Source organism: Arvicola amphibius, chromosome 5 (genome assembly GCF_903992535.2).
Source record: "Arvicola amphibius chromosome 5, mArvAmp1.2, whole genome shotgun sequence".
NCBI lineage: Eukaryota > Metazoa > Chordata > Mammalia > Rodentia > Cricetidae > Arvicola > Arvicola amphibius.
Window position 1 is genome coordinate 4,455,234 of NC_052051.1, and position 142,511 is coordinate 4,597,744.

General features: G+C 46.7%; 2 protein-coding genes and 3 long non-coding RNA genes across 10 annotated transcripts; 3 read left to right on the plus strand and 2 right to left on the minus strand.

Annotated features, from left to right (window-relative positions):
- Positions 1-20,518: 20,518 nt before the first annotated feature.
- Positions 20,519-70,383, minus strand: Gnas (GNAS complex locus). 5 transcript variants are annotated; one of them, XM_038329410.1, is made up of 12 exons: positions 67,977-70,383; positions 33,016-33,088; positions 30,368-30,412; positions 24,638-24,692; positions 24,431-24,550; positions 23,924-24,021; positions 22,095-22,149; positions 21,923-21,996; positions 21,663-21,842; positions 21,454-21,584; positions 21,169-21,236; positions 20,519-21,000 (listed from the first exon to the last, which is right to left on the minus strand). In XM_038329410.1, exons 1-12 carry the CDS (start codon positions 70,381-70,383, stop codon positions 20,854-20,856), a joined length of 3,453 nt encoding a protein of 1,150 aa, XP_038185338.1. In that variant the 3' UTR covers positions 20,519-20,853. The 5 variants fall into 5 exon arrangements, with proteins under 5 accessions (XP_038185338.1, XP_038185340.1, XP_038185339.1 ...); XM_038329412.1 differs by lacking the exon at positions 67,977-70,383 and adding an exon at positions 36,687-37,038; XM_038329411.1 differs by lacking the exon at positions 30,368-30,412.
- On the plus strand, positions 39,734-48,418 carry LOC119814109. Its single transcript, XR_005285361.1, has 3 exons — positions 39,734-39,951; positions 40,978-41,257; positions 47,702-48,418. It is a non-coding gene; the product is annotated as an uncharacterized LOC119814109 (long non-coding RNA).
- A 2,427-nt stretch (positions 70,384-72,810) lies between the features above and the next one.
- On the plus strand, positions 72,811-85,857 carry LOC119814945. Its single transcript, XR_005285480.1, has 5 exons — positions 72,811-73,116; positions 74,617-74,779; positions 80,862-80,927; positions 82,700-82,905; positions 83,941-85,857. It is a non-coding gene; the product is annotated as an uncharacterized LOC119814945 (long non-coding RNA).
- LOC119814944 (neuroendocrine secretory protein 55) lies at positions 81,840-82,691 on the minus strand. Of its 2 annotated transcripts, none has more exons than XM_038331052.1 (2): positions 82,359-82,691; positions 81,840-82,268 (listed from the first exon to the last, which is right to left on the minus strand). In XM_038331052.1, the coding sequence occupies exons 1-2, from the start codon at positions 82,689-82,691 to the stop codon at positions 81,840-81,842; spliced, it is 762 nt and encodes a 253-aa protein (XP_038186980.1). The 2 variants fall into 2 exon arrangements, with proteins under 2 accessions (XP_038186980.1, XP_038186981.1); XM_038331053.1 differs by having other exon boundaries at positions 81,840-82,240; positions 82,343-82,691.
- A 141-nt stretch (positions 85,858-85,998) lies between the features above and the next one.
- On the plus strand, positions 85,999-101,088 carry LOC119814946. Its single transcript, XR_005285481.1, has 3 exons — positions 85,999-86,070; positions 99,698-99,889; positions 100,916-101,088. It is a non-coding gene; the product is annotated as an uncharacterized LOC119814946 (long non-coding RNA).
- Positions 101,089-142,511: the final 41,423 nt, after the last annotated feature.

A 142,511-nucleotide genomic window follows, 5' to 3' on the forward strand; every position in this document is an offset into this window, starting at 1 on the left:
ATTCTGCTGTCTCTGGAGCACACCAGATGAAGAAAGTAGGCCACACATAGTTTAGTTGTCACAAGAGGCCAAGCCAACAAGCCCACATCCATACCACCCGATATCCATCAGTTCTGCATCTCTTCTCACATCCCAACAGACCTGAAGTCAGTTCTTCAGTCACGTAGGGTCAGGGTTTCAGGCTGCTGCTTCCATTTTTATTTCTTTTCTTTTAAACTGAAGTTATGTCTTGACTTACTGCATGGGTTTGTTCATGGAGGAGGGGCCACGTGCTGTGTGTAGAGGTCAGATGATAACTTGGAGAAGTCCGCTCTCCTGTTCTGCTGCATGGGCTCCAGGGATTGAACTCACGTTCTTAGGCTTGGAAACAAGCACCCTTTACCCACTGAGGTACCAGGCTCTTCCTCATCATTGCACACTCCTCAGCATCACGAGAGCCCCCCTCTGCTCCCCCAGTTCCCCCACTCCACCTGGCCCCAGAGCCACTGACGTCATCATCTAACTAACAGCTCAGTATTTCTTTTATTATATTAATTTTAATTCTAATTAATTATAGTGAAGCATAAAATAATGCATATTTTTGGTGTAGATGACGATTCCAAACTTGGCTTCCTTCCTTCGGTGTTTAAATTAGGCTATGCATCTCTGTCCCCAAACATTAATCATGCCTGCCTGATGAGAGCCTTCAAGATCTTTTCTTGAATCGCTATTGTGACAACGCCCTTCTTGCTCTCAACTGTGATGAGGCCCCCAGTGGCTACTTTCTCCGCAGCCCTCCCTCCTTTTTACCTCAGCTTTCAGAAGACTCAGGCCCTGCTTCTCGTGGCCGAGAGACTGGGGGAGTAAGGTCGTAAAGGACCCTTGGGACCAAAGGGGCCCAGACATTTGCAGAGTTCAATGGTTGACATTAGTGGCAAGTACCCAGGCTCTAGAGTGGCCAAGGAGACAGCCTGCAGGCGCCCCTCCGAGGGACTCCTGGCTAGCCCCTGGGTGTGTGTGTAGGAAGGATCTGGATTGCTAGGTTAAACAGGATGAGAAGACCTGCTCTAATGGGGGCTACAGCATCTGGAGCCCAGGCCTCAGGCTGCAGAAGAGAGAAAAACAGAGTCTCTCGGTAGTCTGGCTGCCATGGGCCAGAGGCTTCACGCTCTTTCTGCCACGCCCTCCCTGCCACGATGGACTGGACTCTGTGAGCTGAAGTAGAGCCTTCCCCTTGAGTTACTTCTGTCAAACTAATTTTCCCACCAGCAGGAAAAGTGACGAGTACATGGAATCAAGCATTCCTTCAGCATTCTACTGCTCATGTACATCAATGTGTGTGTGCATCCTGTGTGTGCACGTGTGTGTATGTGTGCGTGTGTGCGTGTGTGTACATTTGTGTATGTGTGTGTGCATCCTGTGTGTGCGCATTTGTGTATGTGTGTAAGTTGTGTAAGTATGTGTGGTATAAGTGTGGGCTGTATGTGGTGTGTGCACGTATGTGCAAGTGTGTGGTCTCTCTGTGTGTGGTATTAGCATGTATGTGTACATGGTATAAGCATTCTCTGTGTGTGTGTGTGCATGCGTGTGTGTGTAGTGTTAGCGTGCATGTATATGTGGTGTAACTGGGTGTGCCTGTAGAGACCAGAGGTTGACATCAAGTGTCTTCTTCTATTACTATCTACTATATTTTCGAGACAGACTCTTTCTGAATTTGGGGCTTGGCCAGATCAGGGGTTCAGAGGGCTCTGGAGATCCTTGTGCCTCTATCCCCTCCCCAATAGTAGGGGTTGCAGGTGGCCGGAACCTTTTTTTTTTCCTGTGGGCTTCTGAACTCAGGCTTTCATGCCTCAAGCCTTCACCTGTTGAGCCACTATCCCGGCCCCTTATCATGTTCTTCAATCGCAGTTTGTGTTTGGTAACCAGTAACTTTGGAACAAAACAGCAGGGAAAACAACTGCTGGCATTGTTCATCTCTCACTTGAAGAACAGTGAGAATGTTGGAAAAGTAAGGGTGAAGTGTGTGTGTGATGTGGGAGAGTTTTCTGTTTGTGCTGATTTCAATAAAGAAACTGCCTTGGCCCATTTGATTGGCCAGCCCTTAGGTAGGAGGAGTAAACAGAACAGGAAGAAGGAAGTGAGGTAGATGGCTCAGTCAGATGCCACGCCTCTCTTAAGTTAGGCAGACTGCCCTGCCTCTCCTCAGAGAGAAGCCAGACGCGATGAAGCTCCAGCCCAAGATGGACGTACGCTAGAATCTACCTGGTAAGGCACCACTTTGTGGTGCTATACAGATTATTAGATATGGGTTAGTCAAGACGTGAGTAAGAGGTTGGAATTAATGGGCCAGGCAGTGTTTAAAAGAATACAATTTGTGTGTTGTTATTTTGGGGCATAAGCTAGCCGACGGCCGGGAGCTGGGTAGTGGAAGGCAGCCGGCCCGCAGCTCCCCACTACAGAATGGCGCCCACGTGGATAACTGAATCTGCAGAAAGCTTGAGAAAGCTTGGGAAAGAATAGAGTAAAGCTCTATTTTTTGGGTCTGTCAGACAAGCGCTCTCATCTAAGAGAGGCTTCCTGACTCAGCTTCAGCTGCAAAACATTGCAGCTCTTTTAAGAGGTTCTGCTACCAAACATTTAAATGCTGTTGATAAAAGCTGACTGCATGCTTGTTTGTTTTCAGCCGCAGCAGGAAAAAAGTTGTGCTGTTTTAAAATGCCAGCTTTCTGGGCCATTCTGCCAGGGCAAACTCTGACTCTTTCAAGCAGCCGGTCCTGACTATGGAGCTTTTGAGTGTTGTTTAACACTGTTCCAGCTTGCTTGCTGGCAGGGACCTTGAACCGCCAAAGAGTTGTGGTACCTCTGCCATGAGGCTGGAAAGCTAGGGAATGGGCTGGATCTAGCCGCCAAAGTCACGGCTTTTGTCCTACTGATATTGTTTGATAAAGTAAAGACTCATGTAGTCAGAAAGAGAGATATACAGTAAAAGAAAAATTCAAAGTCGAAGAAAATGTCTAAGTGGTTTACACTGTGTTAAAAATATATGCAGGCTAAAGGTTAAAGTTCTTAAAAGTAAAAAACAAAGAAAAAGAAAAAGAGGAAGTAGTTTGTTGTGGTGGTACACACCTTTAATCCCAACACTTGGGAGGCAGAGGTAGATTGACCTCTGTGACTTCAAGGTGTGGCAGCACACACCTTTAATCCCAATGCCTGGGAGGCAGAGACAGACAGATCTCTGTGAGTTCTAGGTGTGGTAGCATACGCCTTTAATCCCAGCACTTGGGATGCAAAGGCCAGTGGATTTCTGAGAGTTCAAGGACAGCCTGGTCTACAGAGTTATTCCAGGACAAAGATATACAGAGAACTTCTCAAAAAATAAAAGTAAAAATAAACGAAATAGAGGTTAAAATAAAGCCGTACAAAGATGGAAAATACACAAAGAATCTTGATGCTGTATACTATTATGCTCTCTTTGAATTGTTTGAATGCTGAGGAAGGAGCAACAGCTGCTAAAAGATATTTGTTTACAAATGCTGCTAAACTATTCCAGAATAGATATTTTGAAAATACCTTGACTTTACAATTTGGATCTAAGGACATGATGCTTTGGAAAGGAGTTTCTTTTATTTTTACAGAAAATGAGACCCGTTGGATTGCTTCTATCCCAATATGGTATGGTAGACCACGCCCTCCTGAAAAGTTGCTGTGAACACCTTCAGAAAATTACTTCACCCAACTGATGACTGAGATGAACCTGGCACACAGGTTACACCATGAAAGATCTGATTAACAGCGTCCCCATTCAGCAGGAAGCAGTTTGGAGAGAGATAACTGCGCCCATATTCCCAAATATTGTTTATAAATGTTCTTTTACATTTAAAGGGGGAGATGATATAGATATAAGTAAGTTGGATTGTTGTGAATCTTGGTTAATGATATTAAGGTCAATCTTGTTATATGTATTTCTGATATGTATTGTGATTGTGTAGTTCTTTTAAAAATGTAATGTATTATTAGGAAATATAGGTTGTTAATGGATAATCGTCGATAATAGTAAAGCTTTTAGTCATGTTAGTTAGATTTTCTAGATATATAGAGATATATTTTAGTTAGATAGGCATTCCTAATATCTTTCAAAGACTACAGAATATTCCACTTAAATGTTTTAATAACTTAAGGCTTTTCATGACAATGAGACATATCTGCTCCTGGCAGCACTAGCTACTTCAAGAGGAAAATGGGCATCGAAGAGGCTCCTTATGGAGTTTGATAGCCATTTGGACAAGAAACTGCTCTTGCCTGGACTGATGCATAGACTGGACACAGAGAACCCTAAGAGAGAGGACTGCTGAACTTGCCTAAATGTAAGATGATCTTTCGGGGTTCCTGATTCAAGAAAGAGTCTGTGAGACATTCTGAAGGACACAGCAGATAGTGACTGAACTGCCTTCGAAATTTCCTGCTGCATAGAAATGTCTGCTGGATACTTATGGGCCTGTAGGCCGAAGATGGATGCCCCAACAGTACAAAAGAACTTTGGGTGACTGTCCAGGTAGCAAGATGTCTCTGTGATTTCTAGAGTTTGGAAGTTGCTTATTTCTTGTTTACTTAGGTAATATTATATCTTTCTGGAGTCTTTGATGGAGTTGAAGAATAGATAGATAGTTATAGTTTTTCCTTAGTTATGATACTTTTAAAGTAGATATAAATATTGTAACTGTAATTCTTACTTGATAACTATTTTGTTACATGTAATTTTGCTATGTTAAAGTTAAAGCCTTCTTTTTTTGTTTAAACAGAAAAAGGGGAAATGATGTGGGAGAGTTTTCTGTTTGTGCTGATTTCAATAAAGAAACTGCCTTGGCCCATTTGATTGGCCAGCCCTTAGGTGGGTGGAGTAGACAGAACAGGAAGAAGGAAGTGAGGTAGATGGCTCAGTAAGATGCCACGCCTCTCCTAAGTTAGGCAGACCACCGTGCTTCTCCTGAGAGAGAGGCCAGACGCAATGAAGCTCCAGCCCAAGATGGATGTACGCTAGAAACTTCCCGGTAAGGCACCACTTTGTGGTGCTACACAGATTATTAGATATGGGTTAATCAAGATGTGAGTAAGAGGCAGAAAATAATGGGCCAGGCAGTATTTAAAAGAATACAGTTTCCATGTAATTATTTCGGGTGTAAAACTAACCATGCGGAAGCCGGGCAGGATGAAAAGCAGGCCTGTCCATAGCTCCCCACTACATGTGTGTGTGTGTGTGTGTGTGCGCGCGCATGTATGTGTGTGTGTGCATGTGTGTGTGTGCATGTGTGTGTGTATGTGGTGCATACATACTACATCATGTATGCAGAGGTCACATGACAACCTTGCTTGCCTGGCTTTTTCCACATTTTGTGAGTTGGGGGTCCCCTGTTTTTACCTGTGTACCCAGGCCACTTGGCCCATGACCTTCCAGGGACTCCCCTGCCTCCGCCACCTGTCTCACCTTAGACACACTGGAGATACAGATGTGGGGCACCACATTCAGCATTATACGGGCTTGGGGGATCCCAACCTCTCTATCCTCGCATTTGTCCAAGTGTTTTATTCAGAGTCCTCTCCCTAGTCTCTGACCCAAGATCTTATCAAGCTGCCAAACCCAAATCTGTCCTCTCTGTCGACTGCTAACCCTGACAGCCATGTTGGCAGGTTTAATTCTCTCCTTTTAAGTCTGTGGCGACCCTTTCTGCAGCGGTCAAGACCAGGTCTCCAGCGTTGCACATCTTCCTCTCTGAAGTGAGGGCACAGTGACAGAATGAAGCCTTCCTTTCCGCACACGGAGACATGAGGCTATTAAACCTGAATCCTTTCATATAGACTGTCTCTGTGCAGACTGGCTCTGCTGAGATTTAAACATTGTCCTGGACACACCACGGGAGCTCTCTCAGATAGCTTCTCTTCTGCCATACCTATTTAATAAAAACACGTCTTCTAGCAACCGTTGACTACCATTACAACTTCAATTTACTGCTGAAAGCCTTATAAGAATATTTGACCTTTCATAGGAGGATAATGGCGGTGTTTACAGTCATGGCTGGAAGCGATTACAGACTCCCATATGGGGTAATTTCTCAGTGGGTTCTTCTATAAGATACACTTTTACGGATGAAGGCTTTATGCTTTGTTGTCCTCTACTGTCCCTTTGAATTTAACCTGCATTGCCCGCTGGATTTTAGATTCGTGGAGACTGACGAAGGGAGGCCTCTTTGGGGGGATTTCAGCCATCTCTGGTTTTGCTCTCGTCCTTAGAGACAGAGCCATCCTGACTATACTCTCTTGGAGATGACAAAGACCCTCCAGTCTGTTCTACAGCAGCACATGGCCAGCCAGGTCTGCCCTGCAGCCTTTACCATTTGTCCTTGGAGGTCTCTATTCCTTCCTGAATTTCTGGCTTTGGTATTAGCATGTTAGTGATTGCTTTATGGTTGGAAAAAGCATTTTCATTTTGAAATTGGAAGTATGTAGATGGGAAATTAGCATAAAATTAGCCAAAATCTACTCTATGGAATGCCCTCCAAACTTTGGGAGCCCAAGCCATTTCAAGGAGCTGAATATCCAAAGTGCCTCCCAGCTTTAGGAGTGCTTCTCTTATATATGAGGGTTTCCTTGTATTCAGGGCATAGATGTTCAGTATTGAGATTCCCTCTTGATGGACTTTTCCTGTGACTAATATGAAATGACCTTCTTTGTCTCTTTTGACTGATTTTAGTATGGAGTCTATTTTGTTAGGCATTATGATAGCGACACCAGCTTGTTTCTTAGGTCCATTTGATTGGCAATTTTTTCCCCAACCCTTTACTCTGAGGTGATGTCTGTCTTTGAGCTTGAGGTGTGTTTCTTGTATGCAACAGGAGGATGGATTCTGTTTTTGTATCTAATCTGTTTGCCTGTGTCTCTTTATAGGTGAGTTGAGTCCATTTATATTAAGGGGTATTAATGACTGGGGATTGCTAATTCCTGTTATTTTAGTTTTTGTTGTTGGTGATGTCATTTTGTGTTATTTATATTTCCCCCTTCTTTTGGATTTGCTGCTGTGTGATCATCTATTGTCTGTGTTTTTGTGGATGAAGCCAACTTCCTTGGGTTGGAGTTTTTCTTCTAGTACTTTATGTAGTGCTGGGTTTGTGGTTAGGTATTGGTTAAATCTGGTCCTATCATGGACTATCTTGATTTGTACTGAGAAAGCTTATTTAACAAATGGTGTTGGCATAACTTGATATCAACATGTAGAACAATAAAAATAGATATATCACCATGCACAAAACTCAATTCCAAATGGATCAAAGACCTCAACATAAAGCCAACCACACTGAACCTCATAGAAGAGAAAGTGGGAAGTACACTTGAACGCATTGGCATAGGAGACCACTTCCTAAATATAACCCAAGCATCACAGACACTGAGAGAAACAATTCATAAATGGGACCTCCTGAAACTGAGACGCTTCTGTAAAACAAACACAGTAAACAAGACAAAAAAACAGCCTACAGAATGGGAAAAGATCTTCACCAACCCCACATTGAACAGAGGGCTGATCTCCAAAATATACAAAGAACTCAAGAAATTCATCATCAAAACAACCAATAATCCAATAAAAAAAATGGAGTACAGACCTAAACAGAGAACTCTCAACAGAGGAATCTAAAATGGCTGAAAAACAGTTAAGGAAATGCTCAACATCCTTAGCCATCAGAGAAATGCAAATCAAAACAACTCTGAGATTCCATCTTACACCTGTCAGAATGGCCAAGATCAAAAACACTGATGACAACTTATGCTGGAGAGGATGTGGGGTAAAGGGAACACTCCTGCATTGCTGGTGAGAGTGCAAAAGTACAGCCACTTTGGATATCAGTGTGGCCATTTCTCAGAAAACTAAGAAACAACCTTCCTCAAGACTCAGCAATACCACTTTTGGGTATATACCCAGAGAATGCTCAATTGTACCAAAAGGACATGTGCTCAACTATGTTCATAGCAGCATTACTTGTCATAGCCAGAACCTGGAAACAACCTAAATGCCCCTCTACCGAAGAATGAATAAGGAGAATGTGGTACATTCATACCATGGAGTATGAATTTTTTCTACACAGCAGAAAAAAATAATGACATCTTGAAATCTGCAGGTAAATGGATGGAGCTAGAAAACATCATATTGATGTTTTCATATTGATGTCCCATTTATATTGAGTGAGGTAACCCAGACCCAGAAAGACAAATATCACATGTACTCATTCATAAATGCTTTTTAGACATAAAACAAAGAAAACCAGCTTACAATTCACAATCCCAGAGAACTTAGATAACAATAAGGACCCTAAGAGACACATACATGGATCTAATCTACATGGGAAATAGAAAGAGACCAAGGTTTCCTGAGTAAAACAGGAGCCTGGGGACCATGGGAGAGGCTGAAGGGGAGGGGAGAGAAAGGGAGGGGAGCTGAGAAAAATGTAGAGCTCAATAAAATTAATAAACAAAAAAAACCAAAGTGCCTCCTAGCAAGGGTCCCTCTCATCTGCTACTCTGAGGCTGATCAAAGTCAGTTTAGGCTATAGAGTGAGTTCAAGGCCAGTCCAGCAACTTAGACACATCCTGTTCCCAAATAAAAAGAAAGTGTAAAATAAGGCGTGAGTGAGGAAGTACCGTGGTGGTAGAACACTTGTTTAGCGTGTGTGAGGCCTTGAGATGGATTTCCAGAAATGGGCAAAAAGAAACTAGCAGAAAAAATGGTATTCTGCATTCAAAAGACAAAACCAGGAGAGAGATGTTTAAAGGGTTCCAGGTTTACCAAGTGCGATGTGGTGTGGAGTTTTTACATGATACAGGGTTCCAGGTTTATCGAGAGCAATGTGGTGTGGGGTTCTTATATGACAAAGGTTCCAGGTTTACCAAGTGCGATGCATTGTGGGGTTTTTATGTGGTTTTGTTTTTAAGTAGAAAAAAAAGTTTATTTTCACTTCAGTTTGGGATTTGTTTTTTGTTTTGTTTTATTTTGTTTTGCTGTGGCTGTTTTTATTTTTGTTGTTGTTTGTTTGTTTTCCCAGCAGGTTTTCATATAGCCTAGGATGGACTCAGACTCACTCCTTAGCGGAGGGTTGGTCCTCCTGCCCCTGCCTATTGAGACTTGGGATTCCAGGAGTGCACAGCCACACCCGTTTGTAAAGTATTGGGCGTGGCATCCCAGCTCCCGCGTGCTAGGGAAACGTCGTAACCACTGGCTGCACCCCCAGCTGCGTGTGACTCTCGAGGACACCTCTGTGTTTTCTGAGCACTGGTACATAGATCATTCTGAAGAATGGCTTCCGAAGGCCACATCACCCCATCCCCCGGCACTATATTTGCAAGGATGTCGTTTGCTAAAGGTCTGCAAGCCTTTAAAGCAAGCAGGGAGGAGCAGAGCGAAGGTGAGAACACACTAGCGTGTTCTGATCCTTCGCTGTGTGGGGGTCGCCATCCTGAGTGCCCAATTCCACCACCATCTTCATCCCTGAAACCTGCATCAGCAGCTTTCTGGTTCCCGTGAGGCCTCTTGGGAAGGGGGTGGTGATGTCTTGTGCTGTCCCTCACTTTCTCTCGCCTGGCTCGGAGGTCCTTACTTTGGGGGGGGGGGGCTGCCACCGTTATTCTCAAACTTGAAGCAGCATGGGGATTGCGCGAAGAACTCTGTAAACGGGGCAGATTGGAGGGTTTCTAGACTCACCTGCTAGAGTCACGTGAGTGAGTTAGCATATGGTCCAAGAAAAACCGGACAGGCAGGCAGCTCTTCTGCTTCTCAAGGGGCTCAGCTCATTTCACAACACTGACCCTCTGCGTGTGTGTGTGTGTGTGTGTGTGTGTGTGTGTGAGAGAGAGAGAGAGAGAGAGAGAGAGAGAGAGAGAGAGAGAGAGAGAGAGAGAGCGCAGATTATGTGCAGCGGTGTGCAGTGACCGAGAAGGCCAGAGACGGTGCCGTATCTCTCGGGGCTGGAGTTGCAGGCAGGGGTGAGCCACTTGATGTGTGTGTTGCCAACTGAACACCAGTCCTCTTCAAAAGCAGCAATTCTGCTTAACCAATGAGCTATCTCTCCAGGAGTCACTCTCATTTTGATAGTTATTCTCTATGAAATATTTGGGAGAAGGGGAGTTATGATTTAATTAAATAATCTGAAAAAAAGACAGTCTGAACTCTTTCTTCTGGATTCTCAAGTCTCTCTTTGCTTTGTTTTGCTTAATCTGTCCAAAATAAATCATATGTTCGCTATAATAATATTAATAGCATGGGGCTATTAAGAAGAGGAACAACTTCCTTGTTCCCTGTTCCTGACACTAGTGGAAATACCTTTTGAGATTCTTCATTAACTAATACATTGACTTTAGGATATTTCATGCCCAAATGTTATATTGTATATGTATATTATATCTAGGGACATTGCATATACAATATGTATGATAGTCATTATATGTTAGGAAAATATTAATTTCTATTGGATTTATAAATTAGAAATTAGCAATAAAATTTGGCCAATATTGATGCATTTATTAATATCGGGCCAAACTTGAATTCCTATAACACTTGGATACAATGTGTTTTATTTTTTAATACCATTTTAGATTGTTTGATGATTTTTATATATTTACATTAATATCCATAAATGAGATTAATCTGTAATTTTATTTAAGGGACACAGCACTTCAGAGACAATATATTTATTATATAAAACTAAACTTGAAGCTTTCTCTTACCAGACTCTGGTATTATTTAAATAGCATTGGGATTACATAACCTTCAAGCCTCAGCACAACTCTCCTGTAAACCCATATGGGCCTGGTGCCTTTTAAAAAAAACCTTTTTTTTCCTTTTCTTTCTCTTTCTTTTTCTCTTTTCTTTCTTTCTTACTTACTTTTTTCTTCCTTCATTTTTAATCATATCTCATAGGTTAGGCTAATATGGAACTCTCTATACGTTCTGATTTCCCAGGATGGCCTGGAATTTACAATGCTCCTGCCTCAGTTTCCTGAGTGCTGGGATTACAAGTGTGTGGTGCCACGTCCTGCTTGAATAATTTAAAAAAAAAAAAAAACAACCTTGAAGTATAATACACGTAAATGCATAGCTCGGCAAGTTTTGTCAGAGGAATATCTTTGCTATTAGCATGTATAAGAGTAAACCGAGGGTGTGCACCCGGAACACCCCTTTGTGCTCCACCCCCAGCACTCACTAGGAGCCTGTCTGTCATGGATTGCTCTCGTCATGACTTTTCCACCACTGAGCAAACTTCCTTGAGTCTGCTTAGATTTTTATCTCTTTGGAGGTCAGTTTGTGAGACCAAATTGGGTAGTCAATTCCTTTTTTTTCTTTATAATTATTTCTTCTTAGCTTTTAAGTTATTTGTATTAAATTATGCAAATTAGCCTCTGAGGATGGAAAAGCCATGAGGCTTCTCTCTCACCTGCAGGCACTAGACTCCATCAAGGGCCTGCTGCAGGATGTTACAAACGTGGGATTGTGGTACCCAGCCAGCTAGTTCATCCAGCCATCTCTGTCCATATGCTCCACATGGAAGGGAATAACTGGAGTCTAAGGAAGACAGAAGGAGCCTTAACTGGCCTGCCTGCTCCTTCTGCTCTCGGCTGTGAGATACAAGCAGCTGTGGCCTCGGCCCTGCTCATGCTGGCTGCTGGGGTGACCCCAGGATCCACCTGCCTTTGGAATTCCTGTTCAGAGACACAGACTGGTTGTCCGTACTTCTCTGAGGCAGAGTTCTCTCATTCACAGTTGAACACATTCCTAACCAATATGGCCAATAGCCAAACCCTGAAAACACCAACTGTTCATGGAATCTGAACATCTCAATAGAGGAAAGTTGTCTGGAGATACAAAGGTCTGTTCTAAAACAGGGACCTGGGGCTGGAGAGATGGCTCAGTGGTTAAGAGCACTGCCTGCTCTTCCAAAGGTCCTGAGTTCAATTCCCAGCAACCACATGGTGGCTCACAACCATCTTGCCTGTAGGCAGAGTACTGAGAATACTGTATACATAATAAATAAGTAAATCTTTAAAATAAATAAATAAATAAATAGATCAGGGACCCGAGGGACAGTTACTTCATGACAGAACATCTAGCAGTGACTCTCTGGCACTGCCCTCAAGAAAAATATTATTCATATATATTATTCCCAGTAGATACAATTTAGCTCTTGAGTTTTAAGCTCATGTTTGTATAATGCAATGGGGCCTGCCATCAGTCACAGCTTTGTTTCTTCCCAGGTATCGAAAAGATAAGATGAGATGCCCTTCCAAGACTGTAGGCTGTACCTGGTCCATGGCAAGCACTTGAAGAATATCAGCTGCATTCATTAATAGTTAATTACAGCAATAGTATTAGTGATGACCCAGCACCAGAGCTAGGGTGGCTAGCTCCTTCTTGTCCTTCACACTCCTGCTTTAAAAAACCTCCTCTGTGGGATAGCATGATGCTCAGGGGTTTGAGACATTGGCTGCTCTTGCAGAGGACCCAGGTTCGGTTCCCAGCATCTATAAGGTAGTTCCACAACCATCTGCAACTCCAGTTCTAGAGGTTGCAGTGTACATGCAATCTCATACTCTTACACATAAAATAAATAGTAAAGACTAATTGGCCTCGTTCACAGGCCCCCCTCCACCTTCCTTTCTGATGGAGAAGACTTCCAACTTCCTCCCATTGTCCATCATCCCTATTGTTTATCACCTCAGGGGCTTTGTCTCAAACTGTAAACATTTTGATTGCTTATTTGGCAAACAAGAGCCTCTCTCTCTCTCTCTCTCTCTCTCTCTCTCTCTCTCTCTCTCTCTCTCTCCCCTGAGTGAACAGAGACCCCACAAAAGCGAAGCGGCTTGCTTGCACAGATCCTATGCTTTGTGCATAAACTAAATGAAAAATGGCAAAACCATCCTGATGACCTTCTAGGAGACTGACTGATGTTAGAACAGCTCTATGAGTGTGGTCCTTTCTTTGAGGGTCATTGTGATCAAATTTAAACAAGAGTGGAACAGGAGAACTTGCTGGGTTCTGGGTCCTCCACCGAAGCAAGGGGCCTCTCCATCTGCCTTTACATTTCGGTCTCCACAAGGTCATCAAAAGATCACATGGGATTCGTGGCCTAGACGCATGTGGCACAATTTGTCACCTTCAGGAATATGTTGTTTTACAGTCAAATAAAGGTTTAAAATTGAGTCTAAACGCTTGAAGAAAATGGCATCTTAGTGAATCTCCTGAACGCTCTTTTAATTCTTAAAATTCTAGAATTTTGAATGGTTCTGTCCAAGTTTTGTCTAGGTATATGACATATACAAAAATACATGTATGATGCAGTCATTGTACATTAGAAAAATGACTCTTAACTTTATATTAGACTGCTAAAATGCAAATTAGTAAATCTAGAACCAGGGCAAATGGGGAAATGGAATTTAAAATGTCTTAAGTGGACTCCTGAGGTAGGAGAATTAAGGCTTGAACACAACTGAGTGAGATGAGGGGCCCCTGAGTGCAGGGCCTGCAGAGAGGAAGGAGGTTCCCAAGGCCAGTGAGACTCCAAGGGAAGAGGAGCCACCCTCCCACCAGATCATGGAATCCCATGGCACCCTACAGGATTTCCCCTTAGAGTCACATGTTCTGGATGCCTGACAATTGGCATTGTGGAAGAACACTAGGAGACCTTTTCCTGTCTTTCAGAATCTTCTCAGACAGCAGTGTAGGGCAGTGGTCAAGCAACAGGACTTTTCTCCCTCAGTAGAAGGCTATTTTCCCTGGGTTCTCTTTAGGCCTCCATTACTCTCTGATAAAATGGTAGCCACAGCCAAATAATCACTGACTGAACAGGGCCAACACATAGGAGGCGCCATTGGGCTGACGACCTTCTAGAAAATACTATGATGTCTCTGCCAGGTTTGACCAACAAGGTGGGATTCTGGGGAATCATTTGACACAGCTGCGCCATGGGCTGGGAATGTGCCTTTTCCTGTTGAAGCACAGCTGGTTCATGCTAAGCCGTTTTATGTGTATTATCCAGGGAAGGCTCTAGAATTTATGTGGAGGAGGGGGTTATGGGAAGTCACCTTGAGGCAAAGGCTGAGGGTTCAGCGTTAGCTCTCACAAGAGGTGACTCTATGATCTCAGATTTTCAAGTGGATACAAGATAATGAATTTTGTTTGTGAATTTGTTTGAGAGCTGGGAGGGATTGTGGGAATTTGTGGACTGCTCTGGCTGTATGCATGGCAAACCTCTGCACTGAAGGTTTATTATGTTAAAACTGTGAGTCTTTGGAGAATTATGGGAACTTGGGGGGGGTACTTCTGGCAATTATTTGCACAATAAGCCTCCATCTTAGATTGTATATTTATTGGACAGTTTTGAGGGATTGTGGGAATTTGAGGGCCTGTCTTCTGTCTATTTGCATGGCAAATAGTTGGATTGAATATTTATTATGTTAATGGACTGTGTCAGTGGAGGTTCACGAAAATTTATGGGTACACCGGCTATCTACATAGCAAGCCATTGGGTTGAATATTCTGTTGATTAAGGGGGTCTGTGAAAAGTCTTTGGGATTTGAGAGGTCTTCTGGGTACTTGTATAGGAAACATACATCTTTGATTATATATTTATTGTCCAACTTTGTAGGATTATGGAAATCTGTAGACTGATCTGGCTGTGTATGTTTATTGTATAGTTTTGAGGAATTGTGGGACTTTGTAGGTGTGTCTTCAAGCTATTTGCACACTGAGCCTCCATCTCAGATTGTACATTTATTGGATAATTTTGAGTGATTGTGGGAATTTGAGGAAGTTATCTTTTGGCTATTTGCATATCAAACAGCCATCTTGGGTTATATGTTTATCGGGGAATCTTGAGAAAGGTGGGAATTTGTTGGTCTATCATTCAGCTATTTGCATAGAAAGTCACTGAATTGACTATTATGCTAACAGAAGGGGTCAATGGAAAATCTTGAGAATTTATAGGGCTGTCTTCTGGCTGTTCGCATAGCAAGCCCCCATTTTGGATTATGCATTTATTGGAGAGGATTATTGAAAAAAAATTATGGGAAATTATAGGTGTGTCTTCTATTTTCATTCCAAGCCTCCATCTTGGTTTACATATTTATTGGAAAGCTTTGAGAGACTGTGGGAATTTGTGGGTGTGTCTTCTAGCTATTTGCATATCAAGCCTCCGCCTTGGATTATATATATATATGTATGTGTAAATTTTGAGGAATCGTAGAAAGTTGTGGGCCTGCCTCTTTGACAATTTGGATAACAAGTCACAGGACTGCGTGTTGTGTTTATTTCATATTTGGTAGATTACGGGAACTTGAAGTCTTGCTATTTGCATATCAAGACTCCATCTTAGATTTATATTTCTTGGATATTTTGGATGGATTGTGGGAGATTGTGGACAGCTAAGACTATTTGCATAGTATGCCCTTTTGGATGGAGTGTTTATTTGGGCTACTGGAGGGCTTGGAAGATTAAAGGAATTCTTGAGGTGTTCTGACTACTTAACAGCAAGCCTCCATCTTGGATTTTGAATTTATTGGATAGTTTGAGGGATTATGGGAATTTGTGGATGTGTTTTCTAGCTGTTTGCAAATTAAACCCCCATCTTGAATTGTGCAATTATTGAATAGCTTTAAGGGGTTCTGGGAATTTGGGAAGGCTGCCATATGGCTATGATATAGATATGAATAATTTACATTGATATAAATTTTGCTTTGTTGATATAAATTTAATGTCAATTTTGTTATATGTATTTCTGATCTTGATTAAGGTATTGTGATTGTGTAGTTCATTTAAAAATGTAATGTACAATTAAGAAATATGGGTTAATAGATAATCATCGATAATAGTCAAGCTTGTAGTCATGTTAGTTAGATTTTTCTAGTATATAGAGATATATTTTAGTTAGTCATTCTTTGTATCTTTCAAAGACTACAGAATATGGCATTTAATGTTTTAATAACTTAGGGCTTTTCATGACAATGAGACACGTCTGCTCCTGGCAGCACCAATCTACTTCAAGAGGAAGATGGGCATCAAAGAGGCTCCTTATGGAGTTTGATTGCAATTTGGGCAGGAAACTGCTCTTGCCTGGACTGTTGCATAAACTGGACACAAAGAACCCACAGAGAGAGGACTGCTGAACTTGCCTAAAGGTGAGATGGTCTTTCAGGGTTCCTGATTCATGAAAGAGTCTGCAAGACATTCTGCAGGACACAGCAGATACTGACTGAACTGCCTTTGAAATTTCCTGCTTCATGGAAATGTCTGCTGGAAACTATGGGCCTGTAGGCCGAAGATGGATGCCCCAATGGTACAGAGGAACTTTGGGTGACTGTCCAGGCAGTGAGACGTCTCTGTCATTTCTAGAGTTTTGTAAGTTGCTTACTTTTTGTTTACTTAGGTAATATTATATCCTTCTGGAGTCTTTGATGGAGTTGAATAATGGTTAGTTATAGTTATAGTTTTCCTTTGTTATGGTAAAATGATGGAGGAGAGTTATCTGTCTATGTTACTTTCATTGGTTAATTAATAAAGAAAACTGCCTTGGCCCTTTAAGAGAATGGAAAATTAAGTAGGCGGAATAGACAGAACAGAATGCTGGGTAGCAGGAGTGGGGAGACGCTTCAGGCAGTCTCCATAGTGAGTCTCCATGCTTCTCCTCTCCGAGATGGACGCAGGTTAAGATCTCTCCTGGTAAGCCACACCTCGTGGTGCTACACAGATTACTAAATATGGGTTAAAGGAAGATGTGAGAATTAGCCAATAAGAGGCTACAGATAATGGGCCAGGCAGTGTTTTAAAAGAATACAGTTTCCGTGTAATTATTTCGGGTGTAAAGCTAGTCGGCGGCCGGGTGGCGGGATGCAGCCCACTGCTTCATTCTACAGTAAAAGATAAAATAGATCTAAATATTGTAACTGTAATTCTTGCTTGATAACTGCTTTGTTATATGTAATTTTACTATTTTAAAGTAAAAGCTTTTCTTTTTTGTTTAAAGAGAAAAGGGGGAAATGATGTGGGAGGGTTTTCTATCTATCTGTTGCTTTCATTGGTTAATTAATAAAGAAAACTGCTTGGCCTGATAGGTCAGAACATAAGTAGGCAGGGAAGACAGAACAGAATTTTGGGAGGAAGAAGGCAGTGAGGCAGTCGCCATGAAGCTACTGCCTAAAGTGGACATAGGTTAGAATCTTCCTGGTAAGCCACCACCTCGTGGGGCTACACACATTAATAGAAATGAGTTAATCAAGATGTGAGTGTTAGCCAGCAAGAGGCTAAAGCTAATGGGCCAGGCAGTGTTTAAATGAATACAGTTTTCATGTAATTATTTTGGAGCTGAGCTAGTCGTGCGGGAGCTGGGCGGGACAAAAAGAAGGCCTGCTCGCCTCATCACTACATGGCTTTGGCACAGAAAGCCTCCATCTTGGAATATGCATTTATTGGATAGTTTGGAGGGATTATGGGAAATTAGAGGTGTGTTATCTATCTCTATTTACATTCCAAACATCTATATTGGATTGAAAGTTTATTGGAAAGCTTCGAGAGATTATGGGAATTTATGGGTCTGTCGTTTGGTTATTTACATAGCAAACCACATCTTCATTTCTATTGTTTATTTATTTAGGGGATCAATGGAAGATAATAGAAAAGTGTGGGAGTGGCTTCTCCCTATTTGCCTAGGAAGCTTCCATCTTAAATTTTAATGATGAACTTTGAAGGATTATGGAGGTTTGTGGGAATATTTTCTAGCTATTTGCATATGAAGTAGCTTAAATTGTGCATTTAATGGGTAGCTTTTAGGGACTGTGGGAATTTTGGGACCTATCTTTTAGCTATTTGCATAGCAAACTCCATCTTTATTTCTATTGTATGTATATTGGGAAGAGGTTAATAGAAGATTATGGGATTTACAAGAGTATCTTCTGACTGTTTGCTTAATGAGACTCCATCTTGGACAGAGCTTGAACGTTTATTGCATAATTTTGAAGAACTGTAGGAATTTGAAAGTGTGTCTTCTAGCTATTTGCATATCAAGCCTCCATCTTAAAACAAAAAAATACAATTTTGACGGATTGTGGGAATTTGTGGGTCTGCCTTTTTAACTATGTAGAGAAAGTCATTGTAATTGTGTTTATTTTATCTTTGAAAGATTATGATAATTTGAGGAAGTATTGTTATTTGCATATGGAGCCTATATCATAGTTTGCAGATTTATTGCCAAGTATGGGGCAATTATGGAAAATTGAAATTTTGTTTCTATTTGCATGGTAACCCTAACACTAACTTTAACTCAATCCTAACAATAACCCAAACCCAAACCTACACCTGGCACTAAACAAACCTTAACAATTATTGACCAAACCTAAAAATAACCCTAACTCAAACAAAATCCAGGCTGAAAAAAAAACTCTAATATAACCCTAATCCTAACACAGTCCTACCCTAAAACTAACCGGACTCTAACAAAACACCAACCCTAACTGAACACTAAAATTAAACGAAACCAAAACACTAACCCAACCCTAATCCTAATCCTAAATCAACACTAATGCTGACTCTAACCATAAGAAACCCAAACCCTAACCATAACCAAACACTTATCCTAACGCTAATTCAAACCAAATATGAACCCTAACCCTAAACAAAGCCTAAACCTGACTCAACACTAATCCTAACCCTGAACCTAACACAACCCTAACCCTAACCTTAACTCAAACATAATCATAACCATATCTCATGCCTAATCCTAACCCTAACTCAACCCTAATCCTAACCCTAACCTTAACCAAACACTAATCCTATCCTAAATCAACCCAAATCGTAACCCTAACCCTAACAAAACATTATCCTAACCCTAACTCAACCATAATCCTAACCCTAACCTTAACCAAACACTAATCCTAATCCTAAATCAACCCAAATCGTAACCCTAACCCTAACAAAACATTATCCTAACCCTAACTCAACCATAATCCTAACCCTAACCTTAACCAAACACTAATCCTAATCCTAAATCAACCCAAATCGTAACCCTAACCCTAACAAAACATTATCCTAACCCTAACTCAACCATAATCCTAACCCTAACTCAACCCTAATCCTAACCTTAACCCTAACTCTAACCCAACCCTAACCCTAACCCTAACCCAACCCTAACCCTAACCCAACCCTAACCCTAATGTGTATTAGAAAGCTTTGAAGGATTGTGGAATTTGTGGGTGTGTTTTCAAGATATTTGCATATTAAGTATCTTAAATTGTACATTTATTGGGTAGCTTTGAGGGATTGTGGGAATTTGTGGTCCTGTCTTTGTGTAGCAAACCCCATCTTAATTTCTATTGTACATTTATTGGGATTATGGGAATTTGTGGACTTCCTGGCATTAGCATAGCAAGCCTCTATCTTTACTTGGATTATAGGGTTATTTGGACAGTTCTGGGTTTATTTTGCACCCAAGTCTGCATAATCTAATTGCCAGGTCACGGCAATGCAAACTGGCTACAGAGATAGGAATGGTAAGAGCTGTTTCTGTGGCCCTCCTTGGAACTCACACTTGAGGTAAACTATGCTAAAAATTAATCTGACTGGGCTTAATTAATTTGGGTAAAAGACAAGTTAGTGTACTTGGGAGTCTTGGTTACAAAATTAACTTGACCCATGTCTCATTTGGTTCATTTCAGAGATATGATGTGTTAATACTGGGGTCAACATTGGGTTCTTCCCTTGTGGAAAGCACAAACTTGGGGAATGAGCCGAAGAACAAAGTGGATCTCAGTCCCAAGTCATAGTCTAATTAGGCTTGATATTGCCCCCCACATCTCCCCATCTCACCCCCAATCATAATGAAAGCTTCTTTTATTGAGTGATGACACCTTATGCTGTATTTGTAATTGTATCTTCTTTAGCAATTAATTGTACTTTTCCCATAGTTTTGCTTGTTGAATCTTCATAACTCTTTACTTATTAGTCATTCCTGTTTATTTTACCCAATCCTATACCCAGGATATTTTTATGTGATTTTTCTTATAGTCATCCCCTCCAACCTCCTTTATGGCAAGAACTTAATTTTTAATTTAGATGTGTAATTAATCATCTTGGTGTGGAATGAATGCTTTCAACCGTTACTCAACTCCCATCTCCACCCACAGGAAACCCTGCCATAGGCCCCTCACCCAACCCACCCCCACCTACAGAAAACCCTGCCCATAGACTCGCCCCTCCCACTCCCCTATTCCCAAGAGTAGGCTGTTAGCCTCAGAGGGGGAAGCAATGCTCAAAGGGTAGCTAGCAGTCTGTCTGGGTGAAGGATGAGGGATGGACCAAAGATTAGGTCCCCTGCCCACCCTCCAATATACAGTGGCCACCTGTCACTCCACTTAGAGCCCTCGGACCCATCTTTCACCATGGAGGCCCAGTTGGTGCACAGACCAAGCCCCACCAGTGGACATCGGGACCCACTCGGCGCAAATCAGTCAAATGACATCATGCTTTATTTTTAATTTTTATTTTGATTTTTTAATGCTGCACAACACAATGTTTCACTTTTCTGTTTGTTGCTGCTTTTATTTTACTTACTGAAAGTGAGAGGGAACTTTTGTGGCCTATTTATTTTTCTTTTTCTTCTGTAGGCCGCCTTAAGCTTACTAAATTTGGAACATCTAAGCAAGCTGAAGGAAAAGAGGGGTTTTCAGAATCACTGGGGATGAAAAGGAAAGGGTGCGTTGTTAATCATGCCCTATGGTGGGTGATCAACTGCTCTTCAATTACGTTTCACTCTTAATTAATTGGTGCTTAAGGCTGAATTAAATTTGTGTGTTCCCTTCTTAGAGCAGCTCGTATTGGCGGAGATGCATGCGCTGGATGATGTCACGACAGTCGTTGAAGACACGGCGGATGTTCTCAGTGTCCACGGCGCAGGTAAAGTGAGGGTAGCAATAGTGGCGCCCATCTCCACTAGCAGTGCTGATTCTCTGTGGGCGGAAGACAGACTCAGTCAGCAGCCCTCTCTAGGAAGCCCTCACACCTCACCACCGAGGATCAGTCATTGCTGGTAAAATACAGTGGAAGTCTGGGATGGTTTGATCTCCAAACCCAGCACTCACTGGAGAAGTGAGGGACTACAGACAAGCCCTGCTTACCAGAAACTCATCGCGAATGAAGTACTTGGCCCGGGTCACGCGTGGGTCCTCTCCGGGTTCGGGAGTCGCTGCAAACACACAACAAAAGCAAATATTATTAGTTATTCTAATCAGTTTAGAAGAATTAGCCTGACACCGTTGTTGCCTGTTTCCTACACTCTTGATCTCGGCATAAGAAAATGAAATAAATAAATGTCCTCGTCGCCACCTGCCCCCCAGTGGGAGGGGGTAGGGACTCATAGCTACACCACCTGACTAAGAACCAAACCAGAAGGGAACACGTACCATCCTCAGGAGTGGTGTAGCGAGCGAACTCTGGAAAGTAGTCCTCAATCTTCGATTTTCCAGCAAGGACTTTCTCAGCAAGCAGGTCTTGCTTGTTGAGGAAAAGAATCACAGAGATGGTGCGCAGCCATCTGAGGAGAGAGGGCTGGAGTCAGCGCCGGGGCCAGGGGGCAGGAGCCCTGCAGGGCGGGCTGGGAGACCCCACACACCTGTTGTTCCAGATGCTCTTGAAGAGGTTCAGAGCCTCCTGCAGGCGGTTGGTCTGGTTGTCCTCCCGAATGACCATGTTGTAGCTGCTGCTGGCCACCACGAAGATGATGGCAGTCACGTCATTGAAGCACTGGATCCACTTGCGGCGTTCATCACGCTGGCCACCCACGTCGAACATGCTGGAAGAGGAAGGACGCTGGGTTATCCTGGGCCCACCACTCTACAGGACAGAGTTAGAACTTGACAACCATCCACTTACTGGAAGTTGACTTTGTCCACCTGGAACTTGGTCTCAAAGATTCCAGAGGTCAGGACGCGGCAGCGAAGCAGGTCCTAAAACAAAGAGCGGGGTCAGTGATCCGCACCCTAATGGCCCAAGATGGGGAATCGGCAACATGGAGCCATAGCCTTGAGGCCAGAGACACACATACCTGGTCGCTTGGCACATAGTCGGCCTGCTTGATCACATCAATCTTGTCCAGGAAGCTTGGAAGAAAGGGGGGAATGGTGGTCAGCATGCGTGTGCAAACAGCAGGCACGGAAACAACAGACAGGTTTCCAAGCAGGTGGCGGCCCAGCCCTTAGCTTTGGTTACTCAGAACCTACCCGCCCCCACCTATTGTGGATTAATCTCATTGGTTAAAAGCTGGGACACGAGGGGTCCTTCTTGCCCTCACCATCTCAAAAAGAAAGAAAACACAAAACTCCTTCTTATCTATTGGGTCTGTGAAATAGAACATTTCAGATGGCAAACTTCTAGTTTAAATAAAACAAACAAACAAAAATCCCAATCTTGTGGGTGAAGCTCAGCTCTAAACACAATTAGGGAAATTAACTTTTGCCTTGTGCAAGACTGGGATAATGTAATGTGCAAAAGCAATGTAAATACTGGCTTGGAGGGGGTTTCTGGGGCGCGCAGGAGGTTGGAAATGGTTTAAAGTAATCAAAAGAGAGAAATCTCAAAGGAGCAGGTTTATCTATTTAAAAAACTCCCCTAAGTTTTTTGTTGTTGTTTTGGTTTTTTTTGTTTTTTTTTTTTTTTTTTTTTTTTTTTTTTTTTTTTTTTTTTTTTGGTCTGTTTGTTTTCCCCCTTTTTCCCCTTCCTTTTTTACCAGTTCTGAGTTAGTCTGGCTTAGAGGATACACTAACTGGCCCAATCAATCTTACATTACAGCACAGGCCCAGAAATAGCTCCCCAGCCACCCTGGCCTCCAGCATGTTGCCATGGCAACAGAACCACAATTCTATAAATAGATCCTTAGCACCAAATCTTGTGAGAAGACATCTGGAGTGGGGCCAGTCAAACTGCACTTCAACAAACACAAACCTGGCAGCTTAAGAAAGGGCCCAGGCCCAGAGCCTGCCCCTCCAACATAAAGGCAGTTAAACAAGACCCGGGCGGGCCGCTGTGTGCTCCGGGCTTGGGAGGCAGTTTACACAACTTTTTCTTGAAGTTTCCTTAAAACTTTTCAGAGTTGGTGCACAAGGCAGAGTTTTCAGGAGTGTACTGTAGTGCTTCCAACAACAACAAAGTGGTGTGGCCCCAAAGAAGCTGGCTAAGTCAGTGTTAAAGAAGCTGGCCCCCACAATTCCATCATGGGGTGGCTGAGACTCCTCATCTTGTATCTGTACTTAACTACTGAATTGGATCCAGAATACAAATCACAAACAATTCCAGGATTTCCATTTGTTTTGTGTTTCTATAATTAGTGCTTCCAGCTTTTAGTACAAACTTTTGAGAAAAATCAGGAACTTTGTTGAAGGAGGGGGGTTGGGGCCCGTGGGGATTGCTTTTCAGTTCCTTGAAAGAACATGTAACTTTGTGTCTTAAATCATGACCGCCTATATCTGTAGTAACACTGAAAGTAACAAAGGAAGTCCCTGTGGAAGAGCTGGCCTAGGAAAGGGTCACTGTATTCCCCCCTCAACAGCCCCAAGTAGGGGTGCTTTGTGCCTTATAAGGCAAATAAAAATATCTTGTGTTTTTATGATGGGACCACTACGTGCTTGCTGTATTTTGTATGCCCCTAAATGCTTAGGTCATTTCCATGAGTTACCACTTTACTACAGTAATTACTGCCTTGCTCTAGCAGGTATTAATTGTTTATGTAAAACAATCAGTGTGCTATAAAGCACAATTAAAAGCTTTATAAAACAAATGAATCAGACTAGAACTTTCTGAGTGCCTGTGGGTTAGCAGCTTCTACGCATATTTCCGTCTGTCATGTGTGTGCACACGCGTGTGCCACTGGCTACTTACTACTGGGCACAGTCAATCAGCTGGTACTCATTGGAGCGTTCGTAGCAGGCACGCACTCCCTCGTCCTCCCACAGAGCCTTGGCATGCTCATAGAATTCCTGAAAGAGAACCCAGGAAAGAATGTTGGTTAAAAGATGTGCACACACCCTGTCCCTGAGGCCATAGTTCACTATGTGAGTTCAAGTGTGAGCCCCACATGAACCATTGTGTGGAAAGGGCCTGCAGTCCTGTTACACACTAGAAATCAGTGTAACTAGCAGGATTTCATGTTTGGGGAGCACCCATAGTCGTGGGTAGATGCTTCTGTCACTTCTGTTGGGGTGGGGGCAAACAAACATCTTTATTTTAGTATTAAGCATAGGCTTTGAATGAATGTATGCATTCACATGGCAAGTATGTGTCTGGTCAGTCTTGCCTACATGCAAGCTTGTCCCTTGTGTTCCCACTGGGCCTTGCTCCTGCTCAGGTGAGCGGGGGAAGGGAAGCCAGGGTTGAGGTGGAGCTTACAGGTGGGAAGTCAAAGTTGGGCACGTTCATCACGCTCAGAATGTAGTCGACGCGGAACTGATTCTCAGGGTTGGCCAGCTCCACAGGGGGTACCAGGTTGCTCATGGCGGCCACAATGGTCTGAAAATGATTTAGCAAAAATGGTGAGGGGGGCAGCACTATGGGAAGAGGGGGAGCTAAAAGATATGAGCAAGGCAGAGCACATACTTCAATGGCCTCCTTCAGGTTGTTTTTGATGTCCTGCACTTTGGTGGCCTTCTCACTACAGTGGAATTGAAAAGAAAAAAGAAAATCATATTGCATCCTGACCATCAGGATGTCACCTTCATCGAGACATGTCAACTAAAAAGCATAGTATTCTGTTCTCCAAGGAGTTGTGGGTTCAGATCTGTAGAGATTAGAGGCACCCAAATAAAAATAAATTAATTCCCCAAATATGTCCTGAGGACACACCCAATAGGGCCAGATTAGTGATGTGGCATCGAGATCTCGATCAACTGTACCAGAAATTGCACCTGGTTCGCTCCTTCTTGACTTGTACATCTTGGGGGTGGTGTGTAGGTAGGGTTAGGGCACATTGAACTTGGGATTCAGAATGTTGTGAAACCCAGGGGTGACAAGTGTTTATTATAGATGTTAGGGCTGCCCATTCCCATATATTTACTGGTGGATTTATTATTTATCTAAATAGCTGTGAACTTGTCAGAGGGAGACGATGTTCTATAGGGAGATGATACTTGGGGCACTGGGCCTCAGGCACTTTTCTTTAATGGTGTTAATGTACATTGGCCCCCAGTTGTGATTAGGAGACCTTTCTGGTCCCCACATTATTGGTAGGTATGGAGTTCATGTATAGTGGGGAAGGAGCTGGCCAAATGGTCCATGGCTTCTTATTTTAACCAGTCCACGGGATAGCCTATGTGGTCTTTCTGGGGTGATCTGTATGCAGTCAGAGTCATTGACCCCACAGGTAAAGGTCACAACCTCTAGCTATAGGGGTGGGTGCTGTCCCCCAGATGGAATGCTAATTTCCAGAGGTTACAGTGATTCAGAATGCCGTGTGTCTTTTAGGAGATAGCCTTTATGCCAGGCACAGCCAGAGGCAATCGTGAGCTTGTCTTTAGGTGACCAGCAAAGTCCCCCTTGGTTGGAGCAGATCTCATCCTGTCTAGCTTGACTCTTGTCTTCTGCATGTGTAGTGGGGAATTAGAAGATCAGCATGACTTGTAAAGTGTGAGACCTGATGGCACAGAACAGGACATGGAGAGGAACAGGCTCTATCTTTCTGATGGGGAAACTGAGATAGGGCTGCTTTTGATGACCTCTGTGATAAAAGGCACAAGATGGATATAGTTAAACCATCCCCCCCTTCCCATGAAATAAGGTAGAAGATTAATTCTCAGGGATACAAGATGGGGACCAGCAGCAACTATAGCTGGGGGAGGGGGAAAGGTAGTGGCAAGTGGGCCTCGGGTGGAGACAACGGGGTGGGGATCTGGGGTTGTGTGCATGCCTGCCAATGGGCAGGGGATCTGGGGGGGGTCTTGTATATGCCCACCAATAGGGCAGGGATCTAGGGGTCATGTATATGCCCACCAACAGGGTGGGGCTCTAAGGGGTCATGTATATGTCTACTAACAGGGTGGGGTTCTGGGGGCCTCATATATGCCCACCAATAGGGTGGGAATCTGGGAGTCTTGTATATGTTATGCCCACCAACAGGGCGAGGATATAGGGGTCTTATATATGCCCACCAACAGGGTGGGGTTCTGGGAGCCTCGTATATGCCCACCAACAGGGTAGGGTTCTAGGGGTCATGTATGTCTACCAACAGGGCAAGGATATAGGGGTCTTATATATGCCCACCAACAGGGCGGGGCTCTAAGGGGTCATGTATATATCTACTAACGGGGTGGGGTTCTGGGAGCCTCGTATATGCCCACCAATAGGGTGGGAATCTGGGAGTCTTGTATATGTTATGCCCACCAACAGGGTAGGGATCTAGGGGTCATGTATGTCTACCAACAGGGCGGGGCTCTAAGGGGTCATGTATACTTCTACTAACGGGGTGGGGTTCTGGGAGCCTTGTATATGCCCACCACCAGGGTAGGGATCTGGGAGTCTTGTATATGTTATGCCCACCAACAGGGCGGGGCTCTAAGGGGTCATATATATTTCTACCAACGGGGTGGGGTTCTGGGGGTCTCGTATATGCCCACCAATGGGGTGGGGGTCTAGGGGTCTTGTATATGCCTACCAACAGGGAGGGGCTCTGGGCGTCTTGTATATGTTATGCCTACCAACAGGGCCAGGGTCTAGGGGTCTTGTGCACACCTGCCAATGGGCTGGGGATATGGAGGTCTTGTATATGTTATGCCTACCAACAGGGTGGAGATATAGGGGTCTTGTACATGCCCACCAATAGGTGGAAAATCTGGGGATCATGTTATGCCTACCAACAGGGCGGAGATCTAAGGGGTCATGTATGTTATGCCTACTAACAGGGCAGGGATCTAGGGGTCTTGTACACATCCGCCAGTGGGGTGGGGAACAGGGGATCTTGTACATGTCTGCCAGCAGGTGGGAAATCTGGGGTCATGTGCATCCCTGCCAGTGGGGGGGGGATCTAGGGGTTGTAAGCATGCCCATCAATGGGGTAGGAATCTGGGGGTCTTATATATGCCTACCAACAAGGTGGGGATCTAGGGGTCTTGTACATGCCCACCAATGGGTTGGGATTCTGGGGGTCTTATTTATGCCTACCAACAAGGCAGGGATCTAGGAGTCTTGTACATGCCTGCCAATGGGACAGGGATCTGGGGTCATGTGCATGCCCACCATCTGGGTGGGAATCTGGGGGTCTTGTATATGCCTACCAACAGGGCAGGGATCTAGGGGTCTTGCACATGCCTGCCAACAAGGCGGGGATCTAGGAGTCTTGTACATGCCTGCCAATGGGGCAGGGATCTGGGGTCATGTTCATGCCCACCAACAGGGCAGGGATTTAGGGGGTCTCGCACATGCCTGCAAATGGGGTGGGGATCTGGAGTTCTGTGCATACCCATCAACAGGGTGGGGACCTGGAGGTTTTGTACATGCCCCCAAAGGGGTGGGGATCTGGGGGTCATGTGCAGACCCACCAATAGGCCCACACCCAAAGAACCCATTCTTTCACAAAGAGTTGTATCAGCTGATATTTAAATAGGGCTCTTCTTCCACGCAGGTTTGTGTATTTGGGGAGTGGGCTCTGTGCTCTGAATGGTCTCACTACATACTTTTATTGGGGTCCATCTTTTAGGTGGCTCCTAGACACTAATCTTCCCTGGTAGGTAAGGGTTTGCAAGGTTTAGGGCTTGGGGATACTCATCAGCAGGAGGGAGGGGCTGAGTGCTAAGGTCCCATGTCATGACAGGGGGAGAATCAGACCACCCCTTCCCCCCCAGGAGGAGGGCAAGCTGCCTCTCTCTTTACATCTGTAGTTAAAGTGAATCCACCACTTGGGGGAACAGGAAAAAGAGGCAAGAGGAAAGGCCCTTTGGCTACTGCAGACTGGAGGGGCTGTCCTAGGGCTGAGGGGTGGGTGGCATGTAGGCTTGGTGGGAGGGGGTGAGATGCGGGAGTTAGACACACCCTGAAAGCTGCCTAGGGGCCCTCAGAATCTTTAAAGGCATGGGGTTCCCACCCCTCAGGGGGACTGGTTCTCTTAAGGAGGTGACGCAGTTCCCGCCCTAGTGTTAGACTTGGAGACTGGCTATGTGAGCATCTAAAAGCATGTGTCCGGATGGCCCTAGTACTCTGACTTAGAGCTCACAGTGAGCCTCCCCTATACTGCCTTAGGACAAATCTACTCCAAGATTTTTTTTTTTTTTTAAAAAGGTTCCCAGCCATTGGTACTGAGAGCCCCAATTCTTGGGTTTTAAGACTCCACAACAGAAAAATGAGGTTATCTGAGTATTAACTACTCCAATCAACCTACAGGTAGAAGGAAGCATTTCCCCAGGGAAGATTCCTCATTCAGTTTGATATTTTGTTCTAAGTAGTAGTATGATAATTGGAAAGCTTCCAGTCTTAAAATACAGATATTCTGAGAACGTGTTCAGTATTCATCTACGTATGTGAATAGGTGTGGGAGTGTACCCAGTATAAAACAGCTAAAATAGAAAATCTACAATCTAATTCAGGCGTGTAGTACTAAAACAAAACCTCTCCATTGAAGAGATTACTATGTAGATGGAGCCGTCATATCAGGGGCTGGAAGGTTTACCCTCCTTTGTAATGCCACTTAATGAATTTAACGTTGATTGTGAAATTTAGAGAAAATCCCTTAGATGTCTCTAAACTACATGTGCCAGTTCCAGGGTTCTATCTGAGTAGAAAGTTGGGGCTGGAGGTCTCTATAGAATGCTGCTCCCCCACCCACCCCCTTGCCCCACCCCCTAGGATGCTGTCCCCCTCATCCCACTCCCCAGAAAAGTATAAGGCAGATTAGTGGGGTTAGCATTTTTAGTAGGTCCTGCCTCCTCTCCCTTCTGTTAAGTGGTAGGGGAAAGCATGTGGTACCCATCCTCTATTTCTCTACCCTATCTTTATGCTTGTGGGGAAAGACAGACAAGAGAGTAGACAGAAGACAGACGCAAGATACAGGGATTGCTGAGACATGCAGAGAATTTTATTTATCAGGATTGTTAATACTGATTTTTACTTGTAGAGTAGAGTCATAGGAGGAAAGACGTGCAGGTAAGTATTAGTAAGGTTGAGAGGTTTAGCACAACACGATACGTAGTAGGCTCTCTCAGTGGGGGCTTGCCACATTTCTCAGATGCCAACTTTTGGTACAGCCGATAATCAATCTATCGATGCCTTTTCTGATTGCTCTTCTACTATACTGTAGCCAATTAAGGATGTCATTTCCTCTTTACTTTGTCACTTACGTCTAAAGGTCAGGAAATAGGTAGGGACCCCGACCCCTCCCCCCAGACAACAGAATAGTATTCTTATTAGTTTCCTAAGACCGGGCAATTGAAGCATGCAAGTTGGGATAGTTGGGAGAGGGCATAGCGAAGAAGATGGAGGACTGAAGCCATCATCTAGTAGGGGTAATACATTCTAAAAGAAACAGATGAACAAACATGTGTCAGTCACTTTGTCCCAGATCCCCATATCCTTTGACCCTCCCGTGCCCGGTCTCAGAAGCCATTTCTTTTCCATGTCCTAGACTACAAGCCTCTCTATGAATTGATATGAGAAAGAGCTGCTCCGTCCTGCATGCTGAGTGAGCGAATGGAGCTGGATGGATGCCTGGCATGCGTGTGCGCGTGTCTGCAGGCATGAGATGCTTGTGGGGACGAGAAAGCAAAATGATAAACAATGGTAGCGAGTGGGGTGCCGTCACAAATGCTCTTGTTCAGTGCCTAGCGTAAAGTGCCTTGCGTTAAAATTTAAAATTTTTTTAAAATAAATTTTGAGGCCAGAGGCGTGAAGGTCAATGGCCTGCCACAAAGTGCCATGACATTCGGCATATATTTTCCCCAAGATAAAATACTAGGAGGTAACGAATAGTTTTAATGGAGGAAATATTAATTTTTTTCCCCAAAGAGTATTGAAATTTTAATGTTAGACTGACCACTGTGTGGACAGAATTTAATGATTTAAGTGGAGGGGAAATAAAGACCATAAGGAAAATATCTATTCTCAAAATCTTAAATTTTCTTCAGAGGCTGAGATGGCCAACTTTCTCCCAGTTGTATCCTTTGGGCCAAAACATTTTCTGTTGAGCACTTTACTGGATTACACGACATTTGCAAATGCACACCAAAATGGCTGATGGCCCTGAGATGATCTCTATTCTGATCCCAAGTCTGGTCCTCAGTTTCCCCACTATGATCTTCATGTTTGTTTTGTCTGTTAGAAGAGTTTTCTGTTTTTGAATGTGCCTACCCATCGCTGTTGCTCCTTGCAGCCTGCGGGTCCTCTTCGCCGCCCCTTTCAAAGAGAGATCGAAAGCTCACCTATCTGCAAGGCACTGCAATCGCACACAAACCCACAAAGCCTCTTGCATCCCTAAATAACCAGGTGAGAGCAACCTGACAGTCTTGGGCACTCCTCCCGATGAAGCCTTAAGTGGCTTGCCTAACTAACTGGGAATGTCCACAGAGACTGTGGGCCACAGGGGGAAGTGCTCCACACTTTCCTGGCTGAATTAGTAGGGCCCTCAGGAGAATCAGGTTGGAGACAGGAGGGACAGGTAATTATTTTCTTCTGCTTTCACTAAATGCACAGGCACCAAGGAGCCGTGGCAGTGACTTGCCATAGACCGCTTGAGACTATGGATTTCAGAAGGCTCCTGGCCCTTGCCGTCAGATCTTCTCGTGTCCTTCCTGGCCCACCACAGCACAAATGGGACATTCCTGATTTCCTGGTGTGAACTGAATCACCTTTCTGTCATGGTGGGGGCTACGTGTGCGGCATTAACACTCAGCTTTGTAATCGATTTGCTCAACCAGGGTTCATCTTTCCTGGCATTAAAATTCAGGAAGTTAGCTCTGAGTTAGGAAAAGTCTATATTCGACCTCTGTATTTCTGAAGGTCAAATTATATCATGTTATACTCTTTAAAAATGTAATGGCAGGCAGACCAAGAACAGAGTATAGAGATTTCTGGTCAATACCACAGTGAGAGAACCTTCGAGGCTTAGCTGGACCAGGTCAAAATAGGGAATCCAGCCTCCCATGGATGCTCCGAATATCACTTTCATGGGCTAAATTTATCATCTGGGAGATCCACAAAGAAGACAAACTGAGGATGCCTCTTCCTCTTTTCAGAGAGAAAATAGAAAGGAGAAGCTCTGCTTTAGAACCCTCAGCTGCAGCAATATTTAGGGAGAATTGGCTTTTAAAAAAATAAGACTTTAGGGAAATTTGTAAGCTAATAAAACTTTAAGGATGACATCGCTCCCATCTGACAACTCAACAGTGGCTGCTGCTTCTTTAAAATCCTAGCCACGTCCAGCTTTCATCAAGATATTTTTGATTAAATATTTTGAGGTGCATGGCCAGATTATTTTTCCTTAACTAGCCTCATAATGAAGCATCCCTCACATCTGGGGTGGGCTGTTTTCGTATTCTTTTTGTTAAATGGCAGGCACCAATCTCCTTGGTTAGGCTTTTTGAGAAGGGAGTATTAGGAATTAAGAATCCTAGAATCGATTTCTCGTAGGTGGCAATGATTCACTTAACAGATTAGATTATGGGTGCACAGTAGTAACTGAGTCAATTCTGAAATTAGTGAGCGAGGCCCCTCCCTTCTGCCTATTAACTCATCTTTGAATTTGGGGTTATAATTTAAAGAGCATCTGAATCCAAACCCTTCACATGGGTGATGTCATCTTTTTCTAACCTGATTAGCCAATCTAACAAATTCTAGAAGCTTCCATGAAGAGCAGCCTGTGGCATCCTGAATCCCTGGTGCTTAAGGCTTGGTAGGAGGCAGAAGTAGGTGCCCCTCCCTGGGTGGTAAAGTTAAAAACAACCAAGGGCCAGATTTTCAACTAAATCAGGGTGAAGAAAGGGGGTGGGAGTGTTAACTAACTAGGTTAACTAATCAGTAATTACAATCTAGTGCTTCTCACCTAGAGATTAACCAGTGAAAACAGCCAAAGGGAGCAAGTTTATCCCGTCTCATCACTGAGAACAATGGGGCCAAGCAGAAAAGGCAAATTTCCTACTGCATTGAGTGTTTCCTCAGTTTGCATTCTTCATGGGAGGCAGACCCCATATTTGCTTCCTTTCTCTCTCTCTCTTTCTCTTTAAGAAAAATCTCCATTCTCACGGCAGTACTGTATCGCCATATTGTCTTAAACCAGGAAGGTCATTTCAAAGGCAAAATGCCCCCTGGACTAGCCAGAAGTAGCTCGTTTCCTGTCTTTCCATTCTTTGTACTCTTTTTTCCATGTTTAGGTAAGAGTATTGCTTTTGTTAATTAGAGAAACAATTATTTATCTATCACATTAATTCTGCAGGGGCTAGGGATGCACAAGCTTGAAGCTTGCCAGCCTCGTGGCTGTGGATTCTAACTTTTAAGTGAACACGTAGCTGAAACGAGGTTTTCCTGAGGGTACAAAAGCCCACACCAGTTTACTCCAGTAAAACCCGCAGGGTGGTGGGTGGGGACCTCCTGTGCCGGCCAGCTCTGGCTGGACAAGGGGTGGCCAAGGCCCCGTCGGCCATGTTGGAGCCGCACTGCAGCAGACCGAGGCTGCAGCAGAGGACCTGGCCTCAGAGACGCTGTCACCGGGCCAAGTGCTGTTCACTGTCCTCTGCAACCAGGCACCATTTTCCAGCGCGAGGGGCCGCTTGGGGTGGACACGGGTGCTTTTACTGTTATTCCTATTTGTTGCACCAAAGGTTGAGAAGGGGGTGGGAGTGCACCCATCAGCTCTTTCCTGGGCTGTCTACTATGCAAATTAGAAAAAAATAATTAGTGGCATGGCAATTAGCAGCTGTGCTTCCTGGACGTTAGTACACACTCTCCTACAGGCCAGGCACGGGCCACTCCTTCTGTGCACCCTGCTTGGATTTGACACTTACTCTCCATTAAAACCATTAACATGCAGGATCCTCATCTGCTTCACAATCGTGCTCTTGCCAGACTCTCCAGCACCTGAGAAGGAAAGTGAGGGGTTAAGACAGAGGCTTGCCACACTTAGCGTGGATGATGGCCTGGAAAAGCAGCAAAGCAGCACAGAACAGACACAAGTGACACAATTGCCAATGTCCTGAACGTGACGACGCCGTGAAAAACAAAGACACGTCCAACTTAGGGTCTACCTGAAGTATCTCACCATAGAGTAACAAGCAAGAATTAAGGGTTCTGCTGTTTTTAAGATAGCTTTTAAATTTTTTTTTTATTTTAATTATTTTGTGAGTTTTGCTGTTGTTTTGTTTTCTCTTTGGGTTTTTAAAAATCATGAAGTTATAAGGGGATGACGTAATTGTCATTGGAGGGGTGAAAAATGTAAGTCAAAAAATGTGAACTTAATATTGAAATGTGGTCAAAGGTCCACAGAAATGCAGCAGCCACCTAATTTCCTGTTTGTTAGATGTGTTATGGTTAAAATACCCAGGACTGTCAGGCAATGCCTAGACACTGCAGACCCCCAACGTCACATCACGTCCCGCTGCAGCACCTCCTCCCAACACCAAAGCAGGGGCTCTCTGGCATGCTTCCAGTCCGCCCCTAACACCAATGTTACATTGTATTCACTTATCCACTCCCTTTCCCTGCAAAAGCAATCTTTCTAAAGATACTTTGCTTCTGGATACAACTACCATGTTGCAGAGGGAAATGGAAGGCCATCAATTATCTGTCAGCAGCAGGGGGTAAAAAGCAAAAGAACAAACAAACAAACAAAGAGCAAAAAACAAACAAAAAACCAACACAGTTTAATATCAAACATGGCACTTGAGACCTTCTTAGCATCAGGCAACATGCAACATCAACAATAAGTAATTAAAGAAAAATGACTTTCATTATATGCACAAATATTCCTGGAAACTCCTAAACTGGAAGATTCTAGGCTTTTCCCAACTAAAGAAGCACAAGTCTCCATTTTAAATCACCTTTCGTTTCTTTCTAAAAAGTATTTTATAGACCCCCTCCCCCTGCCACCCCACCCCACCCCACCCCATTCCCATCAAATCAGAGAATAACTAGTGAATGGTTTTCCCCCTCCTACCACATAAATCTGAATGCTTTAAAAAATCTTTTTAATTATATTGTTTTTGTCTTGGTACCCAGATAGTTAAGTATTCCTCCCCCTTTTACCTTTCCCCAAGGCTATAATCAGTATCTGTAAAAGTTAAAATTAGTTTCCACAAAAGCATTGATTTCAAAGCAAACACCATCCTAAATGTGCAAAAGTCTCATAAATTAAATATAAAAGGCACTAATGGGAGGGTCCCATGAAGGGAACACAGAGTACTAATCAGGAGCATCAGAATTCTCATCCTAGAAATGTTAAAAATTGTGACACCTGTTTTTTTTTTTTTTTTTTAATGGACAGAAGTAGATCTGTACCTCAGTTTCCACATTTGTTGAGAATAGAAAACTGGGCTGGAAATAACTGTCAGGGGTTTTTGTAGTTCTGCAATTGATTTAATTTATATCGCAAAAGTTAAAATGGGCTAATGAAAAGGGGGTTGGGAGATTAGGTTTCCTTTGTGGGAAATTATTTCATTTTAAGAAATGCAAAAACGTTGCCAATGGCCAGGGCAACAGATTTCTATGCCAAAGGTCATTAATTAATTGTGGTATAATGCAGCCATGTAGACTAGGAGACCTGAGAAGCAGCAGGGTGGGCTCAGAACAATGGTCTCAAATAAGTGGGGTCACTTGAAATCACTGTGAAGACAGAAAAACAAAGGGGTTAGAAATTTAATGTGTCATTAACATCATCCTGGAGTTAAATCAACATTCACATAAGCAAGAATGCATCATACAGAAGGTTCTAGACTTTTTCAGGTGTGTACTTTAAAATCAAAGTGTGGCATACTAATATTTATGGCATAATTATGCCGTTAGAAGTTTTGCATCCCACCTTTACCTCCTCTAATTACTAAAACTGCAAATGCATCAACACCACAGACATTAGTTTTCACTTTTAATAATTTTCTGCTTTCCTGAATCTGGCCCAGAGAGAACAAAGACGTGACCCCATCCAAAAAAGATCAAACCGAACGCCAGCACAAAGAAAAACAGCCTCCTACCATTTTATTTTCGATAATTAAACTACTTTGTTGAAATGTGACCGTGCTCCCAGCAAATTCACAAAATTTATTCAGATAGCCAAAATACCAAGAAGTGGAAAGCTTCCATTCTAATTAACATTGTGTAATGTTTTCGTGGCTGTTTCAACAATTTTGCCTGTGTGCCTTTGTAGCCCCCCAGCACCTTAAAAGAAAGAGACAATCTTCTTAGTTTGGGGACCCCCCATTTTCTTTGCCTTTTTTTTCTGCCAAGGAGAAAAAGCCGCAGTGAAAAAAAGAGAAGAAAAACCAAACAACCAAATGTCACTTGACAAACAACTAATTAATGTCTTTTCATCAGCTTCCACCCAGCAAAGTCTTCCCAGAGCGCTTATTCTGCCCCACCACCTTCTAAAGGACAAAAATTTTAAAAACGCCATTTCGAAACCACGAAGCCATTTACAGACAAATGTCATTTTCTAGTTTTATCTTATTTATGAGTCTTTCAAAAATACGCTTTTATTTTTCACTTTTGTGTTTTCACTCTCAAGGAGGCCAACTAACAGGAAAACGTGTGTGTTGTTACACGGGTGGGGGCACAGCTAGGGGGGGCAGCTGCTACCATTTAATGCTCTTCTTTGCTTTTCAAAAAGCCTGTAAGTCTAGAAGGGGGGAAAAAGGTCACACTGTAAAATGACGTGTCATTTGGCTTCACTGGGCAGTGTGTACTATTTTTTTTTTAATTTTTATTTTTTGGTCTTATTTTATTTGATTCTCCTTCTCTTCCTTCCACGGCCTGGCCTGGCCCAGGACACGTCTGCTCGGCGCACAGTCGGTCCAGCCCGAATCGCCCCGAGTCGCGCCCAGAGTCCGCCACGCTCCCTCCTCCTTCGCCCCCCCCACTTAGGCGCCACGACTCGCCTGCGCCCCCTCCCCCCTCTGCACCACCTTTACCGCCCCGTCCTTTCCGAGGGGCTGATGTCACTCGCCCCACCACCCTGGCGGCCACTTCCCTCGCCAGAGCCTCCCCGGCCAAGGTCCCTGAGTCCCCCCCTGTTGCCCTTGCCTCTCTTTGGGCCCCTTCCCAATAAATCGTACTCCCCAGTGAGGCGGGTCCCCGTCCCTGGGCCCGCCAGCCCGTTTCCTGTCCCTAGCCCTACTCTGTCGCAGTCAGAGGGGCCCCGTGGGCCTCCCCTCCCCCTCCTGACACGCACCCCGGCCCCTGGCACAGTGTAGGCCTCACGCAGACACGGAGCCAGGGGTGGGGGTGCGGGCAACTAAGAGATCGAGACTGAGCAAGGGGGACCCACGCCCTGTTTGTAGCCCCCGCCCGGCCGAATTTAGCCCTAGGGTCCCCCTGACGGCCTCGCCCCCCGCACACGCAAGGCCCAGCGGGCCAAAGGGCCCGGGACAGCGCCAGAGCGCTCGGGCGGGGGGCGGGCTTGGCGCGCGAGGCCTTGCGGGTGCCCTGCGGGGCTCCCAGGCCGGGCCGGTGCCCCCCGCCCCGCCCTTACCCAGCAGCAGCAGGCGGTGCGTGGCCCGGTAGACCTGCTTGTCCTTCTGCAGCTGCTTCTCGATCTTTTTGTTGGCCTCGCGCTGCGCCTTCTCCTCGTTGCGCTGGTCCTCGGTCTTACTGTTGCCGAGGCAGCCCATGGCGGCGGCGGGGCGCGGCCGGGCTGCGGGGCGGCGGGGACGGGGCGGGCGGCCTCAGGCGGGCCGGGAAAGCGGGGAACAAGGGGAGGGTGGCGGCTCGGACTAAGGCAAGCGCGCGGCTCTCCGCCCCTCGCTCCGGGGCCGAGGCGGAGCAGAGCAGGAGCCGCGGGAGCTGCTGCTGCCGCTGCCGCCGCCGCCGCTCTTATTGCCTCGGCCCGGGCCCGACGCCCCGAACCAAAAGCGCCACGGCGGGCGGGGGGAGCGGGGGGAGGCGGAGGCGACGGCGGCGAGGGGGGTGGAAAGAGGAGGAGGAGGAGGAGGGCCGCGGCTGGGAGGGCGGGCGCGGGCGCAGGGAGGCGGTGCCCGGAGGCCGGGCAGGGGGTCCCTGCACCCACGTCCAGCCAGGGCCGGGATGCACAGAGGGGTCGCCTCCTCGCCCCACCCGCGGCTTGGGGCCGGGGCCTGGCCGCGCGGCGGGGGGAGAGGGGGCGGCCCCGCGGTGGTGACGACCCCTCGCACGATGCCAGCGCTCCACCCCCGGGCCGGGCGGCCCCGGATCCCCCTCCTCCTGCTGCAGGGCGGGCGGGCGCCGCCAAGGGGCCAGGGTGGGCGGAAAGGGAGGGAGCGCGGGCCCGGACTTAGGAAAATTTCGAAAAGGAGAGAGAGACACTGAGAGAGCCAGAGAGCAGGGAGTGTGCACAAAAGCAAGGCAAGCACGAAGCCAAGGACAGAGCAACCAAAAAGGAAAATGTGTCCACACACAAGCACTAATAAAGATCCACACTACACGGCAATGGTGGTGGAGGTGGAAGGTGGTGGTGGTGTGGTGGTGATGGTGGTGGTCGATGTGGATGATGATGATGGGGGGCTGGGGGGGTCTGACTAGATGAGCCGCTCGTCGCGCCCCCGGCGCCCGGTGCCCCTGGCCCGGGAGCACCCACGGCCTCGGCCTCTGCGCTTGGTGCGGCCACTCAGGAAGGAGAAGAAGGCGCAGCCCAGGAACACTCGGAAGCAGCAGGTCGCCCCGAACACGAAGCCACAGCCACGGCCCTGCTCCGTGCGCCTCTGCAGCAGGAAGTTGAGCACCCACGAGGGGCTGCGGATGGAGAACACCAGGAACACCACGAGGGGCATGTGCGCGCTGAGTGCGCCAGCCTTGGCAGGCCCGGGGCGCCACACGACGCCTCCAACACGAGGTGGCGCATAGTAGGCATCATCTTCATCGGAGTCAGTGTCCCACTGGGCCCAGGCCCTACTCGTGCCCCCGGCGGCGGCGCCCTCGCCGAGTCCGGCGGCGGCGCCCTGTGCGGCGCCCTGAGCGGCGCCCTGCGCGGCGGCCTCGTCTTCGCCTGCGGCGGTGGCGGCGGTGGTGGCGGCGACCTCGGGACCTCGGGCCTGCGATTGGGATTCTGGCACATTCTTCTTCTTCTTCTTCATCATCTTCTCCAACTTCTTCCTCTCTTTCTCTTTCTTCTTCTCCTCTTTTTTCCTCTGCTCCAGCAACTTCTTCTCTAGCTTCTTGCGCTCTTTGTCGCTTAGCAACTTTTCGGGCGGCACATCGTGCCCGGCGTTCACGGGGATCTTGACGGACTTGGGGGGCTTCTCGGGGTCCCCGTTCTTCTGTGAAGCGAGCGGCTCTGCCAGCGCCGCAGCCGCCACGGCAGCTTCGGCAGCCACTTCGGCGGCAGCCGCGGCTGTCTTCCTCTCGCTCTCCGCCACTCGGGCTTTGAGCTTCTTGGCCATCTTCAGCATGGTGACTCGGGGAGCTTGGCTCGCGCCTGGCCCGGGCGGTCTGCTTGCCCCCGGCCTCGGGCTTTTCGGCTCCTGTGCGCCCCGTGTCGGGGGGCTTGGCTGTGGTCTCCGCTGTACTGTCTTGAAGCCACCGAGTGTGGCTTCCCGGGCTTCGTAGGGGGCTGCCGAGCTGGCTGCCTAAGAGTTAGCGTTAAAAAGGATGAGCAAACGAAAAAGGGGGCGAGAACAAACCACAAAGCACCCAACAATAGCGACAAACCAAAAAAAGCACCAAGAAATGCCCAAAACTGAAAAGGGAAAAATAAAATAAAGAAAAAAAAACACACGAGAAAAAAAAGTGCAAAGGTGAAAATGACAAGAGTTTGCTGTTACCCTTAGGCGCTCCTTGGGTTAGCTCTTGGGGACGTCAATGGAGAAGAGAAGAGAGAGAAGAGAGAGAATTGGAGGATGCCCGGGAGGCGCGAGGCAGGGCAGCAGCGCTAGGCACCCCTGCCCTGTCCCGGCTCTTGCCCGCGCCGGGTACCTCGAACTTGGGTAGAAAGCCCCCGCGCTCCCCGACTTACATGTGAGTGGGGGGCACTCACACGCAAGGCAGTGCCTGCCCGTCTGCCCGCCGCCGCCGCCCCGCACCGGGATAAGGTGTTCGCTCCAGCCGGTGCTGCAGCCCCAAGCCCGAGAGCAGGGAGCCAGCAAGCGCCGCTGGTACCAGCCACCTGACGCAGCCCGCTCCGCGGTGCCGACGCGACTGAGTGTCCGCGCCGTGGAGCGGGTTTTTCTAACCAGCCTGATGACGCCCCAGCCACTTCAGAGGACGGACCCAAAGCAATGGCCCCTATAAAGCGAAGGGGTAGCACAAAAAATCGGCCCACTGAGGACGCGCCCAAATGGGCTGCGCCGCAGGCGGGGGTCAAGGGACAATACGGCGGTACCTTTGGGGTAGGTAGGGGGTACGTGGAGCAATCTAATGGGGAACACGGGTGCGCCGAAGACAGTGGGCACCCGACCCCGCCTCCTAGACCTGCCTCCCAATTTTCAGTATAGTGGTGTAGCCCTGGGCAGCGTGAAAAGTATGCGACGACGACGACAACGCTTACCCATGCTATGCGCCTTCTTACCTCAGCTTCACAGATAGCGCACGCAGCAACGGAGGCCCACCCCTCCCACCCTGCCGCGCGTGCCCGCTTGGGCAGATGGCGCCGAGCTAATTAGTCGCGATGCCCCACACGGGGTTCGGATCTCCTCACGAGCAGTATTATGTCTGTGCACGGCGGCTAGTATGGCTAGAAGAAGCAGGCGGCAATCCGCTGGCGAGGTGACAGCCGAAGAGAAGAGGCATGGAGATGGATGGCAGTAGGACACTCGAAGTCCTCCTAGGTGGGAGAGGCGACGGCCTGGCTCGGGCGCCATGCGGGGCTCTAGAAAAAAGGGAAAAAGTACTTTACTGAACACGAACTTCTTGGAGAATTGTTTCAAAACTCACAAGTGTCCTGCCCCGCTCCCTGGCACCCCCGCTATGACATGGTAGACAGCACCGGCTAAGTGAAAGGGCAGGGACATTAAGTTTTGAGAAACCTTCCTCGGGTGCTGGGGTCTGCCACCGGGTCTACTTGGATGCAATTAATTCATTCATTCAATAACTGGCACACAACCACTTTGTGCCCAGGTGCCTGGACAGAGCCAATGGTCAGACTAAGACATGGCACTTTCCCGGGATGGGAGAAGGTGTCAGTTATCCCAGAACTGCCGGGTAATCACAAACTCTCTTCCTACGTTGCTTTCCTTTCGCTTTTGAACATAGCTTGCAAAACTTCGGACGCTGGGAAGAAGGAAACAGAAACTCTACTCTGAATGCAACACACCCACCCCAGGTCCTCAAGGGGAGGGGGATGAATGTTTTAAATTATTCTGGACAGTTCTATCTTTGAAAGTAGGAAAACACAGTTGACCACTCCGAGTTTTTGGGTTCTCCTTCCCGAAGGTTTGTCCAGCTCAAACTCAGAAAGGGTGTAAACACAGAAGGGACCGCATGCTGCTTTTCCTTGGTCCCTGCTGGTACGCCTCTGCCTCCATGCAACGCTCTATTTTTAGTAATTTTTTTAAACGGATTTGAAAGAACATCAGAAAGATCTATGCAACCAAAGATTTGGAATTACGAGCAGGAAGCTAAACCTAACAAATAGGCCCTAAGTGGCTGTACTGCTGCCCAGGCTCCGACTATGTCTCCTCAGAAGTTATTTTTTATCCAGGATTGATTAAGGCCTCTGGTCCATACAAACATATGCTTAAAGAAGTATAAAAAACTCAAAGGAACTATTGCCCTGGGTTGATGATTTTTTTTCTTTTTTCTTTCTTCCTTCCTTCCTTTCTTTCTTCTTCTTCTTTTTTTTAAAATCTAACCAGAGTGGATGAAAAAGATTCAACTGCTGTCCTGCTGGGCTTCATGGAAACTCTGAGTTCCCAGGTATCGGCCAGCCCTGTATTAGTGACATGAAGCCAGGGACTACCTTTTACGTCTTCAACAAAAACTTCTTGGTTGAATTTGATTCATCTGTCATTTGTGAAATTAAAGACTTAGAAGACAGAGGACCTGGCCAGAAATTTCTGTTCCGCTCCAGTTGTACAAAAGCCTCTTCCTTCCTGCTTCCAGTGTGTAGAAGCACAGACACATTGTATTTAAAAGGTAAGAGGTAAATAGTAGCCCGCACAGCCTCCATGCCTATACAATAACTACATCCTACAGTGAGTGTAATGAAGAGTTTCTGGGCCTTCTCCGAGTAGATAAATATCACACCCAATCTTTAAAAAGAGTGACCTGTCTGATGGCACACAGTGACACATGTTGTAGGCAAGGCACAATTGGGACCATTGTCCTAGAAACATGTAACACAAGGTCAGGGCTTCCTCCATTCAACTCCTAACTTAGCCATTCTTGAAAAAGAAAAAAAAATTAACTGTTAAGTTTTGCCTCTATTTTATTATGACTAACCAGGGATTCATAAATAAAGCATTGGCTTTGTAAATAAACTGCAGCAGGTGGAACCACGGGTTTACAGGTAAGCAGTGGACCCAAGAGCTCGGAAACACAAGCTGGTCTGTGGTCTGCTCAGTTTTCTGTTTTCACTTGACACAAAGTGAAAGGAGAGATTTTATTTAATTGGGATGTCGAGCTGACATCATCTATGGCTTTGGCCTAGCATCGACCCAAGCCCTCAGAGCTGTGTATAGGGTCTGCTTTTTAAAAGTCTTCCAGAGTTGGATCTTACAGTAGAGGACTTATGAGTTAGCAATTGACTTTAACAGATTACCCAACAGTGTTACACTCTTTTAAAGCCCAAGGTTCAGTCTTTAAAAGTGAAACAATGAATTAACGTAATTCCCTGGACACTCTGCACTAGAAGGTTCTTCAGTGAAAGGTGTCTTCGTCAAATTCAGGGACACATGGACATTATAAAACCTTAATCCTGAGTGAGACCATAAAACACCCCGGCAGAGAAGATACAGGTTCCTCCCTGACTCAGGTGACTGACTTCATGCCGAAGCCTGCAAGTTGAGATAGTAATACACTCTGGCCTGAAACATGGGTCCCCTAACACAGAGCTTGACCACATGCCTCACAGACTGTTTTAGCAACTCTTATTTGCAATAGTTTTTCTTCTCTCCCCTTTATAATGGATGAATTTGGGATTTAATTTTGTGGCTTTGCAAGCTTTTTATTTATAGATGGGAATTTGTGTCCCTCAGTCCTGCTGCAGCCTCCTTTCTGAGCGAGAGCACCGTCTCTGCTTTCAGAAGTGACCACATTGCCATTGCTCAGAACCTTCTAAGTATTATTATTACTTAATAATGTGACTGAGTTTTTGGACAAGACTGTTCTCCTGGGCCTTTCATTAGGTGGGGCCATTGTAAGCTATTTTCCAAGATTCTAGAGAAAATACAATTATAATATTATTTTAATAGCCCAGGATACAATAAATAGGCTTCCACTGAAACAGAAACTTTAGCTGTAAGGTTTCAATAATAGTACTTAGTGATGCAGTCTGTCTTCAAAGCACACTCTGTACTTTATTAGACAGATGAGTGGAGCCGTTGTTGTAGATAAGCATTACTTGAAGTCTTGGCCCTATTGGAGATGAAAGCAGGTATTGTAAGAAGTATTTCCTAGGCCTGACTAATCTCCACTAGAAGTCTTTGATACTTAGGACCTGAAGGCTCTTAAACATCTAATGTCATGACCACCTCTCGCAATTTTTTTTCTTGTCATATTCCCTGGTTAGTATTTCAATTGCAAAGTAACTCCAAACTTATATTCTGTATTAAACATGATATGTAATTGTCATCTCAGAAATTCTAAGACATGGATGAAGTACATGAGCCTTTGAAACTGCCCTCTTTAATATCCACCAGCTGCTCTTCAAATAGCTTATCTTTAACTTAGAATAGAATCTCACTCTGATTCCAACCAAATGGAGAGGTGCCCTGACTAATGTGTTGGGACCTAATGGTTCTGAGATGACAGCATGTCTTTAAAGCCATAGCTGAGAATGAGAGGACAACTGGGACTTTCTGTCGTCTTCATGCACCACCAGGGACCCAGACAGGCAAACGCCACCTGTAAGAGGAATGTCATGGCCTCTGCCACAGAAGCCTGACCCCCACGGCCCTCAGTGCCTCCTCACCACCTGCCCATGGTTTGTAAAAGGGACCAGAAGGAGACTGAGGGAGTTCTCTTTCCTTTACAACTTAACAGTGCACTGAGTCTCTCTGTAAACAATTCAGACAGCTCGAGAGGAGAGAAAAAAGCTTTCTAAGCTTGATCTTAACAGCACAATTGTGAGGCACAGAATAGTCAAATCCAGAAAGAAGAGAGGGTCAGCCCATTTACTCAGTGCACATCAACATCAGCAGGGTAACAATGAGGCAGCCTGGCAGACTGTGACTGCATGAAAGAATACCAGAGTTCTCTCCACCAACAGCAGGAAAGCAAATTTCCTAACATAAAACATCCCTCGCTTCCTTTGTGGAAAGTTGTTTGAGGACTAAGGTGATGGGTTAACCTGTAACTTAGAATGTTGAACTGGACCCTTGAAGATGGAAACTCGCTGGGGATGGGGAGCCATGCCAGAGACTAGCTACACACAGACTACTCTCCCGCTGACTGTGCACTTGTTGACAAGGTGCTTTATGTAGGTGATGCTGACATCTGACATCTGAGCACACAGTGAGGTAGCAAAATACCCAGTAGGTACAACTGAAAATGTGATCTTGAGATGGAAAAGAGGGGTTTTAAACTCTCAGCTAAAATAAAATTTCCTCAGCTAAGATAAGTTTATTAAGTTGGATGTAGCAACTCATGACTATAATCCTACAACTTTGGAAATTGAGGCAAGATGAGTTCTTTGAGTTTGAGGCCAGCCTGGGCTACCGAGTAGCACTGTGTCAACAAAACACACAAAAATATTCCCCCTCCCAAACTTTTACATTTTAATTATTTTCTGATTCTGTTGAATTTTAACTCCCTTGCATTTAATTCTTTATTAATCCTATTGTAAGAAGTAGGTTAGTTAAAAACCTGAGTAGGCATTTTTATTTATTTATTTTTTATTTATTGGTAGCAGAATGTTACTTTGTGGGTATACATTTACCTCTTTGGTTTTTACTGATGAAAATGTATTTTCAAATAGTGCAATGACTTGACTAGCCCTACTTTGGGAGAACTGAGATCCAGATGGGGATCCAGGGGTCCTTCACTTTCCACAGCTCTTTCTTTACCTACTGTTAGGAAGCCCCAAATTAAGTTATCAATGTGACATAACTAATCGCATGTTTAATTCGCCTAGAGGTGTAGGCACCTTTTCATCTTTTGTGTTTGCTCACACGTTGAAATTGGAAAATGTATAATTATCACTTAGCTCCACTATTTCCCCCAGGGCGTAGAATACATAGCCTCTCCAGTGAGGAAGGCCACAAGGAAGGGGGCTGTGCAGGAGTCGCTGTCTGCCCCCTACTTGGGACTCACAACTCGGTGTTTGCTTGCCCTCAACATCAGCAGAGCCCAGATGACACTGTGGCTTTCTGAGGTCTCTGCCCAGCTCTGAAAGTGCTGAACTGGAGACAAGTCTGTAGCCAGACAATTCTGGGCATTTGTAACTAGCCTGGTGATTAGATGAAAGGCTGTGTCATGAGCTAGAGACCTCGGCTATACCCACAGTCACTCATACCCAGGGGTCTCTGCATGCCACTCAGTACTGGGAAAGTTCATTGTCTTTAGCATTGCTGTCTGTCCCTTGCTTTAGTCTCTACTACCTTCTCAGATTACGACTCCTTTTGTGCTGATTACACCCCCAAATTGAAAGAATGTTGCTGACTTTACAAAGAATACAAAGCAGACTGCTTTTAAAAACTAAATATAGCTCATTTCTTCAGATGATTTCCGGTACTTGTATTAATTCTAGATGGCCAATGCATTTACTAAGAGCCAGTTTGAAAGATCTAGCTACTGGGGCTACATCATTTAAAATGTGTGTTGCTTTTGGAGAATATTTACATAAATGATAAGACACTTTAAGAATTTCTGAGGATGCCAGACTAGTTTAAAGATCCATGGAAAGAATGAACTGGACCCACCCCCACCCCAACTGTTGAAAGAAACGTCTGTGTTCTGTAGGTGAACGTACGAGCGAAAAGAAAATTCTGAACTTTGCCTCCTGGAAGCCTCCAGCTGCAGCTACAAAGGGGCTGAGAGAGGGCTATACTGGAGCCCTGCTCTCCACTGTGTAATAAATGGCCTTTTAAGAGGTGTGGTGGTTCACACCTGAAACCCCAGCACTCTGGAAGCTGGCATAGGGGGCAGGAGTATTGCCATGAGTGGAAGTCCAGCTTAAGTTACAGAGTGAGACTCTACCTTAAAAACCAAAGAAGCTTATAGAAGATGGAATGAAAAAGGAAATATTGTCTCTATTAGCCAAACAAATCCCAAAGAATGCCCCTAAGGGTTAGTGGGTGAGCAGTGCTACCATGGAATGGTTTGTTTTTCCTAAGGAACAGCAAATTGCTAGCTAATGTTGAAAGAATGCTCCATCTGCGACATTTGGGGCTGCATGTGGACACTGGCTTCAGGGACAGGTGTGCCCATCGCATGCCCAGCTTGCGTAGAATTGCAAGCCCTAACTCAGATTTTCCCCTCAATTAACTAATGCCAACATTACAGCCAGCCAAGAAAAAGCCTCTAGCCAAAGGCACAGCAGAGCATGTGTTCCCAGTCTTCAACATTTCAACAACAGTGTCAGCCTTGGGGGAGAATAGAGCAGGGCTTCCCTGACCACAGAACCAGAAAGCAGAGATGCCCCTCCCCTGTAGGAGAAGGCAACTTCCTTGAGGCTCAGCTGAGGGACACTTTCAGTGACTGAAGCAAATGTCACCATAATTGGTATTACCAGAGGAGGTGGCACAAAGCTAACGTCCAATGGGGGAACTGCAACAGACACATTAAACCTGTTTCCCTTGCTAGGCTGCAGTGACCCAATGCTAAGAAATAAAGACTGGGAAAGGATCCCTTTTCCTATAAAGGACGCCAGTACCTTGGGCTGAGAAATCAGCAGTTATGTGATGACCTTAACAACAGAAGGAGTAGTAAGAGGGACAGTAGACCAAACTGCGGGCGAGAGGCAACCTGAGCCAGGCACAAGAAGATGAGGGCACGTTTGATGAGTCAAGAAGACCAAGTAGAGGTCCTGCGTTGGCCGTTTTCACGTAGAGTGAAGGCCCTGGACCGTCTTTGGTCAAAATGGGTGCAACATATAGTGAGTTTGATTGAAAACCCAACTGTAGACTTCTGGCAGTTTAAGCCACACCAAAGTCTGAGAGCGAGCTATTAAATTCAAGCATCTAGAAAGTTCCTGAAACATAGTCATTTCAAGTAATTGTCACCTTGAAAAAAAATGACTTTCATAAACAATCTTTGTAATTAAATTTCTATCAAAGAGATAGATTAAAGGTAAAAACAAAAACATGGATGACTAAGATCCCTGTTGGCAAGCTTAATACTATGATTTACAACCATACCTTCATATTTCATCTGCTTTCTCTGTTCTTAAATGTATTAAATATTGCTCCCTCAACTTTGTAAAAATTTCATATCTACTAGAATTGGTTGAGAGGTGCAGATGGCAAAGAGAGATATGGATAATACAAGAGGGCCATGACAAGAAAAACTAGAGACAAGATTCTTCTCAAATGAGAAAAATAAGGACCTACGCCTGGGTGGGAGGTAGAGAGGCTAGCCCGACAAAAGGAAAGAAGACAAGAGGAGGAAAACAAGCAAGCTAGCTGAAAGCATCCTGAAAAGCTCAGGGATAAACAAAATCACAGTGATTTCTATCTGTGTCTTGCTTAGCCTTTGCCCAGGTACCTTGCCCGTTCTGTGAAAGCTGCCGGCGACCACTTGCTTGCTTTCAGCAAGGAGGCTTTGATTTGCAAAGACTCCTTATTAGAAGCCCGAGAGCTCGGCTTCACGGGGCTACTAAAAAATCTCAGCCATCAGCTGCAGACCCTTTCCGTTTTCCACTCAAAACTTGGTATGTGGAAAACTGCTAAAAGCATACATTCGAAGGGCCGTGGTTGTTAAATGCATATAAAGGATCAAAGCTGGAATCTAGACATCTGGTTCTACCTGGCCCTGTTACCCAAAGGGAACATGAGGAAGATGGACCAGGAATGGTGTCTGGGGGTGATGCCTGCATCCTCCCTGTGGCTGAGGTGTTTGCAAATAGAACTAGACCAAACACAAAGGCAACTGCCTGCCACCACCCTTCTCCTCTCCCACCTGCCTCCCTTGTTACTGCACTGATAAAACAGGAGGGGGGGGGGGACTGCCAGCACAGATCGCTTAAATTTTCCATGTAGATGAGAGGAGGACAGAATTGATGATCTCATCTCAGTTTTGGTGACTGTGGGATAAAAAATAGGGGAGGGGAGTTATTTGTCCCACACTAAAATTATAGACATTTTTCTTTTGTGATAAAAAACCCTTCTCATTGTTATGTTTTTCATGAACTGGATCAAGCTGGCTATTACCTAAGACAAAGCAAGGGCTAACTGCTTTCTTTTGCCTCCTCTATGTTCTAAGATGGCTGCAGGCACAGACCCTGACTCTCTTAATGCTGTGAGCCTGGCGGATGCAGCTCTCCCTGCCCACCTGCCTGTAGGGACCAGCCTGCGTCCTCATCCCCCCCTTCTCTGCAGCGGTCTTCAAATGGCTACCACAGAGAAGGCAAGAGACCTCCCACATCTTGTTCATGTGTAAGCAAGCGCCCTTTCTCGGCTCGCTTCATGGTCAGATATGTTTCCTAAAAATTGTTTCCTTTCCAGTACGTGGGCTATGTGGGGGGTTACATGGTGCAGGGAGTGGCTGATCGTTGCGGATATTCAGGCGAATTGATTGTGCCTGGATAAAACATCCAGACGTTTTTTGCAATTGAACTTTCAACCAGATTGGTTGAAGGCAAAAACTCAAGTCAGAAAGGCCACCAGAACAGGACAGGAACGGGCAATAGAAGGCTATAGGGGCAGCAGCAAGTGCTACATATTTCTATCAAGGAAAACCTGGGCTTTTAGGTTCTGCCAAATGACTCAAAATTCACTACAGCAAAGCTCCAGAGATGAAAGAAAGGGCAGCGTTAAGGCTGTTCTACCCGCGGCGGTTTGGTGAAGCTACAGCCAGAATAAGCCTAGCAGCTCTCCTTTATTCCAGCGCTCTATTAAATGTAAATGAAGAACCATCTAATCTCTGCCAAAATTAATTCTGACATAAGGAATGAGACCAGTCCTTCAGGCATCATTAGGATCCCATGACCTTGTGTTTCTAAAAAACCTCCATGTTTTCTTTTCCCAAAGCCTGCTTATTGTTACAAGGAGACCACATTCTCTAATACTTTCCTTATTCTGACACTAAAAATGCCACCCTCTAGCAGGCTTTTTCTGCCCCTTAAGCTGGGTACCTCTCTCTATCTGAGGTGTCTAAAATTTTATTTTTTCCTCCAAATTATAAATATTCTCAGATGAAATATCTAAACAGCCAGAAAAATAAATTGGGATGCTGCCCTTATCATCTTTCTCCTGGCTCCCCAATTAGGAAAGGGAGAAACAAAACAAGTGTTTATTTTCAAGTGTTTTCCCCAACGTGGACCCACTAAAATCAGAGATTGCCATTCCTGTATCTCTGTTGCAGGCAGAATCGCCCTGCACAGCATCAAGAACAAATCCCTGCCTGGACTTGGCTCAGCTAGGAGACTGCAGTTGCTCTGGGTGGAGCAGGCTTTGCTTTTTGCCATGCACCTTACCACCCCAAGACCCCCCTCCTCCCAGAGGAGGCTGCAGATGTGGCAGTCTGCTCGTTAATCCTCTGAGTGTAGAAAACAAAGTGGTTTTCTCTGTGAATGCTGCTAATTCACCTACCACAAAGCCCTAAGTCCGGCTGGTTTGTTGTCAGCTGCCGGCTAATAATCATCAAAATTACCAGCGTCTGTAACAGTGTGTCATCTGGGTGAGGGGAGCAAGGGGCCTGGGAGGGGGTGTCCTAAACTGCTCGGATAGTGTGTATCCTGGAGTCAGGTGGGGAATGGAGGATAGCTGTCCGTGCTCCATCCAAGGCCGCCGGGGTCCCTCTCAGAAACGGCATCACTTCAAGCAGACATTGTGTGTGATGATTGCACAAAGGCAGAGGAGATGAGAGCTCAGACCCTGTCTTCTGCTCACTCCCTCTCAAGCAACCTGCATTTATGTTCCTGACCACAAGCGAGCCCTAATGCAGTAGAGAGGCAGTGAAAACCTTGCATGTCTGCTTGTGTGTGCGTGGGTACGTGGTGCGTGTGTGTGCCTTCTGCCTTCATCCCCAGGGATCTCACAGCTAACCTTGGATGTATGCATTTTACTCCTTTTTCTCTTGTCCATTTCCAGAAGTCAAGCTCTTTCCATCTCTAAGAAAGCATTTGGAATGCTTTCATTTCCCTTCTGGACTTTGCCAGAATGCTTTTGGGAGCTTGGAGCAAGCCGAGAAAGTTCCTTTGCTTGAGATCAAGGGAGGATTAGAGATAAGGCCAGAGGTGGGATGGGAGACTTGGACCTTCCTGATTCTTGTTTGACCTGAACACAGGCTCAACATCTTGGTCCCTGATTGCTTCCCAGCCCTACGACATAGCCTCTGCTGCAGGGATTCCTGTCTTTGGGCCTGCTGGCTCTGTGTTCCTCCAGTTCTAAGGCCTTGCATGTTCCCTGGAATGGCACATCTGACCTAGACACTGACCTTACAGAAAGCATAATTTTCAACATTGGGTGTGTGGCAGACCACTTGAAAAGCCTTCTGGCCACGGGAGCTAAGAACCAGCCAGGAGGACCAGCTTGAGGGTTAAATCTCATCTCTCCGTTCAGAGGGAAAGAGAGAAGCCAGCAACTAACAGGTGATTGGTTCGGTTTCCCTTTTACACTCCTCCTGGTAGAATAAAGAAGATGGTGAAGACATGGCTGGAAGAGCGTGGCCTGCAGGGAGGGGCTAAGATTCTCTCATCACTCAGGGTGACAACTGCCTGCTCCCCAAACCCCAGCAGCCCCTGTCCATTTCAGAGGTCTCTTCCTTTCCCCTACCACACGACTTCTCTGCAAAAAAAAAAAAAAAAAAAAAAAAAAACCTGAAAACATCTTGCTCTTTCATCATAATTAAAAAGCTGTCAGGGAAATGGCATAGCTGATTTTTTTTTTCTGCTGTAGTTAAGACTCCTCAGGATTCTTCCTTTCTGTCATTTGCTAAAGTGGCCCTTTCTCTGCCTGAAATCAGCCCCTTTAGTGATGGAAATTTTAGCTGGTAGTTGAGAGTTCTAAGTAAAATCCTAGCCTTGGGAGGGTGGGGAGAGAAATCCATATTTTGAGCCAGACTGTGTCTGCTTTGAAGCAGTGTCTACAGCCTCCTCTGGCTCTGCATCCCTGTCATCGTCATGGTCCACAATTTAACAAAACACAGAAGCCATTTTCCCTGTTGACTTAGCTAAGGGGCAGGAGGAAGCTCTTTAGAAGGAAGTGTAGAAGTTCGATCAGGGAAGATAAAATCCAAACGCCTTTAATGCTCGAAGGGAAAGCACTCTGTGTGTGTGTGTGTGTGTGTGTGTGTGTGTGTGTGTGTATTGCTGTCATTGCCAGCCTTCCTGCCGCAGGCTTGCAATAAAGGTGTAACTTACAGGCATAATTAAAAACCTTGTTTCCAGCTGAGTGTACCCATCTGCAGGAAGGGTCATTTCTATGTGTTGTGGATACTGAGAAGGGTCTTTGTGCAGTAACGTCTCATCTTGTGACATTGTTATTCTTGTGCTATTAACCATGACAGACCTTCAAGCAAGGCAGATTGCAGGTAGGTGAAATAAAAAAAAAAAAAAAAAAAAAAAAAAAAAACAACAACAACAAACCTAAGGAGTGCTCATCTCTCTCAGCTGCTAGAAGTGGACATATATTCAAATGCACATTATGGGTGGGATTCATAATGTCCATCCTACCTTCAAATATTTACTCTTTAAAGAGACTTACATGTCAGGAGCTTTCAAAATTAGCATAATTTCCTTTTTCTAAATATACATCTTAGAAAGGCCTGTTACACAGGGAGCTTAATTGGCAGGCTTCTGGGTTTCCAGAGGGTATGCTCATATCTGGCGAGTCAGGATATCTATCCATGACTCCTTCGGTTAAATCGTTATTTGTCAATATAGCTCCAAGTGACTCCAGGCTAAGGTGTGCAATCAGTTTGTGCCACTAAGCATGGGGTTGTTCTCGGGCTGTAACCACATAGCCATTAACGAAGCATGCCAACAACTAGGCTGTTTGTGGCTTGTTTACTAGCTGGACTTCCTTTCTTGTTCCTGTCTCTATGCCCAACACCTTCCATTCCCTGTTCAAAGGAAGCAAAGTGACTGCTCTACCAGCCCACCATCCACATTCTGGAACCACAGGAGACGGGGGGGGGGGGGGGGGGGGGAACTGCAGGGCCAGCACAGTCCTGAGCAGGGAAGAATGGGAATGAGAAAAAAATGGGCAATGATGGCTCAAATCACCTTCTCTGTCCCCTCCATGTCCCTGCCCTATTGCTAGGGGCTTCATTATTAAAAATGTGACTCTTTCCTCATTTTTGGCCTCACAGAACTCTTTATTAAAATGCAAATGTCCCTAAACAGTAACCTTATAAGCCTTTGGCAGCTAATGGGATTAGCTGAACAGAACACAGCCACCTGCAGGCCTGTAAGAAGGTCTGGGCCAAATCCCCACCTCTCAGATTCACTCTGAGCTCATCCCTGTGTATGGAAAGAGAAATCCAGGCAACCCCGTTTCAGTCCCCTTTAAAGGGTGGAGATTTAAAAAGAGAAATCAAAGTTCAGAATTCTATAAACCTGAGTTTTGGTTATTATAAAAAACTCATTAAAGAATTCTTTCAGTTCAATCATCTGTAAGAAATTGCTTATTTCTAGTAAAAAGCCTATATGCATGCATGTATGTTTTAAGGATGCGCATATATATATATATATATATATATATATATATATATATCCCACCCAGACTGAACATCAGAGACTTAGAGATTAAGATATACTATTCCAAGGGAAATATATAGGTAGCCTATAAGTGTTTGTGAATGGAAAGCTTAAAACAAATTCTAGATATTTTTCATTCTACAGAATTAATGATAGTGTTTGAATACAGACTTTCTATCAGATTTAGGGACCAGGTAAAAGAGGCCTTAAGTCCAGGCTCTAAGATGATGGAGGACTAGAGCTAAGATGGAGGCCTGGCCAGGATCTAAGATGGAGGGACTAGAGCTAAGATGGAGGGCTGGCCAGGAGCTAAGATGGAAGACAAGAGCTAAGATGGAGGGCAAAGGGCTGTGCCCAGTATGAAAACACTCTAGAGTATATCAAGATCTCTGGTTACAAATCATAAACTTTCCCCCCATCCTACCACCTAAATAGCTGTCCTTAACAAAGACAGAATATTTTAAGGTTGAGTGGAAGAATTCAGAGCCCACTCCCTGAGGGGATTTCGATCCTGAAAAGTATACTTTGGTCCGCACCAAGCAGAAAAAGAAAGTGAGAGCTACCTGAAGGTGGTATTTAGTACTGTACCTGACCTGGCGCCTTCTGGACCCAAACCTACACCCTCAGCATGGCTAGGACTTTCTGGACTTCACCTCCTACTAAAAGGCCTCTTCTGGTCCTGTGATGGACGAGTTACCCAAGCTAAGGTCTACCTTATGACCACAGGAGCTTCAGTCTCCACTACTCACACAGAACCCCTCCCGTCTCAGGTTGGCGTGGAAAGAGGAAGGGTTGGTTGGGCTGTGGATGGCTAGATGCAGATGTTTATTTTGACCCAAGAAGACAAATTCTTCTGGGTAGTCTGCAGCTTAGTTATGGCTCGTCTTCGTATGAATTCTGCATCTGTGAGCAGTGGTATCTGCTCTCATGGAATGCCTTCCCAGAAATCTCCTACCATTGTCCGCTTCCTGGGTCTGTTTTTAATCACCAGACCATCAAGGGGAGCAGCCATGTCTTAGAATCTGACTTCCCCATGGGGAAGGGCACATATCAAACCTTCGGTGTATATCTATTGAATGATTGATTGAATGAATGAATGAATAAAAATGCCCAAATCGAGGCAGACTCACCGACCCGGGGAAGGACTCATCCTCTTGCGAGGCGTGATGGACACGTGGGCACCTACTGCGTGCACAGTGAGGCTACTAGATGAGCAGAAAGGAGACAAATTTGACACACAAGCTGGCTGGAAATTTGGGGACAACTTATCAATGAGGGAAAATGGGCTCATGTGTACAGCACATTAGATGGTTTCCCATGTTCTTTGCCAAGGGGAACAGACTCATCCTATGAGCAAACCTGAGCTCTGCCAATGGTCAAAACTGTGAAAAGCTGGCTTGTGACAGCTGCTCTCATTTGGAACCATGCTAGAGAGACTCTCTTCCTACGTCAGGCCTGTCAATTTTCTGCTAAATTGCCATTCAACACTTCCCACCAATCTTCCTCCCTTCTTCCTAAAGAACCACTGTGACACCCCCTACCCCCCAGTGATTCCAAAATGTCACAGAAGGCTCATTGTGTGCGCGTACTTTTGGTGAGTTCCTTCTCTTGGCTCTTAGAACAGTGATTGTGTGCTCCCCTACCCCCACCCCAAGCCATTTCCCTAAGTCTCAAAGCAATACAAATTCAGCTCAAATCAATTAGCAACACATTTCTAACTCTTGGCACTTGCTGGGGAGGATGAAGTACTTTTCCAGGTGGGGGAATCTGAACCATGAGAAGGAGCTCAGCAGGGCTAGCCTGGAGTCCCCTCCTCTCTGTGGCTTTGCTTCAATCTAAAGGCCCAAATGTAGAAGAATAGGGTCCTAGCACAACCAACTGGGGCAGGATTGTATAGGGTGTTTTTGTTGTTTGTTTTTGAACTTGACCTAGTGGATAAAGCACAGGGCACAAGAAAGGCAGCCGACAGAACGTTCTCCTCGCTGCAGCCAGGAAGCTGAAGCTGTGCTCTCTTGAATTGTGTCTGGCTATGGTGTCTCCCAGTCTGTGCCCTGACCTCAATGCAGAGCCATCAATCTGTCCTGTCTCCTCTGGCTTAACCCACCCCCCTCCTCTTCTCTTCCTTACTGGAGAGAATGATCTTCCCTTTTCAACTGAAGATACCCCAAGAGAATAAAAGTTGTTTTTCAAAGTGGGGTGGTGGGGTGGAAGAAAGGACGGAAGGGAGGAAGGAAGGGGGAAAAGAGATAGATAACAATGCCTATGTGGGCCCTAACTGGAGCCAGATTCTTGAGGACATCAACCTGTAAAGGTCTCAGGATTTCCTTGATTTCTGAAATGTATACTCAATGTACAAAGTGTTCACGTTTAACCTTAGGTTCGCCCTGGCTTTGTTCTGGGTAATTATTAAATCAAAGGACTCATGAAGATAGGGTGGGTTGTTTTGTTTTGTTTTTCTGCTTTTGACAAAAGCGTCTGTGGTGTGCCAGATTGCTTAAAACAAAATAAACCAAAAGCCCTAGTGAGTGAAGAAACGTGGAAACACTTGGAAAAGCGGCTTGTGGGGTGGTGGTGGGGGGCTGGGGCAGGGTAATCACAACTTAAAAACGCGACAGGATCATTTCAGTTCAGGTAAGAGACTCTGAAGAAAGTAAGTAGGGCCTGTTGGGAAAGAGAAGCTAGTGGCCAGACCTCAGAGGACCATGGTGGCTCTGTCCTGCCTCCACCCACAGCCTCCTGGTCCTTACTTTCCCAAGTGGGTCCTAAAATCGAGCCATGCTCCTGAGCCTCCCTTCCCTCATTCCTCCTCCTTGGTTAAGCTCAGTCAGCCCTCAGCTGTGCAGAACTCCAGGTCACTATCAGCTGTTTACCCCTGCTTGGGCAGCTACTAGTATTACTTAAACTCTGATCTCCTCCAAGACTAGAAGTTTCCACAGAGCAGGGACTTCATCTGGAGTTTAGTGCTAAACTTGGTGAAGGTTGTTGTCTCTCCTATCTTCTTTCTTCTATCCCTTACCTTAACTTTGGTTTTCTGAAACATTTCATTTCTGTGCTTATTTTCCTCTCTTCCTTTGTACCTCTCTCCTCTTCCCTCCCACCCCGCAACAATAAAGAACTGTCTGAGGTAGTTGATCTTAACTTACAAGTGCCTCTCAAGGACCCTGGGACTTCAAATGCTTGGAAAAGAGAAAGAGAGAGAAGTGAGGAGGGGAGAGGAATTCCTGTTCACCCATCCCCTCCCCTACTGGGTAAAAAGGCTAAATTAAGTCAAGAATCAGTGGAAAGGTGACAGAATGTGGGACCTGGCCTCTGTGTGTGTGCTTAGGTCAGGGAAGCCAAATAAAAACCCTGCAAACCCTAGTTAATAAACACATGCTACACATCAGGAGGAGGAGCCAGAGATAAGAAGTAAAATCAAAGGAGAATAAGGGGTGGGGCTGGGTTGGGGGGACTCTTGTAATCTTAGAAATCCATTTTAACAATAAGCATAACTCCTAAAAGAAAAGGGGCCAGGCCAAGTGGGGGAGGTGGTGTGGATTTTCAGTTCTGTGGGAAGTGAAAGTGGGCATTCTGTCCCCAAGAGAGCCTAGGGGGCTCTAGGAGATTGTGGGCTCTGATAAGGGAAGGATTTGTGTGTTTGGAGGGGGGCATGCAAAAGAAATCCATCAAATTACAACAGATCAAAACCTATGTCTCCTTCCAAAGCACAGAGTGCCTCCACTGGTGTTCAAACTAAGTACCTGGGGACCCCAGATAGGATGGCATTCCACCCAAGGATACCCTTGAAATGGGGGGCTGTTTTCTGTTTGGGTTTTTTACATTTGATCTAGAGAATTCTACCAGTTCCTACATTTGCCAAGCAGCTCCAGCTATTCAGAGCTCTTTGCTGACCTCTGGTGGGTAGGAACTCCACTGTCCCAAAGAAGGTGCTAGAAGGGCTGCTTGCCTATACTCTAACTCCTGGGGAGGGGTTAATAGCTTGCTGCCCACCTTGAGGGTCACATATCAGAAGCCCCGAGGGAGGGGGTAAAGGGTCAAGAAAAGCCTTTTAAAATCTTTAGGAAAAAAAGACAAAATACTGGGCAAGAGGGAAGAATGTTATAGGAAAGTTTTAAAGAAAATTTTGAATGACAGAGTCGGGGAAATGCTTGCCTTCATTAACACTTTTGATTTTGTTCCTCTGACTATTATGTTTTTAGAAGAGCAATAGAGGAGGAGGCATACCAGAATGGAGTGCCGAGGCTGGCCTTAGTGGGGAAGGGGTAAGTTCCTAGCAGAGAAACGTGTGGCCTCTTCCTGGGAAGTCCACGTGGCCTTCCTTGGCGGCTTGTGGAGCAAACAGGGCAGCGGCATCAGGGTAAGTGCAAAGGTCCCGTCCTTGGGAACAAGGGACCACAGTGTCTAAAATGTCCTCTCCTCCGGGGAGGCTCCTTGGATTTCTCCTAGAAGCATGTCTATCTCCTAGCCCTCAACTGGGTGGGAAGAGGATGAACTCCTGAACTCTGCTGCTATCCAAAGTGGCTCCCTGGTATGAGGACCCAGAAACGATTAGCCTTTTGTTAAAGGACAAAAGATGGCCTACGGTGTTTTCCCTACATCATTTGCCATGTTGGTAGGGACACATTCAAAAGTTCGTGTATGCAATGCCTAGGGTGCTGGCAAAGTGGGTGTGCGCGATACCTAGGGTACTGGCAAAGTGCGCATGTGCGATGCCTAGGGTGCTGGCAAAGGCGCATGTGTGATGCCTAGGGTGCTGACAAACCTCCTCTACTCTAAACTTCTCTTAAGAGAATTTAAAAAAAAAAATCTAAAATCAGAAACACCCCACCCCCTTTTTTTTTTCCCTAGAGGAGGAACACTGGGGTCTAAAGGGACAAAAAGATGTGTGCAGGGTCTCAGAACTGGCTCCTGGCAGAATAGGGCTCTTCATTGTTAATCAAAGGATCAAAGCCCTGAAACTAGAGGCTGCCTGGCTATATCCCATTGTATTTTATCTTTCTGACCTGCCTAGGGTCCACAAAGTTCCCAAAGTGGGGTTATTTGTCCCCAGATGTCAATTGCTAAACTAAGAAACCTTAAAAAATATATATTACTTGACCTGGAGCGGGGCTACATTCCTGGGAAGGAAGATGAAGGGAGGGGGCCCACAGTGCTGCCTGAGGCAGGCGCAGTCGCGAATTTTCTGAAGCCAGGCTCTCAATTGTAAACGCCGAGCGCCATCTGCCAGCCAGTTCTGAACAGCTTTGCTTTGTTAAGTTTTTCCTACGTCCCAGCCTTAAACAGTGGGTGGGTGTTCTACTTTCTTTTCTGTTAAAATGGATGTGTATTTTATAAACTCTGGCTCAGAAGTGCCACCCCACTACCCAAAAAGATCCTACTTTAAAAAAAAAAATCTGAAAATACAAAGAAAAATAAAGTAGGGAGAAAAAAAAAGAATGGGAAGAGGACAAACAGATAAAATTCCTCAGGGGCTTTTACTCCTTCCCTGGGTTCTGCACTCTGTGAACTTGAGGTGGAAATGAGATGGGCCCCCTTCTCTCCCTGAGGCAGCCATGCTGGCCCTTCCTCCTCCCTGGAGACCCCACTCCCCACTGGAACATTCCTTAATGTGTGATCTCACAGGAGTTCAGGGTGAAGGTCTTTGCTTCCTGTCACCTTGAGTTTCAGGGTGAGCCTTGGCTACAAGAGTTTTAGATTTGTCTGCCCAATAAGTATGAGTTTTCTGCTTGGACCCCACTTTTTGTAATGTTCCTGTCCTAACCCCACCTTGGTAATACTTTATACACATCAAGGCGGACATAGGATGTCTTCCTCATAAACAACTCAGCAAATTTGGTTCCTTTTGACCATGGCAGAACCTTGGGTCAACTTGAAGCCTTGTCAATTCTTCAAGACTTCATCAACAGCTTTGTACATCACTTGACAAGTACACGGACTCCTAAAATCCACCAAGGTCCCAGGAAATCCCCCGAGGCCTAAGCCGGTGCTCTCTCCATCACCCTGGGACCCTCTTCGGTAGCTGGGGCGCCTCTGCCCACCCCCACCCCCATTATCAGACAACCTTCTCCATTGAGGCAACATGGGGAAGGCCATAACATGAAGTCTCATTGGGAAATTTCCAAATACTCCCACTAGAGAGAGGGGTCCTCTTAAGTGTCCGCCTCAAGTCCTCACTTGCATGTCGGCTTAGCAAAACAAAAATGACCTGCGCTTCCCTTCTAAACAGCTGAAAGGGAAGAACCTGAAGCCATGCGACACTCTGGATAAACAGCCCAGAGGTTTTTGGCTACCCAACTTTAAAAAAAAAATTTCCCCCTAACATCTGGCACTGGATTTTGGGTTCTGCCCTGAGTCTTCTAAGCATTTCCTTGGAAAGATGTTGTACTTGGTCCCAGGCAAAGTCTCAAAATCAACATTCTGAGGCTTTCCCCTGAGTCACTTCTAGGACTGCTCACTGAGGAGTTTGCCTCGTTAGGGGCACTTCAGTAAGCAGAGCCTGGGACACTCAAGTGAGTCTGCAGAAAGTTTCGATTTCAAGCGATACTTTCCCACCTTCCATGACTAACTTTGAGATATAAAAATCTTTTGTTCTTTAAGAGGGGAAAAAGGATGGGGAAAGTCTTGTTTTTAAAAAGTCAGAAGCTGGGAGTGCAATTCGGGGACAGTATGGCATGAAGCCCTGAATTTAATCCCCAGCAGACAAAAAGAAAGGTAAGGCACAAGCTGGGTAGTGTGTGACAGCTGACCCTCATTCTCACGGGTAGACACGGACGGCTATGGATGCTGCTTATGGAGAAGAGTCAACAGTTTTATCGAAGACCAAGTACAACACTTTTGGCCAAGAAAATTCTTTGGTCCGTTACTTCTATTGGCATTGTTTTCTTTCTAGAAGATCTTTCTAGAAGATCTGCTCTTCCTGCCACCACTCAAAGGTGACAGGTCACCTTCCCATGAATGGATGGCTGTCTTTGGAGTCCACATCCTCATGGCTGGTGTGCATAAGCTAACTCAAGGCTCTTCTAATGTCTGTAAGTACACAGAAGGTGCAAGCACTTCCCTTGTTGTCTGGACATCCCTTCTACAATAACAAGGTTTACTGACACACTCCGGGCAGAGGTAGACAGGCTAACATGACACCAATTAATGTACCCTAAAAACCACTGTGTTTGGCGGTGAAGGGTTAAAAGTCTACATGCCCCTGATACTGACTGCCCATTGATTAGTTAGATATTGACTTATCAGAGTCCTAGATTACTGTTTGTTTGCCTGAAATAATTTCCTCTTCTCTTCTGTTTAGGGTTATCTAGGGGTCACTCTTGGAGATTTGTGGAAATTGCTTCTATCTAAGAATGCAACCCACCAACATTAGTATACACATTGCTGACTGGTCTGTAGAGGGGCAACTTTTCTTTAGAGGACTTGTTTGTTGGTGTACAAGTTAGGCCATGTATATATTTAGCATCCTCAGGGCTAGGATGGATTACATCCAGGCAGCAGCTCTCAACCATGGGTGACATTTGGTGGTGACCAGAGTTTTGGGTTATCACACTTATGTGTGGGGAGGTGGTGGTGGTGTGTGTGTGTGTTGATGATAGTGGGATATCTCTGTGTGTGGTGGTGCTAATGAAGTATTCTGCCGATAGCAGTGGAGTATGGTGTGTGCAATGTGTGCAGTGGGGGCTGTAGGTACTGGTGGTGTATGTGTATGTATGTGTGTTTATGTTGATAGTCATGGGGCATCTCTGTGTGTGGTGGTGGGTAGTGTGTATATGTGTGTGTGTGTGTGTATGTGTGTGTTGATAGTTGTGGGGCATCTGTGTGTGATGGTAGTGTGTGTGTGTGTTGATAGTTATGGGGCATCTCTGTGTATGGTGGTGGTAGTGTGTGTGTGTTGATAGTTGTGGGGCATCTGTGTTTGATGGTAGTGTGTGTGTGTGTTGATAGTTGTGGGGCATCTCTGTGTGTGGTGGTGGTAGTAAGGTGTTCTGGTAGCGGTGGGGTGTGGTGTGTGTGTGTGTGTGATGGCTGTTAATGATGGTGGTGGTTGTATATGTCTGTGTGTCTGTGTGTAATGTGTGGGGGTTGTTGGTGATGGTGGGGTGTGTGTGTGTGTAATGTGTGGGGGTTGTTGTTGGTATTGTGTGTGTCTGATAACCAGATATCAGAGATGCTTAGAATATCTTACAGTGCACAGAAGGTGTCTCCCTGCCGTAGTAAAATGTTAACGGAGCTGCTTGGAGGACCCCTCAGTTAACAGATCCCTTTAAATGTTCCTGAAATCTCAATGCATAGCTTAAAAGAGTAAGTCACTGCTTAAAATACAAAATAACGTGGGTCTGACTAAACTTTTGGGGCCCCTTCGGGCCTCCTCTTTGGGGTGGAGGCAGTAATGCTGAGAGTGAAGCAGACCCTCCCCCACCTTGCTGGTTTCCAGGTCCTTTCTCACTTGCAGTATAAACCCACCACCTTCTTCTGCTTATACTGCCTCACCATCTAGTGGCCACATGAAATATCAACCCATATTTACTGTCTCTGGGCTTTTCTATGGGCAGGAGGCCCCTGCATGACACAGGTGACTTTATTGATAAGCTGCCTGAGCATACACTAGGCTCAGAAGGGCCACTCAAAATGCAAATGCAAGGAATTAAGACGTACACTTCCCACACATGTTAAAAACAATCACAGCATCAACGAACAACAACTTAGGGACCAATTACAAATAAGCTTTGTCTTTCCTAAGAAGCAACCCTTTGCACTTTGGTCCTACCCCTTTGGACACATGGGGATGACCATCGATAATTATAGATTGAATTATAGACAGTGCTGTCTTGAAAGGATGTGTTTGAATGTTCCTCAGCTCCTATGTACTACCCAGGGATGCCAGCTACTCTTTAACAGTTCATCCTTTGGGGGGAAAGAGGAAGCCAGTGAGACCTTTAAGCTACTTATGCTGCCTTAGAAGTCAGGGATCAGACCTGAGAGATGGGTCTCAGGAGCCTGAGGGACTCAACATGTTCACCAGGTAGGCTGCAGGACACTTGTCCCCATTTCTTTTGCAGCTCTGGAAAAACGGGCTCATCTCAGTGCCTAGTTGTGGGTTTTGTGTGTCATTGTGACCATGGCTGTTGACATTTGTTTCAAGAAAATCCAGTTTTGGACTTACCTGTGTGCAGGTTACCTGTAAGAATGTCTTCATAGTCGGTTACACATTAGCGACCAGTTTGACTAGAGGCAAACTGCTCATGTAAGGAGGAGGAGAGAGGTAGTCAGATCTTTTGACAGAAGGGACAGGCCAGAGCCAGCAGCTCAGGAGAGAGAATCCAGCTGACTGTTCTGATGTCTTCGTCAGAGGTCACACGCCCTCAGCAGTGGCAGTGAGCAAGCTCGACCATGATACTCCTGAGAAGGTAGGTATATAAGCTTTTCCTTCCCATTTTCCTCTCATTAGATAAGAGTCTCAAGCACTTGCTCCGCGCTCCCCGCCCCCAACAAAAAACGTGTGCGACGGTGTCAGAAACACTGACTGACATCAAATTTTAAATCCCATAACGATTTATATGGTTTTTTGTACCTCTCTCCTCGCCCCAAATCGAATCATTAAAATTTAGTAAGGTCCAAGGTTTGGGTCTGGTGGGCAGGAACTTTACAAGTCAAGAAAAAAGAAAAAAAGTTCCTGAATCCTCCTGAGTTTTAACAAACCAACCCTGTAAGGCAACGTGGGGTTTTACCTCTAAGGATAACAGAAGCACACATCCTTAGTTTCCGTGGCTCTGTCACAAGTCACTTGCCTGATGCTCCTCTTGGGTTATGGCTTCCAGGGGGTGGCATATGCAAAACACTTCCAATAATTCTAACTCGTCAGGGACCAGAGCACTCAAGCCTGTGATAGTTGTCAATAACTGAAAAGTTAACATGGGGTGGGGGAGAGTTCTTACCTCTCTCACGGGGGTCTCGTCCTCTTCCAGTCCCAACAGCTGCTCCGCTTCATCCGTGATCTGGTTATGGGGAGGGAAACTAAAGACACTTTTTTTTTTTTGCATGTAAAATAAGCACATTGCAACCCCTGGGCTATGAAACAGTACTGAATTAATTTATACACAGGCAGCTAATGGCAGCAGAGTAGGGAGGAAGGGTATGCAAGAATGAGAGATGATGGGGGAAGAAAAGGTAACCCTCTCAGGATGTCTTTCTTCCTCTTCTGCCACATTACCACAGAATTCTAAATTTGACAAGGTGTCGTTTGTTCTATTGCTCGAGTTGACTCGTGTTTACAAACTCTGTCCAAAGAGTGAAGGATGAAATGTAGAGGCTGGAGGCTCAGGGTGCCTAGGCTTGAGTTAAAAATCCCTCGCTGAGAATATATGAGAAATAAAACCTCACTAGGAATAGAGAATGGAGGAAAAGAAGTTGTAAACGCAACATTTGGGGGCTCTCACCCATGAAATGCGCTGGACTCACAGACAATAAACAGCTTCCTCCAGGGTCTGGCCCTTCTTTTAGGGAATTAAGAAGGAAAGTCTTTGGAAACTAAGCCCCCTCTGGCTAGCTTGTGTTTGAAACTGCTCGCTCGTATTCTTAAGCTGCATAAAGACCTCAAAGAGTCTTCATCTGAAATCACAAAAGAAAGGCCAGACCCATATTCTTCTCATTCCCTCTGAAGAGCTTAATCCTAGGTCAGGGGTCCCTAGGTCAGGGGTCCCTAGGTCAGGGGTCCCTAGGTCCTTAGGTCAGGGGTCCAAAGGTCAGCCTAGGACAAAGGATGCCTTCTATTCGGTGGATTAAGGAACTTGCCAAGGTGGGTGTCAGGACCAGATCCTGTGTGTTGCTGGGAGACCCACAGATGGCGGAGCCCACTGTTCACTGCTCCTAGTCTTCTCCCTTTGGCCCTGTTGTTTCTATTTGAAAACCTCTATCTTTTCTGTGAAGTTTTATTTTAAAATAAGAAAAACAAAAAACATACTAACAACATACTAACTTTAATTTCATTAAAACCCTGGGAGGGCAAAGGTGCATTTAACCTGTGTCATAGGTTAAGAAAAAAAAAGTTCAAAAACTAATTTTCATTTGCTACTTGTGTTTCTCCTGAAAAGCACAGAGACATCTGAAAAGCCATGGCTTTGCTAGGAAGAGGGTGGGCACATTTTATTTGAAGGGGGAATTGATTTTGAAAACAAGGGGGTGTGCCTAGAGTTGAGGGTTTCAGTTTTAATCAATGAGGCTATCCTCTCTTTTAATTTTTTAGCTTATAATAGTTTTCCTGCATTAAAATAAAAGAAAACAAATGCTTTTCAAAATCATACACAGATTCTTGATAAATGGAAAAACGGGACTAGGCTGTGAACTAAAAATCAGGATTTCTTTTTCTAAAACTATGAGGAGAAACTTATTTGGGGCCCCGTAATCTTTTCTCCAGAATTTGGTATATGATAGCATTGCCCATTCAGGAACATAAACATAAAAGCAAGGGCATCACAGTTATTATTAATTAATAACAATATTAATGGTATTAAATGATAGTGATTAATAAGCATATAATTATTAATTAATAATAATTGCTACTGCTATTACCGATATTGATGTTGTTACAAGGTTGAGCCCTGTTAAAGAAAACTATTGTGAAACTCTTCTCTTATTTGTAAAAAAAGGGGGGGGTGCGTTCTAACTTGTGGGATGGGGCTGGTGAGATGAAGCAAATGTGGTTATTAACCCTCCACAACAATGGCTTTCCCCAAATGGGCAGCATACATTTCGTGTTCACTCGGGAGACATTTACAGTCAGTGATGCCCCAGGGACTGACTAGAATTCCGAAGGCAGCAGCCTGGTAGACACCTGTCGATAAAGGGGGGTTGGAAGACCAGAGGAGCACCCACAACAGTCATGCCTCCAGCTCTTTCTTATGGGTGTGGTGAGTGGGAGCTTCTCAGAACTAGAGGCCTGAGCCTCCTCATCCTTACCTCACAACGTTTGGGAGAAGAGAAAGGTCCCTAACGTTTAATCCCTGTGACTTGAATGGAAATGCTTATGCAATCGGTGCTTTTATTGCCCACAACGGTTTTGAAGTCTGAATGTGAGTAGATGGAATACTTTTAGAATGCAAAGTGCAGTAAAACCTGTCACCATCATCACCACTGGCCACTAACAATGTTGAGAGCCTTGAGGTCCCCCACCCTTTTCAAGTCAGGAAGGGACACATGCAGGAGATGGTCCCAGTTCTGTATGCATCCTCCCATCTTTTCATGGGAAATCATGTCAACGAGCTAAAAATAAAATTACCTATTTAGGATAAAAATGTTTTTGAGAGAAATAGAAATTTCTTAAAGAGCCTCTGTAAAACATAGATGTTAGTAATAGGCACGCAAAAGCAAAGGCAAAAAAGAGTAAAATTTAGTGTGGGGGGGGCAATAAGCTATGCCCTTCCCATGGCGAACAGTTCAGCAGAGCCATTCTGAATTCAGGAAAAAAAATGGCTGCATTAAAAAAAAAATCACTTCGCACGTTGAGGTGCAGTACAGAATCGTACCACTTGGCAGCCAAATGCATTATTATACAATTAATTGTGATTTGCTATATAAATAAGGAACCACTACAGTGGTTATATTATGTATAGTGTTTACCTACACAATTGTAATAAAGGCAGGAGATACTAAAAATTTCTGATCCAGTAGCCCCATTAGAACTCAAGGAATAATACCTAAATGAGGTTTTGAAAAGGAAAAAAAAAGAAAAAGGTTTAACCTTCAAAATTATTTTAAGCTAACAGAAACATGGAAACAGCCTGTGATTAGGTTATATTAAAAAACAAAAACCTCAGCTCTCTAGACATTATAAAATTTTTATTAAATTATCTTTATTTTTCTATCTATCATTTATCTTTAAAAAATAATTCCAGCAATATGATATTTGGGCAATAAAAACAGCTTATGCACACAGAAAAACACTATTTTTTTTTTTTTTAAGCAACAGATGAATGTGCAGGGGTAGGCGGAGAAGCATGTTATGGGATGGCCATTTGATCTGCGTTTGCAGGGCTCTGAAGGCTCAGATACTTCCTCTAACGCGGTGGAGCTAGAGAGCCAGTATAAAAGTCCTGTGAATGCAGTAAATCCTTCCCTCCTGTTTCTCCCTTTCCCCAGTCAGTAGCAGGGATCTAGATACAATCCCTGTCTTGTTACTTTAGCAAAATGAAACTAGCCTGGTGGGGACCGCAGCCTGCTTTGGCAGACAGCGGTGCTGCAGTCTCACGGAGCAGGAGCAGGGGACGATGGGCATCTTAGCTCAGGCTCAGGCAGGGCCTAGGCTAAGGCTGAGCAGCCTGGCCTGCTCTGAATGCTGCTGCTTCCAAAAGTCTGTAATGACTGTCATCCACAAAGTAGAGGCAGCATGGTAGCAAAGTACCTCAACAAATGTGCTTCTGTTTTGGTTTAATTATCCCATCTAGAAAAAAAAAAAATCTAGGGAAACAAGGGAAGCATTTATTATTCTGAAAGAACCTGGCCCCAAACATGGGGTTTGGTGCAGAGAGCTGCATTAATGGGTCGTATAAGTCTCCGCCCCCACCCCTTTCTAACTGGATTGGAGCTGGGGGCTAGGCAGAAGACCCAAACCCTGGAGCTGGAGGACACGTTAATGAAAATTTCCTAGGAAAACTAATTCTCAACTGAGGCAACCAAGGCCCCAGCAAGTAAGGGGCACTGTATTCAGATGTGCGTAGTCACTTGGGCCTCTTATCTGCAGACATCTGCCCCTCTCTCATCCCCCTCCCCCAAATCACAGGTCAGCTTCCCGGATTATGGAAATGGGGACTGCAGCAAGACCAGAACCTTGTCATTGCAACGTAACGGGGACATTTGTAAATTTCAAACTACTTCTTTTTTTCATGTGTTTGATTCAATGATCCCAGCAGTTCCCCAGGTAGGCACGAATAAAATGGCCATCCCATCTAAAGTCACAATTTGTGGGAGGGGAGGCACATCACAACACCACAGTCCCGTCACCAATGTCTTTAATAACCATCATCAAAGACTATCAAATATTTAATAGTCAAATGTGGCACAGCCTCAGACACTATGGTCCTGAGATCCCTTGACAGGATTTAGAGAATAAAGTAAATTAATCGTAGAGATTCACTTGTGAAGATTTTATTTAAGCCATAGATCCAGACTTTGTTAATTGCTGTTCTGATTAATCTGGCAAGAAGAATGAATGCCTCAGGTTGGAGATGAGAAGGCTGGGGGGGGGGGGGGGGCCTCTGGCTGTGGAATGAGGGGAGAAGTCTTGGTGAGGGGAGGGGGCATGGAGAGCTGGGGAACAAGTTGAGCAGATGGGGGGGAAGATGAGGGCTTCCAAAGGCACCCATCTGGCTGCCATAACATTTGTTTAATCTTCATCCTAAAGTCTTTATTTTTTTAAACCCCATACTGATTTAGAAAAGATCTTACCTTTGTCCTCTTTCCCCAGCTAAAGCTGCTTGAAAAAGAGTCACATGCAAACATTGACACAGTTCACAAGTCATAGTTCCAGCGCCCCATGCTTGTCCACACATTCATTATGCACTCAGAGTATTTAATTTTTTTATTTTTAATTGCAATTAAAATACAAAGGCAACATTGCCCTCCCAGCACAAGTCCCAACCTTTTTCAACCAGGGCCCCTCCTACCATAGGCTGTAAAAATGTTAAGTGATTGGCTTACCTCGGGCTCTTCGCTAAGAAGAAAATTATTTCATATAGTTTTTAAACCCAGCCACGCCCACCCCCTTAAAATCAACCCCGTGTGTTTATAATGTGGCCTTGCCAACAGGGCTAAAGTGTCCCCCCCCTTTCCTCCTTCCCTCTTCCCTCCCCCCCAGGTGGGCCCAGTGTGTGTGTGTGTGTGTGTGTGTGTGTGTGTGTGGTGTGTGGGGTGTGTGTGTGTGTGTGTGTATGTGTGTGTATGTGCGCAGAATACAAAATACAGACGTTGTTCATAACCCCAAAGCCCAAGATACCTGAGTGTCTGGTTTTTCAACCGTTAAGGCGGGAGGGTTTGACGTACGAATTGAGAAGTGAGGAAACGCTTAGCGCAAAGGAAAAAAAGAGAGAAAGATATACAGGGGGGAAAGGGTTATGGAGGCCCGCGGCTGCGGCCCAACTCCCCCCGGCCTGCGGCCCGGCATATTACCCAGGATGCCCAGCCACCTTTGCCTGCGTGTTTTCTCTCTGCTCGCTGCTGAGAGTCCGCGCTGAGGTTTCACAGAGTGTGCCAACACGGAAAGTTTTGCTCGCGCTATGGCGCGACAGCCCATTTTAGAGTACAAATACACAATCGGCGGGTACATTGAAGGTGCTATGGATGAAAACTGGGACACACTGGGCATGTCATGCACAGGCGAACACAGAAAATGGACACCAACACACACCAACAACAAGCTGTCTGAGTCGAAGCAGCCAGGCGAGGCGGGGGCGCGCACCCGGATGGCCCTAGCCCACCGCGGTCACAAACATAAAACCGGGGGAGCCCCGAAGGGCCCACCCCAGCAGTTCCGGGCTCACCTCACGCCCCCGCCTGTCCAGCCTAGGATCGCTGGCTCTGGCGCTGGCCTCCGGTCGGTAACGACCCTCAGTGTGGCTCGGCACCACTTTTCTCCCTAAAGGGCATATACTTCTGCCACCCGAACCTTCGCAAAATTCCCTCTCCCACCCCCAGGGCAGAGTTGGGGTCCCTCCCTGGAACTTCTAACAGGGTTTCCAGACCCCTCCTCCCTTGGTCAAGGACCAAGCCCCACCGGAAGGCCCTGCCACCCCCTCCCAGGGTGCCCGGGGCGGCCCTACAGCCCAGGGACAGGAGCTGCCGCATTACCTAGAAGCAGCAGGCGGTGCGTACACATGTAGTCCATCTTCTCCTCCTCCAGTTGCTTGTCGATGAGCTTGCTGCGTTTCTTATCTGCGCGCTTCTGCTCTCGCATCTCAATGGCTTCTTTGCGCATCTGTTTGCGCCTCTCCTCGAAAGGATCCTTGGCCTTCCTCGGGCTGAGGGAACGGGATCTCTCGGAGAGACCGAAGCAGCTTCCAAAGGTTCTGGCGAAGAAGTTGCGCACTGGGTTGTATCCGGCCGAGTGGCTCCGGGGCTGGCCGGGGCGGCGGTTTCGCCGCAGAAGCCTCTGGAAGCAGCCGTTGGCCCCTTCTTCCGACTCATCACTAGAGGAGTCGATCTCGCAGATGACGGACGACGCCTCCTCGTACCTGCAGCAGCTTCGGCCACGCTCGTACTTGTCTGGCCAGGCGGGCGGCCTCGGAGCAGGCCTCGGAGTAGGCGGATCAGCCACCTGGATCTCGGGGCTGGGGGGTCTAAGATGGGCCCTGCTTGGGGCGGCAGGGATTGTTCTGCCGATAGCAATTGCCCGGGCGGCAGAGATTGAGTGGCCGGCAGCGACTGCCCGGGCAGCAGAGGCTGCCCGGGCGGCGGCAGCTGCGCGGGCAGGAAGGCATGCCTGGGCGGCGGGAGTAGCAGAGAGTGACCTGGCTCCCCAGACCAGAGGACCTGCATAGGCTGCCCTAGCGGCAGTTGCCCTAGCGGAGGCTGACATTGCTGGGGCGCCGGGGACTGCCCCGGCAGCTGGATGGGCTTTGGCAGTGGGGATTGGCCGGGGAGCAGGCTCCGGAGGGGTGATAGGGGCTGCCCGGGCGGCAGGCTCCGCCAGGGTGGCAGAGACTGCCGCTGCTGCGGGCTCCACCTGGGCGGCAGGGGCTGCCCCAGAGGCAGACTCGGCCTTGGTGGCGGGGACTGCCTCGGAGGCTGGCTCCGCTGCTGGAACTCCGCCGGCTGCTGGAACTCCGCTGTCGTCTTCAGGCTCGGCAGGGGTGGCTGGGACGACCGGGGCTGCCCCTCCGTCAGGCTCAGCTCGGACAGGGACAGCAGGAGCTGCTCCGACTTCTTGTTCAGACTCGGTCTGGAGATCCGTGGGTGTTGCTGGGGCCGGAGGAGATCCGCTGGCGGCGGCGGCGGCGGCGGCGGCGGCGGCAGCGGCGGCGGAGGCGTCGTCGTCAGGTTCAGGTTCGGTAGCGACGGCTTGGGCAGCAGGGGCTGGCTTGGCATCCATGGCTTCTGGCTCGGCAAAGGATTCGTCTCTTCTCTCCGGAGAAGGGACTTTTCCTTCCTCCGCAGCTGCGGTAGCAGTGCTTCCTTCCATCTCGGCTGCTTCTCGCTCAACTGGGGGTCTCTCTGCGCACTCGCTCTTATCTGGGGCTCCGGAGACTTCGATGGGCGGGCCATCACTTGCGATTGGGGGGCCGTCCATATTGACAGTGGTGTCGTCGTCGACCCTAGCGGAGGCTCTGCCAATCTCAAGCAGGGGTCTGGAGATCTCCATTGGGGGGCTGTCGCATGCGAAGTTGGGAGGAGATCTGATAGCCTCGCTGAACGGTCTGTCAATGGCGCTGTGGACCCAGAGGGGAGGCGCGTTCTCGGCGGGAGCGAGGCTGAGCGCACTCGGGACCGCGGCTGCCGGGAACTCGCCGCTAATGCCGATTTGTGGGATGACTCGGGGGAGTCCTGGGGGTGGGCTATCGCCCCCAAATTCTTCTCCCTCAAGCCCAAATGGCACAGATTCTTCCGGTGGAGGACTGTAGTCGTCTCGGAAGCCAGCGTTTGCAAATCTGAGATTCCCGGGCTCCGCGGGAAGAGCTTTGACGACTCCTGCCTCCGGACCTCCTGGAGCAAGGTCTGGGACTTGGAAGCGCAACTGGCTACGGTCTTCCTGGGCAGGTTCGTTGAACTCAAATGGCATGGTTTCTTCTGGTGGGGGGCTGTAGGTTCCCAGGCCAGGGTTCTCACCACTGGGGGTCCTGGGCTCCAAAACCGCTGGATTAAAGGCTTTGATGCCTGCTTGGGTCCCAGATGTTCCAAGCTGCTCCAAGGTGGGCCAGAAATCTCCGAGGCTGGACTGTTTGGTCTCAAATGGCATGGCTTCCTCCGGAGGTGGGCTGTAGTCTCCACCCACTCGGACCTCCTCGATGCCCTGGTTGAGGTCCTGGAACTCAGATTTGGAGACTTCTGGGGTTCCAAGGACCTCAGTGTTAGTCTCGTCGGCGACGGGCTCATTGTCTGACGGTTCGGTTTCCATTTCTTCGGCTGGGCCAGGCCCAGCACCGGCGGCAGCTGCCCCTGCGGCCTCCAAAGGTTCTTGCTCGGGCTGCTCGCCGACTTCAGCGGGGATATTGTGTTGTCCTGGCATATTGTTGCCGTGGAGGCAGTTGCGCATGCCCATAACACTTTGGCGGTTTTTCAAATAAATTTGGGGCCCCGTAAGACGGAGCACCCAGCCAAACTAGGGTGAAAAAAAATTTTTTTAAAAAAAATTCAAGAATTGGCTGGAAAATTCTCCAGCCTCAGTTTCCAATTTTTGTAAAGACAGGTGCTCAGGGTCTAAAATCCAAAACCATGGCTGAAGTCACTTATTTCTTCCTGGGAGAGCCTGGAGACTTCCTAGTCAACTTTATCCCTCCAGATTGCGGTCCGCCAGCCTCGAGCAGGCTTTTTCTCTTCTTTCTTCTTACTTTGTTAACTTTAGCCCCGCCCTCTTGGCATGCCAGAGCGCGCCGATTCGTCTCGAAAATCGTTAGCAAAACTCTTTCTCTGCCGCCAGAGGACGCCGGTCTCAGTGTTGAGTCGGCTCCGGGAGGCTGGCTCCCAGTGCCAGCAGTTCCCGACTTTGGGTAAGGGGGCTGATGAACGGAGGCCTGACAGGGACGTTCGACTCCTTCCTCTTCTCTCCCGGACTGATTCTGAGGCTCTCTCGCTCGCTTTTCCTCTGGCCAGAGAGAGAGCACGCTCTCCTGCGTTGCTGGGACACGTGACGTAAGGCGTGGGCATTGGTCTGTCAGAGCACAGGCGCTGAATGCCTCCCTCCCCATCCGGTTCTTCTCGAGGGGAGGAGGGACTGCAAGAGGGCGTTATCACCCAAGAATTACCCCAGTATGCGGCAAATCCCTTATCCGGAGACCCCAGACTCAGGCAATTACGCATACTCAGCTCCCAGTCGGGAAAATGAGCCTTTAAGATAAATGTGAAGGGATAGAGGCATGCGCATAAAAAATGCGACAGGTGGGCGTGAGCCCACCGGAAGGGCAGAAAGGGACTGTCAAATGCGAACGCGCAATTTGTTTTTAAAAATACCCCGGAGTCGTTTTATTTTAATTCATTTTATTTTTTTATGTTTTTGTTTGCTGTTTGTGAAGGATAGCTCCGGTAAAACCCTTCAATATCCCACCGTTCCCGGTTGTACTTCGGGGGGGGGGGGGGCTTAGTAGTGGCCTAGCGTGATGTTTATGTGGATGGTGACGCAGTAGAAATAAGGATCTCGGCGGTGCACTGCTGAAAAATCAAGCGAAGACCCCTATGCAGTCCCCGTGGTTGCCCTGGCCGTTACCGTGAAGATAGGGGAGGGGGTACGGGGCTTACCGGAAGACCCCTATATAACGCAGGACTCCGACTTCTGCTTTCTGGGGAAGGGTTAAAGGCGATTTCGGATGTGGTTGATAGTAGATTTAGAGGGGTCTTAAAGACTAGACAAACCGATACGAACTAACCCATCGACCAACCGTGCCGCGGCACTAAGAGTGACTGAGACCCACAGCTTTCGGTCTCCAGGGCCTGCTGCCGATTCGGTATTCAGTTCATTTATCCCCTCTCCATCCCCTTGTCATCCTCCTGCCAGCCCCTCTCTTTCTGGTGTGAGCACCGTGGAGAGATGCTGTTCTTTGAACGGCAACAGTACACACAGGCTGCATTAAGCGCGGCCACAAAGTCCACGGCTGCACGCCCCTTACGGTGCCGCGGTGGGCTCAGAGCCGCGAGAAGTAAACAGCTGCATCGTCCAGTGGGCTCAGTAAATAAAACACAAAAAAGCCGTAGGGCTGGGGTCTACAGAGGAATTCAAAGCAGGGGCTAGTTTAAAAAAATTTTTTTTTTTTTTTTTTTTTTTTCCGCTCTCAGACCAGCGCCTATAACGCGGCACACGCACCAGTCGGTGATGGCGCGAGGCATTGTCTTTTCTGGCAGTGCAGCCAGGCAGTGGGTAGGTGGTTGTCTGACCTGTGGGACCCTGAAGTAGGAGAAAGACTGTGGAGTCATACACGGGTAGATTGCAGCAATTATGCACCATGTAGATGGCTGTACTGTAAGAAACGCGGGTGCACCGCGGCAAGCTCTAACTCTCCTAAGTCTAACGTGTCCCCTCTTCTCACTGCAGGCTCAAAACACTACTGTGCCCTACCTACAGCATCCACGTGGTCGCCCGAGTACAGAAAAGCAGACAAAGTGGACCCCTGGTGAATCCCTGGGACCTCCCGAAGGCGCGTGCCGTCAACTCTACGGATCGACACGGTTCGACACACTCCATGCCGAAGACTTAGAACTTTGGTCCAAAGTTTCGGTCAACTACTCCCACGCAAAATGGCGAAACAATTTGAACACACTCTGAATGGTCCAACTGGATCTCAACCACCAACCCACTCCCCTCCGACCCCAGCGTCAGGTCAGCTATTGGGCTGGGGTCACGCCAATCAAGGACGCCTGGCGAATGAGCGGGGGGCTTCAGACCGGAAACCGGATATGGGTGGGAGGTCCAATAGGGGGCGCCGCGTTGGAACGCCCAAAGAGGTTGTGCTTGCTGGGTTGGTTGCAAGCGGTTGGCGGGCGGGCGTATGGCGACCAGGCCTAGAAGGCCACGGGCGCCGTGGGTGCCTTAAGGGTCAATCTTTTTGATGCCCTTAATCGCCAAAGCCAAGTGGGAAGGTCGGGGTCTCCCATGATCCACCTCTTGGGGTTATAATGGCGGTTGGCTAACCCTCTTTACAGAGATGGCTACCGCTGAGGCACCGTGAAGAAGCATTTCCAGGCCTGGAGATGGTGATCCAGGCCCCTGGAGAGAGAAAGGCGAGCAGGACAGAATGGACAGAGGTCATTTTCCAGGGATGCTGAACCCTGCACAAGGTGGAAGGTCAGTACACGCTGAGGTTTGAGACCCAAGGAGACCGCCACGCGGCTTTCTTGGGCTCCCCAGGCCTCTCACACCCGCCCCTAAAGCACATTCATCAAAAAAAAAAAAAAAAAAAAAGATCCAGATTCTCTTTGTTCAGACATTCTCATGGTCTGTGGGAATCTTTTGTTCCACGCTTTTTCTTATATCGTGCTTTCGTGACTGGGAGAAAGATCCAGATCATGCCGATCTCCTTGCAAAGGAGCAAAACGGTATGAAAATGAAAAGAGAAGGGCCTCCAATCGGAGGGTTTGCAAAGACCGACCGGATGGAGAAAATGGCGCCTCGAATGGTTCTCCATAGAAAGATGTCTTGACTGTGAATAGAAGGGGCGGGGCAGGGTGGGCACACCTTCACCTATCTGGAACAAAGAATTCAACAAAAGGAAGTGTGGGGCCTTGTCGCGTAAACGATCGAACCCCTTTGCTCCTGTAAAAGCGGTGGGAAAGACGGGGTGGTTAAAAAAAAAAAAAAAAAACAACTGGATGGGCGTTCTGAGGCATCCATGGAGCATCCGGGCTATTTTGGCAGGAAGTGAAGGGGAGGAAATGAATTAGATGATAAAGGGTGTGTTTCTCCCCTTTGTGGATGAGGATTTGAGTCAGATTTTAGAAAAGGCAGAACCAACATGGAGGTCGGTTCGGATGAAGGGAACAAAGGAAAGGGGGTGTGTACCAGGAAGGCTGCAGCTGCGGAAGTCCTTTAAGGAGGGACCCAGCCACAGTGACAAAGGGAATCAAGAGGGTTTCCTGATGCCCCCTAAAAGCCCCTATGTTAGATGGGTCACAAAGGGCGGAAGAATCAAAGACTAGTCCCTGGTCGTGGATGCTGGGACTTGCAGAGGGAAGCCAGCGAGGGGCTGGTATAGAGGCAGGAAGGAGTCTTATTTGATTTCAGACATGGCAGTTGTGAAAGGAAGATGGACGCCTTGGGGCGGATCTTTACAACCTGTTTCTGGGAAGGAAAGGTCTGATGTTTAGGAAAAAGGTAGAAAGCATACATTCAAATTGGCAATCAACCTTACTAGGATTTGAGATCACTGAATCAGATAAAAATCCTTATAGTCAGAATAAAAGGGATATATTTGATTTGAGAGCAGGGAAGGCTCCAGAGGACAAAGTGGGGGCAGTTCCCTCTGCATCCTGGCTTCCCAACCTCTGCACTAGTGACTTAGTTTGGGGTTATTCTTTGCTATGGTGACTGTCTTGTGTGTGGCAGGATATTATATTGCTTCCTTAGTCTATGCCTCCTAGATGCCATTAGCATCTCCTTAGTAGCCATAGTCAAAATGTCCTCATATTTTGTCCAAACAGCTTTTGGGGTGCAAAATCACTCCTAGTTGAAAAAAACTGAAAGAATATTTTCACTTGACTAGAAACCATTTTAATTTAAAGGTAAATTCATACTAGGAAAAATAGAGCTCAGCACTTAATCCTGATCCCCCCTCTCATTTTCCTCTAGTTACTGAGCAAGTGAGTTGGATGAGTGGGGCTAAGTGCTGAGGCTGTTGTACGCCAGCAGCATGGCTCAAGAGGGCCCTGCAGATGAGCCAGGTGTTGGAGAAGCTGAGCAGCACAAAAGATAACTGGATGGCCTGGCCCAAGGACTTGGGAAACCCAGAATGGTAAGAGCTGGAGATGATTAGCATGCAGGTTGACTGGGGGTCACCTTGTTGGGTTGGGAAAAGTAGTGAGCCTGTGGAGGCTGGTGACTTTGCTGAGTTGATGGAGAAGTATATGTCTGACGTGTTGGGAGGAATCAATGTTGGAGGGAGGGGAGCACTTGAGCTGGGGCCTTACCCTACTAGGAATGAGGTTTTTAATGGTCTCCCCCATTATAACTATACACTAGCAAAGGATCTTTTTTCTCCTCATTTATTTGTGTGTTACACACTTGTGTGTATGTGTGTGTGCATGTCTTGGCATGCATGTGCCCATGTGGGGGTAGAGGATAACTTGCAGGACTGGTCCTTCCACACTGTGGGTGCCGTGAACCAAGCACCTTTGCTTACCCATCTCACCAGCTCCCTGACAAAGGATGTTAAATGTCTTCCCTATTGCAGTTGACTTTGTTATAGACAAGGGAGGAGGGGACTATTCAGAGGTGCGAGTGGGAACAAGGGAAGAGGAAGTCAAGACAGGCAAGTGCCCGAACAGGGCTGAATAGGTGTGAGGAACCAGAGCTTGAACCAAGCTTGCGTCTTGACCTCATCCACATGTGGAATATGCTAGAGTGGAAGGCTCTCGGGAGATGATGGTTTATCAGCTGGGGAACAGGATTTGCTGTATGAGAAAAGCATGAACGCATTACCCATGCTTCCATTAGACTCTGCTTTCTGAGGAAAGGCAACTTGCTCAGTGCAGCCAACCCAAATGCCCAAGTGAGAAATCAGATGTCCTTTTGAAAGTAAGGGCAACTGAAACTCTCCCTCAGCCTCATTAATCTGAAACCGTGTGGTCTCCCTTTCCTGTGATACCCCAGGCTTTCAAAACTTAGACTTGTGGTGTTTCTATTTACATTTTAGGGTTTTTTTTTTTTTTCATGCCTAAAGCCCAAGGCCCATTCAGATATCCTGACTCTGGATTCTTCCCTATAGCCAAATAGAGAAGGCCCTTGGGAGGCAGAGAGGTAGAGTGATCAAGAGGAAAGGGAGCAGCAGCCAGGAAAAGCAAGCCTATTGGCACTGAGGTTCCTTTTGGTTTGTGGCTTTGGGGAAGGGGCTGCCTTCTCTGCACAATAGCTCTTGCTTGTACCATTGGTTTTCAGGTAACTGACACAGGAAAAGAGAAAATTAAAAAAAATTGGGCAACCACTAAGTTTCTAATCTTCCCAGTGACAAAGGTTTTCTGAGTGCTTCCCTGAGTAGCAACAAGACTTTGAACCTGTTCAATTAATTACTGCTCAATTAAGACTGCTGCAGCCCCCTTTCCCTGCCAGAACCTCTCTGCCAGTGTTGGCCAGTGGAGGCAGCAGCAGTTTACTGCTCTCTGCAGAAGGGGCTGCAGAAGGGGCTGTGTGACTAGCATTTGAGACAAATGCTAATTAAAGGAAAGATACCTCTATCAGATAGGGCAAGATACTGGACTCAGGACTGATGTGGGGCGGGTTTTAGGGGGATGAGATGATGTTTATGAATCCAGCCCATCAGCTCTGGATGAAATAAAGCTCAAGCTCAGGCTTGTGAACAGGGGTTCAATTGCAGCAGCCTTCTTTGTAGCAGGGCCACCAAATTGTGCCACAGCCTGTAATGCTCCTGCCATTTGCAGCCACACAAGGCATCCACACGGTGCTATGGTTTCTTTGTGCAGAGCAGCTAAGGATGCCGCAGAGGCTACTGAGGGAGGGGTACCTATTCCAGATGAGAGGCAGCACCAGGGAAGGCTGCTAGCAGGGGTGGGGGTGGGGTGGGAGGTGGGTTTAGTGGAAAGGCTATTTAAGATTTCTGTAACTCCTGGTGGAAATTCCAGGCACCCGGAGGGCTTCTGGGGCCTGAATGCTATTTGAATTTAAGGGGAATGGTGTATTTCACCTTCTCACACAACCTCAATTACCCAAAGCAAATCTTCCTAACGAAGTCTAATTGGAGCAGCAACATAAGCCAGGACACCCAGACAGCTCTTGCCTTGGGGGACGGGGAAACCTGCCAGCTTCTGCTGCCCAGCAGTCTTTGGGTCTCAGTCACAAGTCTGAGAGTGAAAGCCTCAGAGGTGGTCCTTCCTAGAGTCAAAACCCAATGCTCAGGTTTTAAATTGTTAAATAAGATTACTGACTTTTAAGTCTTTTTGGTTGATGAATTTGAGATATTTGTTTGAAAACTCCGTTCTGTAGATGAATTAAGTTGAAATTCCTGTGCTAGTTGAAATTCTGCAGGACTGAGGGGACAGTGATTTCAGGGTGATTATCTGAAATCCTCTTTAGTGGCCATCTTTGGCTATTAGAGGTGACACCCGCTCCTTGTTGCACCTGGTTTTAACTCCTTCAGTTGCCAGAGACTTGCAGCCAGCCATTATCTGATTATATCTTTAGCCTTTTTCTTCCTAATCCCTTCAAAATACTTTTGCATAGTTATAAATTTATAAATTTATTGTCACCTCCCTCCTGGTCTGGAGCTCCTTCCTGCATGGGTGTACTTCTTTACTCCCTGTAATCTCACCACCTTTTTTTGTCTTTCTCAAATTTGCCCCAAATTTCTGCCTCCAGCCATCCCTTGTTCTTACAGCTTGAGTTAGCCCTGGAGCAGCCACATCTCCTTGCCAGTGTTTAATGTTCTTGCCCTAAAACAGGCCCGTAGTAAAAAACAGGTTCTGCCTACACTTGAAGCAGTATAGGCAGCTTCCCTGCTCCACAGTAGAGGTGTCAAGTCGCCATCCCCCTAGGGTGTCCTGCCTCTGCTGGCTGAGTACCATGTGGCTCTCTCTGCAAACCAGCCTCTTGAACTTAGAAATCCAAGGCTCTAGGTTGTCTGTCTACTCAGGCTCGCCAGCTATGTGAACTATCCTGGCTCCTGGTTGTGGTGGGGCCACCCTATCAAATTTGAGAAAAATACTAGTAAAATTTGACCCTTTTTTGTGTGTGTGGCTGAAAAGGAACTAAAACATAAAATAAATTGTAACAGTAAGCCAGTCACTTAATTTGTAGAAGCCATTTTGGGGGAGATGTGTTTGCTTTGTTTGCCCCAGGCAATAGAGCCAAATTTGGCATGTGTATGTGCATGCATGTTTATGTGTCTATTATTTTTTTGTATGCATTGTATGTGTGTGGGGTGTGTGTGTGTGTGTGAGTGAACTTAGCTATTACCAGATTTTGCAATAAAAGACGACATAGTACTAAAATTTTATGGTGAGAGGGACCACTAAAGAAAAGCCGGCGTGGGGGGGGGAGGTGAAAGGCATGCTCGCCCACCCCAGCTGGGCAGAGCCTCTAAGCTGTCCTCATGTAAAGTGCCCCTCAAGCTTCACAGCTAGCTGTCCCCTGCGGGAATGCAGCACCGGGCTCTGAAAGGTTCATTGTAAACACTAATCTCCCAGGGAGAATGCAGGGGTGGGCTCTCAAGAAGCCCCACACACACAGGGCACAGTGAACCCTGCATTCTCTCCCTGTCCTCTTAGTTCATTTTTGCCACGAGCTGAGAAACATGTTCGATAAAACTAATATTAGACCAGCACAAGACAGACTTCTTCACAGCTGGTGCTTTTTAGTTAACTAAATTTGGGAGGGGGCGGTGGGGATTTAGTGGGTGACTAAAGCCAGTAAATAGGGTGGGATAGAGGCAGCCTGGGCTATCCCAGTATCTTTTGCCTTTTGTCTGTGATTCTGCTGCCCTGCCTGGTTTTGGGATACATCCCTCGCTGTGGTGGGGTTAGAAGTGTAACTTGAGTACCCATCTTGTTTCTGGGCATTGTGATAGGTGACCACCCTGTATGCCCCGCATAGCGTGGTCACTGACAAGTGACCACAGGGAGAAATTAAATAAAATCCATACATTTTTTTAAAAGAAAAAAAAACTTTATTCTTACCAGTACTGCTGTTCAGATTTCCTGTTAACCGAACACGACTGCTACAATGAAGGCTAAAGGATCAAAGGTGGCGAACAGTTCCAGAATAGAAGAAGCGTTAGCTTCAGGTGCATGAAAGCAAAGCCAAACAAAAAACCTTCGAGCCTGTTCCAGAGTTCACATCCCCATCTCAGTTTCCAATGCTCATAAATACAACTCTAAGTCTTATTGTTAAACTAAAAAAAATACTTACACCTAGGTTTTGTCATCACACAGTGTTTGAGCTCTGCCACAGAAACGAAAGGCACTTAAATACAGTGATTAGAGCGTTCTTCCTCTATCGAAGTAAAGTTTTTCCACTAAGCAAACGATTAATGCAGTGAAGAACCATAAATATTATGGCACAGAATTTTAACTAGCTTGCTGCCACCCCCACCCCGCATGGCTGGTGTCTACAGGGTCTGGGTAGGGTTTTTCCAGGTTGAGTCTCCCTCAGCCACTCTACCTACTTTGAAGGAAAAGCCAGCCCATTCAAATGCTAACCCCGGCTTAACCGGGTAAGACAAAGGGCCAGTTAGGAAGCTAGGGAGCTGGGAATGTTTGAGAACCTGCTAGAAAAGCCCCTGGAAAAGGAAAGAAAGTAGCTGAACCCCACTGACTGGAATCTCTATTTCACAGAAAGTAGTCTTGAAATGTGTGTTAAGCAAAACCTTTCCTTGTGTGGGTGGTGGGTGGGTGCTTTCCCAAGTGTGCTATACTCCTGTATGCCCCCTGGGCTTTTTCTCATGAAGTCAGAGTAGGAAGGGGGAAGGGTTGTGCTGCTGGGTAGCCGACTGGGGTGCAAATGCAACTGCTCTGACAGGTAGAGCTTGGAGATTATTGAGAGACAGAAAAATGTGCCTTCCTGTTTGGGTGCCCCGTGTGTGAGCCTGGCATACTGCTAGGCTTCTTTGTTGCTGTTTTTTATTATTATTATTATTATTTTGTTTTGTTTTTGAGACAGGGTTTCTCTGTTTAACTGCCCTGGCTATCCTGGAACTGGAGACCAGGCTGGTCTTGAACCAGAGTTCCACTCGCCTCACACACCCCTCCCCCTCCTAGTGCTGGGATTAAAGGAATGCGCCACCAAACCTGACTCTGGGCTTCTTTTTAAAGGAGCAGCGTGGGTGAGGTGGGGGCTATAGGGACTGAAGACCCCTTAAAATTTTATTCATCCAGCAACAAGGCAGCATTCTAATTTAGCTAATAAAGAGCCAACTCTGACGGAAACACTTCTCCCCGTTGGAGAAGACACGCTGAAAAGCGTGGCATCTCCACCTGTTAACTAGAAACCTGTTGCTTGGTAAACTCGCGCTACCAATACATCCCCAGATAAAATGGCACCTAACGTCAAGAAAACGTCACGATCATCGTATTATCCTGTCGAGAATTTTAACTTCAGAAAGATGAATTTCACGCTTTCAACCCAAAAGACCCCACTTCCTTTTCGCAGGCTACCCGCATGTCCTTTACCCACTGCTAATAAACCGATTCCCTGTGTAGATCAAAGACGCAATTAGCCGCAGCGCGCACAGCCCACCCTCATTTAAGTTCTGGGGACTGCGACGCCATCCAAAGAAAAGAGGGTAGGTTCTGGAAGGAGACTACGTAATACATTCCTTCTCACACTGCTCTCTAAGGAGCGCAGGAGCCCAGCCGCCTTTGATTTCAAGCCTTAAAAAGCATTCCTTAACCAGATTTTCCAAATCATTCCATCAAAGTAACTCAAGCCGCCGCCGCATGACCAGACACTCGCACTTTGGGGGGGGGGGGGATATTTCCAAATGGGTGAAATTTAGTAAGTGCGTTTTACTTTTTATCAGCCTTTCCCGCGAAGGTTGGCGAGGAAACATTCCTACGTGTGTTACGTGCTTTCGGCAGTTTAGGGACTATCACTGACTATCACTGGCCATCTCCCCTCGGGTTACGGATTCCAAATACAGCTCCACCCGAGCTGAAGACGGCCGGTATTGCGTAGCACAGCATCCCTGTCCTCTCTTGGTTCTAAGCGCAGGATCCGACATCTTGGGAAGTGGCACGATCTTTGGGAACGCCTTGGAAGGTGTCCAAGTGCTATCCACCACCCCCTTACTCAGCCTATGCCTTGATCCTCTTTATCTTTCTGCCCAAGACCAGTTGATACCGCTCTCATTCCTTCTTCCCTGCCTCTAGGACCTAGGCGCACAGTGTTGGACCTCTCCAGACAAGTCTGATCCGCCAAACCGGCTGCGCCAAAAGGTTAGCTATACCCCGAAGTGATCCTGTCCGTGCTGCCAACGCGGCTCGCCCAAAAGGGCACCCCTAAAGGCCCTTGTACCTACACTGTGTACCTCCAAGCACCATTCACTAGTGAAAGATGCCTATCTGTACCGGAAGGTTGGCTCTGGGGCGCACAGGAGAGGTGCGCGCGCTCCTTTTCACGATCTCTGGGTCTCCACAAACCTCCAGAAGTGAGCGGTGTTGGCCAAGACTGCTTGCACGGCGTGAGAGGCACTGGCTCCAGGGTCCCGCAGCCACGAAATTGGCCATTCCGGGACCCGATTTCCAGGCCCCGCGCAGGCTGAGCGCACGTGCGACTTTGCTTTGGAGCCTGTAGGCTCCAGAGTTTAATCCAATTCCTGCGCAGTTACTTTCCGCGCATTGCAACAGTGTAGCTACGGCGCAGCAGCTCTCGGATCGCCCAAGTTGTCGCGCGCACCTCCGTAGATCCCAGTGGGCTCTAGCCCAAGCCAACTCCAGTGCTGCAGGCTAACCTTTCTAGGAGGGAGGAAAAAAAATCGTAGAAAACAAGTGACTTACCTTTGCTGTTTAGGTATGCGTTTCCAAACTTGGGGCGCTCTCAGAATTCAGTGTCGCACACCGGGTGCCAGCTCGGGGACCTCAGGTTGTCTCCAGCGAGGCATCAGGAAAACCTCGCCGTCCAACAAACCTTTGGCCTCCCAAGCGCCCCTGGGTGCCCTGGAAAAAATTGGGGATCCCTCTCTCCTTTCCCAGGGTGCGGTTTAGGCTGATTAGTGGACACCGCTCCCTTCCCACCTTGCTCCCCACCTGTCCCCTTCCTCCCCACCTAACTGTCTCAGGGTCCCCAGTTTGGTCAGGTCAACTAACCTTTATCCATGAAAACAAGGAGAATCTGGACGGAGTCACCCATTAGTGACGCCGGATGGGGATGGGCCCCTTTCTGCGAGGGGACTCCGGGGACTGGTCGCGGCGGCGGGCGGGCTTCCTGGTCTTGCAGCGGCGGGGCTGCCTGGCCTCCTCCTCCTTGCGTTCCTCTGACTCCTCGGGGTCCCGAGGATCCTCGTCTAAGGGCTCGCGCTGGGGCTCCTCCCCCTCGCTTGCGCTCTCGGGCTCCTGAGTGGTGGGCTGCGAACGACTCTGGGAGGCGTCGGCGCTCTGCAACTTCAGAGCCTGCAGACGCTGGGTGAGAGACTGGTTGAAGGTGGCACCCCGGGGGCCGCGTTCGTCCTCGGGCTCGGTCTCAGGCTCAGTTGTGGGGGCGGTATCAGATTCGCTCTCTAATTCGGACTCGGACTCGATATCAGACTCGGACTCGGTTTCCGACTCGGTCTCGGTCTCCGTCTCGGTCTCCGTCTCGGTCTCGGTCTCCGTCTCGGTCTCTGACTCGGACTCGGTCTCCGTCTCCGAATCGGTCTCCGAATCGGTCTCGTAGTCAGTGTCTGGGTACTCCAGGCACTCAGGGCGGGCTAGCGCAGGCGCTGGCTCCTCGTGCTCGTGGTCAGACTCGGATTCGGGGGACTCGGGGAGTACCTGCGCAGCAGCGGCGGCAGCGGCGGAGCGATGGTGGGCGTTAAGGAAGCTCCGACGCTGGGCAGCACGCTGCTGGGCACGGGCGTTGGAAGTGGCTAGGGCGCGGAGGAGAGCGATGGAGCAGGAGAGCCAGAGGAGCGCGGTGGCGGCCCGGCGGCCGATGGGCGGGCACAGGTCGTTGTAATTATGGCGAGCTCGGCGCCACTGCTGAGCCCGGGACCTGCGATCCATTCTCCTAGGTGCTCAGTGGGAAGCCGACTCACCCTCTGGCTCTGCAGAGAGTGGCCCCACTGCGCAAGAACAGCTGGAGCCGAAAAGGATGAACCTTATGAGGTGAGAAGCTGGGTCCGGAGACCCCAGTCTCACCTCGGGGAGAAAAGAAGAGATGCACCTACCTTCCCGATCACTACGAACTTTCAACAGCTCCGCGCCTCAGCTTGCGTCTGTAAGTAAAAGAAAGGGATAGGTAAAGGACAGAGAAGGGTTGTCTCCTCGGGCTCCTCTCGCTAAGTCTCAGACACTAAGTCTAAGACTCCGAGAGGTGCCTCCACCGGTCCTCTCATCTGGGAGAGGATAGAGGAGACTGAGGCGAGATGGGGCGGTGTGGCCCTATAAAGTTGCGCGGACTTCTGCCGGGCATGTGCAGTAGGGAGGTGGGGGTGCCTCCCCGCTAGATGCGCGGTGGCGTATAGCCTGTGGCGCAGACCCTAGTGGGCCGGCAGGTGGCAGGCGGGAACCTTGTTTGAGAGGATTTGGCCAAAGCATCGACGTTTGGGTGTGGGGGGGCGGATGCTAGCCAGTTCTAATGAGCGAAGCGAGCAAGATAGCTACAGGTTAACAATCTCGAAGCTGAGTGTAGATTTCTTGTGGAATTTATCCCACTCCTCAACTTCTCCTTGGACAACTGAAAACCAGAACGCAAAATTGCCTACATTCTCTAGAATGAGGGTTCGTACATGAGTTTTAATGACCCAACACCAGGTATTCTCCAAGGGCTTGATGGTTTGAGGGATCGGAACCTCAAGTAGCCGTTAATCACGACAAAGGTGGCTCATTTTGTCGGGGCTGTTACAATAACTGTAATTAGAACAGCTTCCTAAAAGTAGTCACCCCGTCGACAAACAAGCTGTCGCTCAAGAAAGACCCCCGCAGCTGTAGAGGTGGGAGTTTGCAGGGCGATGGCTAGCTGATGGTGAACTCTGCTTCACTGAGGTGTGCTGGAAGACCGTAGGAAGCCGACAGCGACCAGGAGAAGGCCCTACAGCCGTTACTCTTGGGCGGGTTTTTAGGGTAGTTACTGAGCGCAAACTGATAGATTTCAGCTGAGAGGGTTCAGCCACCGCCGCACTTGAGTTCCGGCACAGGCGGGGCTCTGTTCTAGGTGCTGAATACAGCGGCGAACCCCAGCGGGTCTTGGATTAGAGGAAGGGTGTTGAGGGGGTTAATGTACATTAACCAGAGCTTCAACTCATTCTTTCAGCATCGCACTTCATCCAACTCAGATCTTACATGGGAAAAGCAGGTGCATCAACCAGAACATCATGGCTAGGGGGCGGCCAGAGACCACTAGATCGTGGTATTGGACTCCACAGGCTAAGAAATTGGAGGTCCTCAGCCCGGGAAAACCTCATGAATTAGGTAAGTCCCGGAGGGGACGGATCTCAGATCCCTGTGGTGGGAAGTGGTAAGTTTTCAGGTTCCACCTGTGTGTGACCGCTGCAGCTGGGGTGGGGGTGGGGGGTTCGTTTATCTTGCCTTGCTGTTAGTTAAATATGGAGGGGTTTTTTTGTTTGGTTTTTGTTTTGTTTTGTTTTGTTTGGCCATAGAGACAAACAGAGCTGTGTTCCTGGAATGCATAAAGTCCCGGGAGGGTGGTTTTACATGGGACACATGTCACAGGTTGGGCTTTTGTTGTTGTTGTTGTTGTTGTTGTTTGTTTGTTTGTTTGTTTTTTAGTCCATGTGAAGAAATTCGAAGAAGAGGTTCTGCTGCCTCTCCAAACTCTGCTCCCCCAGGATTCCTTCCTGGAGGTGGAATTGTCAGTCATGTCCTAAGCCAGTGCTATCCATAGGTCACTAACCCTCACACCCTCAGCACCAGACTGCATTAAAGCTTCCAGATGCTCTAATTAAGGGCTGAGTAAGAGCTCAGCCACTGCTGGATGGGTTGAGGATTTTGTTTCTGTCCTTTGGCTGTGTCTGTACTGCATCTTGTGGTCCAGGAGTTGGTATGTTGTGAGCCCTGAAGTGCTAAATGCTCTGGTAGAGAGGGTGGTTTAGCAAAGCTTGGAAACAGCTCATGGCTGTTTCAGCTGTGCCTGCTGACTCTAGGGCACTGCCTGGGATACCCTGCTCGGGGCTGCTGAATTTTGAGACCTAAGATCCCCTTTCCTGCCTGGTGGGGGATGTCTGAGGGATCTGACCACTCTCACATGCCTACCCCAGTTTTTCAATTAGCACAGCTCTGCCAGCGAGCCTTTGGTGCACAGAGACATTGGTCAAGCTGATTTTAAGGCACATTGAGGGAGCGCTCCAGGCTGTGTGGGTGCTGGTAAATGCCCTTTTGATGGGAACTGATGGCAGCTGTCAGCAGTGAGGCGGGTTATATGGGTTATGGTTCTTTAACATATGGAGGGAAGTGCCTCATTTTTCAGATGGAGTGCTTTATGCCTGTAACAGAGATGGCAGCCCAAAGCCAATTCACTAATACCAATACACTGAGATTGCCTGCATTATTAAAAAATATGCATTACATAATACATATTTTTGGACTAGGATTCTGCATTAGCAATGCTCTTTCTTTGCAAAATGCATTTTAATCAGTCAATGGACATTTAACAAAACACTGCATTTTCAAGCCCTGGTTTTAGGTATAGTTACAAATTCATTTCAGCATGTGTTCAGCACCGATTCCAGGAGGAACAGGGGCTGCGCTGAAGACAGTTCCATCTTGCACTTAGTGCTGAGGTCGAGCAAATGGATCTGCACAGAAAATGCTCTTTAAAATGTATTATGTGTATGACTTTAAAAAGTGCTTGCTGCAGAGTGAATTTCAAAAGGGACCAAGTGGGTGATGAACGTCCTCGGTTGTTATCAGGCTAAGAACAAGGGCTTTGTCTGTGTCTGCTGGTAAATAAAGTGTGTTCATGTGTTAACCTGCATGCTCTGCCAGAGGCAGGCTCCTAAACCAGCTGTACAAGAAAGCAGTTTCCAGCTCATTAGAGTATCATACAGTGAGGTTTTATTTAGATGTGTGGTAAAGGGGATTGTCCTTTGGAAGAGGCTTTAGAGTCCCTTTCCATAGCTCCAGAGGGTGGTGTTTATAGAAGGCTGCAGCCCGAGGAGGAATATTCTAGCAATCAGGGCTCTGAAGTGGAATGCGCTCCACAAAGGACAGAGGACCACGTTTTGGAGATGTTTCCATGGTGCGCGGCAGCAGCCTTCTTTAGATGTTGTCCTCTCCCGGGGGTGGGAGTGGGGTGGGGGAGGCTGTAGGAGAGGGATTGGGGGTCTCAAACCTTCCATTTTGCTTCTGTTTCAGAAGACCTTGAAGATGCCTGCTGCTTGGTGACAGAAAGGAGTGTTTGAATGGCAGCCATGAGACAGTCCAGGTAAGCACAAATGGCCCCTGTGGCCTGTCTTGGAGCTCCTCTATGCTGGCAGGCCTCTGAGGCTCTTTGTTCTACACCTCTCCCTTTCTGGAGCAAAGACATTAGTCGGGTCCATCTATTAATTACATTGGCCTTCTTTGCCTCCCCTCCTGGAGCTGTCTCGGAAATTACAAATGAAATTGGCTATTTAGCAATCACAAATTGAGTCACTTCTATGACCAAGACACTATTCCTGGCATTGTGGGGAGATCGAAGTAGATGAGGATGAACAATTCCTGCCATCCAGCAAAATGCAGATCACTATGAGATGCCCCCCGCTATTAACAGACTACCAGTGGGCTCAGAGTAAGAAATTCTACCCTGGTGGGTGAGCAGGGCAGGGAGCCTGAGAGCCAGACTTGGGGTCACAGGCAGAGTTCTTCCAGCTTCTGGGGCCAGGGCTGACTGCTGGTCTCCATTTGTCTTTCAAGACCTAGTCCAACCAAGATTTTTTTTTCCCTCAAACTCATAGGAAGATTGCTTCCATTCTACCTGTTCCCATGTGCAAGGCAATGTGCTTGTTGCTCTGGGCAACAGGTGAGTCATGTGAGTCTGTAAAGGCTTGCAGGCTATTGTCAGAGGTCCTACAGGCACCAGCACATTCTCCAAGATGAGACTTAAGATGGAGTCTGGGTTCTGCTCTGCCTGGCAAGTGGGTCTGGTCTCTCTTGAGCATGTTTTGGACAGTCGCTGGAAAGGACTATTTTGGGAGATGGAGGGCTTTTCAGACTCTCCTTTGGAGAGAGATGAATTGAGGGACTTTGAAGTGCGCCCCACCCCTCACTGTGGCAATCAGTCAGGAAGGCTCAAACCCACTGGGAATTTGGCACAGGGCCCCTCCCTCCTGTCCTCCAAGGGGACTTAGACACAATGCGGGAACATTGGGTTCCTCTCTCCGGGGTGCTATTTTGCTGTTACTCAAGCTCTCTGATCTCCACTGGCTCTCACCAGGAGAAATCATGAAAAATCCAAGCTCCTGATGTCAGGAGTGGGCTTTACCCACATCCCAGCGTAGAGTTATAGTTAGCTCGCCTACACTTCTGGCTGAAACATCAGTGTAAGAAATCACTAGCTCAGAGACCTCTGGTTTTGAATGTCTTCTGCCCCAACTTCTGCCTGGAACTGGTGTCTTGGGGTGGAAATATTGCTGGTTGCTAGGGATCTGGTTGTCCAGAAGGCCCTTGGCCCCCAGCCATCCCTTTGTCCGACTTTCCTGAGTATCTCGGTGCCCCACCCCCACCCCAACGTCAACCACCAGCACAGAGAGCCTCAGCGTGGTTTTCATCTTGCCTGGGGTTCTAACTCAGTTCTCAGACCTGGGGGAAGAGGGAAGCTAGGGAGCAAGGGAGAAGCCTCCAGTCCAGAGGGGAGAAAGCCCTTGGTGGTATCATGGTTCAGGCTCATGCTCATAGGATCCCTTCAGTGTGAGCTCTTCCATCTATGATTAGACCAGTCTCACTTGTCTAGTCCTGAGGCTGGAGTGGGCGGGGACTCTGGAGTGGGCGGGGCTCTTCCTGTGTACCGAGCGAAGTAGAGAAGTGAGGCAGTTTTCTCAGGCAAATGAGACTGCGCTGTCACCAGCCTGTCCTGGTGACTGGACAAGACGGGCCTCGTGCACAGGGATTACCCTGAGTTAGAGAGGATTCCGCGGTGAATATTATTTATTAAAAAATAATGTTTATTTATTAAATTAATTATTTATTTATTAAAATAATATTTATTTATTAAAAAATAATATTTTTCACTTGGTTTTGTTTTTCAAAAGCAGTCTAGTAGACATCCTATCCTGCCCTGTGCCCCCAAGGGTTCTGCACAGGCAAGCTTGTAGGTGTGCGATCTATGCCAGGCTCCCTTTAACCTGCCTTTGTCCTTCCAATGGCCACCTTTCTCTGTGCAACACACTGAGATGTTGCACCGGGTCACTAATGTACAATGTTAAGGTGACGTGATTCCTAGTGGGACCCATGAGGACTTGGCATGGCATACAATGAAGCCTTCCTTACAGGAGTACAATGTAGATCTTTGGTCCAGAAATGAAGACAGTGGTCCCAGCCTTCACTGCTGTGGTGAAAAACCTTTATTAATTGTAGGCCTCTCCTCGTGTTGGCCATGGCTTCCCTCCTGGCCCATCTATCGTCTGTGACGGAAGGAGGAAAAGCCAGAAGGCCTGGGTGGGTGCTGGCCACTGTCCCATGGGAAGGCTCATGGTGCTACTGGTTGTCCACCTGACAGAGGGGTGACAGAGCAGGCAGGAGACCGGCCTGCACAGCCTCCCTCCTGCACACTGGATGCATAATTAGAGAACAATGTGGGTTTAACTAGCTGCCTTGGCCTGCTTTTGACTGTCAGAGCTCCGGGAACGACGAGCTCGAGATGGACCTTGGGAGACTGGAAATTAAGAAAGACTGCTTTTCCCCAGGGTCAGGAAGTCTCCATCTTGTCCCTTTGAAATGTTCTGATCTCTCTGTTATGAAAAAGAGAAAGACAGCCTTGCTGTCTGTGCCGGGGCTAAGAGGCTTTGAAGGACGTTTTCAGCCCTTTGAGTGTTGATGCATCGTGTGGTCTGCACTTTTTTATTGTGATCTGTTTTATTCCTATTGAGTTTGTTAAATTGTATGTCTTCCTGATGCTTCCCTCAGTTGGTTTATAGCCAGGCAATCGTTGTTTTATGCTGAGTTTTAAGACCTGCCAGAGCCTGTGCCTTCCTCCCAGATACTGATTCTTAGCTCTCTGATAGTTTTGCCCATTTATTTTCCTATACAAATTTAAAAACCATTTTTATCAAGTTCTATAATAACCTTGGTAATGTTTTGCCTGGAACTGCATAAAGTCTATAAATTAAATGAGGAAGCACTGTGGTCTCTGCTGCATTAAGTCTTAAGCCTGGAGTCTAGTCTCTTCATTTATTCAAATCTTTCCCACATTAAGGGCTTTTATTTTCTTTATACAATTTGAATGTAAAATGTGGTATTTGATCCTTGAAGAGGTAGCATAGGTAGGTTTCTCAGGCGTTTGATGCGTTGTTGTTTTGTGAACGGGCTGGCTGTTTTTCATTAGGTTTCTGGGCTGTTGATAACATGTTCATGGGATGGTGTTGATTTCTGTACAGTTTCCTCAGATTCTGCTACTTCCAGAATGGACTGATTGAGGCCCCCAGTGGCTCCCCAGTGCATGCTCAGCTGACTTCTGGAGGGGAGGGTGGAGGGCTCAGCTCCACAGCTTGCCCAGCGCTGGTCTGAGGGGTGAGGACTCTCCCTTGAGCTCTCACCACTCCAGCTGGGTTGGGGAAGGTGCTCACCTGACTGGGGCCACACAAACCTCCCACCTTTTGGGATTTTGTTTTTTTGTTTTTCCTTTTTAGAAGGACAGGAAATGATAATTAGAAGTTTGTATGGGAGTGTTTGTTTTGCTTTAAGTTTTTAAATATTTTAAAATAAGTAGGAAATGTTTTAAAAATCAAACTGAATTTTACCGCTTCCCCAGTAATTTAAAATCGAGCTGGTGTTAGGGCATGAAAAGAACCTTACCAGATGTAGGAATTAATGGAATTCCTGTGTCACATCTGCTGATGGTGTCAAACTGCTAATTAGCAGGTGAAACTATAGACATTCACAGTCTCAGGAGACCAAACAGCACACTTCTGGGTGATAGACAGGTGGGGGAGGACAAAAGAAGAAATTAAGAAACTCCTAGAAGCGAGTGGATAAAAACACAACAAACCCAATCACTGGCACCAATGATGCAGTTTTAAGAAAGAGTTTACAGCTCAGTACCTCCTTAAGGAACAGCAAGGTGGCTCAGTCTGACTTCAGTTCCAGAACCCATGTGGCCAAGTTGTCCTCTGACCTCTGTACATATAGGTAGATAGGTAGATAGATAGGTGGATGGATGGATGGATGGATGGATGGATGGATGGATGGATGGATGGATGTTTAAAAAGGATCCTCGAAATTCTGAATGAATAGCTCTGTGATGCATGTCAGGGCCTTAGGCAAACATGAACAGCTAATAACCAGAATGAGAAACAGTTACGTTGGGGCAGAAAAACAAAGAGTTAGTTTTTGAGTAAGATTGGCAAGTCTAACCAAACTGACCAAAAGAAAGGAATAGAAGATCCAATTAAAGCCGGGTGGTGGTGGCGCACGCCTTTAATCCCAGCACTCGGGAGGCAGAGGCAGGCGGATCTCTGTGAGTTCGAGGCCAGCCTGGTCTACAAGAGCTAGTTCCAGGACAGGCTCTATAAAAAGCTGCAGAGAAACCCTGTCTCGAAAAACCAAAAAAAAAAAAAAGAAGAAGAAGATCCAATTAATAAATTTAGATATGACGGTGTAGACAAGTAGAGCAGAAGCGAGGAGATCAGCAAACCACGTGTGCGCGGCTTAAACACATATATTCCACCCATCTGGAAAATCTAAAGTAATTGATTTTGAATTTCCTTTTTGAATTCAAAAAGAAATCTTGATTTCTAGTGCATGTGACTAACCACTATTAAACCCAAATGAGATAAATGTTTTAAGCAAATCTATAGTGAGTAGTGATGCTGGTGTGTAATAAAAGGTCACATGACTAAAAAAGTCTAGGCTCAGATGTGTTCACTGAGGAATTTTACCAGGCCTTCTCAGAGGACCCAAGATCAGCACTTCTCAAATTCCTCCATAGAACAGGAAGGGAGAAACATTGCAAACGCTTTAAGAAACCAGTATTATTGAGATGCCAAAGCTAGAAACACACATGCAAATTATAGACCAATTTTACATGGTTGTAAAAATGCCCCAAAGATATTTGCAAGGACTCGTGGGATGGCTCAGTGGATATAAGCTTGTTGCCCAGCCTGGGGACATACCCATCCACCCACCTACATATTGAAAGGAAAGAGCTGAATTCATCCTTGTGTGGTCCTTCCTCCATTAGTCATGGCACAGGCACACCCCATACACATAAGGCACAAATAAATTTTTTAAAATTTCCAACCAGATTCAAGAAAAGATCAAAAGGATACCTCATCACAATGGCAATAGGTTTCATTCTAGGGAAGCAAGGCTAACTCAACACACAGAGATCTATAAATGTGACATGTCATGTAAACAGACTCATGAGATCATTTGAAACGATGCAGAAAAGATTTGTATTTCCTTTAAAATCTAATACAACATAGGGGTGCCCCCTGCTTCTGCCTTTTTTTGGTATGGTATGTAAACTCTTAATTAGAACACTGAGACCAGAGAATAAGCAGGTGCATCACTCATAGGAAGAAGTCAAAGTTTTGTTTGTAGATGCTATGACGCTACACAGAAGGCCTTAAAAGCCCACCAGCAAACTCTGAGAACTACCAATACTATAAAACACAGCAGTGCACACAAAGTCATACAGACCATGGCAGCTGTGCTGTGGTGACAAACACCAAGGATGAAACTGGAGATGTGCATCTCCAAATTGCCCTACAACCCTTGCAAGAGTCTTTTTTTTTTTTAAGATAATTTTTGTTTTTCAGGGAATTTTTTTTCCTAGCACCACACATTTTATTTGAAATTTTAATCTGAATCTACAAATCCAGAACTTGCAGCTGAGTGCCATCTTGGGCTTTGGTATTCAAATCTTTGGTAAATCTGGGCTGCATTTACTTGAGAATTATTTTGCTCTCATTCTTCTAGATTGTTCTAGTCTATCAGTTCTCAACCTATGGATTATGACCACTTTGGGAATGAACAACCCTTTCACAGGGATCACTAAAGAACATTAGAAAACAGAAATTTGCATTATAATTCATAACAATAGCAAAATTAAGTTATAAGGTAACAACAGAAACAAGTTTATGGTGGGGGGGGGGTCACCACAACATGAAGGACTATTAAAGAGTCACAGAGTTAGGAATATTGGGAACCACTGCCCTAGTTAGTGGTTTAATTAGGCTGCTGTTTTTATCCCTCCCCCCAATTTCTTCACCATTTATGGTTCACTATGTTATATGAAAGAAAGAGGGGGTGTCTCCAATGAGAACACAAGGGCGCAGCTCCTTTTGCTTATTTTAAAAAGCTTTTTCTCTACAGCTGTGTTGTATTTTGTTTTCTCAGTGTTAGGTAGTTGGTGTTAATGGTGATGGCACCAATAAAGGTGGTGGTATTGACTGTGGCAATGGTGGGAAAGGTCTAAAGAGTAGAGGGAGGAATTCAGTGGCCTCAGGCAGGAGGTCAGATGCTGACACATTGGGTTGTCTGTATGAAATACACCTATAATTTTCTTTCAGTGAGGTTTTTGTTTTGTTTGTTTGTTTAGACAGGACTCAGGCAATAGAGTACAGAAGAGCCAGGATGAGGTGGATGCCGTGAGCTAAAGCAGACACTGCCTCTCCTCTACATGCAGTGGTCATCACTCCTTTGCAAGGAGCCTGAGAGCCCTGGGAAGGAGCTCTTCTGTATTCAGAGCACACAGTGTTGGAAACTATCCTGTACTTGGATATGTCAGGGGATGCTTTCCTGGGAAGGTATCCTTGAACACTTGAGCTGAGACTTATGGGATAGTCAGTCCCAGCAGAAGGGATAGGGCAGTCAGCAGAGCTGAAGAACATAGGGTTGAGTTGGGTGGAGGCCATGTTGAATGGTCTTCATTGGCTGAAGCCCTTACTTATCCTGGTGACCAGGAGGTGCCTAATCAAGTTTGTTTGAAAGCTCTGGTATCAGGATTAGGAAGTAAAATGGAAAATCAGAGTTGGTGGCACCTAGGTGTAGCCAAGAGAGTTAACTCTAGAAATATATAAAATGGGTGGTGGTAACAGTCACAGGCTTGGGGACAACATGGATGTGCCAAGGGGGATGTGTGACCCTTTCATTGAGCAAAAGAAATGGGGAGCACAGCTATGTGTGTGATAACAGTGCCTCTCACGTTCCCACACTCTGAGCATCCTCCTGTTTTAGTCTGGGAAAAGAAGTACTCTTTGGCCCCACAGGAAAAGGCATCAGATGATGCAGAGATGACTGAATCTGGCCCTCAATGGAGATGCTCTGATGGACATAGAAGAAACCCTAGTGCGAAGGAGCCACCTCAAGGGGCGCTCCACATTGGATCTAGCTTCTTGGACTTCCACAGAAGTTCTAGAAATGGAAGGAACCAGAACAAGTCTTAGCTGCCCTTAGTTTACCCATAAGAACACAAGCAGGAAGAATCAGCTTGTAGGCTGTCTTCCTAGTCTGAGCTCTGTTTGTCTCAAGCTTGCATGCACCAGGTGAAGAGTCTTCGAGTGGAGACGGAAAGTGAGCCCAGGCTCACATGCCAACCCTCTTGATATCAGATCTATTTTTTGTCCACAACCAAATGGATAGTTCACGGTTCCACATTCCTTTCTTGATCACTTTAGAACTGACATTCCACTGGCTCCTTATTGAAGGAAGCAGGAGCTAGAAGCGCCTTGGAGGCTAGAAATAGAACCATACCATGCCCCGGGTAGTCAGGCCTAGCCAAGTCCACACGACAGCCGGAAGGACATAGCCAAGGTGAAAACTAATGTAGTTTAGTGACTTTTTTTTCCTGCTGGCAATTCAAAATCTATATCCAGCTCTAAAAGCACCAGTTATTACTTAAACTGCTCCGCAAACTGTGGAGTTGAGGTGCAAGAAAGGTGAGCGCCTGCATTCTCTCAAGATGTCTGCCCCATGAACCCATGGCAGACCAAAAGCTCTCCCAGGGACATACAGTTGTCTAAATGATATGTACCATCTAATAACCACACAGTGCCACGCAGAGCTAATGCTCACCTCTGTGCCCAGAGTCTGCGTGGGAGAGGGCTGGGGTTGTTTGCTTTGTCTGTAGGGCCAGGTGTGACCTGGGTTTAATCACTCTTTAGCCACAGAGAAGTGTTAAAAGTGTGCAGCTTGGATTTCAGAGCTTTTCTGTGAAGAAAAAGGGAGGGAAGATACGGGCAGGGTGGTGGAGGGTGTTCCTTCTGGGGAAGGGGTGACAGTGGCAGCTGCACTCTAGCTTATGGGTTCAATTTCCTTTCCTCTAGTCTTGGTGGTGACCCCTGGAGCACCCTTAACAGTACTCTGCATAGGCGTGCGCCTTCCTCCTGTGATAGCACTGGAGCCCAGAGGAGACTTCCTCTGCTAATCCTGGATCTAGACGTGTGAAGCCGGGACGGGCCATAATTAAAAGAATGCTGCTCACTTAGGCATCCAGGTCCTTGTCTCCAGCCCCACCCTGCTGCCTCTCCCCAGACACTTCTGAGTTAGTCACGGTGTAAGTGGGGCTACTTTATAAATGCCATGTGACGCTCTAAGACATGGGTGTAGAGAAAATAGAGAATATAATGTTATCTTATTACTCTTAATGCATTTAGCAGAGAGTGACTTTGCTCGGCCACGGCTCCTTTACTTCTCTCTTTTCATCATGTATTTGTGTATGTGGGTGTGCACATGTACAGATTTCAAAGGGCAGACAGTTTGTGGGTTCTAGGAATGGAGCTCAGGTTGTGAAGCTTAGCAGTAAGCCCTGATGCTGGCTGAACTGTCTCACCAGCCTTCCTCTGACTTTCAGGCCAGATGTGAGTGTGTGACCAGGTAGTCCACACTGGGGAGGAGGAAGAGCTCCCTTTCCAATAAGTGTAATTGCAACCAGGATAAATGACTTGGGCCTATTTTCCTTCCTTGACATTTGCCTCCTAATAATACACGGACAGAAGTCATCGTCTTGAGGGACTTGGATGTGACATTTGCTGTCACTGTGCATGTTTGCATTGCAGACAAAGCAGCCTTATCACAAGAGCTTGCCCTTGCCCTCGGGCTCAGTGAGCTGCTTCCCAGAGTACTGCGTGCCGGGGCCAGCTCTGCTTCTGGCCACGGTCTTGTCAGTCTCATAGCGTGGTATCTGTCCTCAAGGCCCTTGGGTTTTCAGGATTCAGGTACAAGGAGGTAGACTTCCTTTACTTTATGTTGTTTGTCTGTGATGCCAAGAAGATTTGCCTAAAAATACTGATTTGTCTTATGGCCCAGGACTCCTTGCACAGAGAGCCAATCATGCCTGCATGATGGACCAGAACTATTGACAGCGAGCATGACGTAGACCTGACTGGACCTAGTCCCCAGGTCACAGGGGCGCTCTCTCTCTCTCTCTTTATCTCTCTCTCTCTCTCATCTTTCTTTCTTTCTTCCTTCCTTCCTTCTTTCTTTCTTTCTTTCTTTCTTTCTTTCTTTCTTTCTTTCTTTCTTTCTTTTTCTTTTTCTTTTTTTGCTCCCTGTGCCAGAGATAGACGAATCCAGGGACTCGGGCATATGAGGCAAATGCTCTGCTACTGAGCCACCATCACTCTCTGCCCCCAGTGCTAAAATTTAAAAGCGTATGTTCAGCCTGTGCCCTCAGGTCTGGATTAGTTGGAGCCATCTTGGGTTATCTGGTGAGTAGGTAGGGTGGGGACTTCACTCTTCTCTCCATAAATCAAGAGGTGCCTAGGAAAGGCCTCTGTGCACAGGTCTCTCTTAGGGTTTCTAGAATCCTGTTAGCATGTGCACTCGCTTAAGCTTGGTAAGGAAGTTTTTAAATACACCCAAGTGGAGGTGAGCTCAACAGCCCGAGTGTGGCTGTGGTAGCATCTGCTTGTCTCCCTTTCTGTCTCTGCTGACCGGCACCTCTTCCTCTCCTGGAGCTCTGCAGGTGGGTCCAGAACACACAAAGCTCGCCTGGCAGTGTTGGACAGCAGTGACTTTCCTGTTCTCAGTTCATGGTTGTTGCCCCTTCTTGGTTCTTTGGGAGAGATGAAGAAGCTGTCTTTTTCTTTTCCTTGCAGAGAGCAGATAGGGGAACTTTCAAACAGCTTTCTCCTGTGCTTGGTGACATGTGGCACTCAACTGGGTTGGGCACTACCTTGGGCCCTTAGGCCGTTGTAAACCCCAGGACTTCCTTACAACTACTTCTTGCATTGGGAACCCCTTGAAAGAATTTGGAGAAATTAGTCTTTGGCAATCTCTGTTTTTGTCAAGGCCATCAGCACATCTTCAGCAGCAGGCATCCAGGCAGATTCAGCTGTGCTCCTTTGGAAGAATGTATGGTAGGGACATTTGGAGTCCGCATGGTGACAGTTGTTACTGCCTGTGGAAGGAGTCTGGCTGAGCCAGCTGCTAGGCCTCTTTGTATTTATTAATAGCAGGGCCATGGGGCCCACTGGGGTTAGAAGCCAAGGAGAAGGGGACAGCTGTGGCGGACATCACACCATGCTTTAGGCATGTGCTCCCATGTCACAGGCATACAGATGGCCCGCACCTTGTCCTGCCGCTCAAAACGCCCCCAGTCCCCTGCTTGACTTCTCCTTATAGGGGCAGGAATGTGGAGCCATCCATGGGGTGAAGGAGCCAAATTAAGATAGGCTGACTGAAAAAGAGTTGAATGGCCTGAGCTGCAGGTCAGCAAGCAAGTGTGTTGGGAGCCAGGCGTGTGGAGCCAAGCAAGACAGCAGTGTCCAGGCAACTGGGAGCATTGGGTCCTATGTGGCAAGGGGAGGCAGGTGGTTTTAAATGTCATAGGCCAAATGGCAGCTTGGTTGGCAGCAGGCTGGAGTGATGGGATTTGGAGGACACTTTTGCTATGCCTAGATATGGTCAGGAGAATGGGGCAGGATTAGGGCCTGGGCACTGCCTAACCTGTGAATAATGAATAAGCCGGAGGTGCCAGGGACAGGTGAGGAACACTGTAGCAAGTGCGGGTCTGAGGGTAGACAGAACAGACTGGAGTGGAGAGGGTAGAACTCTCAGGGAGAAAGCCTATGGATTGGGCCCTGTTCTGGTGTTAAAGAGAAATGAATGCTAAACTCAGTACCCTGTTTTCTTCTCTAGAACTCCAGGGAAGAATCTGAGTGGGTTCAAAATGAAATCAACCAAGCCCTGGGCCTCAGAAAGAACTACCAGCAATAGCCCTGGTGATAAATAGTATATTTGAACACCTACCATTGTAAGGCAGAGTTAGAGACCACCCCTCCCTCGTCCTAGTCACCTCAATATGTGATGTTACAGCCACACAGTTTTCTTCTTCCTTCCTTTCTTGGTCTGGATAATAATAGCTCGTTGACTAGTGTTTAAATACTAGGTTTTTTACCAAAATCCTCAGATATGTAACTTAAGACATAGAGGAACCTCTGGTCTTCTGGACCCGCCATCCTCCTGACCACAGATGGCCCTGGGCAAGGGGCGACTGCCCCCTGTTGGTCCGCTGAGATGCCTGCTGTCACCCAACCCTGTCACTCATCTTGAAGAGGGAGCCTTTGCCTCTTCTGAAGCAAGCACAGCTGTTCTTGTCCCAGGAATATTGGGCCCTTGGAGCTAGGCGAATACCCTGTAACTGACTTGTTGGCTGTGCCCTCTTGACTTTGCTGTGTCATTGGTCTAGGAGGCCTGGGGCTTGGTCATTGACACAGACTGTGTCTGCAGAAGGGAAGGCCAGGGGACTAGAGAATGAGTTTCCATGGGGGCTTTGGATAGGCTTAATAAGCCAGCATGGCTGCCCAGTTCCCTCCTTGTGACTCCTTAGTAACCTGGCCTGTACCAGAGTCAGGTAGTTAGCATGGCAACATAACATCTGTGCTGTCTGCCCCTGGGCCTCCCTCCACCCCAACTGGGTGGGGACTGGCCTGGCATAGAAAAGCAGAGACATCATCAAGAAGGTCTTGGAATCTGGAGCTTGCCTCTCAGCTCATAAGCAAATGAGAAGAAGGGGTTGAGGCTGGGGAAAGGGACCCTTGGGTGGGTATCAGGTGGCCCCAGGTTCAGCTCTATTCTTATCCCTCCTGGGTTTCCTCCGTTTCCTTGGCTGTACAGCTCACTCTTGCTTCTTGGGTAGTGCGAAAAGAACGTCGTTTGCAGCTCCGGCTCCGGAAGCCTATGCTGTGTCCTGTGGCGCCCTGTCTCCTGCTTTCTGCTCTGCGCTCAGTCTTGGGATTCAGAGGCCTTCATTCTTATTGACCTGTTTTGTAGTGTCTGCAGTGTGGAGTCCCAGACCTCAGGGGGACTCTATGTTAATTTAATTACTGAATCTTCATGGCAACTTAAAGAGGAAGCTTAACTACAAGAGAGGTCCTGACTTGCCCAGGGCCACACAGGTGGGAAGGGGCACAGCCTAGCTTCTAACTTAGGAAGTCAGTTGACTTCCAGAGCCAGTTTCTCAAACACTGCTCTCTGCTGCTTTTTGGAAATGGAGGGGCCTTTGAGGAGGGTCTAAGAGGAGACTGGAACTGAGGTGGTGTCAGGCCCTCAGGAGCCTGCCCGCAGCAGGCCTGAGAGGGAGCTGGTTTGGAATGAGCTGGCTGGAGCTGTACAGAGACATAGAGAGGGAGGCAGCTAATTTTCCACTCACTCGGGTTGGGGTCTACACTTAGAAGCACTGAGGGCTACAGGGAAGAGTGGCAAGGAGATAATTTACCTCAGGTGAGGCCTAATTGACCCTCATGGTTGTCATGCTACATGCAGGAGGCAAGTGAGCAGAAGCTTAAGGTTGATTGGAGCTGATGACTATCTGGGCTACCCTAGACCAAGGATTTGGGGGATGTTTGCTGAAATGGTAACGCCTGGGAGAGGCTTCTCTGGGGCTTCACTGGCAGTGTAAAGAAGGACCCTCATACTTGTGGACTCTTAAGCCTAAGACAGAGCTAAGGCCATAGGCTGAAACAGTTTTGAACAACCACCCCAAGTGGTAGGGAGATCCCAAGGTGTCCTTGGGGATGGTGGGGTGCACTTCTAATAGCATTGGCTCAGCACCTTTGAGATCACATCTTACCTTCTTGGCAGCCTGGAGAGCTGAGAGCTGATAGGTGGGAAAGTGTTTGTGCATTTGTATGGCCAGTGTCTGGGCCACATGTCCAGTGCTTGAGGAGGATGGCAGGCCTGCTGAACATCTCCAGGTCAGGTGCACTGGGAAGCTGATACCCTCAGAGGGGACTCTAGGAAGGGATCACCTTGATCCTCTGGGGGCTCCAGTGGAGTACAAAGTACCCCAGCCCTCCCAGTAGGATGTGCACTAAAACACCTTCTCCGAGAGCCTCAGCATAGGACTCCCGGGACCCTTCTGTCCTGAGCTCCTCTTAGGCGTGGTCCCATCCTCAGTTGTTCAAGCCATGTCACCTGTGAGTGCCTGTGTTTGCTGTCCGTAATGGGGGTTGTGTGAAGGATGGGCCTCATTGATTCATTTGTTTCTGTCCCTTGTCCTTGCTTTGCTGGATCAGCTGGAGGACCGTGGCTCTGTCCTCCTCTGCTTGATCTTTCCTAAACTGAGAAATTACATCTTCAGACTCGAGTTCCCGTGCTTGCCTGGGAGAGGGCCCTGAAGAAAAGGGTTCTGGAAAGATGATTTGTCTAGGATCATGGACAAAGACCTTAGAAGATGACTTCCAAGACTATTTGTTAATGACCTGTATTCCCTCATTAAAAAAGGACCCATATTTCCAAAATCATGACTCTTATGTCTCACATGGTCAAACAGTAGCCCAAAGATTGCCCATAAATATGTCTTTTAATGGCTGTTTGGCCACTAGGTCAGACATTAAGTCGAAGAACTTTATATGGCCGTATCTGTTTTGTTTATGCTGTTAATACTCTCCGCCCCATTTTTCTCTTGTAAGCATCTTTGGAGCCTTCAGCCCTGTGCTCCCTTTGGATCCTTGCCACTGCGGTGTGTGGTGTGGAACCTCACAAAGGCCCCTTAGAGATTGGAAAACTGCTCCGCTTCAGTCTCTTGTATGTGGAGCACAACCTTCAATCCTGAAGGGAAGGTTTGCTAAGCAGGAGAGCTCCGGGGAGCTCTGTCTCCTGAGGTAAGAGTTGACTATCACCTTACCCAGACCCAGTACTTGTGGGGCCTTCTGAGTAGGGAGGTGGATCTTGCTGGAACATAGACCCAGCAAGGTGGCTCCTTCTCAGAGCTGTGGAATCTACAGGGCTTCAAGAGACATCGACAGCATGGGGGCCCAGCAGAAGAGGCCCAGGCCTTTGGCAGAGGAGGGCTGTTCTTCCCTTGGATTTTATGACTGGGAGGAACTAGCCTTCTCTCTGCTTAGGAGTGGGCCAACAGCTTCCAGAATGTTCCTGGTTATACACAGAACTTGTCCTCAGAGGTCCTCTTCCCTGTCAAGGTAGCTGATGATAGAAAGTGCCAGAGACAGTTGTATCTGGAGGTCATCGAGAAGTGGGAGGGTCTGTCACAGTACCTGGAGCCTGCTGCTCAGGCTACCACACTCACATTTCAAAGCCATGACCCGAGTCCGGGCTCCTCGGGGGGAGGGGAGGGACTTGCGTCGCTGAGCAGGCTGTCCAAGGTTAGTGATCATTTTGGAACTTGTCCAGAAAGAGAATCTCTTGGGGCCTTGGGATTGGAGAGACAGAGGGAGAACTGGGAGGGCCCAAGAGGGGATCTCTGTCCCTATGCAAACAGAATAGCCTCCTCGTGCAAGATAACTGGAAAGGACCTTTCTGGAGGGCCCCCCCTCAATCCTGTTGTGCTCGCTTCAGAGGGTTGGGTGGAGGCTCTCCTGAAGGTGTCTGCAGAGCATCACACTCTAAGTAGACCCTTGTTGTTCTGGGGATTGGCTGCTGTCCTTGACCTGGTCCCTCCTGGCAACCTCTGCCAGGCTATTCCAGCCCTGGTCAGTGCCCATGCTGTGGCTGGTTCAAGGCACCAGAGACTTTGGCCCCACCCTGTCTGCTGTAGGCTGGCAGGGTCTGGCGACCTCCTGCATCCCTTTCAGGGAGACTTTCCACCGCTCCTCTGCTTCCTAGCACTAGGCCTGCCGTGATATGGGTGGTTTATTTTTCATTGATGTCCTTTTCTTTCTTTTCCACAGGACTAGGATTGAAGCCAGGTCCACACGTGAGTGCTCTACCACTGATCTACACTGGCAGCCCCCCTTTTTATTTATTTTGAGACAAGATCTCACTGAGTTGCCCATACTGGCTTCAAACTTGGAACCCTCAAACCTTAGACTCTTGAGTAATGGGTATTATAGGCATGAACCACTGTGCCCAGTCTTGAGGATGTCTTGGTTGTTAACCACCTCTGTAAGAATGAGTTCTGGGGCCCAAATACCCAGCTTTATGAGTTGTTAACACCATTCCTCTCCGGTATACAGCACACTATCTGCCTAATAAACGTGTGAAGAAAGATTGATGGATGTCACATTCTCTTATGTTCCCTGCGCGCTGCTCAGCTCTGCTTCCTGGGCTTTAAAGAACACGAGTGTGGTCCTTTTTACTCGTTTTGGTTCCTCTGCTTCTAGCACAGACTTTGCTTGATTTTATTTCTTAATGTCTGTTACCATTTATTAGATTAGGCTCTAGTGCAACAGGATGGGAGCATCTTTCACTGAGAATACAGTAAACCCTGATGGGATGGGTGGATACCTGACAGATCGAATGGGTGTATGCATGGATGAATAGATGAGTACCTGGATGGATGGATGGATGGATGGATGGATGGATGGATGGATGGATGGGTAGGTGGGTGGGTGGGTGGGTGGGTGGGTGGGTGATGGATGGGTGAGTGGATGAGTGGGTGGGTGTGTGGGTGGGGGATGGATGGCAGGCGAGAAATTGAAGATTCTGACACAAACAGGAAAGGTTAAGTTTTAAAGAGCATATTGGCTTTGAAGCTCAGCCGGGGGATTATTTATCAGCTGTCTTGTGAGCAGAAGCTAGAGTAAGGCCCTCAGCCCTTAGAGCACATGAATTCTGTAAAATGTGGTTTCCTTTGGGAAGCCAGCGTCCAGGAGAAGGAGGGCCCTGTTGTGCTGGTACTGTTCCCCAGCGTTTCTGCACACTTTGCTTCCTTCCTTTCTGTTGTTGCCTGTCCCTCATCTTCCCACCCTCATCCTCGTCTGTAGCCATTGTCCTCACAGAGGCAAGGCTCTCTCCTGGGTGTTTCTAGTGGGGAGAGGACCGTTCAGGAGCTTTGAAAATCACCGTATGTATCAGGAAAGATGCTCTGGGAGAAAGAGGAATGGCTCCTGGCAGCTGCCCTCTTCCCAAGGATCCCCGGGGTCCTTATTCACGTGTATTCTTTGTTTCTCTGGCCACTACTCACATGAGGCTGGGCTGGGGTGCCGTGGGAACTGAAGCCACCTTCTTGGCTTCTGTTCACTAGATATCAGTAGCCATTGCCACTACCCAGTCATGGCAACCAGAAACTTTAGATCTTATCCCAGAGCCTACTGGGGACAAGTGACTCCAGAGGAAGAACATGGGCATTATTAGCTGCACAGATTTTTACCTTAACTTATTTACAAATTAATTCAAAGTAAACAAGTTGAAATACACCAAACATCTGGGTTGTCTCCGCTCCAACAGCATCAAACTGTCCTGCAGGTTGGGGCAGTTAGTGCTCTGTGACCTAGCTAGGGTCCTTTGAGGAGAGAGGGTGTTTACCTTCTTTCAGAGACAGAGGGATAAAGAATAACTCACTGGGTGTACATCCACTCCTGGAACCAATGAGATTATCAAGATTTTGGTAAAAATGCCATTTACAAACTAAAGGAACCAACCTCCCACTGGAGGAAATGGGTGATTCTCACTAAGACTAGATGAACCTTGAGTGTGTGTGTATGTAGCACTCAAAGTGCAATGTGGACTGACCTCATTGTGGCCCTTAAGAGCAGCCTAAGATTGTAACTGTCTTAGGGTTTCTGTCGCTGTGAAGAGGCATGACCACTGCAACTCTTGTGAGTGAAAACATTTAATTGGGGTGGCTTAACAGTTTGGACTTTTAGTCCATTATCAGCATGGTGGTGTGCGAATGTTCTGGAGAAGGAGCTGGGTCTTGATCCTGCAGGCAACAGGAAGTGAACTGACACAGTGTGGCTGGAGCATATATGAGAGCTCAAAGCCCGCCCCCCTGTGACATACTTCCTCCAAACAAGTTCCTGGTGCAACAAGGCCACACCTACTAAATAGTGCCACTCCCTATAATCTTTTGGGGACCAATTACACGTTCAGACTACCACATAACTCAACATTCAGATGTCTGAAAGCTGCTGAGATGCCTCCAATGGTAGACATGACTTTGGTGCAAGCCTGGCTCCGTGGGTTCCACCCTAGGACCTGTGTAGAAGGAACAAATTCCATAAACCTGTACTTCGACGTCCACAGACACAATAATAACTTTAAAAAATATGTTAAACTTTCCATGAGTCATTAAGGGACACAGATCATTGAATAGGTAACTCAGAGCTGAATTCAGACAGCAGCTGAATGTGGGTGATGACCCTTGATGACGGCTACTGAAAGACTAAGGGTCAATGAGCCTTGAGCCGGCGAGGGTACACCTCTGTGAGACAGTGCAGACTGGCATTCCTGGGGATCCCTTGTGTACCGCATGTACCCTGGGTCAATTCAACATGAAGAGACAGACACTGTATCACCCCCAAAATGACCAAAAACCAAACGTCAGACAACCAAAATTGAAGAGCATTCCACAAAAGACTCAAAGCAGTTAACCCAAATTGAGGGACATACAAAGAACTCAAACAGCCAAGCCACAGAAAGCAAGGAATCAGGACAGAACCAAGTGTCTCTGGGTTCTCGATGGGACAGGGAGGTGTCAGGTGAAGTGAGCCAATGGGGCACTGAGCTGCCGTCCTCCAGCTGCGCACCTAGCAGAACCAAGGATGGAACCGCAAGGCCATGGGAGCTCTGGGCCCTCCATCCAGTGTGTCTGTAAATCTAAAAGTTTTAAATCAGAATCATTTACAACCTATGTCTCCACAAACGCAAAATGACAACCCAGCCCTCCAGGGCAGAGTTAGACAGGCCAGCTGAATAGGTGTCACTCCCTCCAAAGAGATGGGCACCATAGAGAATAATAAGTTGGCCCCATGTTGGTCGTCTGGGCCCACCCGGCAGAGCCCATCCCGTCTGAGGGCTACGGCCCGAGCCTCACTACTGGCAGCATTGAGGAAAACCTAGAAGGCTTGGCAGAAGGAACTCAGAGGAGGCCCTGTTTGCCCCAAAAACCGCCCTACACTCCCCCAAAATTCTTCACTTTCTTGAAAGGCAGGATGTTCTTGTAATTTGAGGTGATTCTGGGCTGATGCCACCCTCTGAGAAAGCAAATGCACCCGAGCACCAGGCGTTGGCACCCTCCTGCAAATGGAGCCATCTGTGCCCTGTGCCTTCACACCTAGAGTACATCTGTGCCCACAGGTCAGCCAAAGGGGAGGAGGCCCTCAGCCTGTCACCAAGGCCCAGAGGGTTCAAGGAGGGGAGAGGACTGGAGGAGGCAGAGAAGCCAGGGTCACAGTGGCATCCCTATTCCTGTGTGATGAGTCACTCTCTACTCTTTACACTTCTGGGGTCAAATAGCCCCCAGGACTTATGTCAGCCATTGCTGGTCCTGTTCTGGGCCCCCAAAAGTACAGCAGGGAAGGTAGATATGTCCTGCTGTGGAAGTTAAACCCCGAGAGTCCCAGCAGAGTGAGTAGGAGCTTCTTACAGGAAGTGCCTTAGGGGCAGGAAGTGGACCTTGAAAGACGTCCTGACCGCCCCACAGAGCTGTCTGCCCCAGCTTGGATTTTTACCAGGGATGAGGGTGAGACCATGGCATGTTTCTCAAGTGTCAAGGGACATGACTCAGTCTGCAATCTGGAAGATTCTTTGTAGGCTGCTTATTGAAGCCAAAGTCGAAGTCAGGAGACTCAGCAGGGGCTGGTACAATTTTCCTGGGGAGGAGGGGACAGGGAGCGAGTAGAGTGAGTCCCACAGCTTTGGTGGCTGAGCCCTGTGGCTGAGGGCCACGGGAGGCACAGAGGGAGAACATGCATCTTCTAGTTGTGATGTGCGGTCCACTTGCTAAGTAGTCTCCAAGATGGAGACCCTTTCAAGGTAACATGGACGAATGATGCCCTAGGGCCACCGAGAAGGGGTCAGGCCTCCAGCATTCTCCCTGATCTCCATCCTGTGTCAACTCCCAACCTGGATTCTGCCATCCTTGGCTGTAGCTCCCACCCACAGCAGCCTAATGCCCTTTCTGCATGGGTGGCTCACTAAAGCGAATGCTCTTTAGATTTTTACTATAAATTACATCTCACATAATTTCTCCATTATGGCTGAGGATGTTCCCTGGGAAGGGATGGAGTGGGTGTCATGGTCGCTGGAGCAGGGTACTGATTCGTGGCTTCTTTCCCACACTGGCTGGCTGGCTGGCAGCAAGGTAGCTGCTGGGCCATCAGGCAGGTGGTTGAATGGATGGATCTCCCAAATCCACTAATAGAAGATGTTCCTCTCAGTCCCTAAGGGAGGAAGGAGTTGAGTGTGCTCCAGGTGAGTGTGGAGTTGAGTGTGAAAGACTGTGATGCTTAAAGTTTAGAAGTCACATTTTAGGATTGAAAACATGCCCCTTCCTCTGAAATCTACTGCTGGTTCTGGGCTTTCATGTGAGACGGTCTCAATACAACTGTGAGCAAATCTAGGGACCCAGTCCTCCGGGGGCTCCCAGTCTGAGATCGGCCAGAGAATCACAGAAGTATAGAGTCAACAAAGGAGACCTGGCCCCGGTGAAGACCCTGAAGAGCCCCAGGCAGCCAGGACAGAAGGAAAGTGAGGGGCAAGGTAGGAGACAGGCCTTTCAGGCTTGCTGGCCCCTGGGGAGTGTGGTACCAGGGGGATGCTGACGTCACTAGGGCGTCATTATGCTATGGACAAGGAAACAGGGGTCAGGGAGAGCAATGGCCTGCTGAGGTCATTCTCCAGGTTCGCCCTCAGGGACCAGGGAAGAAATGGTTTCTTTCCATGGGAACCTGACATACACACACAGAAAAAAATGGTGTTGGGTCAGGAGGCCTCCGGGAGCCACCCAAGGGTGCAGTGGAGTATGTGTGGAAATAGAGGCAGGCTGGGAAGGGGGCCAGAAAGACAGGCTTCCAGAGCCCCCTCTCTTTCCTCAGCAGCAGCTGAAATCTCTGGTTACTTTGTGAAAATCCAACAGAATCAGGCTATGACTCACTCACCTCCCCACCCCCAGCTCTCTGTCTCTTTGCTCAGATCTCCAACAGGTCCTGAAAATCTCCCTCTCTCTCTCTCTCTTTTTTATTTTTTCTTCTTCCTGTTTTAAAAGACCTGAGGCTCAAAAGACAACAAATTTTACATGGGGGGAAAAAGAAAGAAAGAAAAGAAAAAAGAAGACTCACCCCCACCCCCTCTACTCCTACCCCCACCCTGAATCTTAGCCTATTGGACTGAGGCAGACTTTGATCTGTTTTCCAAAAGATTCAATTAAAAACCAAACCTCAAACAACCTCAAGACTCTCACCCATCTACCTGGGATGAGGGGCTGCAACAGACCCCCCTGAGGTGTCTGCTCCCTCCCCAGCCCAGCTGTTGCTCCCCCCCCCCCAAGCCCCTATGAAGCCAGGTACCCAAGGGATCTACCAATGCAAACTTTTCTTAGGCCCAAAGGACCCCCACCTCCTACCCACCCCCAACATCCTAGGACACACTGCTCAGCCATCGTTGAACAGGAAAGGTCTGTCACCCTTCCATTCTGTGGGCCTGGAAACTGGGGCTCAGGGAAGACCATTGACCCAAAGCTCTTGGCCTCCTGATCTCCCATACTGAAACTCAAAGGGTAGCTGGGCATGATGGCACCCACAATCCTTAAACTTAGCACTTGGGAGACAGAGCCAGGCAGCATTCTATGAGTACAGGCCAGCCTGGTCTATGTAGAGTTGCTCGGAATTTAGATCCTTCTGGCTCTGGGGTAATTTTGTTCTTCTCCCCAGAGAGCATGCGGCATTATCTAGAGACAGTTTTCAGTTGTCACAGTAGGGGTTGGGTATATTTCTGGTTCCTTAGGGCAGAGGTTTAGGAGACTGTTCAATATTTTACAATGGACAGGGCAGACACTCCAAAGAACCAACCAGCCTGGAATGTCAATGCTGCTGAATGAACTCCCACCCCAACCCCTGATTTCAGAAGAATATGCAGGCCTACGCCTCCACGGAAAGTTCTAGAGAGATGAGCACCAGGATGGCTGCATTTGTTTATCTCCTGCTCTAAGGACTGGGGTGGTTTTTTATGCCTCTTTCTCATGTTTTCCTGTAGAGCTTGAATTTTCTAAGAGAGAATGTGCATGTTATCATTTTCATAATCAGAAAAAAAAACTTTTCACTTTGTAAAAATGGTAAAACGGGCTTCAGGGCTTACGGATTCTGAACCAGCCCCCCTTGCTAACTAGCTGTCCAGAACAGCTGCTGGAAAATACGCACGTCTGGAAGGCAAGCAGAGCAGGTCCTTCTCAGGTTACACTATAGGGATATAAAGTAACATTGTCCTGGGGAAGCTCTCTGAGCTCAGAGAGGAAAAATGGTTAAGAATCCTGAGATACTGCTCCCTTGCTCTCTCTTTCTCTCTCTGATGTACTTCCCCTCTGAGGCTGTGTGTATGTCTTTGTAACATGGAAATCAAGGGGACTCAGGAAAGGCCTGTCTAAGCCAGCTACCTGGAGCTGCAGACCCAGGGCAAGACCAACACCCTCCTGCCCTCGGGATGCATGGAGCAGATACTCCCATTCTGCCTAGGCAGCTAGCAGTTCCTGCATAATTTTGATTTTTATCTCAAAGCTGGGCTGGGGCTGGATGTCTCTACCAGAGGGCCTTTGACCATTTGGGTGAGATCATTCTTAATTGTAGAGACCATTCCCGGGTCTTGTAATAAGCTCTGCGGTGTCCGTGGCCTCTTCCCATTAGATGCTAATAGCACTCCCCAGCCCCCGCCCCAGCGAGTCCTGACAAACCTAAAATGTCTCTAGATAAGGGCAAATGTCCTGTGGGGGCGCCCAAGGTCAGAGCTGGTACAGACCCCTCGGCTCCAGCCTGCCTGGTATTTTAGAAAAAAAAAAAAAAAAAAAAAAAAAAGACTTCATAACAACGACAGTCCCCCACCTCTGGATCCTGCTTGCTGCATTTCTGAGTCACTGCCCGTGTTTTTCTGCCTTTAAAAATCTCCCATTTGTGTCTGTTCCCTCTGAGACAGCCCTGAACCTAACTGGGAGCCTCTTGGTGTTCCTGGAGTTTCCCTGTTAAAAGCCCCTTCACAGCAAGGGTCTGGGACTCTGGTTTTTTTTCTACAAACAATGCCAAGGGCCAACAGGAAGTCCAGAAAGGAGCCCCTGAACATGGAAAAATAAATGCCTTGTTTCTTGGGATTGCATGCATCCCCTGACTAATTGAGAGAAGACCAGGGGAGATGCTGTTGGACCACTTTTCACGCCAGAGCTTAAATCAGAACAAGAAGATGAACTTTAAATTGAGTAAGATAAAACCAGTTTGGGAAATTCAATATCTCACCTCCCTGTCTTTTTAAAAATCCATAATTCATACAGAACCCAGTCGGGGGGTAGGCAGCTCAAATTGAATTACCCCCCCCCTTACAGATTGAGAGCAGGAGAAGCATTTTCTTGACATGGAGAATATAAAAAGCAAATTTTCTGAGCCTATATTTTCCTGTCTGAACTTCCTTGCCATAGCCTCTCCAGCCCATAGGGTCAGGAGCATTATAAACAGGCACTAAAGGACCTTCTAAAGCACACACTAATTACAGTGTTAGCCATTTGCCCTGCTGTAGAAGCTCAGGTAATGAATACCCAGGTTTATACATCACAGAGCTGCTGGTTAGAGCACCAGCCTTGAAACAAGGAGGGTGCCCATCACCACAAGCTCGTTCAATAACCCTATTCCCCCTTCCCCCATGCAATGGAGTCACGATGCAGGCCTGGGAAAAAAATAAATAGAGCCTCGAAACGCATTCCATAATGACAGCAGCCCTGTTCCTGCTTTGTCGAAGCAAGGAACAGAACAATGTTCATAGTTCCTGACATGCGACAAGAAAGGAGGAAATCAAACGTAGGCCGTGGCTGTTTATGCTTTGTGTGTGTTCAAGCAGAGGGGCAGTGGAACAGGCTCCACGGGCACCTCAGTGTCTGCCCTCTGCATATGGTGATGTATGTGTACATGTGCGTAGGGGTGTGGTGTATGTGTGCATGCAGATCCATGTGCATGTGTGTATGCGTGCATGCAGATCCATGTGCATGTGTGTATGCGTGCATGCAGATCCATGTGCATGTGTGTGTGCATGCATGCAGATCCATGTGCATGTGTGTGTGCATGCATGCAGATCCATGTGCATGTGTGTGCATGCATGCAGGTCCATGTGCATGTGTGTATGCATGCATGCAGAGGCTCGTCATCAATGTCTGTACCTTTCGCAACTGCCTTCCTCCTTAATTTTTGAGGAAGGGTGTTTCATTTGATCTCAAGCTCATTGATTCGGATAGACTGGCCAGCAGCTTCAAGGGATCCACCTGTCTCCCCCTTCAGGGTGCAGGGATTACAGAGCCCATCTCTGCACCTCGATTTTCTTTTTCCTAACGTAGGTGCTGGGTGGGGGTGTTCCTGAAGCCAGGCTCTCATGCTTACACAGTGAGCGCTGAACTGACTGACCCTTCTCCCCCATCCCCTCATGCGTTGATCTGTGAACCAGAAATAAAATCATCAAAAAAATCAAAGTATAAAATTTAATTTCTTAAGAAAACAAAATAAGATAGCTGAAACCAGCCGGTGCTAATTTGTTATGAAAACTACGTCACAGCAGAGGCGTGATGGATTCCGGAGACACAAACCCAAGTGTCCTTGTCTTCCGGGAAAGCTGGGCCTGGCGTCAGCTTTCACGCTTGCAGTTGCTTTGCCTTGCTAATGCTCCCTGCTGCCTTAGGGGTCTTCCAAAGACTGAGGTGTCAGTACCCTCCAGTTATGGACCAAAACATATTCCAAAGCTCCTGTTCCCTCAACCCTCTGCTTCCTAATGAGAACCAGAGGAGGTTTGGGTGACTGGAGGGTTATTATGCTAATAAGCACATTATGGACTATTACTATGGAGAGTTCCCTATTTGTGGCAAGTGACTCAGATTTTTCCATGCACAATGGTAGTGTCAAATTCCCTTTTCAAATCATGTGTTTAAATAAAGGGGGAACAAAAGAAGATGAAGGAACTATTAGCTAGGTCTGCAGCGGCTGAGATTCGGGCTGTACGGTTCTGTACCCATCACCCCATTTTTCCCAGTAAACGTACATTGCTTTCAATGTCCCCATCCTTGTGGACTCCCTGAATCAACTGATAACGGGAGAGAGAGATAATGTGCATTTTCCGTAAGCTTTCAGTGACTCGCAAGCAACAAATCAGATGTGGGGGAACAGCCTCCCCAAAGTACGAGACGTCCACCTCTGAACAGCGGGGACGACCTTCACGAGCTATTCCACTTTAAAGTGTATTTTGTGTTCCGTTCTAGAATGTATTGTCCACTCTGTCAGGTCAATTATGCCTTAAGTGCTGTGCATCGAAGACTGAGAGGGGAGGTCTTTCTTGATGAACTCTGGGGCTTGGCTAAATCCACACATGGCCTGAAGTCCTTTCTCGGGGATGCCAGAGAGACCATCAGAGATGGGTTAGGGGACAAAGCCCCTTGCCCAAGGAGCTGTGCTCCAAGAACCAGTTAACACAGGAGAGCATGATTTTATGGGTCCCTTTCTGGGTCCCTCGGTGCAAATGGACTCCAAAACATCCCGCACAAAAGAGGCTTCCCACAGAGCAGGCACAAAGGCTTCTCTTAACTGGAGTGGAGAGAGCTCCAACTGAGTGTTTGCAGAGTCACTGTCATCCAGAAAAGCATCTTCCAGTCACACCTTTTACCTAACACGTCCCCTTTTTGGTTGGCATCAGTCTGCTTGTTCGTTTCCCTCTGCTGACCCTTCTCTTTAACCAGCATCTTTAGCTGTGGGTCAAACTGGGAAAGCCAGCTCTGGAGAGCCACCATTGTTGGCTGGTCCACGGATCTTCCTAGGACAGAAATGGAATGCCTTTTTGAGATCTAAAAGATAATCTTGACAATTGTGTTGATAGATGCAAATAGACTTGGGTCCAGGGAGCCTCCTACACCTGTCTGTTGGGTAGCTAAGGGACCCCAAACCATTTGATGTAGTTCAGGATGTAGATTAGGTTGTAGCCACCTAACTGGGATATAGCAGGTGGGTTGGTGTTGTCCCTACCATCTTTAGAAGGCTCTCCTTCTTACAGCCATGGTCAAAAGATGGAGACCACTGGGGATAGGTCTCCAATCCGGATCTGATTCTAGAAGTAGAATTACCTTCAAGGCATGATGGGAAGAGAAAAACAACTCCAGTTGCCTATGGCTACAGATGCAGCAAGCTGGGAGCCACAGAGAGTTCAAAGCACATTGTACAAATGCCAGTTCTGAATACGTGTTCCTTAGAGAGAGGTCAGGGCATATCCAAACTGTAGCACATTTTAGCACTTCAGCTCCCAGGGGAGAGGGCAGACCTATAAAAAGAAACTGGGAAGAGGCCCGTGGTGATGAATCTCTGCCTCTGTCTTCCAGGCCTTTGCCTTTGACCCAAGCTTGCACGTCGTGAGTGGCTTTGTCTCTACTTCTAGGGACATCATAGACCTTGCCTCCTGGGTGTAGATGGGTAACCTCCCCCACTCCCAAGAAGGTGTTGGCAAATCCCATTTCTCCATCTCCATCAGTAGGGGCGGTTTATTGTCTGTCGTTGCCTGCAATGCACTGAGTTGAACCAAGAGCAATTGCAGCTCGGGTTGGTTAAAGACAGCTCCATCTGACCCTTGGCCTCTACCAGGACACAGGCTTTCTCTGAGTCCCTGATGAGCCTCTCCTAACGATATCAGTGCCTGCCACCAAGTAGGCATTCAATACAGGGTATACTGAGAGAGTAAACACAAGCAGCCTTGTGGGAGGACATGCTGACTGCTTGGGTCGTCAGTGCCAGAGACAGGACCAGCTCCGGGTGACTGAGGGAAAAGACAGAGCCTGAAGATGCTGTTTAAATGGCTGCCCTCCCCGCACCTGTTCCAGGCACAAGAAAAGAACCATTGTCAATTCAGATCCCTGGCCTGCTGTTTTTTGGGGGGGGGGGTCACTGATGGGGAGAGGTCTGCAGAGGGCGCAAAGCCGTTCCCCCACTCCAAATCACTTCCTTTGGCACTCAGTGGGGACAGGGAAGTGTTGCCAGCCGCTCTGTGGAGGAAGCAGGCGAGCAGGCATGGGTGGAGGGCTGGGAGGCGGATTCATCCCGCTTGGCTGTGAGCGCAGAGAGACGACCATTTTCTACACCAGTGTCTAATGAAGGTTGCAGGTGAATGTGAATGGAAGCTATGAGAACATAATCACCCAGGTCCGGGCCTTGGAAGCTGCGCGGCTTGTGCTAATGGAAATGAGGCCGGCCGAGGGAGGGTGGCCAGAAGGAGGGCTGCTTCTATTTGCTTGAATTTAAAGTCTCTGGGCTCAGAAAGAGTGGGGGTGAAGTAGAGATCAGCCAAGGAGCCGTCTCAGCTCTTTTCTTCGTTAATCTTGAGTGAAAGATGCAATCACAAATGCTGGGGCTCTGGACATAGGGACCCAGGGGATATGGATTAAACCAAGGCAGGTCCACAGAGCCTCTTTTCTCAGCTCAAGGATGACTTCTTCAGCTCAAAAGGGGCCAGGAGGGGCCAGGCAGAAGATGGCTGAAGCCATTGCTGTGGAGGACATGTCCAGGCTGTTTTTCCAAAGCCTGCTGCCAGGCACGGGGACATTCCACCAATTAGACATCCATGTCCAGAGCTTTCAATGGCTCCAACCATCTTGGGTGTGTTCACCTTCTATTTCTGGCCTCCTGGCTTTGCAGTGTGGTACAGCTGCAGAGGGGGGGGGATAAAGTCATGAGCCTGCAGTTGTGGGAAATCCCACCCGTCTTGTCCCTGGCTTACTCCCCATCTTCTGGAAGCTGGAGCCATTGTGGAAAATGAGGGCTCTGCCCAGGAGACACAGGGGCTCCTGGAACAAGACTGGTGGTGATAAACCCAGGTCCCTCTGCAGAGCCCCACACATGCTGAGGTCTACATTGCAAAGGAGCCTGAGATGTGGGTGAGAAAGGTCCCCAGTCAGTGGCTCTCTTCCTCCCAGACAGCAGGTTCAGCCCTGAATCTACAGACCACCGCGGGAGCGCAGTTCATGTATTCACTGTGGTGGTTTAGCATATCCACCAGATGGGTTTTAAAAAGTACAGGTTCCCAGGCCTTGCCCCAGACCTGTTAGAGTTAAGTCTCCTAGAGGTGGGGATGGGAATGGGGTAGGGGGTGGGGGCTGGGCATCTGTGTTTTTATTAAAAGCACCCCTTCCCCAAACCAGCCCTAGAGAGACTGGCCTGAGGATGATTCCAAAATGGAATCTTCACTCTGAAGGAGTCAGATGAGAATTGCAGTAGATGTGAGGGCAGGGCTTGATTTGCATGAGGGTAGGGGCCTGAAGTTTTCCTCCACCCTGAGACTTGCTCTCCAAACAACTCGAGGCTGAAATTATACATGCAAAGTGAAAGAGGAGTACCTGGAGACTTCAAGTCCGAAGCAGCACATTCCTCTGAAATACCTAGATAATGAAAGAAAAAAATATATTCATTGCATAAAGTGCTCATTAAATCTCTCCTCTGTGGGGGCATGCAGTTTAAAAGCAGGCGCTTTGATTAATCCAAGCTATATTAATTCCACAGTGCTTTTCCCCCTCCCTCTGCCTAGATCTTCATAATTCTTTCTTTTAAAAATATCATAAATAAACTTGTCGTTTTGCACAAACGCATTTCCACTCTGGCTGGGCAGACTGGCCCTGGAGTTGGTAGACTCTATCTGGGCACCTTTTCTTTTTTAAATACGCATTTTGAAATCAGATGCATTCTTTCCAGCTCACTGGAAATGCTAATTCCCCCCCACCCCCCATCACATTTCAGAGTCACATTCTGTGTGGCTAAGGGGTCATACCCAGCACAATAGTGCTTCTGAGAGGTGGGGCCTGATCATAACTGGGAGCTGAGCTGAGGAAATAGTGAATTCCAAAGGTGGACATCTGAGTGGAGGACAAGAATCTATAGAATTATTTATGTTCCCCCCAAAGACCCCACTTAATCCTAAAAACTCAAAACCCACTTGAAAAGAACAAGAGTCTCCTTCTGACGGCGTGATTTTCAAAGTGCCTCTAATGAAGTTCCAGCTGTCCCTCACTCATCTCCAGCAGGGACTATGGAGCATGTCCTAGGCCTGTCTCCCTTCTTTTTTTCCTCTGAAATTTCTGTGTTGGCATCATGGATTGTCTGTGGCCCATAGCTTTTTAACCTTGGTTTCTCTATTCTCCAAACCCTGGGCTAACTGCTTGAGAGGCAGCCATCCTCAAACCTTTAGCTAGCTCTCTCAGAGGCAGCTGGCACCCCATGGAAGACTCCTAGAAATTTTAGCGAAACCTTCCACCAGCTTGCAGATAGGAGCCTTATCAGAAAGCTGTGGTGTTTTGTTTTTTTTTTTTTTTTGTGGCCTTCCGGCCAGACCTAAGAGCATTCTGTCAATCTTCATGGGATCAGATCAGCATCACACATTCTGTCTTGCCTTGTTTTATGGATCTCAAGGAGAAGCTGGCAGTTAAAAGGGGCGAGGGGTCATGAACTGTTTGGGAGTGGTATTCTTCTCCACTCCAATCACAATGACTAACCGTGGTTGTCCATTGGACACACCTAGGAAGAGGTAACTTCATCAGAGTGTCCTGTGGACCTCCTTGTGGGAGCATTTTCTTGATTACTCATTGCCATAGGAGGGCCCAGCCCACTGTGGGTAGTACCATCCCTAGGCAGGTCGAGTCTGTGTTGTATAATAAAGGTAGCTGAACATGAGCCTGGGGCAAACCAGTAAACATTGTTTCTCCGTGGCCTTTGCTTCAGTTCCTGCCTCCATGTTCCTTCCTTGGCTTCCTTTGATGATGGACTGTGACCTGCAAACCAAACTAACCCTTTCCTCTGTTTTTTGGTCACAGTAACAGAAAAAAATTAGAACAGACGGTTAGGAGCACGTTCCTACTCCAGTCATAGCCTTGACTCTGGGTTCGTCAGCCCTGAGACAGGCTGGCTCTTTGTCTCTTCATGACTCCTTTGCATGGGTGTCTAGGACCAGGACTATCAGGGCCAGTGGGTACCCAGCCTGGAGTGAGGAGGTGTCTTATGATGCTCCCAGTGCTCTGTCAGCAAAGGGGAAGTCACCACATATTGTTTAGACCTGCTGGGTCCACACGGCACATCCAATATGGCTTCCACTCTGACTTGCTCCTGGTTTCCTGCTCCAGTGGGTTAAGTCAGTCTTCACAGTGGAAGTCCCGCAAAAATATGCCCTCTGCTTGTGGGTTTTAGTTTCAGATGTAGCCAAGTTGACAACCAAGACTAGCCATCCCAGGCTCATTTCTATTTCCTAATGAACCTCCCCACGAATGTGTCTTATACCAGTAATACCTGAGCAAGGAATATGAAGATATACTATAGTGGTATCTCATTTGTATTTTAATAAATAAAGCTTGCCTGAAGATCAGAGAGTAAAACAGCCCCATTGGTCAGCCTTACAGACCAGCCAGCAATGGCATAAACCTTTAATCCCAGTAGCCACACTAGTTGCCATAGAGGATTATAAAGCTGAAGGAGACAGCTCTCAGGCTCAGGCTCATTCTGAGATCCTTGGAGGCAGGATGGCCATTTTGGACTGAGGTAGAGGTAAAAGCCAGTGACTGGTTGTTTTGCATTTTGGACCTTCAGGTTGAACCCCAATTTCTCTCTCTGAGTTTTTATTAATTGTGCTTCCTTTGGTGCCCAATTTTGGGGACACGAATTTATGAAAAAGCTGTTTCCCTGAGGCTTTTTAGCCACCAGCACAGGCCAGAGCACAGAGAAGAATTAACGCTCTCAGCTCCCATCTGCCCTGGTTTAGCTTTCTCTACTGACCTGGTTCCTTGGCTGTGGCACTAGAAACTCCAGAGAGTGACAAAAAACAATGTGGCTCCTGCCAGTGCCTCCACCAGGAAGCTCAAGAATGGGGTGGGGTCATCCACCAAAGCAGTAGTTTTAATCCCAACAATGGCGTTTACTAGATTAAAGACTCATGTTCTTAGAAAAGGTAAAAAACAAAATACAGCGATGACAGATTCAGATGAGAGCAAACTCTAAATGGTTCGTAGTGTGCTTAAAAATATACGTAGGCTTGGGAGAGGAAAGAAAAAGGATAGAGAAAGTCCAGAGAGAGAGAGAGAGAGAGAGAGAGAGAGAGAGAGAGAGAGAGAGAGAGAGAGAGAGAGAGTAATCAGATGTAGTGGTACACACCTTTAATCCCAACACTTGGGAGGCAGAGGCAGGTGGATCTCTGTGAGTTAATGGGCAGCCTGGTCTACAGAGCAAGTTCCAGGACAAAGATACACAGAGAAACCCTGTCTCAAAAAAAAACAACAAAAAAAAAACCAAAACAAACAAACAAAAAAAGAAACAGAGTTTTTTAAAAACATGTAGAGATGGAAAATACACAGAGAATCTGGATACTGTATGCTATTGTATTGTCTTTAAATTGTTTGACAGCTGAGGAAAGAGAAACAGCTGCTAAAAGACATTTGATTATAAATGCTCCTGCCTATTATTTGTAATAGCCAGAACCTGGAAACAACCTAAATGTCCCTCATCTAAAAAATGGATTAAAAAATGTGGTACATTTACACAATGGAGTATTACTCAGCAGTAAAAATAATGACATCTTGAAATTTGCAGGCAAATGGATGGATCTAGAAAAAACCATATTGAGTGAAGTAACCCAGAGCCAGAAAGACAAATATCATATGTACTCACTCAGAAGTGGCTTTTAGACATAAAGCAAAGAAAACCAGCCTACAATTCACAATCCCAGAGAACCTAGATAACAAAGGGAATACTAAAAGATACATACATTGATCTAAATAGGAAGGAGAGAAAGACCAGGTCTCCTGAGTAATTGGGAGCATGGAAGTCACGGGAGAGGGGAGGAAGGGAGGAAGTGGAGAAAAATGTATAGCACAATAAAAACAATAAAAAGTGAAAAATAAATAAATGCTGCTGAATTAATCCAACCTATATATTTTGAAAATACATTGAAATTTAAGTCAAAAGATACATTACTTTGGAGAGAAGTTTTGCTTTTGTTTCCATAGGAAATGAGAATCTGTGGATTCATTCCGGGTTAAGAAAAATAAGGTTTGATCAAGGAAGAGCCCCTAAAAAAATCTCCAGTGGGAACAGATGGCCCAGATGATCCAATGTCTCAGAGCACCTCTGCTGCAGTTTCCTCTGAGTTCTACATCCAGAACAGCCTCAAGACTGCTGGCTGAGACCATCCAGCCTCACAAAATACTCCAGTCAGGACTTGACCATAATCCTAATTTTTTTGGGGGGGTCCCTATAAGATTATCAGTGCCCCCAATAAGCAGGAAGTAGCCTAGAAAACTATGTCCACATTTCCAAAAAATGGATTATAGATGTTTTTCTTTGTTTAGTGTGTTGGTTACAAGTTATTATGGATAATGGCCAGAAAAAAAGCTAAACAAAGGAAATTAGATTCAAGGTTTTTGTTTTGAAAAGAAAAAAGGGGATATAGATATGATAAGATAACAAGATAGATTATTGAATTTACTTTTATTTATTTTATTGTTTTTATTGAGCTATATATTTTCTGTACTCCCCTCTCTTCCTCTCCCCTCCCCTTCTATCCTCTCCCACGGTCCCCATGCTCCTGATTTACTCAGGAGATCTTGTCTTTTTCTACTTTCCATGTAGATTAGATCCATGTATGTGTCTCTTAGGGTCCTCACTGTTATCTAGGTTCTCTGGGATTGTGAATTGTAGGCTGGTTTTCTTGCTTTATGTCTAAAAGCCACTTCTTAGTGAGTACATATGATACTTGTCTTTCTGGGTCTGGGTTACTTCACTTAATATGGTTTTTTCTAGATCCATCCATTTGCCTGAAAATTTCAAGATGTCATTAATTTTTACCACTGAGTAAGTACTCCATTGTGTAAATATAGCACATGTTCCTTATCCTTTCTTCAGTTAAGGGGCATCTAGGTTGTTTCCAGGTTCTGGCTATGACAAACAATGTTGCTATGAACATAGTTGAACACATGTCCTTGTGGTATGATTGAGCATCCTTTGGGTATATACTCAAAAGTGGTATTGCTGGGTTTTGAGGAAGTTTGTTTCCCAATTTTCTGAGAAATCACCATACTGATATCCAAAGTAGCTGTACCAGTTTGCCCTCCCACCAGCAATGCAGGAGTGTTCCCTTTATCCCACAACCTCTGCAGCATAAGTTGTCATCAGTGTTTTTGATCTTGGCCATTCTCACAGGTGTAAGATGGAATCTCAGAGTTGTTTTGATTTGCATTTCTCTGATGGCTAAGGATGTTGAGCATTTTCTTAACTGTTTTTTCCACCATTTTAGATTCCTCTGTTGAGAGTTCTCTGTTTAGATCTGTACCCCATGTTTTGTTGGATTATTTGTTCTTTTGATGACCAATTTCTTGAGTTCTTTGTATATTTTGGAGATATGTTTGATGTGTGGTTAGTAAATATCTTTTCCCATTCTGTAATCCACTGTTTTGTTTTGTTGACCGTGTCCTTTGCTTTACAGAGCTTTTCAGTTTCAAGAGGTCCCATTTATTAATTGTTGCTTTCAGTGTCTGTGCTACTGGGGTTATATTTAGGAAGTGGTCTCCTGTGCCAATGCATTCAAGTGTACTTTCCACTTTCTCTTCTATGCCAGCACCATTTGTTAAATATGCTTTCTTTTTTCTTTTTATGTTTTTTGCTTCTTTGTCAAAAATCAGGTGTTCGTAGCTGTGTGGATTGATATCTGGGTCTTTGATTAAGTTCCATTGGTCCACCTGTCTGTTTTTATGCTGGTACTAGGCTGTTTTTATTTCTGTAGCTCTGTAGTTGAGTTTGAAGTCAGGGATTGTGATGCCTCCAGAAGTTCCATGATTGTATAGGATTTTTTTTTGGCTATCCTGAGTCTTTTGCTTTTCCATATGAAGTTTAATATAGTTCTTTCAAGCTCTGTGAAGAATTTTGTTGGGATTTTGATGGACATTGCATTGAATCTGTAAATTGCTTTTGGTAAGATTGCCATTTTTCCTACCCAAGAACATGGGAGATCTTTCTATTTTCTGGTGTCTTCTTAAATTTCTTTATTCAAAGATTTAAAGTTCTAATCATACAGGTCTTCCACTTGTTTGGTTAGAGTTACCCTGAGATATTGTATGCTATTTGTGGCTATTGTGAAGGGTGATGTTTCTCTAATTTCTTTCTCAGCCCATTAATCATCTGTGTAAAGGAGGGCCACTGATTTTTTTGAGTTAGTCTTGTATCCTGCTACATTACTGAAAGTGTTTATGAGTTGTAGAAGTTCCTTGGTAGAATTTTTGGGGTCACTTATATAAACTATCATATCATCCACAAATAGTGAGAGTTTGACTTCTTCTTTTCTGATTTGTATCCCCTTGATCTCCTTTTGGTGTCTTATTGCTCTAGCTAGGACCTCAAGAACTATATTGAATAGATATGGAGAGAGTGGGCAACCTTGTCTTGTTCCTGATTTCAGTGGGATTGCTGTGAGTTTCTTTCCATTTAGTTTTTTTTCTCTTTTTTTCTTTTTTATTAAAAATTTCCATTTTCTCCCCTCCTCCTTCTCCTTCCCTCCCCTCCCCTCCACCCATACCCCCACTCCCTCCCTCTTCAGGCCAAAGAGCCATCAGGGTTCCCTTCACTATGTTAAATCCAAGGTCTTCCCAACTCCCCCTAAGTCCAGGAAGGTGAGCAATCAAACTGACAAGGCTCACAGTGAGCCCGTCCATGCTGTAGAGTCCAAGCCCATCGCCATTGTCCTTGGTTTCTCAGTCAGCCTCCACCGTCAGCCACATTCAGAGAGTCTGGTTTGGTCACATGTTCCATCAGTCCCATTCCAACTGGGCTTGGTGATCTCCCGTTAGTTCTGTCCCACCGTCTCAATGGGTGAACGCACCCCTCACGGTCCTGACTTCCTTGCTCATGATCTCCCTCCTTTTGCTCCTCATCAGGACCTTGATGCTCAGTCCGGTGCTCCAATGTGGAGCTCTGTCATTTTCCCCTTCCATGGCCAGGTGAAGGTTCTATGGTGATATGCAAGATATTCATGAGTATGGCAATAGGATCTGGACATTTCTGGCTCCCTCTCCTCAGCTGCCCAAGGAACTAGCTGGGGGCATCTTCCTGGACACCTTGGTTTCTAGCCATAAATAAAGGACATCGAGCCTATAATTCGTGATCCTAGAGAAGCTAAATAAGAAGGTGAATCCAAAGAAAAACATATAGTTATCCTCCTGGATATTGGAAGTAGACAAGATTGCCGGGCAAAAATTGGGAACTTGGGGGTGGGGTGGGAGAGGGGATGGGGGATGGGGAGAGAATAGTGTGAAGTGGAGGATGGGGATAGCTTGGGGGAATGGGATGGTTGGGATATAGGAAGGGTGGATGTGGGAACAGGGAAGTATATATCTTAATTAAGGGAGCCATTCTAGGGTTGGCAGAGACTTGACTTTCCATTTAGTTTTATGTTGGCTGTTGGCTTGTTGTATATTGCCTTTACTATGTTTAAGTATGTTCCTTGTATCCCTGCTCTCTCCAAAACCTTTGTCATGAAAGGATGTTGTATTTTGTCAAAGGCTTTTTCAGCATTTAATGAGACAATCATGTGTTTTTCCCCCCAGTTTGTTTATATTTTGTGGATTGCATTGACAGATTTTCGTATGTTGAACCATCCCTGCATCTCTGGGATGAAGCTGACTTGATCACAGTGAATGATTTTTTTGATGTGTTATTGGATTTGATTTGCCAGTATTTTCTTGAGTATTTTTGCATCAATGTTCATGAGTGGGTTTGGTCTGTTATTCTCTTTCTTAGTAATGACTTTGTGTGGCTTGGGTATCAGGGTAATTGTAGCCTCATTAAAAGAGTTTGGCCATGTTCCTTCTGTTTCTAGTGTGTGAAACAATTTGAGGAGTATTGGTATTAGTTCTTTGAAAATCTTGTAGAATTCTGTGCTGAAACCATCTGGTCTTGGGCTTTTTTTTTTTGTTGGGTGACTTTTGATGACCATTTCTATTTCTTTAGTAGTTATAGGCCTATTTAATTTGCTTATTTGGTCTTGGTTTAATTTTGGTAAGTGATATTTATCCCAGAAAGTTGTCCATTTCCTTTAAGTTTCCCAATTTTGTGGAGTACAGGTTTTCAAAATATGACCTGATGATTTTCTGGATTTCCCCCAGGTCTGTTGTTATGTCCCCCTTTTCATTTCTGGTTTTGTTCATTTGGATGTTCTCTCTCTTTGCCTTTTGATTAGTTTGGATAAAGCTTTGTCTATTTTGTTGATTTCAGCTCCCAATTTGCTTATTTCCTGCCATCTAGTCCTCCTTGGTGAGTGTGCTTCCTTTTGTTCTAGAGTATTCAAATGTTCTGTTAATTTACTGGTGTGGGATTTTTCTAGCTTCTTTATGTAGGCATTTAGTGCTATGAACTTACCTCTTCACACTGCTTTCATTGCGTCTCATAAATTTGGGTATGCTGTGTGGTCATTTTTATTCAATTTTAGGAAGTCTTTAATTTCTTCTTTTATTTCTTCCTTGACCCATTGATGATTCAGGTGAACATTGTTTAATTTCCATGTGTTTGTGGGCTTTCTGGAATTAGTGTTGCTGTTAAATCCCAATTTTAAGCCATGGTGATTTGATAAGATACATGGGGTTATTTCAAATTTTTTGTATCTGTAAGCTTCTTGTATCTTCATATGCATATCTTTATTTAGGTTGGGAAAGTTTTATTCGATGATTTTGTTGAATATATTTTCTGTGCTTTTGAGTTGGATTTCTCCTTCTTCCATCCCTATTATTCTTAGGTTTGGTCTTTTAATGATGTCTCATATTTCCTGGTCATTTTGTGTTAAGCTTTTGTTAGATTTAATGTTTTCTTTGACCAATAAGTCTATTTCCTCTATTGTATCTTCAGCACTTGAGATTCTGTTCCATATCTTGTATTCTGCTGTTTGTGCTTGTATTTGTGGTTCCTGATCATTTTCTCATAACTTCTCTTTCTATAATTCCTTCGATTTATGTTTTCTTTATTGTCTCTTTTTTGGTCTTCAAGTCTTGAATAATTTCTTTCATCCGTTTGATTGCTTTTTCTTTGTTTTCTTTAAGGGATTTGTTTATTTCTTCCATTTTTTGTTTGTCTTTCCCTCCTTTTTTTGAGGGAATTTTCCATTTCCTCTTTAAGGGCCTCAAACATTCTCCTAAAGTTATTTTTTAGGTAAGTTTCTTCTGATTCATCTACATTTGGGTGACTGTCCAGGCAGCCAGCTGTTTCTGTCATTACTCACATATTTTGGAAGTCACTTGCTTATTCTTTCTGCTTATTCAGTTAATATTATTTCCTTCTTGTGTCTCTCAGGTAGTTGAATAGATAGTCATAGGTTTCCTTGTTTACCAGACACAGAAAGCATATTGTAATAGAAAGTAAATTAGGTAAAAGACTTTGGATTCACCAAGATAGGATAGATATGGAGTATTTTCTCTGAATTTATCAAATGCAAAAGAACTAAACATTGTTGATGTATCTATTGCCTGTATATATTATATATAGTTATTGTACTTATTGTATATAGTTTTTCTTAGTTATAGCATTCTTTTTATTTTAGACAAAAAGGGAAAATGTAGTGGCATTTCATTAGTGCTTTAATAAATAAGGCTTGCCTGAAGATCAGACAGTAAATCAGTTACACAGGTCAGCCTTACAGACCAGGCAGTGGTGACACACACCTTTAATCCCAATAGCCGCAATAGTTGCCATAGAAACCAGGTGGTGCATGCCTTTAATCCCAGTCCTAGGAAGGATTATAAAAAGAAAGAAACAGCTCATGCCAGGCAGTGGTGATGGTGCATGACTTCAATCCCAGCAGAGGCAGAGGCAGGTGGATCTCTGTGAGTTCAAGGCCAGCTTGGACTACAAACTACAAGAGCTAGTTCCTGTCTTTAAAGAGAGAGAGAGAGGGAGAGAGAGAGAGAGAGAGAGAGAGAGAGAGAGAGAGAGAGAGAGAGAGAGAGAGGCAGCTCACAGACACAGTCTCATTCTGAATTCTTGGAGGCAGGATCGCCATTTTGGATTGAGGTAGAGGTAAGAGCCAGTGGTTGGCTGTTTTGTTTTTTGGACCTTCAGGTTGAACCTCAATTTCTCTCTCTGGGTTTTTATTAATTGTGATTCAATATACATATTTCTTCTAAGTTTCTTTTTATGTACTTTAAGGCAGAATATATTCTCCTATTGCCTCGGAAATCATGGTAAAATGGAAACGGAATGAAGATGAAGAGGGTAGGGTGTGGGCCATTGATGGGCAGCTAGCCCCCCTTGACTCCCAGGAGGCTCGGACAATCCAAGACTCCCCTGGCCCGTTTGCCCATGTTTTGCCACATCAGTACAGAAGAAACGCCTCTTTTTCATGGCCAGACTAAAACAATTTAGGAGGAAGGGTTTGTGGTGGCTCTTGTCTGAGCATGCAGTCCGCCGCAGTGGAAAAGGCGTGGCGGAAGAGCTCAAGGCCTCTGGTCACACTGTGTTCACAGCAGGGAAACAGAGAGAGATGGATGCTGGCACTCAGATCTTTTCTCTTCCCCATTTTGATCCAGTTTCTGACTCCAGCTCATGGGGGAGTTCTGTCCACACTCAGGGTAGTCTGGAAATGCTTTTACAGAAACAGCCAGGCATCTTGTCTCCTGGGTCTTCTGAGTCATTTCAAAGTCACAATCAATATTTACCTGCACTAATCTATCCCTTGTCAACTTGACACACAAACATGTCACCTTTAAATCAGAACATTTGTTCCTGGTCCCTGAAGTCTCAAATACATCCCATAATGCAAAAAAAAAATGCTTTTAGTCTAACTCCAAAAGTCCCCAAATCTTAGCAATTTTGATGGTTAAAAATGGTGTGTAGTCTTTCCTGTGAGCCAGGAAATCTCTTATATTGTGAGCGCCCGAAAGTCAAAGACACAAAAGGAAAAGATACATTTGATTCTTCTAAGCTTAGTTTTATGTATTTTATGGCACAGACTCTTCTTTGGCTACAATAGAAGCCATGGGGAAATGGATGCTACCTAAGGCAGTGTGGGCTATTAATGGGCAGTTAGTCATCCCTGGCTCCCATCCTATATGTTCTTAAATACATGACACAGAGTAAACACCACCATTCTGCAAGAGATGAGAGGGGACACAGCAAGAAAGGATTGAGTTAAATCGAAGCTGGGGCCCAGCTAGGTGAACAACAAACCCTGCCTTGCATTAGGATTCTTAGTGGTATCAGTTGGGCCCCAACAGCTTCTGTACTCCCTCTCGCTCCAGTTATGATGCCTGCTGCACTCACAGTCTCTCTTGAGCCAGTTCCACTCCATGCTTGAAGGTTTCCTTGTCCCGTTGTCCTAGCATCTCCAGCGTTCTGGGTTCCTCCACAGCTCACCTTTGCTGTCAGAGCACAAGCAATGGCTTTTCAGGGTGTAAGCAGTTTGGAACCCTGGTGCAAACCTGCACAACCCCGTCGCTCTTGCATTTTGGCATGCCTCTGACAGCAGCAGTAGCAGGTGGGGGTACCAGTTGAGTCCTTGTTCCTTTGCAAAACCTCATGAGCTGGGTGCCTACTGTTAGGTTCTGTTGCCAGTTCAGACGTGGTCTGGCCTCTTCTCCTGCAGCCTTGGTAGCTGAACCTGAGTAAACACTTCCTAGCCAGCTATCTGTGAGCAGGGAACCTCACCACATCATTTCCAGCTCGGGGTCTTCTCTTTCAGATGAATCTGAGTTTTTATAAGTTGGGATGTTAGATGAGAAGTCTTGCTCTCAGGTTACCTCCTACATTTCTCAGTGCTGAGCCCTGGTTTCTCTTGACTGCTGTTAACCTCTTCCGTGGTTCTACCTTCTCCACTCCACCTGGCATGCAGTTTGCTTTAAACCCACACTCTTGCTTGTCAACCTCTCTGATCCACTTGCTTTCTCCACTGTAAACCTGGAGAAGGGCTATGAGTAGCGACCATGCCACAGCCTAAACGCTGTCCTGTCTTGCATTCTTCTTCATCAAACAACTTCATCTGTCACTTTTGAGTTCAGCCTCGCTCATGTTCTCAGAACACAGCCAGATGTTTTGCCAGACTTGAACACAGATGGCCTCTAGAACCGGTCCCAGCAGAGCCGTCATTGCACTCTGAAACTTTCTGCGCCGGTCCTTTACCATCCGCACACATCTCAGTAGGCTTGTCCCCTAGATTGTCACCAGGAAGTTCCAGCAAGCTCAGTCCACAGCATGTTAGGACGTCTCTAGCTGCAGCTCTAAGTTCTTTCACCGACCAGTCCTAAAGCTGATGACACAGACTCATGACAGCAACAGGACCCACTCCTCTGGACCAGTTTTCTGTACTAGTTATTGAATTGGTCAGGGTCTTCTAGAGGAATAGAAACAAGAGGATGAGCGTGCAAGTGCACATGCATGTGTGCATGTGTGCACACATATGTGAGTGCATACACACATGCATGTGGAGAGGAGAGGGGTTAATTTATGAAGTCAGCTTGGCTGAAATAGTAACAACAGCTGTCTCATCCCTGGAGGTTATTTGGTCCATGCCTGGGTGCTCCAGCAGTCCCGATCTAGCACCAGAACCCTGGAGATACCCTGGAGAACTGCTGGTCTTTTCTCAAAGATGAAAACTGAGAAAGGCTGTTTCTGATGTGGGTAGCGGGATCAGCAGGAGCAGCAAGAGGGTGAAAAACCTCAGTGGCAAGAAGGAAGGCCAAGGGAGTAAAGAACACATTCTCTTCGTTCTGCCTTGCTGCTTTCAGTCTTGACTGCTACCCAAAGGTACTAGTCACATTCAGGGCAGCTCTTCCCACGTCAATCAAACCAGTCAGGATAATTCTGTGGAGGCTTCCTACTCAGGTGGTTCTAATTTCTGGCAAGTTGATATTGAAACCAATCTTCACAGTTGCTTTTCTTGTTGCCGTGACAGAGTACCCAACCAAAGCCACCAAGGGAAGGCTTATGGTTCTAAGGGCTACAGTCCATGGTGGAAGGGAGGAATGGAGCAGGTGTAGGAGGTGGCTGTTTACAGTGTGCTCAGGGAATCCAAGAGATGGCCTTCTATTCATTTTCTCCTTCTTCTTCAATTTGGGACCTGTACAATGGAATGATGCCACCCACATCCAGAGTGGGTCTTCCCTTCGTTAAGCATCTCTGGAAGACACACCCAAGGGTTTCTCTCTCCTGGGTAATCCTAAATCCTGTCAAGATAGTAATCAAGATTAGTTACTGTGTTCAGTATAGATCCTCGTAGCACTCAGTTCAGAGGTGGTACCCAAGCATCTTCACAAGTCCCTGGTCCACTGTGGACCACCGGGAGAGTACTGCAGTGAGAAAGTGTGGAGACAGAGCAGCAACAAGAGACCGAGGCTGTCCTGGGATAGAGGAATAGCAGTTAGATGCATTAAATGCAGAGATCCAACCCTAAGTGTTAGCTGTCATCTACCATGGACTTCATGGGGACCAGGGAACCAGAGAACTGTCAAGTGACTTCATTTAGCCATGCTTTCTGTCTGGGCTGCCTGACTGGCACCTCCCAGAGGTCTCGTCTTTGCAGATGAAGGAAGTGTTGATCCTGAGCTTTTTGGGAGTCATCTCCAGATTATAAAACATCCTGCCCTTTGATCAGACTGGGGGAAGGCTGTTAGGATTCCATTGGCTGGTATTATCTCACACCTGCTTTTCCCAGGGTCATGTGAGCCACTCTGAGGCTGTAGCTACTTCGTCTTGGGCCCCATGCCTCCTGACAATAGTTTACCAGACAGAGGTTCTCTGAGCCCCTACCACTGTGTAGCCCCTACCTTTGGAACACCTGGAGAACTAGATCTCTGCCACCCCCTCCAAGATTCATGAAATCTGACTACAACTTGGCTATGTGTCTATCAAAATCTAGCATCTGAAACAGGACATGGTGGCACATGCCTGTAACCTCAGTACTGGGAGCAGAGGCAGTAGCAGGAAGAAGTCCAGCATCATCCTCTGCCAGAGGGTAAGTGAGTCCAAGTCAGCCTGGGCTAAGGGAGACCTTGTCTCTTGAAACAAAATAAAACAGCAGGAACAACAAAAGTATCTGATATTAAGAGATATTAATAACCAGTGATTGTTAATTCCTGTTATTTTCCAGTTATCATTGGTGGTGTTTGTGTGTTTCCTTTCTTTGGGGTTTGCTGGTGTGAGGTTTTCTGTTGCCTGTGTTTTTGTGGGTGCCGCTAGCTTCCTCGGGTTAGAGTTTTCCTTCTAGTACTTTCTGCAAGGCTGAATTTGTAGATAGGTATTATTTAAATCTGGTTTTGTCATGGAATATCTTGTTTTCTCCATCGATGGTGACTGAAAGCTTTGCTAGGTATAGTAGTCTGGGCTTGCATCCATGGTCTCTTAGGTTCTGCAGCACATCTGTCCAGGACCTTCTGGCTTTCATGGTTCCCATTGAGAAGTCAGGTGTAATTCTTATAGGTTTACCTTTATATGTTACTTGACCTTTTTCCTTTTCAGCTCTTAATAATCTTTCTTTATTTGGTATGTTTTGCATTTTGATTATTATATGGCAAGGGATTTTTTTTGGTCCAGTCTATTTGGTGTTATATAAGCTTCTTGTACCTTCATAGGGATATCGTTTTTCAAGATGGGAAAGTTTTCTTCTATAATTTTTCGGAATATATTTTCGGTGTCTTTGAGCTGGAGTTCTTCTCCTTCTATCCCAATTATTTTTAGGTTTGGTCTTTCATGGTGTCCCAGATTTCCCGGATGTTTTGTGTTAAGAATTTGTTGGGTTTAACCAAAGAATCATTAGGTCATATTTTGAAAACCTGTACTCCACAAAATTGGAAAACTTAAAGGAAATAGACAACTTTCTGGATAAATATCACTTACCAAAATTAAATCAAGACCAAATAAGCAAATTAAATAGGCCTATAATTGCTAAAGATCTCCCGAGTAAAGTGGAAGCATAGGGACTATGGATGAGGGTTGAAAGGGAGGGGAAAGGAAGGGAGGGGAGCAGAGAAAAGGCATAGTTCAGTAAAATCAATATAAAAAAGAAATAAAAGTGAACAACAACAACAAAAAAGAAACAGAAACAGTCACCAAAAAAGCCCAGGACCAGATGGTGTTAGCATAGAATTCTACAAGATTTTCAGAGAAAAACGAATACCAATATTCCTCAAATTGTTCCACACAATAGAAACAGAAGGAACATGGCCAAACTCTTTTTATGAGGCTACAATTACCCTGATACACAAACTACACAAAGACATTACTAAGAAAGACCAAACCCACTCATGAACATTGATGTAAAAATACTCAAGAAAATACTGGAAAATCAAATCCAAGAACACATCAGAAAAATCATCTACCATGAACAAGTCAGCTTCATCCCAGAGATGCACGGATTGTTCAGCATACGAAAATCTGTCAATGTAATCCATCATATAAACAAACTTAAAAATAAAAACCATATGATAATCTTACTAGATACTGAGAAAGCCTTTGACAAAATATAACATCCCTTCATAATAAAGGTCTTGGAGAGAGCAGGGATACAAGGAACATACCTAAACATAATGAAGACAATATACAATAACCAATATCAAAGTAAATGGAGAGAAACTCCCAGTGATCCCTAGAAATCAGGAACAAGACAAGGTTGCCCACTCTCTCCATATCTCTTCAGTATGGTTCTTGAGGTTCTAGCTAGAGCAATAAGACAACAAAAGGAGATCAAGGGGATAGAAATGAAGAAGTCAAACTCTCACTATTTGCTGATGACATGATAGTTTACATAAGCAACCCCCAAAAATTCTACCAAGGAACTTCTACAATTCATAAACACTTTCAGTAATGCGGCAAGATACAAGATTAATACAAAAAAAAAATCAGTAGCCCTTCTTTACACAGATGATAAATGGGTTGAGAAAGAAATTAGAGAAACATTACCCTTCACAATAGCCACAAATAGCTTAAAATATCTCAGAGTAACTCTAACCAAACAAGTGGAAGGCCTATATTACAAGAACTTTAAATCACTGAAGAAAGAAATTGAAGAAGACACCAGAAAATGGAAAGATCGCCCATGCTCTGGTAGGTAGAATTAACATAGGAAAAATGGCAATCTTACCAAAAGCAATCTAGAGATTCAATGTAATGACCATCAAAATCCAAGCAAAATTCTTTACAGACATCAAAAAGAACAATATTCAGCTTCATATGGAAAAGCAAAAAACTCAGGATAGCCAAAAAAATAAAAGGAAAAAGAAAGAAAGAAAGAAAGAAAGAAAGAAAGAAAGAAAGAAAGAAAGAAAGAAAGAAGTCCTGTACAATAAAGAAACTTCTGGAGGCATCACAATCCCTGACTTCAAATTCTACTACAGAGCTACAGGAGCAAAAACAGCCTGGCATTGGCAGAGAAACAGACAGGAGGAACAATGGAACAGAATCAAAGACCTGGATATTAACACACATACCTATGAACACCTGATTTTTGACAAAGAAGTTAAAAATATAAAATGGAAGAAAGAAAGCATATTTAACAAATGGTGCTGGTATAACTGGATATCAACACGTAGAACAATGAAAATAGATCCATATCTATCACCATGCACAAAATTCAAGTCCAAATGGATCAAAGACCTCAACATAAAGCTAACAACACTGAACCTCATAGAAGAGAAAGTGAGAAGTACATTTGAATGCATTAGCACAGAAGACTACTTCCTAAATATAACCCCAGTAGCACAGACATGGAGAGCAACAATTAATATGGGACCTCCTGAATCTGAAAAGCGTCTGTAAAGCAAAGGATACAGTCAACAAGACAAAACAGTAGCTTACAGAATGGGGAAATATCTTCACTAACCCCACATCAGACAGAGAATTGATCTCTAAAATATACAATGAACTCAAGAACTTGGTCATCAAAAGAACCAGTAATCCAATTAAAAATTGGGGTACAGACCTAAACAGAGAACTCTCAACAGAGGAATCTAAAATGGCGGAAAAACAGTTAAGGAAATGCTCAACATCCTTAGCCATCAGAACAGTGCAAATCAAAACAACTCTGAGATTCCATCTTACACTGTAAGAATGGCCAAGATCAAAAGCACTGATGACAACTTATGCTGGAGAGGTTGTGGGATAAAGGGAACATTTCTGCATTGCTGGTGGGAATGAAGCTGGTACAACCCCTTTGGATGTCAGTGTGGCGATTTCTCAAAAAATTAGGAAACAACCTTCCTCAAGACCCAGCAATATCATTTTTGAGTATATATCCAAAGGATGTTCAATCGTGCCACAAGGACATGTGCTCAACTATGTTCATAGCAACATTGTTTGTCACAGCTCAAACCTGGAAACAACCTAAATGCCCCTCGACCAAAGAATGGATAAGGAAAATGTGGTACATTTACACAATGGAGTTCTACACCGAAGAAAAAAATAATGACATCTTGAAATCTGCAGGCAAACAAATGGATCTAGAAAACATCATATTGAGTGAGGTAACCCAGACCTAGAAAGACAAATATCATATGTACTCACTCATAAGTGGCTTTTAGATATAAAGCAAAGAAAACTTGCCTACAATTCACAATTCCAGAGAACCTAGACAATAATGAGAATCCTAAGAGAGATATACATGGATCTAATCTACATAGAAAGTAGAAAAAAAGATAAGATATCCTGAGTAAATTTGTAACAGGGGGATCATGGGAGAAGGTTGTATGGGAGGGGAAAGATAGAGAGGGGAACAAAAAAATATATAGCTCAATAAAATCAAGGAAAAAAAAGAATTTGTTGGATTTAATGTTTTCTTTGACTTATGAATCCAGTAGTCATACCACAGGAAGACTTGATCATACTAACCCAGAAGCAGAAGAATACGATTTTTAACGTAACTTTATGAGGATGATGGAGACCTTTAAATAGGAAATGAAAAATTCCCTTAAGGAAATGGAGGAAAAGACAGACCAGAGTTTGGAAGAAACCAATAAATCTCTCAAAGAAACCCAAGAAAACCAGAAAAAAACAATCAAACAGGTGAAGCAAAGAGCTCAAACAGTTCAAGACTTGAAGGCTGAAATAGAAAACACAACCCGAGGGAATTCTGGAAATGGAAAAATCTGGGTAAATAAACGGAAATAGAGAGACAAGCGTAAGCAACAGACTACAAGAGGCAGAAGAGAGAATCTCAGGTGCTGAAGACGCAGCAAAAGTGACTGAAACTGAAAACACGTGGGTTTGGTTGTTCATTGTTTAACGTGCCATTGGGAAGAAACACTTGTGGTGTTACTCTGATGTTTACTCTGTCACCCTACTGACTGATTTTTAGAGCCATTAGTAGTTTTTGGTTCTGCCCACACAAGCGAGCTGGGATTTAGGGCCAGAGATTCCTGCTCCAGGGCCTGGAGACCTGGAGGTGGGGTTTGCTGAGACCCCTTCAATTTGCAGTGTTACCCTTTCAGTCTCTTCCTCCAAGGAGGGTCTCTTGGCCCCACAGACTCCTCAGTGGAACTCTGCTGAGTCAGGGCTGTATTCTCTTTTACCCCCAGAAACAGCCACGAGGAGTGCTGTCCAGAACCACCAGACAGGAGAGAAGACATCAAACTGGGGTTTGCGCCATAGGTGCCCAGGGAGAAAGCCCAAGGAAGAGGTGCTCCCCAGGGCACACTTGGCCTCAAAGATGATCTTTTCAAGAGACTCTTGTAAGGGGTGGAGAGGTAGCTCAGTCTGTGACACGCTCACTACGGGTCTTAGTCTCCTTTTCTGTGCCTATAATAAAATCCTGTGGCAAATACAACTTAAGGGAGAAAAGTTTTATTTGGGCATTCTTGTGTGGGGGAGGATGAGACAGGAGTGTGTGGAGTCTTCATTAGCCTGGCCGAGACTAATCAGTGAGCCCAGATGCCACTGTGAAAGCTTTCTCAAAAAAAAAAAAAAAAAAAAAAAAAAAAAAAGGAGCACTTTCAGTTGATCTCTGGACTTAACATGCACACATACATACCTGAATACCCACACCCCCCTCACCCCCAAAGAGCTTAATAGTCCTAGCAAAGGACCCCCCTCAGGAGGGGGGGGTCCCTCCACATCAGTACGGTTTCAGTGGCTTGGTTCTCCCTCTGGCAGGAATGTCCCTGCTTCGAATCATGGCACTGTGAGTGCCAACAACTGGGATCAGAGCCCAAGCGTCGGACACCAAAGCTGCTCCTGCAATAGCTTGCACTGCTGTCTCTTTAGCAAAGCGTGGGTATGACCCTTGCCACAAAAGTGTTTCCAGAGTTGAGTTCAAATTAACCACCCCAGAAATCCCAAACCGCCAAACCGAGAAGACTCCCAGAGACAGCCTCCCCCAGAGCAGCACTGTGTGCTAGTATTCCTGACACCTTAGAAGCACTCAATAAGAGCTTGCTTAATGAATAAGGCTGGCCCTGGGGAGCTGAGCAAGGAGCTTGCCTTCCATCTCAGGGCCAAGTCTGGCGCCCACGCATCATTCCTCACTTCTCTTATCCGGCGTGCGCTGGAATAAAGAAGCGGTTGGGGTGTGTGGTGGGGGGGCTCACAGATGCGCCCTGGGGACTAGTTGGCAAGGACTGCTCATCCACAGATTGGGGGGAGGTGAGGATGTAGAGTTCCCCGAAGCAAATAACTTGTCCAAGGTCACAAACCCAGCTCCCCTGAGTCCTGATGAGAAGCTGTCCATCTTGGAAAAAAATAGTCTGTATGAATAATTACCCAAACCCCTGGCTCCAGGGTGATTATACACCTGATCACCTTGTCGAGATGGAGCCCATCCTTCATCCTGCATCTGCCTCCGTACATCTCCCTGTGACAACAGTGGCACCCAGTCCAGGGAGACCTGCGACAATTTGTAATACATGGAAAGGAAGTCTTCAGACAGACAGCTCTGCCCCTCCAAGTGTGAGCAGGCTGCGGATGTGGTTCATCTGAGACAGCTCCCCTTTATGCCCAAACTCCAGGGCACACGTGCCTACTCCTGTTCATATTCTCAGTATGGTGTGTGTGTGGCACCTCCATGGCTTTCAAGCTGTCCACGTATAAATGGCGAGGCTGGGAACACCGGAAGCATTGCTGCTGCCCAAATGCTTACCATGGTGCCTATCATGTTGCTCTGGATGTGGGAAATGTTATGAATGGTTGGCTAATAGCTCACTCAGTTCTAAGTTTCACAGCTAGCTGCGGGAGAATAGGAGATGGAGGTGTGTCATTAATAGACCATCAATGACCTCAACTCATTCATTCATTTACTCATTGAGCCAGGCTGACCTGAAATAACATACACTCATCTCATCATGGCATGCCCAGGATGGAAACTTCAAAGGTAGAACTCTCTGTAGTTAAACAAATAACAAACAAACAAACAAACCCCAAATCTTGGCTGGAAAGATGACTCACAGGTATGGTGTTGAACATCTGATCACGAGGACCCTCGGAACCCAGGTAGAAAGCTGGGCATGGCAGTGTGTATCTGCAGTTCCCGCTGTGGAGGGTGAAGACAGGAGGCCTTGTAGAGCTTGCTGAGTAACCAGCCTAGGAAAACATGTGAGCCTGGGCTCAGTAAGAGACCCTGTCTCAAAGAATGAGTTGGAGAGCAACAGAGGAGGACACCTGGCTTCAACCTTTGGTCTCCACACACACTGTGTTCATACACATACACCCCTACCCATGAACACTGACCCCCCAAACAGTTGCACCTATTTGCCTATGTCTTGATGCAGCCTTCCACATGTTTCCTATCTACAGAGCATGTCTTCTTGTTCAGATGTGCCCAAGTAGGATCAAGAACCCTACATACCTTTCCTGTTGGATATGGGGCGGTCCCCACCCCAAAGCTTGACTCTTTCCATCATATACCCAAATAGGAAACTTATTGCATGCTATTGCCCTAAGCTGGGACCTGTGCTTTCCTGTCCTGCTGGTCTTGGAGCCTCCCCTGGCAGAGGCCCCGTAGGTGATATATGACCACACTTTATTTACTGGCAGACAGACAGAGCCCCTTGTTCCTGAGCCTGGTAACAACCTGAGGTCATTCATCACGGGCTTGCTCCTGTTTGAAATTCACCGAGCAGCAGGCAACCCTTTAAACTCGTGCCCGTAATGCATTTTAAAGAGCGTTTTCCGCACAGATCCATTTGCGCGACCTCGGCTCGGAGCACAAGATGGAATGCTGTTTTAGCAAGCACTTCCCTCAGCCCATTTGGAATGCATACCCTGACATGTAAATGTGGCTGTGACCCATCACTTGGGAAGGGGGCTGTCATTCAGCAAGGGCACCGGGTGACAACACCGAGCAAGACCTCAGGTGTGGGTCTGGGGTGAGCCTGGACACTATGAGGCAGGGTTTCTGTCCTCCAGGCAGGGTGCTAAGAAGCCCAGGTGAATAACCAGAGAATAAGTTGAGGAGAGGCCCAAGTGGAGTCTGGTTGTATGGAGAGCAGTTGGTGGCCAGGTCTTGTGTGGATGCTTCAGTCTGGGATGCTGGATAAAACACCTACAAGATGCCTTGGAGGAAAAGCTAGGCTGGAAGGATAGCGTGGGTCCCTAAATAGTTCCCTTAGGCAAGCCTGCTCCTGACTGGGTAAAGACATGGTGACAAGTATGCTTAGTTGAGGAGGAAGTAGCTGCCAGGTGGACACAGGTGATGACTGGACAGGGGAATGATCTTGGATGTTCTAAAGGCCTCCAGGTCTCCCCCCACCCCCAGTCTGTCAGGACTTCCTCTAGGTCTCCCCTCCCCCAGTCTGTCAGGATTTCTCACTATCCTTGTTTTTTCTGCTTTCCCTCTTCCACAGCCCATGGGGTATCCATCAAGCAGAGCTTCGTAAGCAATCTCTCTCCCTCATCTTCAGCATGCAAGTCTCTGGATTCACATGTTCCCCACTTGTTCTCACCTTCCTGCCCAAGGAGATGCCATGCCCGCCCAGACCTCTTTGTACCTTGGCAATGTCCTGCCAGTCTGTCCCATACTCTTGTCCTCTCTAGTCCTCTCTTTGTGTAGCAGTTAGATATGCTCTTTTGTGTGTCTATGCATGTCGTGTCTGCTTGTGTTCATGTGTGTGAAGTGCACATTTGCATATGTGTTCGTGTGCACTCGGAGATCAGGGGATAACCTAAGAAGTTGGTTTTTAGGGAGTGTCCATCTTTTAGAGACAGGATCTTTTACGGACCTGGAGCATCATCAAGTTTGCCAGGGTGGATGACTACCAAGCTCCAGGCATCTGACTGTCTTCACCTCCAGTCTCTTCATTGACAGGATGGCAGGTGAATGCCATCACACCTGGATTTTCTTTTTTGCATGTATGAGAATATATGTGTGGGTACATGTGTATGCATGCATGTGGGGGTCAGAGGTTGATGTCAAGTGACTTCCTAGATTGCTCTCTACTTTATTTAAGACAGAGTCTCTTAACTGGGATGACATCTCATTAATTCTGGCCAGCCTAGCTGGCCATCATTCTCCAGCATCTCCCTAGGTGCTGGAGTTATGGGCGGCCACCACACCCGCCCGGCATTTATGTGAGTTCTGAAGATCTCGACTCTCGTCATCATGCTGATGAGGCAAGCACTTGACCCAATGAACAACTCTCCAGCTGGGCCTGGGGCTGTTGAAACTGTGGGACCTGAGGAACCAAGCTAGGCTCTCATGCTTGTTGAGACAAGCCCTTTACCGGCTGAGCCATCTCTCCAGGCTGAGACGTTCTTTCTGAGTTACTCTACATTCCCTCTCTAGCTTAACCTTGCTTTTGGGATGAAGACTAATATGCTCACGATGGCCTTCAGCGCACAATTTGACCTTCCTTCTCCATCAGCTTGCTTCTTGCTATCAGGGCCCCCACCCTCCTCCTGCCTGCCTTGAATCCTCAATGCCTCCTCGTTCCTCCTCTCTGCTCGGTTCTTCCTACCCTGGCCTCTCTGACTGTTCTCTCCAGTTCTGCCTTCCTTGGGTGTCTGTGGGTGCAGCTATAATTTTATACTTGTGTGAGAGCAGTTTTCGTTTGTCCATCAGCTGCCAGGCCGTGTGAAGTGAGGATGCTCTCATGTGGGTCACTTTTCCTCATGGTTGCATGTATGATACATCACGGGCTCTTGAGAAGATGCTCGCATGGGTTCTGGAAGTAGCCTGGGAGGCATCTATCTATCTATCTATCTATCTATCTATCTATCTATCTATCTATCTATCTATCTATCTATCATCTATCTATCTATCTATTTGTGTATGTTGGGGTGGATAAGTATATGCTATAGTGCACATGCAGAGTTCAGAGGATAATTTGTAGGAGTTGGTTCTCTCCTCTCACCTTGTTAATCTTGGGGATCAAACTCAGGTAATCAGACTCGGTGGCAGACTTCTTCATCCACTGAACCCTCTCAGTGGCCCAGCCTGGGAGTTTAAATGCTGTGGTTAGACCACGGTGCTACTCAAAGCTGTTGCTGTGTTGAGAGAATTGTCACTGGGGAAGGACACAGCATATGTGGTGAAAGGCTCTTCAGGAAAGACAGGAGATTAGGTGAGATACAAACCAGGGAGTGGAGGCAAGGGTAGCAGGGACCATGGTAGTCCCGATGGCAAGATCATGTCTGGGAGAAGGGACGAAGGAAGAGAGAATGAGAGCAAGGGAGGGGACACAGAGAGAGACTGGATGGAAGATGGGTCCTTTGAATACCACAGCGCAGACACCCCCAGTCCGCCAAGTGCTGCCGCCTTCCATCTCCAGGGGCCGGGGTTCCCACAGTTCCCCCTAGGTGTCCAAGGGGTGCCTCCCATCACCCCCCTCTCCTTTATTCTTTCTGTCACAACCTGGGCCTCATGAGACAGGAGCCCTAGAGGCTCCATATGGGTCAAAGGAAGATCTCTGAAGGGAGCAACAGGATGGAGGCCCCAAACTGTCTCAGGCACTCAGTGATTGAGGCCCTTCCTCTGGGAAGCAAGAGCCAGCGTAGGAGTCATGATCATGGCCTCTGGAGTGCAGGGTCAGCTGGGAGCTCTCGCATCTCGCCTTTGGATGGCGGAACCACGTGTGCCGAGAGGAGGCTGAACCCACTTGGGAACACCAAGATGAATTCCAAGATAGGCCATGTTGTACTTTACACCCTGCTGTGGAGCTTTCCTGGGCTAGGAAAACTCCGAGGGGTGGAGTGAAGTTCGAGTTTCTGTTCCAGTTTGACAGTTTTTAGGTTCAGAGTCGCTGAGAGAACAAAACCGTTTAAATGCATGAGCTAGGAGCCGCCCTCCAGCCTTCAGCGTGCTCCATCTCATCCCATTCTCGCAGGATGAAATGAGCCTGCCTCAGAGATGCTTCTATTGCTTTCCTTTTGCTGATGAGGGAGTGGGGGACTGTATCGGTTAAGTATCTAACCCCATGGCGGGCTGGCTTGAAACCTGAGCTATTTATTAACTGCTATGCTGGAACAGAACTTTGTCCCCCTCCCCCCCAGTCTTGCCAGTGTGGGGGGTTGTGTGGCGGGGCATCCCTTGCTTCTACACATGAGGCTTCAGTAGGACCAGGTGTTGGCAGATGTCATGAGTGAAGCGGTGGGGGGGCGTCGCCTGTGGTTGAGACCCACTGTACTAGATGTCTCTTTGCAAGAACTGTGATGACCCAAGCAAGTGAGACTGGTTCACGTTCCTCTCATCTCTACTCTGATTCTGAACAGCCCACGCGGCCCGATTCCATGCTGTTTTAATGGGTTTTCTTTGGATTATCTCCACTGACCTGTTGATTTCCCGGATGGCGGAGCTGGTGTTGCCATCTCTCTGACGGTCTCTGCCATCCTCAGTACAGCCAGGGCACGCTGGAGGAAGCTCATAATGGCTTCCTGAATAACTGAGAGCCATGGATCATGTTTTAGAAAATATCCATGGGTGCCTGCTGTGGGGTGTCTGTTTTGTTTGTTCTGGAAATATCTACTAAGAAGTTTCAATTGCCAGGCCCTGTATGAGGAAGGGACAGCCCTTGGGGTCACAACATTGTCTCCTGAGCATTGCGAGAGAGACTGTTGTCCCTAAAGGCAACCTCAGGCAAGACCCAGAAGGTGCAGTTCATTTAGCTGGTTGTGGTGGGAGCTTCCTTGGCTGGAGATGCATGTGTAGTTTCATGCAGAAGAACTTGGGACCAGACCGAAGATGAGCCCTCAGTGCAGTGAGGACTCTGGTCCTTCCCCACTGACATTCTAGCTTCTTCAACACCCCTGGTATTGGCATTGTCCAGGTTCCCTGAAGACCAAGCTTGGAGAACCCAGTCTGGTGCCCTGGACCTCTATACTGTCCTTCTCCGTGCCTTCTGCTTCTGCTTCTTAGGCTTCCACAGTGGTAGATGGGGTCAGAGAGACACAGAAGAAACCACCAGGAACACATTTGCATTTGTCAATAAGGTCACATGACCAGATCCACAACACACTTCTCTAGACAACCCTAAAGTTCCCCAACACAGGTAGGGGGAGGGATTGATTTCCAATACCACCCAAATCACCGCTCAATAAACAGATAGAGCTTCCAGCCACAGGCGGCCGGCCTCCTTGGTGTTAGGCTTCGCCTTCTCAGCTTGCCTTTTCCTGTAGGCTGCTTAGCTGAAGCTACAACCCTTGGATTCGATTTGGTGGCTCATAAAAACTGGTGCAGATCTTGTTTGAGAACGAGCTTCATCTCTCTCCAGGAGAGGCTTCCTACAGAACAGGGTTTTGAATTGGAGTTATCTTCATTGCAAACTTTTGTTGGATTTTTGCAAGCTATAGCTGCTCAAACTCTAGGCCATTTCACAAGGACCTACAGGGTACTTCATCGAGACACCTATTCTAACTGCCGATTAATACTGCACAGTTCGTGGAGAAGGTTCCAGAAGGAATTTGGGATGTTTAGGACCACTTTCTTCTCATGATCTTTGCAGCTGTCTGTATTGGTGCGTCTCAAAGCATCGCTGACTGGGTTTTCATGCAACTCTAGGCTGTCAGAGAAGGTCGAGAATCTTGTTCTTGGAGTTCACAGTTCCTGCCTTCGCTTTTGTCAATGCTTGTGGGCTTCTGGCATCAAGGAAGATACAACAGGGGTGAAAACAGCCCCACAGTTTCCTGGGTGGAAAGTTCCAGAGGCAATGGAGCAGTCACTCCCTGGGTCCCATGTCTACAGCATGGTTGCTCTAACAATCCTATCGGGAACCCAAGAAGTTGTATGGTCATTTCAGGTCCCCCATGGAGTCATGAGCAGCAGTGAGAGAGCCCAGGAAGGTGCTCCTTCCTGTTGGTTCTGCCCCCTACTCAAAGGCATTTCTGCTACATTCTCAGCACCTTGAGGCTCTGAGGATCTCTAGTGTTCTAAGGTTGGAGCTCTATTGTCCAGGACAGGGTAGACATCCCTGAGCCTAGCAGGATCTTCTGCTTAGCTGGTCCTATGATTATGATCAAGCCCACAGTGTTCTTACTCCCACATCTGGTCTCCAGCTCTCTTTCCTGGATTTGTTTGGTCAGAGGAAGTTCCCAGCAGAAATACATAAATATTCCTGCTTGTTCTGAGAATGTTGGGCATTCTCAGGTCAAGAGTCAACTTGCCAAAGAGCCCCATGCTGGTCCACTGAAGCATCACTGTCAGTGGTTACAAGAGGTAGGGCTACCTTGGTCTGTAGGACCTAGATAAAGGCCTGTCTTGGCCTTCAGGTCTCCCTTGCACCATTTCAGGCAATGTGTTGATTTTTGGAGTAGCTCGGCATGGTAGAGCTGTTTGCTGGGAGCCCACAGCCTGCTGTTCTGCTCTTAGCATGCATCCTTCAACTTCATTATTTTAATGATCAGTCTCCGAAGACCACCAGCTTGCATAATCTTCCCATTTAACAGGAAGGCACACCTGACAGGCCCTGCTGTCCCCAGGGTGGCAATTGGAGCTTCTGCTAATAGACTCGGCGAATGGGCTCTGCTCTGCAGAAGGGAATTAGATTCTCTTCCCATTTGCCGAGTCATCCATTGTAGGCGTCCTTTTGGAGCTGCTGGGGGAAGTCAGAACCTTGAGGCTCCTTGCAGGGTGCCTTTGGCAGATGTTGTGGCATCTGCCCTTTGTGAAGGTGGCCCCTTGTTTTCTGAGGTGTAGGGCACTGTTCACGGATGGTCTATATGCTTAAGATCTATTTTGCTTTTACTGCTCTGAACTTTAACTAAATTAAGAAGCAGGTTGGGAAACTTGGTAGTTTTTAAACCCAATCTCTAATATGGTGGACTATTTTGCAGAATTCTCATTTTAAAAGGTGGTGTGTGCCAAAGCAATTCAGTCTCTCACTATGAAATATTAAGCAGGAGTCTGTAGCCTTCTTGATGCCCAAAGTCTGTCTTTCCAATCAAACTGTGCAGTATCCTGCAACCTTACTCAAAACCTCTCTCTCGCCCGCTCTCTCACGCACCCGCCGCCCCCCACACACCACACTCATCATTATCATCATCCTGAGGGTTTTTTTTTGTTGTTGTTGTTTTTACCATGTCTCATGGATTCTGAGCCGGGATCTTTATGAACCCCAAGAAAGGAAGAGGGGGATATTGTGAGATTAGGGTTTCCTCGGGAATGAGAAGCCACTCCTAGATACAGTGTTCTTTCTTCCACTCCCTGGCCCCCTAAAAGATGGGCTGGGGAGCTCATGGCACTGAATGGATCCTGCAGTGGAGTTAGAGGGAACAGGGTGGGGTGGACCTGTCTTTTGAAGCCACTCCTTAGATATTTTTTGGGGAGGCAAACGTGTTTCTCTTATTTCTTGGAGGAAAAGGTCGATGGGTTTTGGGGACCAGGTTGCCTTCCTATCATAACGAGGATATCAGCGCCAACTGTCTGAGCGACTCACATTTCCCCCAGCCCAGCCAGGGGGTGTGCATCTTGGGTCAGATACACAAGGGTCTTTCTTGAGACTCTCCGGCTGCTGCACCTCCTACACACGAACCTGTGCTCACCTTGCTTAGCTACTATGGCTCAGCTAACTGAGCGTTAATCTCATTCTTTGAAAAACTTTGAAAAACTTCAGCAGAGAATGAGTGTCCCTCACTAGGGGGCCTGGTAAAGAAATTATGGTGTGTCTCAGCAGTGTAGTGCTATGGAGCTGTTAGAAAAATGAGGCAGCTTTATATATACTGATATGGAATAATCTTCAAGATACATTGCTGAGGGAAGGGAGCAAGGAATAGGACACTGTGTATAGGATGTGCTGTTATTTGTTAGAAAATGAGATATGCTTTTACATACAAAGTGCTGTCTTTGGAGGTTCACAGAAAAAGCCAGCCATGGCACTGGCCTCGAGGGAGAGTGAGAGCAGCTTCTCACCGCTATCCCTTTCAGACCATTTGAATTATTTCTTAACTACACGAGTGCATTATCTACTTAATATAATAAATGAGCCAAATATTAGAAATCTATTAGGGAGATTGCGGTTTAAATAAATGCAATGAAAAATTAATACTCTTCTGAACACGAGGCCTTCTCTCTGCCCTCCCACAACCCCTCTCCCCTCTCAGCTTTAAATGAGGTAAATTGTGGAGGAAAGTCTCTTCTAGTTTGAGTTCTAGAACCAACTGTGATTCAACAGTAAGAGAAAAAAGTCTATACTTCTTAACAATCTAGAGTGAACCAAGTCAAACTGAGTTTCTTTTCCTTAGCAGACCAAGCCAATTACGATGTCTCCCGTTCGTGTCTCCCAGTAGCTTGAACTCATTTTCCTCCCAGGTTTTGGGAGGACAGACTTATAAATCCAATCTAGAATCTTTCATTTTAACATCTACAAGTGTTTACCCAGCCTTGGATTGTTAGCCCAGGGCCCCACCATGACAAAGGGAGGTGGTGACTCAGACCTTTGCATCCACAGCAAGTGGCAATGCTCGGTGAGTCATGGGGGCAGAAGGAGACGAGACGGTGAGTTGGGTGGAAGCCAGAGCTGGCAACTTTTCTTTCTCCTGAAGCCCACACAAAGCTACTGAACATCACCAAAAATCCTGAAGGTTCAGGCAAACAGTTGATCCATTTTGACCAATGGATCAGGATGGTTGATCTACTCAGCTCAGGCTCTCTTTTCAGGTTAGGTCAAGGGCAGCAAAGGAAAGAGAGCCGACAGTCTCCAGTACAGGAGAGCAGCTTGCTCATTGGCCAAGGTAATTCATGCTTCAGTCTTCAGGCTGGATGGGGGGGCACATAAACAGGACCTAATAACCCTGGAATAATGGCTGCCGATGTGCTTTCCATGACAACGTGGTTTGCAAATGAACATTCATGGGGGTTTTTAAGGTGTGTTTGCTCCCTTAGGGAACCAACTCCGGATGGCTGAAAGGCTCATGGGTGATAATCCAGCTTGTCATTCAGACTGAGATGAGATGGTCGTGACAGGGTCCATGGCCACAATGGTTTCTT

What these genes read in the sequence shown, in the direction of transcription:
- Gnas (XM_038329410.1), bottom strand. Translation starts at nt 70,383, where the DNA reads ATGGGCATGCGCAACTGCCTCCACGGCAACAATATGCCAGGACAACAC. An exon ending in GTTAATGGTTTTAATGGAGA is followed by an intron (nt 30,413 to 33,015) that starts GTAAGTGTCAAA and finishes TCTCTTTGAAAG; the next exon opens with GGGCGGCGAAGAGGACCCGC. An exon ending in AAGAGCATCTGGAACAACAG is followed by an intron (nt 21,585 to 21,662) that starts GTGTGTGGGGTC and finishes CTCTCTCCTCAG; the next exon opens with ATGGCTGCGCACCATCTCTG.
- LOC119814944 (XM_038331052.1), bottom strand. Translation starts at nt 82,691, where the DNA reads ATGGATCGCAGGTCCCGGGCTCAGCAGTGGCGCCGAGCTCGCCATAAT. An exon ending in AGTACCCAGACACTGACTAC is followed by an intron (nt 82,269 to 82,358) that starts GAGACCGATTCG and finishes GAGACCGAGACG; the next exon opens with GAGACCGAGACCGAGTCGGA.